At 40.1% G+C, this 144179-nt stretch overlaps 1 pseudogene; it reads left to right on the top strand.

Moving 5' to 3' along the window:
- Nucleotides 1-66761: 66761 nt before the first annotated feature.
- Nucleotides 66762-67317, top strand: LOC124982695 (peptidyl-prolyl cis-trans isomerase A-like; annotated as a pseudogene).
- Nucleotides 67318-144179: the final 76862 nt, after the last annotated feature.

Raw genomic sequence — 144179 nt, forward strand, 5'->3', positions numbered from 1 at the left:
CCAATTATGCCAGGTTGGCGTAAAGATTATTTTGAGTTTACAAGCACTTGAGACTGGGGATATGACTTAGTGTGGAGCACTTTCCTGACATGAGGCCTGGGTTCAATCTCCAGCAACAATAAGTAAATAAATAAATAAATAATTTAACATAAAGTTAAGAAGGACACTCTGACATCCCCTTTTTCTTCCTCAGAGCAGATGTCTTCACTAGGCCAGGAATAAAGGAAGTTTTTTTCTTGTTGTTTTTGTCTCTGGAGATGGGGAGCTGAGGCTCAGGGAATCTGTGTAAACAAACATTGTCAAACTATCCCCATTCTTCCTTGCCACGTACCCGTGATGAACAGCTCCAGACCTTACCCTTCGGTTTTGCCATGTTTTTACAATTTTCTTTGTTCAACCCAGTATACAGGTATAGGTTTCACTACTACTTTGAGTCTTCATTTTCCTAAGGGGTTCCCACATACTACTAAAAATCTGTATGCTTTTCTTGTATTAATCTGTTTTATGTCAATTTACTTTGCAGGCCCCAGTCAGAGACCTGAAAAGAGGGGAGATAAAGTTTTCCCTCCCCTACACCTCCACTGTGGTTTCAATGCAGCATTCTATTTGAGTGAAGAATTGCTCAGTTCAGAGAATTTAACCCTTAACTGACTTACATTGAGGGAAGAAAAAAACAAAAGAAAATAAACCACATACTATACCAGGAGCAATATTTTTGTGTTTTTGCTTTCCTGACAATAAATACTAATTTGGTAATCAGCCACAACAGAAATATTCTTCAAGGAACCTCCAGATGGAGATTTCTCCCACAAAATTCTGAATTATATTCTTTATCAGAGTAGAAGAAAATGTTTTAAATAGCCCTTGCATCTTGTAGGTAGGTGAGTCTATGTCTTTATCTAGATTTTTGTCTGCAAAAGGCTAGTCATTGGGTTTGCAGCGGATCTGAGGGCTTGTGTTCTCTTTCCTAATGTTTGTGAATGATATTCATTATGCATATGATGATTATGAACACTGAGAAAAAAAATCCTTCTCAGGCTCTTTTCTTTATATCATTAAATTCTAAGTGCTCTCCAAATTTCTCCATGAAGATATTGATTTCTTAGAAAACTAATTGGCATATGAGTGGCAAGACCATAGTCAATGTCATAGAGCAAGAGTATCATTGGTCTTGGGCTAGGGGTGTAGCTCAGTGGTAGAGTGCTTGCCTACCATGCACAAACTCCTGGGTTTGATCTCTAGCACTTCATACACAACAACAAAAACAAAAAAGAATTTCTTTGACTTGTTGAAGTGGTTAAGCAAATGAAGCAATCAGTTGAATCCCAGAAAGGGAAACGCAAAACTATTTCTGGGCTCAGTCAGGTGGGCCCATGGCCTGAGAAAGGAGTCAGCAACTCTCAAAGGTGGGGAGTGGTTAGATCACAAAGGTTTTGAGGCAGATGGACTTTGGCACAAACAGGGCTTCGATTGCCAGCTTTCCATTACTACTATGTGTTCTTAGGCAAATTACTTAACTTCCTGGGTCCCTGATTCTCCATAAGGGACTGGGTTAATAATAGTGCCTAATTTATAGAAGTAAGGCTAGGATTGAATGGAGACTGCTGAATGTGAGTTGAGCAATACCAGGCACATGCTTGCTTGCTAAACATCCTAATTACTGTTATCAAAGGAAAGAGTGGCTATGAGAGTCCCTGGCAGATTGGATCATTAGACATTATTCTCACCTTCTTCCAGAGCATCTTCTGTCATTGCAGAGGTCAGAAAACCAAAACCTGTCACATTTCCCAAATCTTCTTTCAGTTTCCTTTCATTTGATTTGCATCAGTTCACACCTTTATGTGAAATTAGGGAGACAGCAGCCATTTTCATGCTGCTTTTGGCTATTTTCTGCGGGCACAGAAGGTCATACAAACAAGGAATTTTCTGGAGCACTGGTCCAGTTTTCTAGGTGGTAAGAAGCAATGACTTTTTAAAAAAGTATTTTTAGTTGTAGATGGACACAATAACTTTTATTTTATTTACTTATTATGTGGTGCTGAGTATTAAACCCAGCGCCTCTCACACTCTAGGCAAGTGCACTACCACTGAGCTACAAGCCCAGGCCAAAGTAATGACTTTTTGATATTGGCTTTTGGATTCTTAATTATCTTTGGATTACAACTGTGGTGATATGGGCAGTTTCCAGGGAAGCCTCCTGATCCCCCACATTCCTGATCTGGGCAGTGGGAGTAGCTCCCTGATGGTCCATTCTTTGACCTTCTGGAAATTCCTCCTGGAGACTCACCTGACAGACCACTTCAGTCTTTCCACCATGTCTGCAATTAAATTCCTTTGTGTTTAAGACACTTACAGTGGGTTCAGTCTCAAGCATCAAATCCTAACTTAAGTAGTAAACAAGTCCTACGGGAGGAAAGAAGAAAAGGAGTGGAAGAAGGGGACAGTGAGAAGTAGCAGGTGGAAGAGCTAAGGGGGAAGAAAGAGGAGCTGTGAGTGACTGCAGACCAATAGCCACAACTGATGACAGTTCAGAGAGAACATGAAAACTAGAAGGGATGAGTAACATCATCCCAAACAAACAAACTCCAGATCTGGTCCTAGAACTTGTTTGAGCAATGTGGGGGCACTGTGTTTTGTTTTTGTTTATGTTTTTTGTTTTGGTAATGGGGATTGAACCCAGAGGAACTTAACTGCTGAGCTACATCCCCAGACTTTTTTATTTTGAGACAAGATCCTGCCAAGTTGCTTAGGGCCTCGCTAAGTTGCTGAGGCTGGTCTTGAACTTGTGATCCTCTGACATGTACCACCATACCCAGATGACTCATTTTTGATGCAGTTTTTCTACTGGCCTCTTTCCCTACCAAGGAAATGTGAGAAACAGCTTGTCCCTCTCAGACAGTTATTCCATAAATGGTTCGAATAACAAAGTTTGATAAGAAATGATTACTTTGGTTTTTGTCTTGAACAAGCTGGAAATGTAATGACTCTAAGCTTCATGGCCTCCAAAGCCATTACTTGTCTGTGTTCTCCCACCTGAGGCTTGATGATTAAGCCATCCTCTCCCCTGGGGCTCTGCTCCTATTTCAGAGGCTGATCTGTCACAAGCATAAAAGGGATTAAGTATTACAGAAGCATTCTAGGCTATTAAGCATAACACACTGTTCTGATGGTGTTTGCATTCAACCATGGCTTGGAATAATCCTGGGTATAAGAGCCCTTAAGAAAACTCTCTCATTAGCACATTTATCCACATGTGTCTAGAGATAACAACTCTTAGCGAAATGTCAGCACACTTATTGGTCTTTGACTAACACTGGTTTATCAGCAAGGGTGCTGTGAAAAAGGCACTTGAGTGTGAAGAAAGCAACCATTTCTCTAGTAATCTGTCTGGGTAGCAAATTGGGACCATTCTGCCTCCTCTTCCTACAAGATACTGGTGACAGTTTCAGAAAAGGTTGGATGTGCCTGGCCTTATCAACAACTGTGCAGGAAGTAACCAGGCTGCAGCTGCTTCACCTTCATTGAAATCATGTGGGAAAAGATTTCTGCTCTCATCCAGCTAGAATATCATCATCAGAGCACACAAACAGGAGACTAGGCATTGGTATAATGGGTGATAAAATTAAATGGATTTACTGATGTGGTAGATTTAAAATAGTCACAAAGTCTGTGAGAAGTGGAATCTGTTTCCTCCTCCCTTCAATCTGGGCTGACCTTGTGACTTGCTTTGACCAATAGAATGTTGGAGAAATGATACTGTATGACTTCCGAGTCGAGGCTATGGGAGGTCTTGCGATTTCTGTTTTCATACCCTTGGATGAAGGCTACCGACTACTGTGTGAGAAAGCCCAGGCTAGCCCACTAGAGAAGAAGCTGTGGAACAGAGATGAACCAGCCTAGCTGAGACCTGCCGACCAAGCAGCCCCCAGCCGACCCACCAGGCAACACCAGCAGAAATCGCCTGCCCTGTTGATTCTAGCCCAACTTATTAACTCACAAAATTGTGAGCAAATACAATGTTTTTTATTTTAAGTCACTAAATGCTGGAATGTTTGTTATGCAGAAAGAGATAACTAACACAGTTATACTGATACTGACTTATCCAAGGGTACCAGAAAGAGAGTGATACAATACTGTGGGTCTTGGTGGTCCCTGGAGTGTCATGGAAGTTTTACAGTGATTCTACATCTTCAAATTGGATTCAGTAAGAAACACAATTAGTGCTTTTTTTTGGTGCCTTTGGATCAATAGACTTCCCATGATAGAATCATATTCTTAAATGGCACCTTGGTAGATGGTGAATTCAACTTCTTTTTCCAGAAATCCCTTCTGTAATGATACAGAGGTTTAGTTGCATTAGAGGAATAACTTCTAATATCCTATAGAACATAGGGCTAACTATGGCTGACAACAACTAATTGCACACTTTGAAATAGCTAGAAGAGAAGATTTTGAATGTCACCAACACAAAGAAACAATTAATATTTGAGGTGATGGCTATGCCAACTATCCTGATCCAATCCCTACACATTGTATACATGCATCAAAGAATCACACTGCACTTTATAAGTATGAGCAATTGTTATGCATAAATTAAAATTGTATATGAGTTATAAAAGGTGTGTATTATTAAAATTATGTATATATGATAAAAAGAAAAATAATTACACTCCACCTCATCTCTAAATAAGTGCACAGCTGTCCTCAGTTTGAGCTATTCTAGTAAAGGGAGTTCACCACATTCTGAATTTATTTCTTTCAATGCTAGATGTTAGGACATTATCCTGAAATGGACCATCCAATAGTTTCTGTTTAGTGTTCCTAATTCTGTGTTTCCTAGAGCTGCAGGGAGGACCAAGGTTTACTCCAAAGTCTTCTACCTTCTGTCTCCCTGGCCAAGGGTTTTTTTCAACTTACACATTTATAAGTTTTTTGACTCTTCATTCCTTCCATGATCAACTGTTTCCACATTGTTTGTTGATAATCCAAATTGCTGGAATTTAAGTCCTTCAGATTCTATACTTTTGAACCTGAAGATATATTACATGTGTTATGGTTCGGATGTGGTGTCCCCCAAAAGCTCACATGTGAGACAATGCAAGAAGGTTTGGAGGAGAAATGATTGGGTGATATCCTTAACTCATCAGCGAATTAATCCCCAATGGAATTAACTGAATGGTAACTGGAGGCAGGTGTGGTGTGGCTAGAGGAAATGGTTCACTGGGGGTGTGGAGATGGGGTATATATTTTGTATCTGGAAAATGGAGTATCTCTCTCTCTCTCTCTCTCTCTCTCTCTCTCTCTCTGCTTCCTCATCACCATGCAAGCTGCTTCCCTCTGCCACACTCTTCTACCATGATGTTCAGCGTCACCTGGAGCCCCCGGGGGAATGGAACTGGCTTATGAACTGAAACCATGAGCCCTCAAATAAAATTTTCCTCCTCTAATATTGTTCTTGTTGGTCTTGAAGTCACAGCAACAAAAAAAGCTGACTAAAATAACATGCATTCCTGTTATCATAGCCATTATCTTCATTATCCAGAAAATAACAAAAAAAAAATAATTATTTTACTCATTAGTCTCATCTATTCTAGCCCTGAAAAACTTAGCTCTCTCTCCTGGCTTCACACTTCATATGCATAATGAACATGTGTCATAACTGCTCTGAGTATGTCTAGGTAACCAATGCATACATCTCTAACGTACATACAACTTTCTCTTTGGTACTGGGGATTGAACACAGGTATGTTTAATCACTGTGCTACATTCCCAGCTCCCAGCCAACCCCACCCTCTTTTTTAAAAATTTAAGACAGGGTCTTGCTAAGTTGCTTACAGCCTTGCTAAGTTGCTGAGGCTGATCTAGAACTTGCAACCCTCTTGCCTCAGCCTAAATTACTGGGATTACAGGCATGGACCATCATGCCCAGCTTACATAAAACTTTTTTGAATTAATGAATGCTAATCCTATATCACAGTACTTCTAAGTTATATTTAAATATCATGGCATGGAATTTAAGTGGTAATTAGAGGCAAAAAGGAGAAATGATGGTCAGGAATTGTATTAGTTTTCTATGTTGTATATGTAATGAACTACCACAGGCTTAAGGTTAAAAGCGACAAGTTTTTTAGCTCAGGGTTTCTGTGGGTCCACAGTTCAAGCATGGCTCAGCTGGGTTCTCTGTTCACATTGCACAAGGCTAAAATCAAGGCATTGACCAGGCTGTAGTCTCACCCAGAGGATTTACTGGAAATAATCCTTTTCAAGCTGGTTGGAGGCAGGGTTTGTTTCCTTGTGGCTGAATGAGTAAGGGTGTAACCTTTTTGAAAATATTGAATGGAGACCACCCTCAGGTTCTGGAGACCTTTGGAGTTCCCTCACACCTGGGCTTGCTCAACATGGCTGCTCATTTCATCTGGCTAGCAAGAAGAATATCTCTAGTACATTGTAGCAAGATGGCACCTCATATAGGTAAATCCCTATGTCATTATGGGATTGACATTCCATTACCTTTGCCATATTCTGTTGGTGGGAAACAAGTCACAGGTAGTATGCATATTCAAAGGAAGGGATTTACAGAGGACATGAACATGGGACCACCCTACTACCTATTTACCTTAGGCATGCAGTTTTTAGGGCAGGCTTCCTCAGTACATGGTATTTTATCATTCTGAAAGATGGAAAATGATGAAAGGGAGATGTGAAAAAAGGCATGAAAACAAGAATGAAGTAGGGGAGGAACTGGTCTGAATGATGAGGAGAGGGAAATTGAGGAATGGTGGGAAATAAGCTAAGTTGGTGAATTAATTAAGATTAATTAAGATTATAATTACTTAAGATGAATTAATTAAGTTTGGAATTCTCTGTGAGTAATACTGATTTTACCAAGTTCTACTGCTGGCTTAAATCCAATAGTATGACTGAGTTTTCAGGAATTTTGTAGGCCCATTTTTAAATACATCCATTATTAGAAATTTAGTAGTATAAATGCACAATTAAATGAATTGTGTTTTAGATTGGGAGCGTAGTTGACTGGAATAGCACTTGCCTAGCATGAATGAGGCCCTGGGTTCATTGATCACTGCACCAAAAAAAAAAAAAAAAAAAAAAAAAATTTTCAAGCAAAAATAATAAATACTCAAAACTTATCACTTCCTAATTATTTCACTACATTTTACTATTATCTGTGTTTCCAAGGTTATTTACATCTCTTGTCTCCATGTGCTTGGAAAACTATATAAAGGTGTGTTATTATGCATATCTTCTCATCTTTTCATTCAGTGACATCACATAATTGGGTTGAAATCAGCTCTATTGAGAGAATTTAAACCACAAAAAAATAACATGCTAAAAGTCAGAGCTATTTTTTTATTTTCCTGCAGAGCCAGCAGTTAGAACTTACCAATATTTACATTATTCAAGTTTGGTTTTTTTTGACTCCTCAAGCATCATGAAATCTCAGCACAGCTAGTGATTACTCTTGGTTCAATAATCTAAGGACATTAGGGTTGAGGTCTCTGTAATCTCACTACTGCAGTTCTTAACATATGTTCACATTTTAAGCAGAAAGAAGAAGAAATGAACAAAGGAAGAAGTAGCACCTATATTTATAAAACAAACATATCTGAGAAGCCTCCAGAATCTTTCTGAGGTACAAGGAGGAATAAGAGATGCAGTTTTTTTTTTTAAGTTGAGCACAATGCCTTCCCTCTCCTACAAAATTACAATTCTGTTAATAATTGAAATGGAGGGAACAAATTTTGGGTTGACAGCTGTTGATCTCTGGGATAGTTGGATTGATGGATGAATATATCAATCATATTTCACAATTGTATAGTACTTTAACATGAATACACATATTAGATCATTTTTATATTAAGGCAATTCTGAAATGCAGATCGATTCCCTTTATCATCCATCAGTTTTTTTTTTTTGTGGCACTGGGGATTGAACCCAGGGCTTTGTGCTTGTGAGGCAAGCACTCTACCAACTGGGCTATCTCCCCAGCCCCATCCATCAGTTTTTACAGCAGAAAAAACTGAGGTTCAGAGAGATTCTAGGAGTTATAGAGATTATTTGCAAAATTAGTAATTAAAATAATTAAATCATTAAATTAAATTATTATTAAATCTAATCATTATAATAATAAATTTCATAATTTAAATTATTAGTAGAGATTAATTAGTAATCAAAATAAGAATAAATAAGACCTCCTTCTTTAAGACCTCAGCTCTCTTAATTGTACCACATAATTTCAGTCCCCTACTGTGAAGGATTTTAATAACCAGCAAGAATTTATAATGAGCTCTTCTAAAACAAAAATTTTCAAAAATTGGAAGGATAGATGAAATATCAAAAATGTTAAGGAAGTGAAGTGAAGTCTGGAGGATATGTGTTAACACCTTGCTCTATTTTTGTTTCAAATCCTGTATATTTATAGCCTACTCTCTTGCAGTTGCTTCCTGCTGGTAGAATCAAGGCCAGTGGTTTGATGTATTGTACGGGGGAGTTCACATTCACTTCCTGGAATTTGTTCTAGGTAGTTCATGGTAATTATCTTAGTCTTATTTCAATATTGGTTTTAACCAAGTTCTGCTTGTTCAGTGGATTAACTGGGGGTCATTCCTTGGTCATCTGTAATTACAGACTGAGAAGACTGAGCATTGTCAGTAATCCTCCACAAAAACACTAGGGGGATAGGGGAATAGATTTTATCTTCTTTGTACGTTGATTTTTTCTACTCTAGAAAAATCTTCTAAAATCTTTTTTTTAAATATTTTTTAAAGTAGTAGGAGGGCTGTGCTTATGATCCTGTTGGCTTAAGAATTCATTTCTTACCACTAAACTTTCTTGCCTCATAAACTAGTATATAAGGTGCTTATTATTTTTATAATAGTTCATTGAGTGGGTGTGTTATGATATACTTATCCATTCCTTATGTATGGACTTGAGATTTTTCCATTTTTTGATATCGTAAACAATGTTACAATGGGTAACCTAACATAGATATGCATTAGTTATATTTCCTTATTTTTGGCATTCTTAATGTTCTGTATCTGTGACCTCACTGATCAGGGGAAGACTGTCCCTCCAGTACTAGGCATTTCTTAGAGATAGTCAATGACTCCCCCATGAGTGCAACTTTCAAATGTAAACCAACCATCCAGAACCCACCCCTTAGCTACCTCCTTTACCAGCCTCTTATATTCACAGCCACTGTCCATTTGCCTTAGTCTCCCAAGATCCAGGTAGCAGAAAACTAAGGTCACTCTTTACGCCCCAGAGTTCACTGAAATGATTCAAATTAACCAATCCTGTCTCTCCTGGTTATCCAATTTTGTCCAACCCTGTCCATGAAACCCACAGCTGTACTTTCCCCTCACTCTTTCTGCCTCCTAACTGACTCTGGTGCTACTCCCTATGGTCCCGCGTGACATGCCATGTCTCCTGTTATCAGGGAACTATGAGTAAAAACTTCTTTCATGACAGTCATTTCTGTGTCTGGGTGTCTTACCATACTGTGTTAGTCAGCTTTCTGTCACAGTGACAAAATATCTGATGTAGACAAGTTACATGGAGGAAAGATTTATTTTGGTTCATGGTTTCAGAGGTTTCAGTCTAGAGTTGACTGACTCCATTGCTTTGGGCATGAGCAGAGGCAGGACATCATGCTAGAAAGGTGTGGTGGAAAAGAGATGCTCAACTTGTCATGGCCAGGAAGCAAACAGAGTGAGAAGAAGGGGCCAGGACAAGACATAGTCCCAAAGACATGCTCCCAAGGACCACTCCTTCAACAAGGTCTCCCCTCCTACAGTTTCTATCATTTCCTATTAATGCCATCAAGTTATTAACTCACTGAGACCAAATTATTAGGCCCTCATGATCCAAACACTTTCCTCAAATCCCACCTCTGTACATGGCAACATTGGAGACCAAGCCTTCAACACATAAGACTTGGGAAACATTCCAGATCCAAACCATACACATATCTTGTGAACACAAAGTACAACATGTATGAAGATGATAAATTCCCAGAAATGAGATTTCTTATTTAAACAGGAAATACACATTTAAAATTGTGATAGATACAGCTAAATATCTCCTCAAAGAAGGTATAACAAGTAGTACACACCCCACTAATGCTTACATACATAATCTTACAGACATAGTGATATTGACTTATTGATTTGTGTAATATGATAGGCTTTTAATTTGTATGTCTCAATATGAGTGAGATTGAGCATCTTTCCTTATATTTAAGGGTCATTTTTTTTTTCTGTGAACTTTGTTTCCCTTCTTTGCCCATTTAAGTTATATTCTTCTTAATGGTTTGTATAGAGGGTTTAATAATATATATATGCATATGCACAAATATATCTTAGTAATATATATACATATGTATGTATATGCATATATTAATGATATATACATATATGTGCATATGCATATCTTAATAATAGATATACATATATATACATATATAAATATTGTGTCAATTTGTAGCAGCCATTTGTAATACAAATTCAAAAAACAAATGCAAAATCTTTAAAAAGAAGCCTGAGGAAAAAAGATGTATTACCCACCAAATGAGTAACAACTAGACCACTGACTTCTCAATCACAACAATGGAAGCCAGAGGATAATGGAGTGATATTTCAACACACTGAGAGTAACTAATGCTTTCATTATTATATCATTATTAAGTGAAGATTGCTAGATCCAATGAAAATACATTGAGAAATGAAGAGGAAAAAAATTGTTATTTTAAAAAGTGAAAATAATTTTATCCTCAGCAGACTTTCATGGGAGGAAATAACAGTAAAGGGAAATTGTTTAGGCAGAAGGAAAATGATTATCAAACTGGAGTGTCCAGATTCAGAAAGAGGAACAACACAAAGGGTAAATATGTAAATAAATCCAAATAAAAAGTTAGTATATAAAGTAATAATGTAAGTTTTTTGTGGATTTTTCACTATACAGAATTAAAGGTAATGAACCAAAGACGTAAAAGACTAGAACAGTTAAGTGAAGTTAAAATGTTCTATGGTCATTTCATTGTCTTGGAAGTATAAAATATTAATTCATATTTGACTTTTAATAGGTTAAAGATGAAAGTTGTAACCTCTAGAATTAACACAGAAAAAATCATTTTTCTTTCTTTTTTTTATTTTTACAGTGCTGGGGATAGAAAACAGGGTCCTATACGTGATAGGAAAATGCTCTGACACTGAGCTACATGTGTAGCCCAAGAAGTTCTTAAAAAATATAATTTTGGGCTGGGGATATAGCTCAGCTGGTAGAGTGCTTGCCTTGCATGCACGAGGCCCTGGGTTCAATCCCCAGCACCACAAAAACAAAAAACAACAATAGGAACAAAAATATATGTATGTGTGTATATATATATATGTATGTGTATGTATATATATATGTATGTGTATGTATATATATATATATATATATAATTTGGCTGGGAGTGTACATGCTTATCATTCATGCTTTATCTGGTGTTTGTTATGAATCTTCATTTTCTTTTCATCTAGATGACTATAATAGCAAAGTATAGCTCACTTTGACATCCAATGGCAGGACAATAGTATTCTACCACCCTTCTGTGGATATTCCATTTGAACACACACAACCTATCCCTCAATCAGATCCTGTACACAATAATGAAGAAACACATGACCAAGTGCTAAAAATCAGACAAAGGCAAATATCTTGAACAAGGACCTGTGATAGAAAAACAGCAAAATGTTCTTTATTATTAAGCATCTTTGGTTATCCTCATGGACAGTATTGCAGATGTGATAAAAATTTGAAGCCTCCTAAAGACAGATAATATTGAAACTCTTGGAAGGATCGAAGAAAAAATGTTATCTGGTGTTTCATTTGCCATTTGAGAAAATGCAATCTGGTGTATTCACTAATAGGTTATATAGTAAAATAATGATAAAATGTCTTTTCAAATTTTTTTTGAAAGACTTAACTCGAAGGGTCTACTTCCAAAGTGGCTCAGGCACATGACTGACGAATTTGTGCAGGTCGTTAACAAGAGGCACTGTTCTTTTGTCATTATTATCACATTTGAACCTCTTTACAAAGTTGCCTAGGTCTTCTCAGATATAATGACTAACTTCCCCCAGGGTGAGTGATCTGAGAGACTAAGAAACCCCAGAGGGATTCAGTGGAAACTGAAATGTCTTTGATGACATAATTTGGAAGTCACATATCATTTCTGTCATATTCTTTTGAACACACAGATCAGCTATGATTCAGTGTGGGAGAATAATATACAAGAACTTGACTATCAGAAGGTGAAAATTACTTGAGATCATCTTGGATGCAAGTTTCCCAAATGGAAAATCCCTTAATCTTATAATGTATGTCCAGAAAAATCCTATAGCAAATAATATACTTGATAGCAATATTCTGAAATGTTCCGCTGAAATTGGGACTGAGACAAGAATGCTCACTGGAACCATTTCTTCTCAACATTCTCTGAAGTTCTATCCTAAAAGGAAGGAAGAGAAGGATAATTGAAGCAGGGAAGAGGAGGAGGAAGTAGAGGAAAAGAGGAAGTAGAAGTCAAGAGGTAGGAGGTATTAAGATTGGTTAGATAGGAAGGAGAAAGATTCATTATTCATAGATGGCATATTACATAGAAATTCCTGATGAATCTACAAGTATACTTGTAGACCGAATGAGTTAATTTAGATACAAGATCTATATATAAAAAAAAAAAACTAACAGTATTCCCACCTACCAGCAATAAAGAATTAGAAATAAAATTATTGAATATCACCATTTAGAATAATATATAAAATCAAATATTTAGTAATCAATGTAATGAAACATACAAGGAATCTACACAGAAAACCATATTTCACTATTGAAAGAAATTAAGGAAATCAAAGAAAATCTGAAAAAAATGGAAGAAAGACTCAATATTGAAAAAAGGCCAATTCTCCCCAAATTGATATTTAGATTCAGTGCAATTCCAATGGGCTTCTTTTATTTCTGAGAGAACTGACTAGCTGATTCTAAAGTTTCTGTGGAAATACAAAAGAACAGGAATAGCCAAGACGATCTTGAAAGCTGAAAAACTTAATATTATCAACACATTAATTACAGAAATTAATACAATATGTAACTGGTACAAGGATAACTCAATAGATGAAATTGGTGAAAAAGGTTCAAAAAGAACCACACAAATAAAACATTAGATTTATGACAAAGGAACACTGCAGAGCGATAGGAAATGAAGGTCTTTAATAAATGATGTTGGGTCAACTGGATATCCATCTAGAAAAGTAGAAATTTGACTCTTACCTCATAAAAATCAATTCCCAGTGTAATCTTTAAATGTGAATGGCAATTCAACATATTTTCTGGAACATAACAGAATGTCTTCATGACCTTGGAGTAAGCAAAGATTTCTTAAAGAGGATACAAACCAAATATTTACCGTAAATTATATCCATCACAGATATCTTTATGGGAGGGGAGGGCAACAGACATTGTGGGAGAAGACATTTGCAACGCATGTGACTGTTGAATGACTCATATCCAGAATATACAAATTATTGCTTACAAATCAGTTAGAAAAGATAGATAACTCAGTTCACAAATGAGCAAAAGCCTAAAAAAGGTATCTCATAAAAGAGGATATCCAAATAACACACATACAAAACCATATGCGTGTGAAAGGTGTTCAGCCTCATTATTCATTCTTAGTCATCAGGGAAATTGACCTGGGTGGTGGTTACCCGTGTATACTCGAGTTGCAACAGTTCAGCAAGATGTACACTTACAATTTGTGTACTTTTTTGTATATTTGTTACACTTGAAAAAAAAAGTCTTTTTTTAAAAAGTCGCTTTTCTTTTGAACTAGCTTTAGATGGGCTTTAGTCATAATAAGAAAGGAGTGACAATAAATAAGTCAGAGAGGACTGGCGCAATCCAGCCAAGTACACTGACTTACTGGATACAACTAGTAATGCTAGGAGTCGAATTCATTTTTCCTGCTATGTTTCTGGCTGTTTTCATGGAAATAGATTACAACCATGGGTCAGAAATCCCCAGAATTCTTAGGAGAGTGTTATCCCTCTGGAGCCAACAGGAAGCTCATCTGTCTGCTAGTTTTAAAAGCCTAATCCTCATTGCTTGAGCTGTGCCACAGGAAGACTTCATTTAGTTCTGGGATCATCAGGTGGATTTCATTTTCTTCAGACTTTGTTGAATGTAGCTCCACTTCTCCAAGTTACTGAGGTAGTTCATTGGAAATCTGATCAGATCTCTGGATCCTTTCCTGGGGTGGAGTGGGGTGGTGGGGACAGGACAGGTGTTTTCAAAACAAAATTTTGCTCACAGTTTGGGAGATGAGAATGGGGATAGACCCCAGGGAGTTAAAATAGCAGGATTAGTGTAATTGGTTTCTCTACTAGTTAGAAAACACAGTTGGGATTTCCTATTTAAATTCCCTCTATGACTTTAAAAAAAAAAAAAAAAACCCTTTTGGATTGTAAATGAAGCAGGTATCAATCAAGTTAGGCAACACAATACAGCCTTTGGAAGTAAAATAAGGGACAAAAGCCATCGTCAAAATGCAAATGGTTCCCTGGGTGTGTCCTTCCTAAAGCTTTTAAGGAAGAAGGGAAATTGCTACTTGTGGCTGTGGGAAGTGCTTTTTCATTAATCAAGAAATTGAAACAAAGAAGAAGGCTTTGTTTATTTATTTATATATACTGGTTTAAGATTGGTGGATTCTCAAGGAATGCCCTCTTTAATAGGAAGTGGGAGGAGCCCTTAAATCAGATCTCAGGGTTCTAATGAAACCATCTGCACTGTTTTTAGAAATCGATGCTGGGCTTCTGGAATCTGTGCTCCCTAACCAAAGGGTTCAATCTGTGCCCAGTGGGTCACAGCAAACTTATATTTATATTAAATATAAGGACCTGCCTGTTTCTTTTTGCTTTTTGTCTTTAAAAAAAAAAAAAAGTCTACACAGCTAAAGAGGAATTTTAGAATGGGGGCGGGGGCTATAAATGAATTAAAATAACAATAATTCCAAGTATCTTTCCTCAACTAATCTGTTCTGGGTATCTGATGAATAAGAGTTTAATTTTAGAAAGTGATCAGGAGCCCACTTTGAATATCTTGAGGTGCCACCTTAGAAACTATTTAGAGAATCAATCGGGAGCAGGCTGGGGGTTCCTGGCATTGGTGAGCCAACCTGGTTACAGCAGGTTTGGTTTTGAATAGTGTCAGTGGTTATGAGCAGATTCTTCTCCACCTCAAGGCAAAGTGAAGACACATGTAGACAACCGAGACACTCTTACAGGGAGTGGCTCCTCTGGGCCATTTCCAGTTTGTTTAGTTTTTCTCTTCTACTTATGTTACCTGATTGCTTGTGTATGTTTGTACATTTTGTAAAATTCAGAGATTTTTGAAATCTAATAGCATTTACGTTGGACTTCAAAACAATTGAAGAAAATGCTATTTTTAAAAAAAAAATTCTTAAAATTTATCATAAACTCTCAGTATCTGAGCTAGGCTCCGATCCCATTCTTGTTCATATCTCCATTTTGTGATTTGAATAACAGACTTTGCATGAGGTCTCACGTACATAGGAAGTCACTGACGAAGATTATGAAAATCACTGGTAATAACAGCCAGACAAAAGCCTTTAATCATCAAAAACCAGAAATTCCATAGGAATCACTTAGACTTTCAATGATATGAGACATGTTGTTTTCATTGTTAGAGAAAGCAATTTTTTTCACAGAGGTAATAATATGAACTAGATACATGCAAAATCAACATACCAGGAACACAAATGACTTCATTTTTAGTAACTCATTTGACTTATAAAGTTTTTTTTTTCTGTCTACCTAGGAGAGTTCAAAAAGAATCCATATCATAGTGAAAGTTCTCTTTTTTAAACATTTTGAGTTGAGTATCAACTATGTTGCTCTCTGTATCGTATAAACTAAACCCACACAGAGCTAGACTCAGAAAGGATATGATCTCTTCTCAATCATGCTTTAGGGCTGTGCAAAAACATTTCTTCCCTGCAGGGGCAAATCCTTAACTCTTCTGGGTTGATACCCAGAGTAGTGTTGAGGTTACAGGAAAATGACTGGGAAGCTAGGTGTGTTGGAATTCACCTATCATCCCAGGCACTTGGCAAGATGAGGCAGAAGGATCACAAGTTCAAGGTCAACTTGGACAACTTAGGGAGACCCTTAGCAACTTAGTGAGATCCTGTATCAACATAGAAAAAGGACTGGTGATGTGCCACAGTGGTAAAGCAACCCTGGGTTCAATTCCCCAGTACCAAAAAAAAAAAAAAAGAAAGAAAGAAAAGAAAAGAAAATTCTTGGCCTGGGGCTAACTCTATTGTGAGTCACTTATGGATGGAGTCTGTTCAAAATGTTTGTTAATAGCAGCCATTAAGGGAAAATGGCAAAATGGAGCAACGGTTTATGTGTGATAAGAGATGGAGGGCTTCAGTTAAAAAAACAAAAACAAAAAACCTGTGTTTGGGTTATAGGGGTGTAAACTCCGTGGTACTGCACACTTAGCATGCATAGGTTTAATCCCCCCACCACACAGAAAATTGCATCTCTATCCTGAATTATATGCTAACCTACATTGTGACCTTCACCAGGTCGCTTAATCATTCTGAGGCTATTTCCTCATCTGGAAAACTAGGACATTAATAATGTTTGTACTATTAAAGTCAAATAAGATTTATAGGAGAAATTGGTTTAGAATGAGTTCCTTCACTAGATTCCAACAGACCAAATAAAAGTGGAGCCTCTCATACTAAATTTCCATGTCACCAAGCAAAAATTAAATTGTTTATTAGACCCTCTGAGAAATCAGCAGAGGGAGAAATAAGAGCCAAATTCCTACACAGGCCAGTTGTAGCTTGCGTGATAACATTGCACCCTATGTTTTAACCTTACAGAGAAAGTAACTTAGAAATGAGCAAGACTCTTTTAGTTCCCCATTTCTGCTTTCTTCAGCCCTTTTCTGCCTGTAAAACCAACCTCCTCTGCTCAACTCACTGGGACACATTTTCTAAATTTTTCGAGTAGACACTGCCCTTTTCATGAATGGCAGATAAAAGCCAATCAGATTGTTTAACTGAATTCGTTGTCATTTTGTCTTTTGACGTGTAGAAATTACAAAAAGGATAGTGCTTGTGAAACTGCTTCTTTGACCATAACTACTGCACAGATAATGGTTCTACTGATTTTTATTTATTTAATTTTGGTTGGGAGATGGAAGAAAATTGGAGACACCCATATGGTTAGATTTTCACATCTCTCTCTCCCTCTCTTTCTCTGTGCCTGTAGTCATGTGTTCTCCAAATACATACCAAAGTAATTAAATGAGATAACTTGTTTTGTAAAATTTTTATTTTTGAGTGATTAATAGCAGTCAGTTCAGTTTTAGAAGAATTGATCTCTATTCTTTTTTTCTGGCTGTAATTTGAATAGAACCAAATGCCTGTTCAAAATATCATTAGTAATGTGCATTTATATACAAATAGGTATATAATGACCTTAAATTTATTTTTAGCTTTATAGTTAAATAAATAAAATTTATAGCTAAATAATTGAAAATTTCTCCCCTGCTCAGCTTTTTTCCCCCTAAATTACTACTGAGTCTCTTCAAATTCCAGGTGTCAGGTAATTGTCCTTATTCAGGTACTGGGGGATGATATTAAAAATCTTGGTCCCAAGCATCTCGGAGGAAATAATAATCCAGGGTATCTTCCATTTTTAGTTCCTTTTAGCTTGTACATTTGGATGAATCACTTTACTAAAGCTTAAACCTATGAAAGTTGGTTGAAGAATATTTTTGTCATGTTTATAGAATACATAACTGAGTGTTCTCAGAAAATCTATTCTGGGCTGCTGCCTGGTACCTTGCACATTGCTGCATGAAAGAAAAGTTTCTTTCCTCAGATGGTCTGACCTATTCATGGCATCTGGAGGGAGAGTGACTTTTAGAAGCTCTATGTTCCTCCAGTTTTTACATACTTGGGTCAGCAGATGTAGAAAACTAGAAAAATTTGTAGATTTAGGAATTTAGCATTGTTGTGTTGATGGACCAGTTTTCAAAACCCCAAAATCAAAAACAAAACAAAACAAAAACAAATACCCTAATTTGCAGTGTGTGCTGATTTTCCTGGGGCAAATACTCTCACTGTTGCCAATTCTGAGCTACTATTCGTTTAACAACGAACTATACAGAACAGGTGCAAGCTGGTTCCAGCACACAGGAACCATAAAATTTAGTGCCAGATATCACTTTTCTAAAAGGAAAGGTCAGACAAAGAGACATGGGTCAGTGGCTGTTTTTGGTCTATGCTCTTTAGCCTATGTTCAGTGGATGGAAAGATGTGTGGGTCGCTCGCTGTTCACAATAATTACTTTAGGGAAAGGCAGTGTGGGACCTTCTTTCCTGTTTGCCCATGATGCTTCCTCCCTAAATGTCTTTTCTCACCTTAAAGGAACTCCAAAAAGACATATCCAGAATTCCTGTGAATATGACAGAAAGTAGGTAAATGACTGGGGTCAGGGAGTGGGAAAGAGGGAAAGATAGATGTGGATGTGGGGAGAAGAAATGAAAAGTGACTACTATTGGTTATGGAACTTCTTGTCTATGTGATGAAACGTTCTAAAATTGATTGTGGTGAGGGTTGCACAACTCTGTAAACATACTCAGAATTCCTGAATTATATATATATATATATATATATATGTATATATATATATATATATAATCTCTTATTTTATATATGTAAATTATATGGGTGAATTATATGATACATGAATTATATCTCAATAAATCCGTTTTGAAATTTAGAAAGGAATATCCAAAAGAGACTGTTTATTAGTCTGTGTTTGGAGATGATAGTACTGATATGGTTTATTATTTTTTAAACACACTAACACTTAGAAGTATGTGGAAAATATATCAGAATTTGTGAGTTTCAGCAAAGCAGTACTTAAAGGGAAATTCATAGCATTAAATGCACAAACTAGAAAAGAAGAAAGACCTAATATCAAAAAGATAAATGTCCATCTTAAGAAACTAGAATAAGAAAAGGAAATTAAGTCCAAGGTAAATAGAAAAAAAATGACAATAAGTTTAGAGTAGAGACAGGTACAATTGAAAATAGGAGATCAGTAGAGAAAATCAACAAAATAAAAAACTGATTCTTTAAACAGACCAATAAAATTGATAAACCTCTAGCTGACTAAGAAAAAAAGAGGGAAAGTACAAATTACTAATATCAGAAATTGGTGTGGGGATGTATTTCAGTGGTAGAGTGCATGCTTAGCATATGTGAGATGCTGGATTTGATCCCCAGTATCACGCAAACACACACACACACACACATAAAGGACCTTATTAGAAATCAAGAGGGGTTGATCATCACTACTGATCCCATAGACAATAGAAGAGTAAGAAAGCAATACTTTCTCAAAAATTTGATAGCTTAGATAAAATGGAGCAATTCCTTGAAAGACATAATCTACCAAAGTTCATACCAGGAGAAATAGGTAATTTGAATAGGCTTATATCTGTTGAATAAACTAAATCAACAATTAATAAACATTCAGAACAAAAAGAGCCAGGCCTAAATGGTTTTACTGGAGAATTCCCCCAAACATTTAAGAAAAAAATAAGTAAATAAAATTAGCCTACCATGGTCTATAACAGACTGCCTTTTTAAAAAATAAAGTTTCATTGAGAAAAGAGCGGAGATTAGGGCGAAGCCCATGAAGGAAGGTTATGCTAGCACGAGTTCAATTTTTTGTTATTTAAATTTTTGATATTTTATTCATCATGGATTTTTTTGGTATTGAATTTTATTTTTTAAATATTGCACGACTATGTTATGTATCTTGATAATCTCAAATTTTGTTCCCATGGCAAGTGCCTCACCATCCTCCCACCCTTGTGGGGGAGGATAATAGATAATTGGAAGTTCCTTGAAAGAGCTGACTCTGAGTATTATTGAATGTGGTGGCTTCTTTTTCCCCCAGTGGTGATGGTTTGTGTTTCACCACCCACAAGAACCGTGGTGCTAAGCAATGTGTAACAGGAAACACCATGGTGGGGAGGATATTGTGTGGTATGGAATCAACTAGGAGGGCTCCAGTTCACTCTGAGCATAGCTGGCCACAGTGAGGCTTCCATCTCTGTAAGATAAACTATATACCTTAAAAATCTAGGTCAAGCATTGCCATTTGGCAAGGCACATTTGTACTTTTTGATTGACTAGTTTGTATAATCTTTATTGTTCCTTAATGCATTAAACCCATTATTATGTTCTTTTAAAAGAACTATAATAGTGGAAATGATTCATGCTGAGGGTGTTTTAAAAGCTAGGTCAATAAAATACTTGTAAGGCTTATCCTGACCAAGATTACTGCCTGCCAAAGGATAATCATAAAATCCTTCCTCTTGTCTAAAACCTGGTTTAAGAAATGGTTTCCAAATTTGCTAGAAAAAATAGCATTTTTTTTAAAAGTCTAAACAAAGCAGGTTCCAGGTTGGGTGATAGATATTTGTTCCTTCCTTAAACATATTTCTTCTTCAAAGTCTTAATTTATGATAAAAATCATTTTCAGGAAATGCCAAAAAAATAAATCTTAAGTATAGCAGTTATTCTATTTTTTGGACATTCATTGAACATAAGACTATTGAATATTATAGAAATACCTAGACATTATTTACACTTGTACCTTGGAATAGTGGTCTGTAAATAAAAAGAGATTTATGAAGCATGGTGGCACACTTCTGTAATCCCAGCAACTCAGGAGACTGAGGCAGAGGATCCCAAGTTCGAGGCCAGCTTCAGCAACTCAGCAAGACCCTCAGCAACTTAGTGAGACCCTGTTTCAGATTAAAAAATAAAAAGGACTGGGGATGTAGTTCAGTGATAAAGTGCCCCTGGGCTCAATCCCCAGTACCAAAAATAAATAAAAACATAATGTTATCTCTCTAGTCCAGTGACAGAGTTCTTGAAGTTCAATAAACTCAATAAATAAATGAAATTAAACCCTGGGTAAATTCAACCCGAGAAATGAAAATTGACAGGTGAAATATTCTAAGAGTCGCTGAGTGAACTGTTATGAAGGAAGAAATCTCCTCAGTGTTTGAGTAGCTGTAAAGCAAGTCATTTCACAACTGTTCAAAGTTTTGTTGTAGCTCTACTACACGAATGTCACTCCTCATTAGGAAAAAGACCTTCCCCATCGTGTTTCGGATTCCGGGTGCTATCTGCTGGGTCTTAGTAGCTTGAATGGAGTGGATATGGTTGAATCAGAGAGTGGAGGGAAGAGTCAGCTTCCCCCAAGACAGGAAGCTACTGTGAGATTAAAGACAGGCTGGTGTCTGTTGCTGGGCTTCCCCCTAGGCTAGGAAGCAAATAGAACACATAATTAATATTCTTCCTGCTGCCTGTGGAAGGCCTCTAGGTGGAACATCAGGACTCATTTCACTCTCTCTATTAGCCTGTATTTTGATGCATGGTATTTTGGGAAAGTGGGGACATTGTGTAATCTGGAATCCACTAAAAACAAATGTCACTTTTCCAGAGTCAGCTGGGGATTGTTCTGCTGTCAGGGCCAACCTGCTAATCTTAAGGGAGATGTTTAAAAAAAAAAGGCAAAACAGTGGTGAGTACTGGTGGAAAGCAGGCAGGTGATGTTTTGAGAGGGATGGTTCCTGTCAGGGCCAGTAGCCTGCCTACCATCTCCTCTGTTCACTTTCAAATCAGTTCTCAACAAACATCTTTTTAGTACTTAATTGCGTGACTAGTTCTTTGCAGAAATAATGAACACAGATTGCTAATCAGTTTACAGTCTGATATTATTGATATTATTTCTCTAGAGCAGTGACAGAGTTCTTGAAGTATTAGGGACACAGTTATACGATGTATGTAGATAAAAGGAAGAAGATTTTTACAAGATGAGTCACAGTAGAATTTTCAAGCAATTACATGACCACCTAACTTAGAGCTGCGAAGTCATTCATCACTCAACTGTGATACCTCTGACCATCAGTTAACTCAAGACTCAAGAAGTTAATTCTTTCTTATTGGAAGATAATATATTTTCTAAATGCAAAGAGAAAAATCAAAATTGTACTTACCCCAGCGTCACAGTAGATCAGGGGATCTAATTTCCTAGTTCCATTTGTATTCATTAGTGGATGAGGAAACTAAGATTTGGGCCCAGTTTTTGATGGCTGCGTCTATCTTATCCCTGTCCCTAGCCAGCAGTTCTTTTCTCTGAACCATTAACCTACAATGAATGTTTAGGCCTATTTAAATGTTTTAAAGAAGGCAGATTAGCATAAAAGGTACAAAATTCTGCATAGTTTTTTCATAAATATGACTATTAGGATGAAGTAACTTGTTAGCATAGTGTTTTGCAAGTAGAACTAGCAAACTGGTTTTCCATGGTTTGCTGTCAGACTTTAGAGTTAGTTAAAACTGGTTGCTTCTCTTTGCATCTGTAAGGCAAAAGGGATACAAAAGAATGTTACCCATAAGTCTTAGGTGCCCTCTCTTAGGCAGACAGGGAGAGAACTCTTAGGTTGTCCTTTAATTGATCAACCATTGCTTTAGAATTCTGAAGGTGTCTAATTCTGTCTCAGCAGACAGTGACCCTTTGTGTTCAGAGTGAATATGGGTGTGTATTGGAGGAGGTGCCATTTGGTTCTGGAATGTCCATGTGTATACAGAGTTGGGACTTTGGGGAGGTGATTGGATCATGAGAGTTCTAACCTCATCAGTGGATTAACCCATTGATGGACTTAAAACTGAATGAACAGCTGGGAGGTGACTATATCTTCTTCCCTTTCTCTCTCTTTATCCCAGACACTGTGACATGAGCAACTTTTGCCAAGCCCTTTTAACATGATGCTCTGTCTCACCACAGACACAAAAAACAATGCCCGCCACCAGCAACCATGGATTGAAGCCTCAGAAACCATGAACTAAAATAAGTCCTTTTTCCTTTAAGTTTTTTTTCTCTGATATTTTGTCACAGTGACAAAAAGTTGACTAACTTAGTAGGTATGTGGGGGAGGAGGTGGAATTATCAGCAATGTCTGTAGTTTACATGTAATAGTCACCTAGGAGCTGATGCCAGATCACTGTCTTCATTTATGGAAGGAATTCCCTCACAGATTCTAGTTACTTCTAGTATTAAATTCTGTGTACCTATAATCCTATATTGGGTTTATTATATGCTTGGTTTTTGAGGAGGAACAGGAATATACATTTTTATTTTATTTTTATTTTTATTTTTTTTTGCAGTGCTGGGGATCGAACCCAGGGCCTTGTGCTTGCAAGGCAAGCACCCTACTTACTGAGTTATCTCCCCAGCCCAGGAATATATTTTTAAAAGTTTAACCCTTCACACCATTTAGCACCAGAAAGGTAAGAAGAATAAACACACGTGAAATAACTCATCTGGAAATTATTTGGAAGGTTCAGAATTCCAAAGAGCAGGGTCTATATGAGATCTGGGAATGACTAAGGAAAATTTGTGGAGGATATGGTCATGAAAGACTTTACCTGGGCAGAGCTTGATAAATGAGGATTTGGGTATTCCAAACAAATAAATATAAAAGAAATTGTAAATGTATACAGGGAAAATACATATGGATGTGCACAATGTTTGTATATGCTCATTATTGTGTGGCTATTGTCACTTATCTGTGCATTTATATAAGGAGATGCAAATGGCATATCGGTTGTAGAATTTCGGTTTTGGTCCACTTAGGTTCACAATATGAAGAAACAATATATGTCATGATAGCTGCAGGAAACACACAGAGCATGTCCTGAAGTACAATGAGTTGTTCAGGTCTGCTAGTTATCTTTAGGAGTTGAAAATATACAAAAGCATCTTGAATCTGCTAGGGGAAATTCTGAGACTTTTGTAGGAGATGTTTCCTGTTGAGAATGTCTTTTGTCTCCACCACCTGTCACAATGACTAATTCTCCAGGGGACCCCTAGCTTCTCAAACCCAAGCTTGCATGGAAGCATCAGTTTTAGAAAAGACTTTCAGGAACTCACAAACTCAGAACCTGTTTCTCACGTGAAGTGCCATCTGTTTTCAATCCTTCCATGCTTTCTCAGAAGAGATTAATGTATTTTTCGAAAACATAACTTTGATTCTGTTTTCTAGCCCACCCATGGGTGTGGGAATCAAAGACCACAAAAGTGGTGATGATTTCAAAGACTGTACAAATGAAAGGACTCCAGATAAATTGAAAGGGGCATATTCTTATTGACTGATAAGTGAGAATTGAAACTCAACTAGAGCACAGAGTGTTATTTATTGTTTCTCAGAGATTCATCAATAAGAGACTAGTATAGACGAATGTGGCATATCCATTGATGGAATGTCATGCAGTCAAAGAGGATTGCTGTTTTGATAAATATAGCCTCTAGTAACCCCTAGTTTACTTTTTCTCTATATGAATTTGCCTATTCATAAAAGCAGAATTATATAATATTGGTCCTTCTGTATCCTACTTATTTCACTAAAGCTATGTTTTCTAGGTCCATCCATTTTGTAGCATATATCAAAATTGTTGTCCTTTTTATGGCTGAATAATATTCTATCACATGTATGTACCATATTTTGTCTGTTTATCTGTTGATAGACACTTGGGTTGTTTCTACCTTTTAACTATTGTGACGAATACTGTTATGAACATTGATGCTATAGTATAAATATGGTTTGTCTCCCAAAATTTCATGTGCTAGAATCTTGGTCCTCAGCGTGGCAACAGTAGTAGTAGTAGTAGCAGTAGTGAGGTGTTGGAATCTTTAAGAAGTGAGGACCAGTGGAAGGTATTAGGTCACAGGTCACTGCCTTCAGAAGGAATTAATATATTTCTCACATCAGATTAGTTTCCTCAAGAACGAGTCATTATAAAGCAAGTTCACCTCAACACAACAAGGACTACCTACATGGCCTACATCATAGTGAATGAAGAAAAGCCGAAATTGTTTTCTCTAAGATCAGAAGCAAGACAAGGAAGTCCATGTTCACCACTGTTATTCAACATAGAATTTTGGAAGTCTTAGCAACAGTAATAAGACCAATGGGGGAAAAATTGTAATTTCTATCAAAAATACCAATGACATTTTTCACAGAACTAGAAAAAATCCACCAAATTCATTTGGAACCACAAAGGACCTCAAATAACCAAAGCAGTTCTGAGCAAGAACAAAGTTGGAGACATTATAATAATTCAAAACATACTACAAAGCTATAGGAACCAAAACAACATAGTACTGGAATAAAAACAGACACATCAACCAATGGAACAGAAGAGAGAATCTAGAAATAAATCCACATATGTAGAGTCAACTGATTTTCAACAAGGGCAATGAGAATATTCAATGTAGAAAGAAAGTTTCTTATATGGTGCTGGAAAAACTAGGTATCCATATGCTGAAAAAAGAAGCTAACCCCCTATCTCTCACCTTATATAAAAATCAACTTGAAATGTACCAATGAATTAAATGTAGGACCCAAAACTTTGAAAATACTAGAAAAAAATACAGGGGAAGTGCTTTGGGATATTGGTCTAGGCAAAGGATTTTTGGTTATGACCCCAAAAGCATAGGCAACAAAAACTAAAATTGACAAATGGGATTACATCAAGCTAAGAAGTACCTGCACAGCAAAGGAAACAACCAACAAAGAGACAACCTATAGAATTAAAAAAAAAAAATATATGGAAACTAGTCATCTGACAAGTGGAATATGTAAGGAACTCAAACAACTCAACAGTTAACAATATAAAATGAAACAAAACAAAAAGCCAAATAATCCAATTTAAAAATGGGAAATGATCTGAATAGACATTTCTCAAAAGAGGATATACAAATAGTCAACAACTATATGAAGAAAATGCACACCATTATTAATCATCAGGGAAATGCAAATCAAAACCACAATGAGATAGCATCTCACTCCAGTTAGAATAGCTATTATCAAAAAGACAAAAAGTCACACGTGCTGGTGAGGCTGTGGAGAAAGAGGAACTCTCATACACTGTGGGAATGCAAATGAGTACAGCCATTATGGAAAATATTATGGGGTTTCCTCAAAAAAGTAAAAATAGAATTCACCATATTATGTAGCAATCCCATTACTGGATATTCAAAGGAACATGAAATCAGCATGTTGAAAACATGGATATTTTCTACAGGGCTATTCACAATGGCCAAGATGTGTGATCAATCCAGATGTCTATCAATAGGTGAATGAATAAGGAAAATGTAGTATATATGCACAATTGAATATTAGTCATAAAAAGAATAAAATCCAGTCATTTGCAACAACATGGATGAAACTTGAAGGCATTATGTTAAATGAAATAAACAAAACACAGAAAGACAAATACCACATGATTTTACTTACATGTGCAAGCTAAAGTTCAAAGTAGAGAATAAAATAGCGGTTTCCAGAACCCAGAACCTAGGGAGGGTATGGGATGATGTGGGGTGTGGGGTGGGAACAGGATGGTTAATGGGTATAGGAGTTGAATAGGAGAGATAACTTCTAATGTTCTATAGCACAGTAGGGTAACTATGGTTGACAACAATTAATTGAATATTCAAAAGTAACTAATAGAGAATTTGAATATTTACAATACAAATCTATGTCTTAGGTGATATGCCAATCATTATGTACTGTATGAATGTATTGAAATGTCATATTGTACCCCATAAATAAGTACAATTAACTATGTATCATTTGAAACTATATATATTAGTTTTTTAAAAAGTGAGTTTGGTTTCCTTTGATGGTACTTTTGCTTTCTTCCTCTCTTGCTATGTGATCCCTCTCTCTCTCTCTCTTACACATGTTCTTGTCACATGATACTGGCCACTATGAGGCCCTTGCCAGATGCCAGTGCCATGCTGTTTGTACTTTACAATCACCAGAATCATGAGCCAAATAAGAGTCTTTTCTTTATAAAGCATTCAACTTCAGGTATTTTGTTATAGTTACACACAATGACTAAGACAATTGGTGTACAATCAGCTCAAGTTTCTGCTTTCGATTCTTTTGTATTCATTCTTCAGAGCAGAATTGCTGAGTCATGTGACTCATAGTTGTATGTTTAACCTTTGAGAAACGGCTAAACCATTTTTCACAGTGGTTTTGGCATTTTACATTCCTACCCCTAATGTACACAGGCTCCAGTTTCTCTATATCCTTGCCAACACTTGATATTTTTCATTTTTTTGTTTTGTTTATCTTATCCTCACAGACATGAGGTGGTAAGTTGTGATTTTGCTTTGCATTTCTCTAGTGACTAATGATGTTCAGCATCTTACCACGTGCCTCTTGGCGATTTGTGTATCTTCTTTGGAGAAATGTCCAGTCACGTCCTTTGCCCATTTTAAAATTAAGTTTTTATTGTTCTTGTTGAGTTTTTTCTACATTTAGGAGTCTTTATGCATTCTGGATATTAATACTTTATCAGATACGTGATTTGCAATACTTTCTCCCATTCACTGGATCACCTTTTCACTTTCATAGTAGTATCCTTTGATGCACAAAAATTCTTACTTTTGATGGAGTCCAACTTCTCTTTTTCTTTTCTTACCTGTGTGTTCTGGACTCTTTTAACTGATAAGAACTTAAATTACATTTTAAAGAATCAATTAGAGGGCTGGGGAGATAGCTCAGTTGGTAGAGTGCTTGCCTTGCAAGCACAAGGCCCTGGGTTCGATCCCCAGCACCACAAAAAAAAAAAAAAAAAAAAAGAATCAATTAGATAAATTTGATTTATCTACAGGTGGTTCAGGACTAAATGAAGTGAAGTTTCTTGCACATCTGAGCCATAATTGGAGCATGGGTCCTAGGTTCTGAATCATAATTCAAGAGAAAAAATTAAGCAAGGACACCAACTAGTTTCTCCTTGGCTCAGTTTACATATAATATGGACCAGGAGAATGGCTATATAAAATATGTTCAAATATCTTTGACAATGAGGGAGTAGCAGGATATGGCAGACAGCCTGAACGTTAGAGGCAGACAGATCTGGTCTTGAATCCCAGTTCTTCCACTTACTAGATACTGACCCCAGAAAATACTTAATGTCCTTGAGCCTCAATTTTCCTTTTTTATGAAATTTATAATAGTTAATTAGTAGTTCTAAAGAAGAATTAGATCTATGGTGAGCAAAATGATGAATAATACCCAGCATATAGTAGATGCTTAATAAATTAGAATATTTAATCAAACACTGGTGACAAATCAAGTATTAATGCCAGCATTTTTAAATTCAAAAGAATGATATTAATAACAATAGCAAACACGTATGCAGTGGTATGTTCAAAGCATTATTTTAATGTTATTACATCTCATAACTCACTGATTATTCATAATAATCCTATGAGGCATACATTGTTATTACTATTTCCATTTTACAGATTAAAATATTGCAACATGGAACAATTAACCAAGGAACTTTCCACTGATTCAAATCAAAGAAATGCAATTTGAATCTAGGCAGCCTGACTGATTGTAAGCTCAATCATTCCAGAAAAAAGGAAGCTGCTTCACATGGAACATTCTTAACTTCTGTTGATTTTAATGGTGTGCTTTCTATCTTACACAATGCTGTATGTACCTAAAGTAAAGGGTACCCATCCTGTCATAGAGGCAGGGCTGGCAGCTGCTTTTCTGTCTGCACTGGCAGGATAGAGTTTTTTTTGTATGTGTGCCATCCCTCCCATCCATAGCCAAGGCTAAGGCTATCATTTGAGACTTTAGGGGGTCAACAAATAGACGCTGAGGTCCTAGGACCTGCTGTCTATCTGTAATCACTCAAACTCTTTCTCATCCCTGAAGCCTCTGAGGTAAAATTATGCCCACAGGATACATTTTTTTCTAATGTGCATTTTTATTTGTTCTTTTTAGACATACATGACATTAGAGTGTATTTTGACACATTATATATACATGGGACAGGATATATTTTTAACTTTGACAAATGCCACCTATAACGTCCCTATCACTGTTAACCTTTTAACATGTTCCCATTTAGTCTTTTGTCTGTGCATTTTACCCTTCCTGTTCCTTTACTATTAAAATTTTAATGTGCAGATTGTCCCTGTCTTGTGATGGTTCAACTTAGGATTTTTCAACTTTACAGTGGTGCAAAATCCATGTGTGTTCAGTAAAAACTGTATTTCAGATTTTGAATTTTGTCTTTTTTAGGCTAGTGTTATATGGTAGGATGCTTTCATATATGCTGGGCAGTTGTAGAGAGCCCCAGGTCCCAGCCAGTCACCTGATCATAAAGGGAAACAACAATTCACTGTACTGTATTACTGAGCTATGATGTTTGATAAGTTAGGTAGATTGAATATATTTTTTTACTTACTATATTTTCAAGGTATGATGAGTTTGTTAGGGAAAATAATTCCATCATAAATCAAGGAGCATCTGTGAAAGCAGTCTATACACTGCATTTTTGTTTAATATAATTATTTTTCTCTATTTTAAATTATTCATAAATACAATTTTTAAAAGAAAATAGCTCTTTAATGGTAAAGGAAAAACAAAAATTAGAAGATCAAGGGGTAAATGCTAATATTCCTGGAAAAGAAAGTCATGCTTTTATTTATTTTAATACATTTTTACTTTTAATTGAACATAGTAATTATACATATTATAGAGTACAGTGACATTTCAACACATATATACAATGTGTCATTATCAGATCAGGGTAATTGGTATAACTGTCACCTAAGGCATTTGAATTAATTGTTTTTGACAAAAGACAAATTCATGTCAAATACTTCAACCAATATTAAAAGATGAATTTGAGGCATATACTAATGTACATATGAGTGAATATTTTTGGTGATGTAAAATAGAGCTTATGATATATGATATATACTATTCTATAGTTTGTTTTCCCCTCCCTTTTCCTCTTCCCTCTAAACACAAGGAAACATACTAATTTTTTTTTTTTTTTACTTGAACCCAGGGATGCTTTACCACTGAGTTAAATACCCAGTCCTTTTGCATTTTTAATTTTTATTTTTATTTTGCTAAATTACTGAAACTGGCCTCGAATCTGCCATCCTCCTGTCTCAGCCTCCTGAGCAACTGGGATTACAAGCATACTCTACTGTGCCTGGCTGAAAAATACTAATTTAAAATGAACATTTTCATCTAATTTCCCTTACTGATGTTTTTCAATACGAAAGTAGTGCATGCTTATTATAACAACTGAAATGCTACAAAAGCATGGAAAGTGAAAGCAAACCATCTCCCCTGGCCTCGTCTCCATCCCATCCTAGCATCATAGCTACCAGTGCTAACACCGGCTATATACTTTCCATGGTTTTTCCTTGCTCATTCAAACAGATGCAAATGCACATTCACATATAGATAGATTCTTTCATTTATTTATTTTTACCCAAATATAATTAAAGTAAATGCATTAGTCTGTAATTTGTTTTTTGATTTCCTTCCCCTTTAATAATTCAAGAGGTATGGCCCTTATATTTGTTTCTTCTTTTCTAATTTCTGACTCTTTTTGTCTCGTGTGTTTGTGTGTGTGTGTGTGTGTGTGTGTGTGTGTGTGTGTATGTGTGTGTGTTTGATCTCACAATTCTTATTTGTAGTTTGTCTTGGCTGCTATCTCTGCTTCCCCTTGTTAACAGGCCTACTGATGTTCCGGGAAGTTCTTAGCTCCTAATCCTATCAATCAAAGTAAAACAGGTGTCACCTAACGGCATGAGCTTAGGAGACCCAATCCAGCCAGATCCCTTCTTCTTAACACTAGAGAATGGGGGTCTTGTGGTCCAATTACTTCTATACATAGAAACCCTCGAGCATGTGTTTGCTCCCATAATGGGGTCCCTCTCATTTCCGAAGCTTTTAAACCCACAGACGGTGAGGCAGACTGTTGTGGATTAAAAATACCAATTAACAAAACTCCTTTCTTCCTGTGAGTTCTGCATCAATTATGAGATAGAAACAAGAAGTAAATGACTACATCACCTTCTGATAAACCAGACTGAGGACACAGCTTAGAACTGCAACCACAGCGAGCCTGAGTCAGTTTCCCCTCCACCCCCAGACCATGGGTGTCATCATCAGAGTTAAGATCACACCTGCAGATGTCCCTCCAGGTTACGCATCTACTGAGAAGGCAGCCACAAGGACAGTGCTCCAAGTACCTTTCCTCCAGGATAGGGCACAGGGTGGCCATTCCTTCTTCCCTGCCTGCCTGCTCACACAAGCCAGACTTCCCCATTTGGTGAGGAGTGAGGGAGTGTGGAAAACCCTATCTGCTCTCTAAATTCTTTTCTCTCCCTCCCTCCCTCCCTCCCTTCCTTCCTTCCTTCCTTGCTTCCTTCCTTCCCTCCTGCCTGCCTGCCTGCCTACCTTTTCTTTAGTAGGGTCTTGCTGTGTTGCTCAGGCTGGTCTCAAATTTGCAATCCTCCTGCCTTGACCTCCCAAGTAGCTCTTTAACTTCTGGAAGGGAAGAGGCTCTGACTTCAAAGGCTGAAGTAGGAAGACAGGATGGGAGAAGGAAACTCCCCACTGATCACAAGCTGAAGAGTGAGTCATGCCACATTCATACTTCAATCTGTTATTCAATAAATATATTGTCACAGTCATCATTTTGTTCACCCCGGGTCGATAATACAATATTATATACCCGCCCTGGGATGATGGACAATTGAGAACACCTCTCTTATGTAGCCTTGGCAGCAGCTGCCCCTCTGCAAGCTTGTTTTCCCCATCAAGTTTTCATTGGAAAGACCCAGAAGTTCTGCATGACTGTAGCACACCCACGTCCCAGAAAGACAGGACAGGGTGATGTACACCCAGGATGGCATCCACCCACAGCTCCATTTGCTCATCTGTCACATAAGAAGGTTGATTGAATCATCTCCCCAAGGACCCCATTGTGCAACCTTCTGTCATTCTGTCCCACCCCCACCCTCGCCCTGAAACTGCTGAAGACCACCTCGTCCATCAAAAACTTGGTGGAGCTGTGTAGACTTGCTGAATTTCCAGTGGCCCAGAGCACCAGAGAATTCTTTCAGACACCATCGGAACAGTATTTTACTGCTAAATCAAGAAGGCAAGATTGGGACCTACCAATATCTACAACACGGACACTCTACAAGAGCCACCTTTCTGGGAGTATAAATTGGTACAGCCTCTTGCAAATATGCATCAAAACAAAAAATAGAAACCTATCCTTTTGCTTTGGTGTAAATGTTTGTGTCTATCCAAAACTCATGTCGGTTCCTAAGGCCCAATGGGATAATATTAAGAGGTGGGGCCTTGTCAGGCATAGTGGCACATGCCTGTAATCCCAGCAACCCAGGAGCCTGAAACAGGAGAATCACAATTTCAAAACCAGCCTCAGCAACTTAGTGAGGCCCTAAGCAACTTGGCAAGATCCTGTCTCAAAACAAAATATAAAAAGGGCTGGGTATATGGCTTAACACCCCTGGGTTCAATCCTTGGTACCAGAAAAAAATAAAAAATAAAAAAGAGATTCAGCCTTTAGGAGATAATTAAACCAGGAGGATACAGGAATGTGATTAGTGCCTTTATAGAAAAGGCTCGTAAAACCACCGGCTCTTCTATCTCTTCCATCATGTGCTGCAACAGCAGAAAGAGCCATCTTGGAAGCAGAAAGCAGCCCTCACCAGACACGGAATCTGCCAGTGTCTGATCTTGGACTTAACCGCTGCTAGAACTATGAGAAATACATTTCTATTGTTTACAATTTGCCTAGTCGGTAGCATTCTTTCATAACACAAAATGAACTAATATACTAGGTAATTTATAAATAATAGAAATGTATTTCTCACAGTTGGAAGTCCAAGATTAAAGCCCTGGCAATTTAGTGTCTGTTGAGGGCCTGGTCTCTGCTTCTGGGATCACTGCATTCTCTACAGAAAAGGAATACTATTTTTCATATGGTAGAAGAAGTACAGAAGGGCAGGGGAGAGGGAGGAAGCAGTGGGAGCAGGAGCAAGTGTACCATTCCCAGAAAGCACTCTTATGAAAGCATTAAGCCTACCCATAGAGCTCCTATGGCCTAATCCCCTTCTAATGGTCCTACTTCCCAATACAACTATAATGGCAATGTGAATTTAGGAGAGAAACATTCAGCCTATAAAACCCACTCTCAGGTATTTTGTCATAGCAGCACAAACAGACTAACACATATTTGATTCAGCAACTTTACTTCAGGGAATTTATAGAAATAAATCATTCAAGTGTCCAAGGTTATCTATACAAAAGATACTTAATGCATTGTACTTAGTAATAGGAAAAAAAAAAAAACAAAACTCAAAATACCTTAAATGCTTACTAACAAAAGACTGGTTAAATAAATATGGCATAACTATGCAGCTGTTAAAAAAATATAATAAGGAGAATCTGTAAAAACTGTCTCAGAAAGTTGTTCAAGTCAGAGTATTGATTGAAAACAGCAAGACACTGACATATATTTGATTTGATTATGTGTTTGTGTGTTCTTGAATATGCTTAGGAAATAAAAATATGTACCCCAATCTCTTACCAGTGTTCACCTTGGAGGCCTGGATTGTCTGCCTTGAGGTGGAGGCTATTGGAAAACAGAGGAGGCTTTTTAAATTTTTATACATTTCTACACTTTGAGTTTTTTTTTTTTTTTTTAAACAATAAGCATTTTTTTTTTTTTTTTTTTTTTAATGACACATATAAAGTCCCTTCGATTCTCAGCACCTTCTTAGGGAGAGAGTCAGTCAGTCTCTACCCAGGCCCTTTTTCTTTCTCATCACAGAATGTAGAAGAATATTCTGTTGAATCCACCGAAAGGGAATCAACCAAATCTAAAGCCTTACAATGGCATTACCTTGTTGAGAGGCTACTAGTCCAACTTTGGCATTAACAGACATAGATCCATTCCAGAATGCATGGGATCTGTGAAATAGAGGCCAAAGTCAATGACATGAGTCTGGGTTCATATACAATATTTCTCCTTATCTTCTGTTTCCTTTTCCACAGTTTCAGTTACTTGGAGTCAAATATGGTCTGAAAACATTAAATGGAAAATTCCAGAAATAAATAATTCACAGGCTTTTAAATATCTTCTATTACAGTATAAATCTCTCACTATGTCTGGTTTATAGATTAAACTTTATCATAAGAATATATGAATAGGAAGAAACAGTACATATAGAGTCTGTACTGTAGGATTTGGTGGGATTATAATTTCAGGCATTCACTGAGGACTAAGGAGAACTATCATATGTATGTGGAATGAGAGGAAAGCAAAAGTAGCCTGTATCCTACATGTTACCCAATTTAAAAATATCTCTTGGTAGGATAATTTATGAGTATCACTGTCAGATAGTCAACTGCATGTTCTATGGCACCCAACAGAAGTGTACATACCTGCTGGATTATATGATTTACATTGTGCCAAATAATGCCGTGTTTCACAGAGAAATTAAGGGGCCCTCCTTTCTGTGAAAGGTTGAGAGGATGTATGAGCCTTTTTTTATGTGAATAAACTCAATGTTGCCCAAACTCATAAACCTAAGAAAAATGAGATCATGTTACCATCCAGGACCAAATTATCCTGGATCTTTCCACATTTTTGACTCTAGGAATCTAGATACCCTTCAAAGTCAGTCTCTCCCCTTCTGTAGAATGTCTAAGTGTTCCCTGGAAATGTCTCTAATCTAGATGATCATCTTCAATAGCTTCTTGTTCTACCTCTCTGCTTTGGCCTCTGGGTCATGTGCCCCTTGGGATTCTCCTGCCACCTGGCTGGAATCATGGCTTGCTGCTCTATAGGGTTGCTCCTTTCAGTCACCCAGGACCTCCTGGGTAGGTCTGCTGTTCCTGGGTCCTCACCTGGACCTGACACTCCACCTGAGCAGTGCTGCACCCATCAGGGCTGCCTCAATCCAGACCGCTACTCAGTGTCCTCCAGATGCTGAGTCCCAGATTGCTGATAGTTACCATTCCACAAACTATATAAAGTGAGTTCTCCTGCCTCTGTTTTCCACAAAAGCTACTGCATTGCAGAATTGGAATAAAATTCCAGGAATAGTCCATGTGTTGTTCCAGGAACACTTTCCTCTACCTCTTAGGCTTTGATGCCAAGTCCATTTTGCCATGCCAGCTACTGCCTTTGCTTGCTTCTTTGGGTCCCACAGTTCTTCATGGAATATAGTTTCTGCTCATTCCTTGCCAACTTGTTGGTGCACTTGTGATTATCTGACCTTTGAAAATAGACAAATTTATAATTTTTGTCCTAGAGTGCCTCTAGCTAGATGGAACTCAATGGGGACTAGAAGATCCCATGGCGGGTAATGTCATATATCTCTAGTTGTCAAATGCATCTGAATCTCTGCTCTGGCAAGCTGAGATCCACACCATACCTGTGAGACACTGAAAAGACCCTCCAGAGGCAATATGAAAGGCTATCAAGCTAGACAAGTAAGAGAGCAAGAAAAGAAACAATAAAGAGAAGAAATAGAACTGAAGACTAAGAGGAGGCAGCTGGAAAGCTGCTAAGAGAAAGAGGAAATGATTTCAAAGCCAGTAGGTGAAAAGACTATTTCAGTTTTCAACTTGTTCTCTGAGGGATTCCATAGTGAGAGGTTTTGCAGAGTACATATTTGGTATTTGGGAAAAATACTTACTATACCTCCGGAAATCCCCACACATATAGATCCCACTCTAACATGTATGTATGTTAGAAACTGAGATCAGATACAAAATAATAAAGCCCTGGTGAAGGCTGTAAGTTGGATATTCAGCAAGGCCAGCTCTTTAGCAAAGTAATCTACTCCTTCCCAGTGCATTCAAAGCATATGGGTTCCAACTGGTACTTCCTCAAAATTCCAAATAAGTATGCCATGGACTATGGGGTCCAGTATCAATAGCTGGCACCAAGAACATTAAACATCTGAGTGCTCGGGGTCTACTGGACTAGGCAAGAAGGTGTCTTGGGCCATGCCCAAGAGCTTCCCCTACTCCTGATTTCCCACCCAGCACACTTTCTTGACCTAAGTGATACCCACACGAGCTAGACCATCAGTTCACATGATGAATAATTGCTGTCCACCCAAGAGTCACTCTAGAATGGCTTGTCTCCTGAACACTCTTTTCAACCTTCTCCTGGGCTTCAGCCAGGCCTTGATGATGAGGGACTAACTGCATTTTCCTGTGTGTGAGAGCCTCTTCCTTGTTCCTTCTTCCTAACTAACCCCAACCCCACTAGAGAACAGGGAAGGGGAGAGGAGGATAGAAAGTCTTGCAAATGGGATTCAAGTTATTCAGTTGTACTGTTCACTAGAATGATCTGGTTATAAGCCTAGTAACTTAAAATGATGTTTCTGGATTTGAAAACATGATTTTAAAGATGCTTATTTTGCAGAGAGTCAGCACTCAGACTTCATGCATAAAAGATAGGAATGAAGAATTGGGCAGGTAGAGAGACGTGGTGTGGGTGCAGGGAAGTGGTCAAGGGTACCAGAAGGTTCTGGGTCTGTAGGACAGTGCCTCAGTCACATAGGGTCAGAAGTTCTGGGTTTTCCTGTAGCTTTGCCTCCGACCAGCCACAATCTCAGGCACATCACTTAGTTCTCTTCCACAACTCAGTATCCTCAATGCAAAGGCAAGAAATTAGACCAGATGTTTTGGAAGATTCCTTTCAGTCCTAACCACTATGAAACTTTAGTTGTGATTACCATCTCTACTTAAGAGTTGATTATAGAATGACAGATTTAAGGCAAACCTTCTGGTTGGTAGAGTTAAATTACTAGCATCAAACTTCATAATGAATAATGGATTCAAATTTAACCAGTTATTCGTCTTCTCTTGCAGGACAATGTATTCAGAAATTTTGATTTTAGAATTAGTAAGAACATGTAAAATATTTATAATTCACTTTTCAAAGTGCTTTCACTTATATAATTTCTAGGGGTACTGTCAGCAGAAAGAGAGGGTTGAAAATGTGTGAGCTGAAAGGCTGAACTTAGTTCTGAGTATTCTCCTTAATCTCCCTTTTCTCAGCAACTGAGAGATCTGAGAACTCTTCTTTCAGTCTCATAAATTCTCTCCTTGGAACAGGCTGGAGGGCACCTTGGTCCTCCAGGCCAGTTCTGTGAGATGAGAGATGGACACTAGTTACTTTCTTCTCCAGGAAATTGTGGGCCTGCCCCATTGCTTCTTATTTCTAGACAAATCACTAATTCCTATTAATACCAGAAGCCACCATAATTGAGACTTCCTTCCCAAAGAGGAACAGTTTTTCATGGAAAATATCTTCTAGGAAATCTTGTGTCTGGCCTAGATGAACTTATCAGCAATACTTCCATCACACATTGAATTATCTTCTTTACTAGTGACTTTTTGGCCAACAGCTTCTGTAAGATTGTTCCTGAGAGATTTCCAGAAGTTTACACAGCCCCATTCATTGTGTTGAAACATTTTCTTCTGCAGCTGCCTATAGGCCCTACATTTATCATGCAGGGCAGAGCAAGCCACATAATCTTCCTGAGACAGTGACTCACTTTCTTGTGACAACTTTTTGTTTGTTTCACTGAGTCCAGATACATGGAGAAATTTCAGAATAATCAAGAATTATCTGCTTAAAATAGAGTCACACAAATAATGCATTAATTTAGAAGATTGCATAGGACACAACTTGTTGAAAGTAAGTGATCACATTTTAACTATTGTTATTGCTATCATAGACTATTTAACAAAATGAGTTGCAAGTTGTAGTCACAGAGTGTGAAGAGAGGACCCAGATAGGACTCAGATATTCTAAACTCCCAGTTTACAAATGGGTCAATTGAGGTTCAGGAAGGACACAAGACTTGCTCAAGGTCACAGAATTCACTGGTAGCACAAGTAAGATTAAAATGTAGGTGAAAAGTGTCAATTTAGAAATGTTGTATCTTTGAAGTAAGCCAACAGTTCTCAGAAATTTTTGAGACAAGATATTTTCTCAAAATCTATACCCTTATATATGTCAACATAGATCAGAACTAAATGTAATAAAGTCAAATAACTGCTTAATAAAAAAAAAAAAAAAAAAAAAAAAACTATGCCCTTAATGAAATTTTTGGAAAGTTCTTTCCTCCTCATTGTTTCTTGTTCTGCTGACCCTTAAGAGCACCTCCACTGGATCCCAAGGAGCCTGTGCTAATTCTAGCCCTGGTTCCCTCCGAGGTAGCAGTACTAGAGCTGTTCCTTGAGATTCTTCATAACTGTCACCATTGGGAAGGATAGCAACCTGCCTTGGGTGGCAGAAGAGAAATAGGCAAAGCGTGTTCTAATTTTTCATGCATTCTTCCTGTTTGAGTGGCATTGTTTCATAGAATCCATTTTATTTACTTTGCAGCTAGATGGCTTAAACAATAGTTGCAGAGGTGAAGAGGCTGAAATGTTGGCAGGGTTGGTTCCTTCTGCAGGGTGACATGAGCCATGAGTGCTTCCTTCTGCAGGGTGATATGCAGCTATGAGTGGTTTACCAGCAATTTGGGGCATTGCTTTGCTTATAGAAGGCAGTCTTTGCCTTCTCTTCACATAATGCTTTCCTAGTGACGTATCTGTCTCCAAATCTCTTTTTTGATAAGGACACCAGTCATATTGGATGAGGGCCACTTGAATGATTTCATTTTAATTTGATTACCTCTGTGAAGACCCTATCTCCAAATAAGGTCCCATTCTGAGGTACTGAGGGTTAGGGCTACAACATATGAATTTCTGGGGCACACAATTTGACCCACAAGAGCACTGAATAATTTATACAAGTAGGAATTGTTTCTGTTTCATGTACCATCGAATGTCCCGGTGTCTAGCACAAGGGATGTCTCATATTGGGTCCTCAAATATTTGCTGAACTAATAAACACATGCAGTTATCCTCATCTAATTATACTGGGGACATTGATGAGGGTGTCCATTTTCCCTCCTAGGTGGTTATCCTGGGCCATGTGGGAATTGGAGTGCTGCATTGTTGGTAATCCCCGACCCTCAGGGTAGCCAATTTAATGTCACCGTCTTCTCACATGAGCACTTTCAATTGCACTCTTTCCAAGTAGTAAAATGGACTGACATTGACTTTTGTCTGTCCCATCCGGAGCCTGGTGGAGGGTATGTTGGGCAATGAATTGATCTGACAGCAATGGCAGTAGGAAGAGGAAAAGCGCCTGAATAACAGAGTTGGCAGCCCTCGGTTCCTGACTTGGAAATTCTATTCTGTCTTTGACTTCTGATGATGCCAGGGTAGACTGACACAGGAGCATCTGCGTGCTGCTGGCCATGGGAACGCTGCCCAAGCAGACAGGGAAGTTCTCACAAATGTCTTTGCGACTGGGGGGAAGCCAGTTCTTAGAGATCTGTGTCCCATCTGGGAAATAGTAACTCCTTACAAATTAAACCTGGATGCAGAGGCTCAAGTAGTAAATCCTGTGTCAGTCCTTTATATTTCCCCTTAGGATTGTTCATGCACATAAACAACAGATGGAAGAGATTAATGAGACACATTATATTCAAGCAGAATAAACTGGTCTGAAACGTGGATGTGGTACTCTCATTTGGCAGAGGCTACAATGGCTCAGTGGAAAGTCGTAGTGTGCTTTGAGGCTGCCTGGGTATTTGTGGCAAGAGGACCCCAGCCAGGAAGCAAACCTGTTTTAGACACCTGTACCCCTGGGGCATCCAAATTATGCCCGTCCAGTTGTTTCAAAAACAGAGACTATAACAAAAGCAAAGGAGCCCATGACACAGGATCCAGTCACTGGTTTATTTCCATGTATTTTGCTCTGCTGCGTTTTGAAGTGGGTGAGCTGGCCTGTGAGCGTGCCTACACAGCCATATGGGCAGAAACAGGCAACAGATTTTGGGCCCCCTTGGTTCTTCTGTTTGATTGGAAATTAGCTTCCTCCTTGGACTCTAATTTGCAATGTTTAATGGAATAGAAGTGATGAGAAGCTTGTTGTTGACTGTTCATGCTAGAGAGAAGCTGTACTTAGTGTCACAAATGAGCTCTTTGCCCATTTATTGGTTCACTCCAGTGAATGTAAATAGATTGCTGCATCTTAGCACATAGGCTCAGCACTTAGGGGTTCACACCAACAGCAAGCCTCCAGTGAGCCTAAAAATCCACAAGACAGCCAAGTTAGCTATGGGGCAGCTTATCTGCTAACCCCCCAAAACCAGCCGGAGGCGAGCCCATGGAGGGTATCCAGTTCAGGACTCCGAGGGCAGCTGGGAGAACCGTGCCTTTTGGAAAGGCCTGTGCATTTTTAGGTCATTGTCTCCCTCAGTGTCCAAGAACGTTATTCTTTCCGAGTTGAATCTTATGGCCAGAGCTGCCCTGCAACTCGAGGCTGAGAACTGGACAGCATTTGTGTCTCATCTGAATTTATATTCCTTGTGGAATACAGAGTGGTCACTGGCAGCCTGCCACTTTCCAGGATGACATTCCATGCGCTGCTGGCGTGCTCCACTGCTTGTGAAAGTTCAGAATGTCTTTGACTCTAGGCTAAACTGCCCAGGTGCATTCCCTGGTTTCTTTTCTGACCTAGTTTGTGGCCGCTGACAGGTCCCGGCCGCTGATTACTAGCTGAACACCTGTTCATTTGTGGTCCAAGCATGCATGCAGCACTTCACAGGGAACGAGAGTCCTGTTTCCACCACTCCGGTGCCATGTGTCTAGTAATACCCTCTGAGGTTATAGTAAGATCATGAGCATTTTCATTTCATATAGTAAGATCGTCATATTTTAAACATACAGGACAGTTCTAAGAATGACACAACAAAAACTTGTTTATTTATTTCCCAATTCCATCAAAACCTTTTTATTCTTTGCCATTGTTAAGGTTTAGAGATGAGATGTCCCTCAAAAGTGCCTGTTAATGTAAGAATATTCAGAGGATTAGAGTAGGAGACCTGTAACCTAATTGGTCCATCCTAGTTTGAATGACTGGGTGGTAATTGTAGGCAGGTGGGGCCTGGCTGGAGGAGGAGGGTCACTGGGAGTGTGTCCTGGAAGGGTACATCTTCCCTCTACCTCCTGCATTTCCTCTGGGGGACCCTTCTACTGCCTCACCGCAGGCCCAGAGCAATGGAATTGGCCATTTATGGACTTAGACTTCAGAAACTCCAAGCTGCAAATAAACTTTTTCTCCTCTAAGTTGCTCTTGTCAGATGTTTTGGTCACAGTGATGAAAAAACTAACTGAATCTTAATGGTACTAGATGTATTCTGGGAGTCCCTTTTCATGTTCCTCCCCTTCTCTCTTGCTTCTTCCCTTTCTCCTCTCCTTCCTCCCCAAAGGTAGTCATTATCCTAAATTTGATGTGTTTTTATCTTATGCATGATTTTTACATTTTTCCTCTATGTGTATGTATCCTTAAAAATAGTTTAATTTTACACTTTTTTTTTTTTTTTTTTTTTTTACATATTTCTGAACTTTAAAAATCTTTGTTTGTTGCTGGGAATTGAGCCCAGGGACTTGTGCATACTAAGCCAGAGTTCTACCAGTGGTAACTAGAAGGACAAGTAGCCTTCTTCCATAACTTGCTTTCTCATCTAACCTTTCAATTTCAGAGATTTCTCCATGTTGTTTCATTTTTGACTATATTAATGTTTTCCATTTTACTGATATAATTTACCCACGCTTCATTTGATATCTATCCTGTTTCCTTTTTTCTTGCCTTCTATAAAGCACTGCAATAAATATTCTAGTACCTTTCTCCTGCTGCACAGATGGATTATGTTTCTTAGCATGAATACATAGAATTAGAATTGCTAGATCTGCTACTATTGCCAAGTATCTCCACCTTTCATTACTAATGCAAGACCCTGTTTTTTCTTTCTCATCCACCCTCAGTGTTAGCACATCAACAATTTCCACCAGCTGAAGTATCTTGCTGTTGTTTTATTTTGCATTTCCTTCTTTATTAGTCCTGGTGAGTGTTTTTTCCATATGCTTAGTAACCATTTTCCTCTCCTGTGATTTGCCTCTTTCTTTACTTTGTCTCCTCTTCTGTGGAAATGCTTGTCTTTTTCTCATTCATGTTCAGGAATCCTTTATAAATTTTGGACATAATCTGCTGTTAGTTTTCAATGTTGCAGGTATCTTCTCCCAGACCTTGTCTTGTCTTCTAACTTTGTTTATATGTAGCTTGGTGAAGGAAAAAAAAATTGTATTTTAATATAAAATTCACTTTAGGATTTGCCCTCTTTTAATTTTTTTTTAAAGAAAATCTTCCCTCTCGTTAGAGGTCATAAATATATTATTCTATATTTTCTGTATTAAGTTTTATAGGTACCCCAACCTTGATTTGTGGTTTTAATTAACCTGAAATTGATTTTCGTGCATGAGGGAATATGGGGTCTGATATTACTGTATTTTTTATAAAGATCACCAATTGCCCCAGAACAGTTTTTTTTTTTTTTTTTTTTTTTTTTTTTTTTTTGCATAATATCACTTCTGCCTACTGATCCAATTCCAGTGTGGGAGCAAGGGGAGAAGATGGTGTTGGTAGAGGCCCAGTGAGATTTGGAGGTAAGGAAGAGGCCCCCATCCGCAACAAGAATTAGTCTAGTCAGATGTATCTCCCAATAGAAGTATGCCAAAATGCCATCTTTCTGCTGCCTTCCATTCTTCTGCTATTATTTTTCATTGGCCAAACCTCAAAGGAAGCCAGAAGGCAAGGGTACCATGGCGATGCAGACTGTGGAGATCCACAGCAGGGCAGTGAAACTCAGAGAAGGAATCTGCGTGGGCGTGCAAATGGAGATGGCCGGCCCAGTTCTCCTCTGTGTGTATCCACCCCATTGACTCTGTCCTTCTCCCAGAAACCACCCGTTTTACAACCTGTATATATTTTACAACCTGTATATATTTTCCTACTTACTATGTTTCCAAAATCAGTTTCAAAAGACTGGGTAGCAAGTTCAAGGCTAGCTATGCAAAGAAAAAGTATTGTTCCCATGGCCAGAGAGGAGATGTTGAATAGAGTCTTCAAGTCATTCTGTGACTTTAGATTTCCTTTAGAATTCATAAAAACTCTTCTGAGAAGAGTGATTCTTGGCTACTTAACTGTTCAAAAAGGTGGTTGGAAACTTTGAGAGGATGAGGGAGACTGATGGACATTTGGTTGGCTATAGAGTGACCTGGGCGGGCTGTTCTTTGGAGAAACTCCTGATGTCAGTCTCTTTAGATCTTTCCTCTGGGACTACCAAAACCCCTGGAGAAAAGTCTTAGGATCTCCTGTCTTAACCAAGCTGCCTAAAACACTTAATCTCCGTCTTTGGAGCAGGACATTTATATCCTCAACCGTATCTGGTGGCCCCTGTCCAGAGGATTCTGGTCACTTTCTAGGATGCAGTGTAGACAACACGAGAGTCTCTAAGAATTAACTGTTTCTCAAACAAACAACTAACACCAAATTCTTAATTTGTACCCGCTTCCTTTCCCATTCCAGGAGCACCTAATACCCCCAGGCTTATCCCCATGAAGTTGCTGCCATGCAAACCTGGTTTATTTGCAGTTATTCCTGCTACTGGTATGGGATGGTGACTGCTGCAGCATTTGCTGAATCATCAGTCATCCCAGCTCCTGCACGATATTGCTGTTGTTTCCTCTTTAAGGCCCTCTGTGCTATGCCTTTCTCTTCCTTCCCTCCTTCCTTCCTTCCTTCCTTCCTTCCTTCCTTCCTTCCTTCCTTCCTTCCTTCCTTTCTCTCTCTCTCTCTCTCTCTCTCTCTCTCTCTCTCTCTCTCTCTCTCTCTCTTTCTTTCTTTTTTTCAAGGCTGGGATTGAACCCAGGGCCTTGTGCTTGCGAGGCATGAATTAAATGGGAGTGAATTTTTAAATTTCCCAAACATATTGTAAGACAATCTCTTTGTTACTGATTTCTGATCAGCATATGGTCAAAGAACATAGGCTGAATGACACAGGTTCTCTGAAATGTGTTGAAATTTCTTCTGCCTCCTACAGTTGTGGCCATTTTGGGGTATGTTCTATGTGTGCTTGAAAAGAATATAGACTTTCTATTTGTCCATGAAAGTGTATATAAATCTATATATTAGATCAGACATTAATATTACAGACATTAATATTGCTCTAATCTTCTGTCCTTAAAATTCTTTACTAGCACAATCTGTTTCTTCCCTGTGATTATTTCAGATTTTGTTTTTATATATTTATGACATGCTGTTAAAAGAATATGCATTCATAGGCTGGGGATATAGTTCAGTTGGTAGAGTGCTTGCCTCACATGCGTAAGGCCCTGGGTTCAATCCCCAGCACCACACGCAAAAAAAAGCATACACATTCAAGACTGATAGGTTTTTTCCATAAAAATTGTATATAATGTTGTCCTTTGCCTCTGTTAATGCTTTCATTTTACCTTTTCTTTGTCTAACAAACATTTATTTATTTATTTGTTTATTGGTACCAGGGATTGAACCAGAAGTGTTTAACCACTGAGCCCACATCCCCAGGGCTTTTTATTTTTTATTTTGAGACAGGGTCTCGCTAAGTTCCTTAGGGCCTTGCTAAGTTGCCGAGACTGGCTTTGAATTTTCGATCCTCCTGCCTCAGACTCTGGATTTGCTGGGGTTATAGGAATGTGCCTCGACACTCAGCTCCTAAAATTTATTTTTAGGAAAACATTCTTTTGCATTTTATTTAGTTTCTCATATTATGTAGTTTTCATCCACTTATTTCCAATCTTTGCTCACTCTCTGGATGTGTGTGTCTTAAGCGTGTCTCTTACAAGCAGTACAGAGTTGCATTCTTTGAAATTAAATTTTATTTACTTTTGAAATTTTTAATACCTTATGTATGGCAGTATTCTAGAAGTACAAAAGAGCAAGAAGTGAAAAAAAAAATGTCCTGTTCATCTCCTTTTCCCATTTTCCCAGTCTTTCTCTCCAGAGGTGGCTAATCTTATTACTTTCTTGCTACAGCAAATCATTGTGAATATAAACAGATGTATTCTGTATACTTATTATTTTTATGGTGGCATTATATGCACTGTTAGCACTCTGAGTTTTCATTTCTTAGGAATTTATCCTGACAAACATCTTCCTCATTCTTTTGAGTGACTGCATATTAGTTTACTTTTTATTCCATATTAGTTTACTGCATATTCCTTTTCTTTAGGACTATGTCTTAATCTAGTTGATCTATCTCCTGTTAGTGGACTTTTAGGTAGTTTCCAATCTTTTACAAACAATGCTGTAATGAATAGTCTTACGCAAACATTAATTAAGCAGTAAAAATTTCTAGAAGTATAATTTCTAGAACAAAGACTTGTGTCTTTGTAACTGATTTGCATGGCTACAAGGGGTAGGTATATATTGCCAATTTTCCAACATAGTCTTGTCAGTTTACTCAATATGTTCTATTTATACCTCCACCCTTTGGTTTTTCCACTTTTCATCTAAACTTTACCTAGTGACCTGTCAAGAAAAAGAGACATTTCTGAGGATTTAAAACAGGGCACCGATTGCCCAGGTTATGGAAGAGCTAAGATGTCAAACCTGGGGTTAGGGGAGACAGCCTCGGGCAATAGTGGGCATGGGAGTGGAAGAGATGATCCTGCTGGATCCCAGGAGACAGGGCCACAGCAAAAAGCTGGGGTCGCACAGGTCAACCTGGCAGGACCCTGCACCATGGAGGGCCAGGCTGTCAGGAGGGAACTGGAGGAGATGTAGCTGCTGATCAAGATGTCCCCAAAGAGGGAAGGGGAGAGATGAATACCCTCACTCTGCCCATTCTGTTTTCTGTCAATGCCTCCCATTTCTGAATAATTCAGCTTGAGAAATGCAATTTCCCATGATAAAGACTGGGGTGAAGGAGGAGGGTGGGGAATGGATCTGAGAAGAACAAAAACCAAACCAAACCAAACCAACCAAAAAAAAAAAGCAAGGTGCAAATGACTGTGTTTCTGCCTGACAGACTGTAACTATCATTTACCATGTCTAACACTAAGCCCTTTCCCCTAAATGGGTATACATAAAGTCCCTCTCTTGCCATAGGCCTTTCTCCTTACAGACTAGATGTTGGTCTCCTGATTGTCAACCTAAATACTATGAATATCTCTTGGACAAATTTCTCAGACAATTAGAAAGCAAAAGAAACCATTGATGTACAAAACTAAAAAAAAAAAAAAAAAAAAAAAAAAAAAAAATGCAGGTGTAGTCATTCAGTTTTCATGTCTGTAAATGGCCATGAGACTGTTGATGATGTTAATCATATTCTTCAACCATGCAGTCCACATCCCCTTTGTCTCCTGCTAGCCCATTGTCTGTTTGAGAATCTTCACTTGGGGGAGTGATTCTCATCTTTATTTCCAAAGGTTCTGATTTCTTATTTGTCCTGCCTAATTTGGATGCAGTACGTTCTGTTGTCTTTTACCTTTGGTCAAGAAGTACTAAGAGGTACCTCAGAGAATCCCTTCAGTTCTAGACACAGATTTCCTGCACCACTGTGTATCAGAAACCAATTTCCTCTGAGTAAGTGAGGTCATTCTCTTCAGTCAACATGAGGAGCACAAAGTAGACAGTTGGTGGTCTCATTTTCCTACTCTGTGAAACTGTTATGTCCCTTGATTTTTAAGAGATGAAATTGTTCGGAGCTCAGGCAAAAATTCCAAGAATGACCATTAGGTATAGAGAAAGGAGTAACTCTCCTATATCTTTGCTTGCAGCCAGGTGTATTCTGACCCAGGGAGAAACCACACCACATATTGGTTCAAGGTGTGTACTATGCCCTTGGTGTGTGGTCTTCCAACTGGACAATGACTGAGACCTCAGCAGGCCATTCTGTCAGATGACAAGAATGTACTTGGTGACAAGGTGTACTGTAAAATCTTAAGGGTAGAAAAAACCTGGGAATGAATTTGAGAGCACAGTAGGCAAGTGACTGGTGAGCTTACCAATATGGTGCATTATCCAGTGCTTTGAGCTTTGCTGATTTGGTGACTAAAAAATGTCATTTCAATGTGTTTTCATTTTTTATTTCTTTTGAATGTCTTTTCATTTAATTAAGAGTCACTTGAATTTCCTTTTCTGTGAACTACTGATATTTTTTCCCTTTTATCTCTGAATTGGTATCTATTTATATTTTAGTGAAGTTAGCCTCTGCTATGGTATGAGTCATAAATATTCCAGCCCCCCCAACTTGAAATGTCACTTGGTTATATATGAAATATATTTAGGTCTATTTTCTGGAATTTTAGATTTATTACCTTCATCTGTCTGCTTATTAATGTCTTTAATATTACACTATTTTATTTCTTATAGCCTTATTTGTTATTTCTATTATTTTCTCTTTTTTTTTCCTTTTTCTTTTTCTTTTCTTTTCTTTCTTTTTTTTTTTTTTTTTTTTTTTTTGCTGTACGAGGGATTGATCCCAGGGTCCTGCACACGCCAGGTAAGCACTCTGCCATTGACCTACACTCCCAGGCTCAGTCCTTACATTTTAGTATTTAATAGAGTTAATCTTCCTCCATTGTTCCAAAATTTTCCTGGATCAAGGGCTTTTAAAATTTTTCCATATTAACTTAACAATTGGCTTATCTGGATGCTCCTCCTTCCTAAAAAATGGTCTTGTTTGCCATTTGTATTGGAATCACAGTCCCGGCACCATTGCACTTCTGGTGGTAAAAGTTCCATCCCCCATATTTTCCTGGGCTTCTCCACCCCAGGCCCTAACTGTAGCTCAGGTCATTTACACTCTCATTTGCTGTTGTCTCTTCATTTCTCTCAGCAAGTTTGAACAAACTCCTTCCAAGATTACGTTCCCCATCTGTCATTCCTGTGGGATTTCCTTCCTGCCCTGGGATTTTGGGGTGTGGCAGATCCAATGTCTGAGTCATCAGGGACCCAACCTTGCTGGCAGCTTGATTTTGGACCTCTAGATTCAGAATACATTTTTCTTTTTCTTTTTCTTTTTGCAATATTGGGGATTGAACCCAGGTTTTCATGCAAGCTAGGCAAGCCCTCTCCCACTGAGCTACAGCCTCAGCCCCATTGAAAATTTTTTTTAAAATTTTTAGATTTGAGACAGGGTCTTGCTTAGTTTCCCAGGCTGACTTTGAACTTGAGATCCTTCTGTATCTGCCTCCCAAGTAGCTGGGATTATAGACAAGTACCACAGCACCTGGCTATGCTTTCTGTTGTTTTAAGCCACCTGTTTGTGGTTCTTTGTTGCCGCAGTCGTGGGAAATGAACACACTGCTTCTCTCCCTGTGCCAGGCAGACTTCAACAGTCAGGAGGCTGCTTTCACGTGGGTCAACACACAGCTCGCTCGGAGGCTCTTCGCTCATTTTGCTCAGCCTCAGTTCTCTCTTAATATTACCAACTTTGGCCCAGTGCAGAGGCACAAGTTTGAAGGCTGAGGTGATAGGATTGCAAGTTCAAGGTCAGTCTGGGCAATATAGCATGACTTTATCTCAAAAAGGGAAGGCTAGGAGTTTGGGATGCAGCTCAGTGGTAGAGTGCTTGCCTAACATGTGTGAGAGCCTGGGTTCACCCCCAACACCCCTCCCCAAAAAAGAAGTCCTGATTTTAGACATAATATATTTTTATTTGACTGAGAATGTAGTGGCTGTGGTCTAGAAGAAAAGGAAAGAACTGAATCCCGATTTACCAACTGCTGCCGTGTCCTCAGGAAAGCACAACTCCTTTGGTTGGCTCAGTTTCTCCATCTGTTTAGTGGGGATGTTTAATCTGCCTTCCCAGATTAGAGATTCAGTGACCTGATGGGGAAAGTCTGGGGAACGATGTCAAGTCCATAAATGTTCCTCCCTTTGGGAGTCAGGAGCAAGCCAGCAACAGCTGCAACTCCACTTCTCCTTCCTCATTCACTAATTTGACATGGGCAGGATCAACTTTGGTGGGTTTGTATTGTCCTTCACACAATTTTAGAAAAAGCCTTTCTGAATCTGGCAGCTTCATACCAGTCTTCTCTCTGGGCTAAAAGTCAGAGGCATCTTCTGGGTCCTATTCTAGGGCAAATGTCCAGGCAATTCCACTTCCTCTCTCCCCTCCCTCAACAATTGTTATAATTTAGGAAGAATTCTGAGGCTGTCAGAGAGCTTCCTGCTGTCCAACCACACTGGTGTGGGGATGCTCCCTGGTCTCTTGACTTTGCACACCTGGTGACTCACCATCTTCACAGTTTCCTTGGTAAGCTTTTTTTTCCTCCCAGAGTTGAATGACAACAAAACAAAGACAATGACAAGAAGCTTGTATAGCATAGTCTCTCTGCTAGCACTATTCTAAAATATTTACATACACTAACCCACTTAATAGCTAATCTTCTGTAACTCCTTTATTGGTTTCTTCCAGGTTAAGGTGTACCATTTGAATATTTTTCTTGAAATTTTTTTGGTGTGCATGATTTTTTTATTAGCTATTTTCTTAATGGTTGCTCTAAATATTAATATATACATCTTAACTCAGCACAGTGTACTTCAGGTTAATACTGACTTAATTCAGATAAAATGTAAAAATAGGGCCAGGCGCGGTGGCACATGTCTGTAATCCCAGAGACTTGGAAAGCTGAGGCAGGAGGATTGCAAGTTCAAGGTCAGCCTCTGCAACTTAGCAAGGCCCTGTCTCTAAATAAAAAAGGCTGGGGATGTGACTCAGTGGTTAAGCCCCTCTGGGTTCAATTCCTGGTCCCCACTCACCACCAAAAAACAAAACAAAACAAAACAAAACAAAACAACAACAACAACAACAAGACATAAAAACATTTTAAGAGAAAGAAAAAATAGAACATTATTCCTATACGGGCCTTTCTCCCTTTCTCTTGTACCATTATTATTATGTACACCCATACATGATATAAACCCAACCAAGCAGGGTTCTAATTATTGCTTTAAACAATCTTATGTTTTTATTTAAAAAAAAAAAAAAGAAAGAAAAGAAAAGAAACTTAGCTGGGGATATAGCTCAGTTGGTAGAGTGCTTGCCCCCCCCCCACCTTGCATGCAAAAAAACTTAAAAGAAGAGAAATAGATTGTATATTTTTGTAGCAACTTTGAGAGGCAGAATTCAACCCTGTGTGTTCTTTCTTCAAAGCTTGAGTCCTTTCCAATACCTCCCATGGCCTCCTACTGATGAATCCATTTAGTTATTTTAGTCAGCAAATCATTCTGGGAGTGAACCCACAAATGCTAGACAGGGGACCTGATTTACTTCCCTCACGTGACTCTGCCACTCGGAAAGCCCTTAGTGACACGGACCCTTCCCCTCTTTCTCTCACTCTTGCTTCCTTGTGTTTCTCCTTCTTCCCTTCCATTCTTTTCTACTTACCTTCATATTTACTCCTTCTGCGGCTCTTACCTGTGGACCATACTGGGCATCTTGCTGACCCTGCATGAGGTGGACCAAGAGAGGTGACATTTGTCCTGGGATGCCCCAGCAGTCCTGGCACAGTGTCTTTAATTTTCGGGTTCATTTTGATCTTGTTGACGTTTTGGCTGTAGATTCCCCAATCTGAAGAGGAGTTCCGTATTTATATGCAATGGTAATGACATAGAGAAGTGAGCCCTGTGGTCAGACTTTGAGGATTTGTTTATTCATTCAATCGTGTATTCAGTGTCCATTATGTGCCAGGCACTGTGCCAACCACTGGGGTATAAGATGAATGACGTGAGACCTACTCTCAGGGGCCAGCAGCCTTGGAGTTTGAGTTGTGCTGGGTTTTCATTTTGGCCCCTTCAGTCAGCGACTCTAAAACTTTTCTTCCTCTTTGCTCTGGATGAGGTGTGACTCCAGGGAGTCACCAATAGTCAGACTTGTTTGTAAGATGAAGCATATTGGGTTCTCCTTGTCCAAGCTCTCTTTCAGAAGAGACTCTAGAATCTCTTCTGAATCTTCTGAACCCTCAGTTGATAAGGTGGGACCTGGCAATGATGCTGGTGCTCTGTATTAGCTGGGTTTCTGCTAGAAGTTATGTGCCTTCGTCTGTGTTCTACTGCTGTAAGAGAATATGGCAGATTGGGTAGTTTACAAATAATAGAAATTAATTTGGCTCACAGTTCTGGAGGCTGGGAAGTTCAAGAGCATGGTGTCAGCACCAGAAAAGGGACTTCGTGTAATGGGGTGGAAGGCTGTCAAGCACTTGTGAGGTAGAAAGGAAGGGTGGGGGTCAACTTATCCTTTTTTTAGGAGCCGCTCTGGTGGCTAATAACCCACTCTCAAGATAACAGCATCAATCCATTTGTGAAGGCAGAGCACACATAACCCAACCATCTCTTCAAGTCCCACCTCCTCATACGGCTGCAATGGTCCTTACATTTCTACATGAGTTGGAGGAGACATTTGAACTGTGTCCTGCCCTGACTACTTACAAGACAGCAACATACAATACAGTGCTGGTAACAACCCCAAAATAATATGTAGCCTGAAGTCACATGCAGAATAGCCATGCCAAAATGCTGCATAGCAGGAAGGTTATGAATGTACTCCATCCCATACAGCAGGCCAGTCCTGGAATCTACTGTCCTTTCCAGGAACCAAGCCAAATTTAGACTTGGAAGAGAAAAGCAGGTGACGCTGGCAAGTAAGGAACCCATTCTGCCTGCTTCTTCCCTGGCCACTTTCTTGTACGTCAGCGCTCAGAACAGAACAATATGTGAAGATCCCCTTGGCATCCTGGAACTGAGCCCTTGGCCATTGAAAGACCTGCTTTGGGCTGCTTTGCATCAGCCAAAAGGGAACATTAAAGTGGCAATGTGAACTAGTAGGTTGCTGAATGTTGGTCTGTGTATAACTTATAATCAATAAAAAGTGTTCACCCAAGCAGGGGTCTTGCAGGGAACTGACAGACACTAGAAAAATTAATTTGGTACTCAGACTTGGATTTGGATCATGTTCCTAGTGGTGTAGTACTTTGAACTTGTTTGGGGAGAGGTGGGAACTTTGTATTTTAGTGTATAGTGTATATTGATTACTAGTAGTGTATTTTGTATTTAGTGCATAGTGTATATTTAGTTAGACAGCTCTAAAAATCAGCTCTAAAATGCCCTTTGGTTCAGATACCTTTTTCTCATTCACAGCGACTTTTTTTTTTTTTTTTTGATGACATTTTCATGTAAGAAGTAACTGAGATAAAATCAAATTGATCACCTAAGGCCTATGATCAGGGGCTGGCAGTTCTGAACTGGAGCCCATGATTTGTAAAGGAAGCTGAATCAAATGATCTATCTAGGACTGATAAACTGACCATGGCTAGTTTACTTGTTACTGTTCTACCTCACTAACTTTTCTCGTTAGTGAAGGAGTAAGGCCCATTTTCTCCACAGACTGAGTCTCATGGGGATCCATGTCTGGATATAGTAATCATAGTACTAGTCAAAATAATTAGAGACCATGTAAATGTCCACTGATTGGAGATGGGTAAATAAATTATTATTTAGCCATAGAAGAGAATATGCAGCTTTTGAAAATAGTGTTTCAGGAAGATATTTGCTGACATGGGAAAATTCCTTTGATGTGATATTAAGTGAAAAAAATTAAGTGAACTATAATGGTAAGATTTCAATTTTCCAAATTACATAAGCGTATACATTTGTACATGGAACGTACATAGATCAATGTGGATGCATATTGATGTAATCATTTTCCAACAAGCGTAGACTGAGTGCTTTTTAATGTCCAGTCATTGGGCTAGAGATGAAGATAGAGAGCCACCCCCACCAAAAAAAAAAAAATTTAATTAATTCAATCCCGGCGTCCCTTATAGTCTAGCATGCATAGGAAGAGGCATGACACAAATACAACAAATACCTATAATTGGTTTTTCTTATTGGTGGGTAGCTTAAATTCTCTTCTTTATGTACTTCTGTATCTTCCAGATTTCTTACTAAAAGTAAGCACTATTAATAGAAAGAAAAGGCAACCAACATTATTATTTATTTATTATTATTTTTTAAATGAGCAGAGCTGTAAACCTGCCCCTTGGCATAAGGTTCTGCCCCTGAAAGTGGAGGGTCAGTTGAACAAATAGGAAGAGCTTTGGCCTGGGAATCAGTAGGCTTTTGTTTAACCGGCTATGTGACAATAGATAAGTGACTCTCCTCTACTGGTCTCAGTTCTTTCCCTGTATGATGACATTATGGCTCAGGTAATGTCTAAGGACCTTCAAACCCTAATACTCAGAGACTCTTCCAGTATTTGCAAGGACTTCAGGTAGGGACAAGAATTTCCACAGATACAAATGTACATGTCAATATATCACCCGCTCTTATAATTTTCTTAATTCACTAATTAATTGTGGTTTCTTATCTCACAAACAAATGTCACTTTTAAGTGCAAATCTGTTTTTTTTTTTTCTTCTTTTTTCTTTTTGAAACTTCTAGACTCTTCCCTTTCATCCTTCCCTTTTTCATACTTGGGAGAAAATAGTATCATAATCTTCCTCTTGTCATCTTTTCTGTGTGCCCTAAAGCAAACAATTTCCCATCAGTTATTGAAAAGCTTGTTCTGCCTAGTCCCACGCTAGATGCAGCAGAGGATAAAAAGTCAGAGTGAGGCATAATTTTGACTCAAATGGCTTGCGATATCGATGAAGAGAGGTAATGAAAGCTTATGAAACAATCTGGGACTGATACAATAGCGGATCCCAGTCTAGTCCACATTATTTTTTTAGCATATGTTATTGCTCTTCACAAAAGGGAGACAATAGCTTATGTTGTACAGTCAGGAGAAGACTTCTAGGGTAGGCAAGGTGTGACATGAACTTCATAAGATGAACATCGCTTAAATAGGTTCATGAAGAAGGAATGGCATTTCCAGTGGGAGAACCAACACAAATTGAGGGCCAAAAACTGTTGGTGTTGACTGTCAGATTTAAGGAATAAAATACAAGATACTCAGGTAAATTTCTCTCTCTGTTTTTTTTTTTTGTTGTTGTTCTTTTTTTTAAGTTGGAGTCTCCATATTTGCCCAGGCTGGCCTTGAACTCCTGGGTTCAAGTGATCTTCCTGCCTGAGTCTCTTGAATAGCTGTGACAACAGGCATGTACTATCATGCCCACCATTGCCCAGGTAAATCTGAATTCTGAATAAAAATGAATTTTTTTTAGCATAAGTATGTCCCACACCCTTACTTATTACTAAAAGTTGTGCATTATTCATCCAAAGGAATGTGAGTGTCCTGTATTTTATATGACAATACTACTTGGGATATGCTCACGTGGGTATGTATCAACACCCAAGAAATTATCTGCCCGATTCCAATTATCATCTCATTGTCTTGGATATTGAGAAGCCTATACTGATTCTGGTCCTGAGTTTCTACTGGGTTATTTGGTACAAGTAATTCATGAACTCTGTACTTTACTTTAAAAATGCAGATGTTCATATTGATGTCTGTGTATTCTAGGGAGCTGGAGTAAGAAAACTTGATATTGGTTAAAAAGGGGAACCAGACCACTTCTTACTAGAAAAGCTGACCCTTCCTTTTTAGTTTCCAGCCCCTGGGATTCACTGTGACTTCCAAGCATTTTATCTGCTTTCCTTTTGGGCACATTGGGAGTCATTTCTTGAGCTTGTGTTTGCAGCTTATATATCATGATGGGATTGTTTTTCTCTTCACAGTCTTCACTGTTTGCATTTCTCAAATGCAACTGACCCTCTAACTTCTTTTGAATAGTTGTTGGAAGGGAAAAGAAGATACTAAATCTTTAATTCTGCCTTCTCAGACAAACAAACTCAGAGCAAGGGAAGGAAGCCCCAATATCCTTCTGCTCTTTATTAGCAGATGGGACTCAGCCGGATTTTCACGTGGGAGATCACATGTCTTCCAAGTGTGAGGGTCATTTTATTTTTCTTTACCACACAAAGCTGTTGGTGAAAGATCATGCCTTTTCCCTGTTCTCTGCAGCACCAATGTAGTGTTGGTCACACAAGCATTTTTATGCAATAATGGAGAAAGATTTAGAAATGTGTTCCTTCTCATTATTGATGCTTGCTTATATGAAATAAATTCCCTATGCTTAAGGGAATTCAGAAGAGGTGATCTGTTTCTATTTAGTTGTTCACCCATTAAACTTAAGCTTTCCACCAATCATTCCTGGTCCTGGGTGACTTGAGTGAACTGACGGGACCACTAATGCCATTGGGGTTTGCGGGAGGGTAAAATACAGACTAAGCACAGAGCTACTTGGATCTGATTTGTTCAGAACTGACTCTGGATACAAGCAAATTGTGTACTAAGTGCTTCTGGGTTAAGGTTATTTGAAATAGGTCCAGATGACCCCATTCCAACCTGTAAACTTTTCAGATCACAAGCTCTTAAGAGGCTCATGAGATTTGAACTTGTTCCACTTTGTATCCACCTTTACAGGGCTGAAGCTCCCCAGGAGTTGTGCTCCCCAGGAGTGGGTCTAGGCGTCCCACTTTGCTCTGATACAGTCTTATTTTTGGTATCAAAAGCAGTTTCTTGTAACTACTGAGCAGCACACTTCATTAGGCATCAGTTAATCTGTGTGTTTTAATTCCATGGAAGGACACTAGATGAATCCATGAACTCAAAGTGACTCCTAAGAAGAGGCGTCACCACCCTTTGAGATCCTCAGAGAAGTCCTACCTGCCAGACACACTCACTTCTCACCTACCTGAAGGGTCATGGGCTTTCTGACTTTTGGGTCAAACATGATTTGGCAGAGTAGGAGGATCTGATTTGGCAAAGGCCACGTACTTCTTTTATCTGTATGGAAGCCAAGTAGGAGCATTAAGGAACATAAATTCTGAAGGATTAGATTGGATCAGAACAAGGCAGCTGTTATTTTGCCAGAGTTTAAAGGGCATAGCAAAGGCCATTGGACCCATTTCTGTTTTATTTAAGGATTTCCCCCTTTCTCATTTGAACACTGTTGCTGTTGTCTTTTCTCAGCTGACTGGTACATGGTGTGCCTCATGCAGAGGAAGGGGTGTGTCTAGACTTGGAAGGAAGATGGATAGCCTTTACACTTCTGAAAGCTCCACTCAGCTATAGACAGTGGTGGCCCAGAGAGATGGTTCCCACAGCTTACCAATGCCCCACTCCTGGAAACCTGTCCTACCTGTCAAACATGACTCCTTGCTAACCTTTCCCCAGATCTCAAGTGAATAGTTAGGATATTTATAGAATATGGTAAAGTTTTAGCATGCTCCTGTCTTTTCCAATATTCACTGAATAAAATTTAGATTGGCTAAGTTGATATACAGGTGAAATATCCCTGATCTGAAAATCTGAAACCTAAAATACTCTAAACCCCACAACTTTTTGATGCCAACATGATTCTACAAGTGGAAAATTCCATATCTGACTTCATCTGAAGGGTCACAGTCAAAACACAGGTGCAGGTACACTAGAAGTATTGTATGATTTTACCTTGGGGCTATGTGTAGAAGGCATATATGAACATTAATGAATTTCATGTTTAGACATGAATCCCATCCCCAAATTAATATACTTCATATGTGTAAATATTTCAAAATACCAAAAAAAATCTGAAATCCAAAACATTTCTTGTCAGAAAAATTTCAGATAAGAGATATTCAATCTGTACTGACTTTCCCAGCAGCTTTCTCAGTATTATCTTAAAATTCTGAATATGACTAAAAATGACATGGTATTACCCTTTCTTTACATTCATGTCTCACCTGAACAGGTCTCCTCCAGGGATTACTGTCTTTGTCTGTCTAAGTCAAGCACCTGAGGGAGGCAAATCTCTCTCATTCTGGGTCCTCAGCATTAGCACTCTCTTTCATTCATTTGATGCTAGAATAATCATTGGTTTAGAAAAGTCCTGAGGACATCAACTCTGTCTCTCTTCAAGTCAGGCCTCTGGACTCCTTGCCCCAATCTCTTTCTGCAGCACCATAAAACTCACTGAAGGCGCCCAAAGAGAACTCTCCAAGAAGGGGGAGAGAAGGTGCCATGGGCCACTACAGCCAAGAGCCAGAAGCTCCCATAAGAAATGGTTGGAATAGTGTCTGTGTCTCTTAATAGCTTTGTGAAGAGTGCATTTCAGATTTGACCTTCATGGAAAGGCAGATGAGGATAGGAATTCTGTTGAAAGACAGTGAATAACTCCTTCCACCAACCCTACCTCCGTCAGGCTTCCCCCAACACCCCACAGTGCCATGTGTGCATGGCTTCTACCCACACAGAGGCCTGCCACTTTCCCCATTGATTGACAGCTATTCTTTGGCATAGGGAAGTTGCCAGTATTTCTGAGCAGGTGGATTATCAACTGAGTAATGCCCTTCTTTCATCTCAGAAAAAGGAGGCAAGGGAGGAAGAAATGACACTAAGTCAGAGGCATGAAAGAATTCTTATAACTCCATACGAAGTCTAGCTAAAGATCGCATTACTCTTGCTGATGTCGCTAGAGGTCACAGGACCAGTGTGGACTCTCGATATGTACAAATGTGTGTGTGTGAAAGCAAAAGGATTCTTATTTCAGGCCAGAGCAGGCAGGAGGAGGCTGTTTGCTTTCTGTTTGCAATCTCAGCAGGATAGCTGGAGGGAGAATTAATGGCAGAGGAAAATCCCATGGATCTTTTCTCTGGAGGCACCCAAGAGTGCCTGTTGTATTGCAAATGGGGAAGTGAGTCCCCTTTGTGAGGTCTTCGGGAACAACACAGTGGACTGTGGAAATCACACTCCAAAAGGCATAGGAAATTGAAGTAAATTGAACTAATTATACTCGCAGGTCCTAGAGAAGGAGGTGAGGCAGGGCATGACAGGAGCTCCCAGAGAACAGACCCACCAAGCAGGTAGAGAACCAGAGGGAGGGAAAGCCCGAGGGCAAGTGCCTTTACTGGAGGCCAGGAAAGCTGCTCAGTGTTAGATGTGAAGGGATTTTACTGATTCTTTTGAATGCCACTGGGTCAGTCAGGGGAAGGCAAGAAGGGGAACTTATGGCAGGGAGCAGTCTCCAGGCACTGGTGCACCTGATCGCCTGGGCGTGGTCCTCACAGCCTGTTTGTGGGGATGCTGAGGCATGAGGGGAGGGATATGAAATTTTAAAACCTTACTACACACCTGTGTCTTCTTCCAGGGTAGAATTCTGTTGCCTGACCCTGAATTTGTATGAAACACATTGAAGTATTGAGTAAAAGGGTGAGTATTTGTGGGTGAGGAAAAGCTGTAATATTTGCAAAGTAGCTGCCCTATGCCCGGATATTTGCAGCCATCATGGAAATGTAACTTTATCCTGGTTTTCACATGCTGCAAACTTAGCCAGAGTGCTGCTACACAGTGCGAATAAGAGCCAAGGTTCAGGATCCTATCTAATCTTTCTCTGTGTGGTTTTAAAATATTCTTTGAAGCCAAGAGGGATTTGGGTGAAGGGAGGTTGCGTGAGGGGGTCAGAGCATCTTCCAGTAGAGAAGCAAGCTTCAACCCCTCCCATCCCCAGAGGAGGCCATGCACTCTGTAGGGGGAGGGGACAGTGAGCTCCAGGGAGCTTTTCTGTCCTGAACTTACTTTGTAGTATAGGGGATCAAACCCAGGGCCTCACACATGCTAAACACACCTCTACCACTGAGCTACATGCCCAGCCCTGTTCTGAATTTTAGAGGTGCGCAGTGCATTCCTGGCTATTTATTGTCCTCTAGGAAAGTTTGACCTTGGACTAGGCTCAGGAAAGGTTTTTGTTTTAATTTTTTATATTTTTCCTCTGTACAATCCTAAATGCCTTTTGTTTTTGAATTGAAAGCACTCTCTAATACCACCATATTTTTCAAAGATTAAATTGTGTGATGGTGTTTGGAAATCATCAGGAAAGCCCAGGCAGCCTGGATAAATTAGCTTTTTTTTGATATGGATCTCATGGAAAGGCTGGGAGGGGGTGGTTGATTTAACTATTCCCCCTGAGCAGGTAATGTGTGATCCACCATGATGACTAATACTTATTTTACCCTTCTCAGGTGTCACACACCGTGCTGATCACTTAATTCTTGAGAACATCAAATGGTTATGGAGGCAAAGAGGTAGCCAAGGAATCTCTGAGTGCAGATAGTTTTCAACTTCAAGGAAGGTCCAGAGAGCAGAATTTTAAGCAATGCGCTACAGTTCAGCAAATGCATAGGTCAACTTATCACTCCTTTCTCAATGCAAGACGTCACTGCATTCAGTGGAAAGCCACTTCAATGCATTTGGCTCAGGTATATAGAAGGAGAGCATTGGGTGTTTCTGATCAAGGGCAGGAGGCATTCAAGGGCTGGCAGTGCCTTCAACAACTTTTTGTTGTTGTTGTTTTGTCTGTTTGTGGCAGTGCTGGAGATCAAACCTAGGTCCTCATACATGCTAGGCGAGTGACCTACCCCTGAGGCACACCCCAGCTCAGTCGTCTTTTGAACAGTAGTTATTATGTGTTCATCATGCCAAAAACTGTTTGAGGACTGATATGTTGTGCTGATGCACCTAACTTAGCGATGTCTTGGATGTGCAGAATGAGTTGACTTCTGAGACCTTCATCTAGGGTCAGGGAAAACAATTCGTGACTGGTGGAGTTTAACAGTAAAAGTTAAAAGATAGGGCAAAATGGGCCAGAGCCCCTCCCAGCCTTAAACAGCTACTGCTGCAAAGTACCCTTCTAGGTAGTGTCTCTTCAGCAGAACACAGATCCCTGCAGAAGGCAAAGCAATTGTGACAGGTACTGAGGGGCTGGAGCAGGGGACATGTTGGGTAATTACAGGCCTGGTCGAATTACATCAAACTCCCCAGATGCCCCTTAGCACATTCACTGCATCTCTGCAGTTGATTCCGATGTCTCTTTCTGGGCTTCTGTTTTCCCCTTTTGTGTCTGTTCCAGATGGAGCTTCTCCCTCAATTTCTCTAGTTGGTAATGAAGTAAGATCCATTCAGATGGGTTTACTTGGGCCTCCTTTTTGAGGTTGGGTGATCCTGCATGAGAGTTCCTTGGTCTCCACTGAAACATTTCACTAAATTAGTCTATTTTTTCCTTGCCTCATTGTCTCTGATTGTTTTCTCTGAGTTGCCACTATTTCAAAAATATATGTTCCATTTTTCAGGTCTTTATTTCTTTTTCTTTTTTTAAAGATATTTTTACATTCATTTGAGAAAAGTCTTTTTTAAATGTATGATCCCACTTTTTTTCTTTTTTGACAACAGTGATGAATTTTATTCAACAGTCAATGAAGCTATAGCAAAATAAATAAAGAGTAGTTGAGTAGTATCACCATCTGTTCAGGTCTTTACTTCTAATGAATGTACCCTGGTCTTTAAAAATGCTCTTGGTCTTCTGTAGTTTTCTGAAAAATCTCCTTTCATACCTTAAAAGAAAAATAAACAAGACCTTATGCCATTTGAAGTTATTCAGGAGGTATGCAATGGCGACCTTTAGAAAACAGGGTTTAAACTAAAGTTCAAGCCAACTTTAGATAAGGTCTATGATGGTCCCAGGCACCAACAGAATTGTTTTTACCAGGACTTTTGAAGGATACAGTATTTGAGAGTTGAGGTGATTTAGGGTTGGCCTAATGGGCCACTGTGGTTTGGATTCTGCCCTAGAGTTATTTATTTGAGGTTTGCTGTGTAAGTGCAGCAGTGTGTGGAACTGGCTTGCAAATGCTGATTTTAACTTCCCAATTCCTTATTCAGTGATGTCACATTAAAGTATTGAACTTGGCTACACTGAAAATAATGTAACTATAGACATTAGCAAATGCTGCAAATCATGCTTGGGGGAGGTGGCAAATTGGAAATAAGCAATTGTAAACATTTCCCAGATATCACTACATTAGCTTTTCCTAATGAATTTCTCAGAGATGGTTATTTGTCCCTTGGTGAGAAACATACAGAGGTAATGGAAGAGCCAAATTAACCAGGCTAGTTATTCAACCTGATGTCTTGAAGTAGTTCCAGGTGTGTTGGTCACTGGCTTACTTGATGCCTCCACTTGGATAGTCACAGGCACCCAACTCAACAAGTCCAAAATGGTTACTCTCGGTAAACTGCACTGGAAGCCTCTCTGTGCTCTCACGCCTCCTCTCTCACCTCCTCTGCTCCAATCAAATTACGTCCTGCTGATAACACCTCCTGGGGATATACACATTTCTTCCATCTACATGGTATTTGCATTTTCCTCCTAACTACTGGTATCCATCTCTTCTGCTGACTGTACCCTCCTCCAGTCCATTCTCTTCGCAGAATATTTCGAGAATGCAAATTTGCTAATATCATTTCCAGGCACTAATCCCTTTCTTTATGCCCTCCTCCCTATAGAATAAAGTCTAGACCCCATTCAGTGCTTCACAAGGCCATTTCCATCCTCAGAGGCCTGCCTTACCAGCCTGGTCTCTAATTCCTGGGGCAATTTCATTCCATCATCCTACATCTTGATCATACTGAACTCAGATGGCCTGGAATGGACTGGTTTCCTTCTCACATGCTGGTCTCTCTGCCCACAGCTACTTGAGCAAAACAGTGAAGGAAACTGCTTAAAGAAAGTCAGACCCAATTAATTAAGGTGCAAATGGAAGATAAGAATCAGTCTGATAAAATTGGGACTGGGCAGAGAGATCAGCATGTGAGAAGGAGACCAGCATTCAAAGGATGGTGATTTTGAGAACCTTAGTTGAGTGCACAGGACCCTCTATGCTTACAACATATGCTTATGTCCAAGACTGCTCACTGGAGGCTCTATGGATATCTCTCTGTGACCCTAAAATGTATATTCCAAATAGGAAACATTAAGAGCCCTTTGAATCTAGCTGTAGTTTTAAGGGCTCCCTGGCATTGAGACTGCCCTCAGACACAGAAGCTAAGACAAACACAATGTTCAATTTAGTTCTTTCTGACATGTTAAAGCCCATGGAAAATACTTCCATTATTCTCCCAGAAGTCTCCACATTTAGGTTTAAAGATCAGGGCTAGGGTGGGGTGTAGCTCTTTAGTAGAGTGTGTGCTTAGCATGACTGACATTGGGTTCAATCCCCACCACTGCAAGAATAAAATCAAATAAAACTCAGGGTTTTTATGGAGATTGGTGGTGACAAAAATGAATCATGAGTTTCTGTACATGGGACAAATGCAGAACACATTTGGGATATTACTGCTACATTTTCAATGAAAGTGGCAACATTTGAGACCTTGATTATTTTAAAGGATCATATTTGGATTAAAATGAGAGTGGATCAGGTATAACCAGAGAGTGGGCATGTCAAAGAAATACTGGAGCACTTCCCATAATGCTGGCCAGAGAGAGGTGGGACTGGATTAAGGTAGATTGCTGGGTCAGCCTGCCTTCCTCCTCCATGCCGCTTACCATCTGCCACCTCACTGCACCCACTCTGGTGTTTAAACAATTTCCCAGTGCGATCCTTTAAAATAAAGCTTAATATATTCACATCTGGTGGTTTTCCTGCCCTAGTTTATGCTTAGTGTTAGCCTTCATTTTAACAAACTATTTGGTGATTGCTTTGTGTTGCTTTGGAAGAGTTTCTGGATCAGGGATTTGTGCCTCTGTTTGATTGCATTGTGATTGCATTTGCAAGTGACAGAACAGAGAGGAAATCTGAAGTCTGTTTTTATCCTGTGTCTGTGGGTACCAACCCTGGCTGCAGATCAAAAATCAGCTGAGCGATTTTTTTTTTTTTAAGTACAGATTGCTGAGCTCTACTCCAGACCTAGGGAACAGAAGCCCTAGGGAGGGAGCTGGGCATTTAGCTGAAAAATCTCCCCAGGAGATTTTTGCAGGAGGTGCAGTGGCACACCTGTAGTTTCAGCTAATTGGCAGACTGAAGCAGGAGGCTCGCTTGAGTTCAGGAGTTCAAGGCCAACCCGGGCAGCATAGCAAAATCCTGTCTCTTAAAAAAAAAAAAATCAGGTGATGCTGATGTGCAGCTAGAACTGTGAACCATGGATACATGTGACTTACAAAAGTCCTATCAGAAATGATCAGTGTGGCATCTCTTAAAGAATCCTTTCTTCTGTTCTAGCAGGTGAGGTTTTTGCTCTGAGTGTTCATAGTGAAATATCTGAGTTTACTGTCTAAACATCACGAAAAATGGCTCAATAATAAGGGACTGTGGCGCACAGCATTTGAACTGGAACTGTCATTCACACTGGTTTCCAAAGGTAGAAACTAGTGGCTTCCTGTGAGAAGTCTGTTCAGTCACAGTGTACAGAGAATATATGTTCCTCTCTTTCCTGCAAAGAGTAGACAGAACACCAGTTTTGGAATCAGGCTGAGTCAGCTTTGAGTCCAGGATCTAACAACTTGTTAGTTGGCCCTATCTTAATTTCCATAACTGTAAAATAGCATAAAATATTTTTCTTGCAGGATTGTTCTGGAGCTCTAAATCATGCCTGGCATGTAGGAGTTAGTTGCTAATAAATGATTTTACCCTCTTCTCTGGTATAATGCAGATCCTAGGGTTAGTATGCAGTAAGATCCTTGTTTAATGATTTCTGTTTTAACGTACCACTTTTTTTTTTTTTCTGATCTGATTTTCCCATTTTATATTTTCCTTAATCATTTAAAGATGGGAATGAAATAGTTTTTTTCCCCTTTGGGATGGTAACCCTTTCTGGTGTCTTCTCAAACTAAAAGCATAAAACACCTTGTTTAACTAAAGCAAGCTTCTGGGCACACAAAGGCCATCTTAGATATCCAGACTAGCCTTCCTTCTGTCTCTGTCTGTAACAAGCTACTCCTCCTTCACCTGTGTGCCTCACTAGGGAACACAGTCTCCTTTCCTCTTCTCACTTTGCCTCAGCTCTGCAGCTTTTTAAAATTGATCTTCTGAACCTTGGAGCTTTCTCTAGCACAGCTGCCTTTCAACAAAACTCCTCCTTCGCAAACACTCCCAGGAAAGGTGTTACACACCTCTGCAACTAAGTGAATTGGTTAGATTATTTTGATTAAAACTCTTTTCTTTGACAGGGCAAAATCCCCCTCTGAGGGAGAGGGGAGTCATCGCCATTGATTAAAACATTTCATTTTCAATGAATTTACATTTATGAATTGTAATGTTAGGCCATTTATCTGGATTTCATTTAAAATAAAAAAAAGCTGCTACATGGTATTATTCAAATACCCTACAACCCTAGAGTGACGTGTGTATTCCTTGTAACCAAGCAGTTTTGACAGATGGCAATTTTAGAAGATGAGAGGAGGTTACCAGATGGAGAAGGGTAGGAGGGGTGTGGGTGGGTGTCTGGGGTGAAAAACCTTCCCAGGAGAACACTTTGGATAGAAAATTAAAAGTGTGGATAAAATGAACAAAAAAAATGGAAAAAGGCAGGAGTAACTGGGGGCCTCAAATTGATGAGTACGTGACCAATGATTTGGGCTGAGACTGAAGCAGCTGTAAGTCATATTAGAAAAGGGAAGTGCATTAAACTTGAGGCTGTTTGGCCAGAGAGCCGTAGAGCCAAATGAATGAGATGGTTTAAGATGAGGAAATACTCAGAAAAATCTACCATGGAATAGCACTCCTCTCTCCTGTCAACCAAAATGAATGTGTGACATCCTGGAGTGAATTTCTAAAGGAAAGGAAGAGAGGGAAGAGGTGGGGAGAGACAGAGGAAGAGAGACTAATTCAAAGAAAAAAAATAATGAAATTCAGAACTTGAAAAAATTTAGAGAAGGGACAGAAAGAGATTTTACTGACACCAACAGTAAGTGTGTACACACACACACACACACACACACACACACACACATACAGTTGATAATATAACAGCCAGGAAATCCATTTTCTTTGCAATTAATGCTATAGGAATGGTAGTGCCATCAGGAATGATTACATGAGTGACAGTCAGACAAGGTCAGAAAGCTCTGACTTGTGGATAAGATGGACCCAGATTCCATCTCAGTTCTGTTGGAGTTTCTATTTCCCTTTTCTGCCTAACAGGGATAGAGTGCACCCCCACTCAAAAGGTGGCCAGAAGGGTGAAATGAGAGATTCCACTGAACATTTAATAGGTCTGTGGGTCACAACCAGTGTGTAACGATGCACTGGTGTCCCTCAAATTCTTTTTAGGGATGTCCCTTATGCACTGTGAGCCTAACAGACACCAACTATTTGCCAGATTTTGAAATCCAGTCCAACACTTAGGCTAATGGGAATATGACTTGCTATGATTTGCTATGTATTGTTTTTTGTTTTTGTTTTTTTCCTCTTGAAAAAAAAATTATGTGTTTAGTGGGACATGTGAGAACTTTGCCTCCTGAGCTGTCTAGATGGTAAACAGCTCTTTTCAACAGTAACTGAGAGTAGAAGGGTATGGGGGTGGGAATCAAGTAAATACTGTGAAAATCATGGATGCTCTGACAGACAACTTGCTGTTAAATGATATGTTCAAATGGAGCACTGGATAAAGTAGCCACATGACTTCTTGAAGTTCCTACTAGTTCTCATGGCCCAAAATAAATTTCTTGGGATGCTTCATATTGCTTTGATTTCATGATGACCTTCCCTGAAGCCTATGCTTGAATTTTTTTTTTTTTTTTTTTTTTTGCTTTGGGCCTAGCATTAAGCATTTATGGCCTGGTGTTATCTGTAACCTGGCAAAAGGGGAATTAAAGTTGCAGATGGAGTTAAAGATGCTCATAAGCTGACTTTAATATAGAGAGATTATTCTGGAACATCTAGGCGTTCCAGAATTTAGGATGCTTTGAACACAAGCATCCTAAAAAGTGGAAGAGGGAGGCAGAAGGGTAAGTCAGAGCAATTCAGAAGGACCCAACCTGCCTTTGCTGGCTTTGAAGACAGAGGAAGGGACTATGAGCCAAGGTGTGTGTGTGACTTCTAGAAGCTGGAAAAAGCAAAGAAAATGATTGTGCTGTAGAGTCTCCAGAAGGAACAGTCCAGTTGACACCTTGATTTTAGTCCAGTGAGATCCATTGCAGACTTCTGACCTCCTGCATTGTAAGATAATAAATTCTATCATTGAAGTTACTAAATTGGCAGTAATGTGTTGCAGCAACCATTGGAAGCTAATACCATTTGCATCACAATGTTAGCTTGGTCAATACAATAGCATTAGACAGGGGTCAGGGTTCTAAAAATGAGGCCTGGCTGCTCATAGAGCTCCTGGCTGGTGCCTTCATGCCAAGACCTTCCCAGCTAGTGGGGAGATGACCATGCAACTAAGGACCTCTGGCTGGAGGAGCATGAACTGCCTCCTGGAGGAAACTTCTCCATCCTTCCACACCCTCCAGCACATTCTCACTTCCTGTTTTGGTCCTTCATTTATCAGAAATGTCTCTCCCTTTCTGAGAAAAAGTCCACTTGACCATGTAGAGAAAAGCTGTTCAGGAAGCACGTACCAAGGTTTCATTTTGAAAACCTTAATGTGAGCGCTGAGGTTGGAAACCTCAAAGACCCCCAAGGTCAGAAATGGTTTAGAGAACTAGTAAGCATGAAATGTCCTAGTGGTACACTAAACCTTCAGAAACTAGTGTTCAAAATATATATTCCAAGTCAAGCACAGGAGTACATGCTTGTAATCCCAGCTATTCAGGATGCAGAGGCAGGAGGATTGCAAGTTTGAGGCCAGTCTGGGCAATTTGGCAAGACCCTGTCTCAAAATAAAATTTAAAAACAGCTGGGAATATAGCTCAGTAGTAGAGCACCTCTGGATTCTGTCCCCAGCACAACAATAAATAAATACATGCATAAAAAAATGAGTAAAGGCTTTCAAGACACTGCTGTCGCCTGTGGTCGTTCTCTGTCAGCTGTGGTCAACCCTACCATGTTCTTCCACATCGCCGTCGAGGGCGAGCCCTTGGGTGGTGTCTCCTTTGAGCTGTTTGCAGACAAAGTTCCAAAGACAGCAGAACATTTTCGTGCTCTGAGTACTGGAGAGAAAGAATTTGGTTATAAGGGTTCCTGCTTTCACAGAATTATTCCAGGATTTATGTGCCAGGGTGGTGACTTCACAACCATAATGGCACTGGCGGCAAGTCCATCTATGGGGAGAAGCTTGATGATGAGAACTTCCTCCTGAAGCATATAGGCCCTGGCATCTCGTCTATGGCAAATGCTGGGCAAAACACAAACGGTTCCCAGTTTTTCATCTGCACTGCCAAAATGAGTGGTTGGATGACAAGCATGTGGTCTTTGGGAAGGTGAAAGAGGGCATGAACATCCTGGAAGCCATGGAGTGCTTTGGGTCCAGGAATGGCCAGACCAGCAAGAAGTTCACCATCACCGACTATGGACGACTCCAATACATTTGACTTGTGTCTATCTTAATCACCAAACCATTCCTTCTGTAGCTCAGGAGAGCACCCCACCACCCATCTGCTTGCAATATCCCATAATCTTTGTGCTCTCACTGCAGTTCTTTGGGTTCCATATTTTCCTTTTTTCCCTGCCAAGTCTAGCTGGATTGCAGAGTTAAGTTTATGGATTATGAATAAAAACTAAATGACCAAAAAAAAAAAATGAGTAAATAAATAAAATGTATATTCCATCCTCCACTCTAAAAGACAGGCAAGTAATTTTTGAAAACTCCTTGGGGTTAAAGACCTGCTGTTCAATCATATTTTTCCTCCTGGGATTCGCTTTCATAGAACTCTCCCTCCTTAGCATCTTGTACCTGGAGTGGCCCTGAGGTTTACGAAAGGGCTGGAGTTCAGCCTTAGGGTTGTATAAGTGTAATGCGGGGCATGTTGGAGTCATTTACATGAATGAGAAGCATGGCTAAGGGCATTTGTAGGCTCTTACCTAAATGTGAAAAGAAGGATTTCAGGGTATCCAGTAGAACTTCACTGCCTGGCCACAGGACTTCAGGCAGCACCAAGTTATGTTTGACTGATGCTGGTGGGGGTGGGGGTAAGCAGCTTCAATACTCTCCTAGGAGGAATAGGCCTGCGGGTCTTTCAGAATGTCTTAGTTTTCGGTGAGTTAATGATAAAAGTTTAGATTTTCAGGGAAAACTGAATTTTGAGTAAAGCAGAGACCCTGGAGTATACCATAAGGGGAGGCAGAGAATTACACATTACTATTATATTAATGTGATAAATGATAAATATTAGGAGTTGCTTTCTCTCTCTCTTCCAATTTCCCCTCTCTCTTTCCTTGATTTTTCTTCTCTCTGCAGGATCAGAAGCTTCATGAAGAGAGATGATGTGTTTTACTTCCTGTTTTCCCCTGAGGGCCTCACCTTGTAAGGGGCTCCCTGCATCTTAATTATTCTACTCTCAGCTATGAGTCTTTTTTGAATGTATTTCGTTTTCTGCTTTAACTCGAGGGTGGAGTGACTAGTTTATATTTTGGAAGAACTCCTGAATACAAGGCAGTTAAGTCTTTCACGGAGAAATATCACACGGAGGGGAAGATTAAGGGCCAGGCTTTCAGGATCTCCTCTGACTATAAAGCCAGAGCCTATTTGCAAAGCCCGTGGGAGTACTTCCAGAGGCTCTGAGAAGAAAGCCAGCGTTAACCAGAAAGCCCTTTAATGCTGTGTATTATTTGTTACGGGGGGGTGGGGGGTGGAGAGGGACACGACTAAAAAGAAAGAACTGAACTGACGGAAATATTCCCTTCCCAAGTGGAAGGCGTGCTTCTCCTTACCGCTGTGAGCAGTGGCAGGCGTCACCAGGCCTGCAGCAAACATCCGGGAGCCTCTGATATTAGGCAGGATGTTCGGATGCCAGCTTCATGGAGGAAAGAAACAATGGTTGTTTAATTTGCTTTTTATAGCAAAGCCCATTTGGGAAGAATGAAGACAGGAGGATCTCAGAAGGGCTTCCTTTCCCCGAGGCTTGGCCCATCTGCTCCGTGGAGTGGCGATGTGCTGATTCAGGAAGCCCCGCCAGGGAGCCCGGGCGCGCCTTGACCGGGATGCTGCTGGCCCGCGCGCCCGTGGCCGGGAACAACTGGCGTGCTCCCGGGAGCAGGGGCTTTGCTAGGGCTCCTTTCTAAGGGCGGCACAACTAACTATTCTCTGGGGATTACTGGAACATATGTTCCGTGACCACCGTAAGCATCCATTTTCTAACAAAGCCTCTTTCATAGGCTCTTGTTGGGGGAAAGAAAGATAACCGATGCTCACCCCTGCAAGAGCTTAAGCATTTCAGAAAAATTAACCAAAATATTTCTAAGTATTATCTTTATTCCTTTTAAAACAGGTTCAGGAGATAAAATGTAAACATTCATAAATGCGTTGGGTCATTGATATGAATATAAATTTTTAAACATCACGAATTGTAGCTACTATTTTAGTGTTTTAAATACTATATTGGAACTTCTGGAATACCCACCTTCTAGAAGCTGCTGTGCTTTTTGAGTTCATGAAACCATGTTTCATTATCTTTTACCTTCTTTTTTTACCCCCTTCTTTCATTTTTTGTCTGGTACTGGGGACTGAACCCAGAGGTGCTCAACCACTGAGCTGCATCCACAGAACTTTTTAGTTTTAATTTTGAGACAGGATCTGGCTAAATTGCCCAGGATGGCCTTGGACTTGTGATTCCTGGCCTCAACTTCCAAGTAGCTGAGATTATAAGTGTGCGCCACAAAGCCAGACATCTTGCACCTTCTTTCCCTTTCTTATTGCTGTAACATTTTTTTGGAGTCAGTCTAGAAATGTTTTCCTAGAACCCCCCCCCCCAACCCCCATCTACTGAAACTAATAAATGCTATTGTCACAAGCCAAATAAGAATCAGCAAGCTCTGGAAAGAACCTGAGTTTCCTATGAACTTAACTGATAGCCCTTCAGGCTGTTCACAGACTTGGTTTTTTTTTTTTTTTTTTTACCTAGAGGTTCCTGCCAGTCTTGCTAAGGATTTTGCATCTGTCACCTCCAGATAAGGAAGGCATTTTAGACTGTGAGAGGGTGAGCCAGGGGTCTTTACTAAGTGGCTCTGATTAAGTTCAGGTTTTGAAGGTGCCAGTGAGATCTTTCTGGGACAAGATCTCTTCATTGGGAGCACAGTCCCCAAACTCCGTAGCATTTGCCACACTGGTTGACAGTGTTGTGTCTAGCATGGACTTTCCCTCCTCAAGGTGGAGACAAAACCAGTTGAAGTGCCCTTCCTCTTCCTCATATTTTTACTTAGATGCAAAGCACATACCCACGTGAGTACCTATGCAAGATAATGATCTTTTCAGTACCTTAGATGACATCATTTGGGGATTTGTTGAGTGAATATCAACCACCACCCAAGTGCTATTGATAAAGAGGAGATAACAGAGTGAAAATATTTGTCATACAAGTCTCACTATGATTCTTAGTCATCTACATTTTGAAGTGGTAGTGGGGTAAAGTATACTCTCATGACTGCTCTAGACATAATGCATGGAAAATTCCTAGGCCATTTAGATGACCCTTCAAGATTCAGAGGGTTAGGGATCTCTGCTCTTCTGGTCTTCTTTTATGTCTCTGCATGGTTTCTTCTCTGGACATACAGAGTGATAAATGAAGATCTCAGTTTTGGAGAGCTGTTTTCAGAGAATCATGCCTGATTGTACAAATTCTATTTCATCTGGCTACATTCCTCTCATGGGTGAGTCCTGCCCGAGCTGCCAGTCATTGATCTTAGTACTGACCTTCCATGGAACCTACAGCAGGGCACTTGAAAATATTTTTGTGCCTCAGTTTTCCTTCTTTATTAGCACTGTCCAATACAAATAGAAAAAAGATACAGTAAAAACAAAGCCAGCCAGGCACGGTGGCTGGCGCACACCTGTAATCCTAGCAGCTCAGGGGGCTGAGGCAAGAGGATTGCAGATTCAAAGCCAGCCTCAGCAATTTAGTGAGGAACTAAGCAACGCAGTGAGACTCTGTCTCTAAATAAATAGGGTCTAAATAGGGTGGGGGATGTTGCTTAGTGGTTGAGTGCCCCTGAGTCCAATCCCTAGTACCCTCTCCCCCCAAAAAAATGCCAGACCCAAAAGACAAATCCTGTATGACCTCACTTGTACATGTAACCTAAATAAGTCAAACTTCTAGAAACAGAGAGCAGACAATAGCTAAAAGAGCCTGGAAGTCAGGGGGAAATGGGGAGATAAGGGTGAAACAGTGTAAACTTATAATAAATTATAAGATGAACAAGTTTTGGGGATCTCAGATTACACATTGGTGGTGATGGATTTGTAAAGAAAAGGACTAAAAAGAAATAAGTGGAATTAATTTGAATATGTATTACTTAAATATACTTCCAAATTATCATTTTAAAATCTATTTTAAAATTGAGACATTTTACATTTTTTTTATTTCACGCCTAAGTCTTTAGCATTTATTGTATATTTTATACATACAGTACATCTTAAGTCAGCCTGACCACATAGTAAGTGCTCAATAACCATGTGTGTCTGGTAGACAGAGCAGATCTACATAATAGAGGATGTATCTTTGCTTTTTGAAGAGTATTATGTAGTATTTAGAGCTCAGTGAATATCTGCTTTAAATAATTTCACAGATACAAATAAGAAATCATAGTGGTGTCAAGAAAAAAGATGAATAGGGTTTTTTTTTTTTTTTTTTTCTCTCTTTATGGGCTGGAAACTCAGGAAAACTTCAAAAGATCAGCTGGTGGGCTGGGGATGATGTTGCTCAGTGGTAGAGTGCTTGCCTAGCATGTGCAAGGCCCTGGTACTGATAAAAAAATAAAAAAGGAAGGAAGGAAGGAAGGAAGAAATAAATAAATCGGAGAGGACTCTGTCTTAGTCTATTTTCTGTTGCTGAGACAGGGTAATGTATAAAGATTAGAGGTTTAATTAGCTCATGATTCTGGAGGCTGGGAAATTAAAATACATGATACTGGTATCTGGTGTGGCCTTCTTCCTTCACTATAACATGGCAGAGGGCATCCCGTGGTGAGACAGAGCAAATATGCCAGAGAAAGCTCACTTTTATAACACAGTCACTTCTTCAATAACCCATTAATCCATAAATAGTTTAACTGATTCTCGATGACTTATGATCTGATCACCTCCCAAAGTCCCAAACTCCAAATACTCTGAACAGATGATTTTGGGGATTACATTTGCAACCCATGGATACTGGAGGAAATACACAAACCACAGTAGGATTCTGTAAATTACAAGAGACCACTGAGGCAAGATCTCGAATAGGTCAGGGCAGTCAGATATGGAAAGGTGGATCCTATGGAACTGGCAAAATCAGCATATTAAAAACTATGAGCATACCCTGTGATGACCCTTCTACTTTGAGAGATATTTTACCATTTCGTCCAAGTAACCACTTAGATGTTATTAAGAAGTAGTCTTAATAATTTAATAATAACTCAACTCTGATTGAGTTGCTCAGAGTTTGAGTTGGTACTTAGTGATTGAGGCATGTTAAATGAGATGTTGATATGAAGGGTTGGCCAAAGAGACAAATACAGACAGAAAGGTGATAACTTTAAGGAGAGCCAGCAAATCTATCATTGACTTTGCAGTCTTGTCCAAGGCAGAGGGCATTCTTGCCTGGTGGTACACCTGGTGGCATTCTAGGCTGCTTGGAGAAAGACTTGTCAGTGGAGGAGGCTGGCTCAGCCAGCAGCCTCCATCTGGTAAAGATCTCTATCAGGTTGACCCCATACTCTCTGCTTGGATAGCATGAAGATCTAACCCTTGTCTGATACCTACTGTGTGCTAGGCTTTTCAACAATTCTTATGTAAAGCAGATTGTATTAGTTTTCAAGGGAAACTGTAACAAAAGACCACAGACTGGGTGGTTTAAAAAGCAGAAAATGATTTTTTAAATTGTTTTGGAGCCTGGAAGTTGAAGATCAAGATGCAGGCAGTCTGTGCAAACGTGTCCCTGGCATCTCTTCCTTTGCTTATAAGGACACCAATCATATTGTATTAAGGCTGCAAACTGATGACCTCATTTTAACTCAATCACCTTTTTAAAGACTTTATCTTAAAATACAGTTACATTCTGAAGTCTTGGGGACTGGGAATTCAATATATTAACTTTGAGGTGATACAATTCATATTGTGGGTATTTCCTGTTTTTAGGTGAGAACACTGAGGCGCATTCAGGGTAAGTGACTTGCTTGGGATCAATAAACTCAGTGAAATTTCACTTTGGGTCTCAATTTGGTGTCTTTTACACATGAACACTTTGTCTCTTGAGTCAAAGTGGTACATCTAGCCCTAAGACATTTAGAAAATTCAGATTTTTTATTGCCTACAAGATTACCTGGGGAGTGCAAGGTGACCTACAGGAGTGGTGGGAGGCACAGAGACAGCTGATGGGACAATGCGGCAGAAGCAGTTTGGGGATTAGAGTCTGGAATCTGGGTGTGAGTCTTGGCTCTGTCATTTACTGGATATGTTGCCATGGTCAAGTGTGCATTCTCTCTTAGGTTGACTAGTATTTATTAAATGCTAGTGCTTGGCATTGAGCATTTATCCTCTCATCCTATATTCACAACCACCTATAACCATCCTATCCTATATGGATATTAGTACTGTATCTACATTACAGTTGAGGAAAGAATCTCACTCAGGTTAAGTGACATATCCAAGGTCACAAAGCCAATAAGGTCCAGATCCAAGACTACAGCCAAGTCTGTGGATTCCAAAGCCCGTTCAATTAATTATTACCAACTTCAGAAATGAGGTTCAGGGTTATAAAATCTACACAATCTTAGTTTTATAAGACAGGAAATTCTGGGATTTAAAGTAAAATCTCACAGGTTTTAAATGTTGACTAATGCAAGTTAGGGAACTTCGAGTTCACACTGTGTTTCTCTTACTTCCAAAATGGGAAGGTTGAACTAGATAAACCTGGAGTTCTTTGCCTGTTCTGATAGTTTGTGAAACTCTGATGCTGTTTTGAATTTTTGAAAGATTTTGGTGGATATGGCAGAACTGCTCAGCATTTGGGATTTGAATGATTGGTTTTGAATCTGTGCCTTGACACTTGGTAGCAACATGAGAAGGCAAATTATTTCATTTTTCCTAGTCTCAGTTTCCCTGTCTGGAGCCTGGAAATTATACTAGGCATTAATGTGAATGTTGAGATAATATTTAAGTACCTGGAAAATGCCTTGCTGGGCAATCAGAAATTTTTTAGTGCCACCAACAAACACAATGTCCCTCTCCATAGGATAGTGCCTTTGCAAGAAGAGGGCCTGAATGGTAATTCAGACAGGGCTTCTACCTGAAAGTCCCACGTACCCAAGGGTCTGCTCTTTTAACTCTAGTTTTGGAATCTTCAAGAGTTGCTTTTTTTAAAAAAAAATCGCCAACTCTTTTGTGGGAGGGATTAACCACTACCTTAGCAGGCATTACTTGGGAATTTTTTTTTTTAAGCAGGGATTTGTACTCAGGGGTGCTTAACCACAGAACCACATCCCCAGCCCTTTTTTTTTTTTTTTTTTTTTTTTTTTAATTTTTTCTCTTGAGACAGGATCTCAGTAAATTGCTTAGAGCTTGCTAAGTTGGGGAGGCTGGCTTCGAACTTGTGATCCTCCTGCCTCAGCCACCCAGGTACATTGCTTGACACTTTTTATTTCACTCAACAAGAATTCAGTGAGCTCCTAATGAATGTGGTGAAAGCAAAGTGCTTTTCAAGTTCTGGAGAATTTTCGAGATGCCACTTCCAGAGGGTACAGTGGAGTTGGCGTGGGATGACAAGGAATCTGCCTTTTCACTCCTCTCTGGGATGCTGAGGCACACAGTCTGCAGACTACGAGGCCTGGTGTAACTTCACTATATGACACCTGGTCACCTGCCCACCTAGAGGAGCCTCCTGAACTGCTCTGGCCCCTCACTGGTGCAGCTTCCCCACAGCTCAGCCACACCTGGGCAGACCATCAGTCAGAGAAGCCTGCAAGGCAGCCAGGCCAGGGAGGAACAGCAGATAGACTTTGATCGTCCTGACTTGATTCTTTCTAGCAGAACCAGCCCATTCATTTTTAATAACTTAATAACTTAAAGGAATAAAAGAGGATCGTTTAAGTGTCCCGAAATAAGCAATAACAACTTATCATACATATAACATAGAACATGGGAATATGATGTGTACTGACCCTTCAGGACCCTAGGTACCATCTGCATAAATAGCTCAGTGTGCACAGGCTGCCCTGAAGGGTTTCCTTTCCTACAGGGACCCTGGGCAAGCAGACGGTTTTGCCAGTAATGAAGGCACTAGTATACGTGTGGCCAGGCACCATCAGTCATTTCTCTGCTCCCCACCCACGCACCCCTGTGGGGCGGATGTGTAGGTATCCCCTCTCCCTTGCTGAGTCAAGCCCTCAAAGAATCAAGAGAGAGGATGTGGCCTGAAGCCCCAAGCCCGTGCCCAGGGTCTGATACCTGTTTGATTCAGAGCAGCTCCAGGTGGCTGTACTTCTGGTGGTTGGAGCTGGAGTCTGTGCTGTGACAGGTTGGGCAGGGGTTTTTCAGGCAATATCTAGAGGAGATTTTGGGAGGGTCCAAGGAAACCACAAGGTGTACTCTGGAGGCAGATCTGAGGTGTGGGGGCAGAAACAGCCTGGGGGTTCTCTCTTTCCTTTCGGTCTGAATGCAGCAAATACCACAAGCTTTTTTTAGAGACTAGATAAATTTGCATCCTTCTCCCCAGCCCCACCCCCAAGCCAGAGGAAGTGCTGGAGGAAGTAAGGTATTAAAAGAATATGGGGGAGGGATGCTCTGGTCCAGGAAGAGGGACTCTTCCGCTTGCTTTCTTTGTGGCTAGAAAGCCCCCCCACTCCCTCACCTTTAAGATGTTAACCCCTAAGGATGTGGCTCAGTGATATGCAAAGTTAGAGTACATTATTTATCTATGAAAGCCCCCACCTCTAATACTGAACTTCAAATGATCATTACAATTTGCCCAACAATTCAGTTCCCATTCCCTGGGACCACTAGTGAATAGCAGCAGCTGCTCCTTACCCTGAAAGTAGAAAATCCACCCAGCAGCACCTGGTGTGTTGATCACTCCGAGGGAGGAGGATTGAGGGCCTCTTTTGGGCCTTCCCTCCTTGCCTTGGGAGGGTGGATGAGTTGGTCTTTGATGCCTTCCTTATTTCTGCACTTTCACCCCCTCAACTCTCCTCAGAAATCCAGTGAAGTAATATATATTTAAAAGACAAATCTCAAATTAGGCTGTCTATAGAACTAAATCACTGCGAAGAAAGCAGTTAAATTACTGGCACAAAACAAGAGGATGTTAGAGGTTATGGTATGGAGAAATTAGTAGTAAGTGGGAAGAAACTACTTTGGAAGAGACTGGTACCAGTGCTAAGAAACTTCGGGCACATATCCAAACTATTTTTAATCAAACTTGAAAATATAAACCTGTATGTCAGAGATTGTCATAAGGGATTCCCTGATCTCCTACTCTGCCTGTATTTAGTGGGGGTCCTGGATTATCAAGACCTCTTCTTAGCTTGATTTCCATTAGGAACTCCCTCATGCTGAGCAAACCTGAATTTTAGTAGCATTTATTCGAAGTTTGGGGTGTGTATGGAATGTGGTCCCATTGTGGAGCACTCAGCCTTCCGCCATCCCATCTCTTTTGAGGTTCCTTTCCCTGATCTCTGGTCCTCATTCATTACAACCTGGATTGACTCCCTACTTGCTCCAACTTCCTTCCCCCTTCCTACTTCCTCTGAGGTCTTGCTGTATAGACCAGCATGCCTGAAAAGTCAGCTTTTGCCCCCAACTTGTTTCCACGAGCCCACCAAGCACTTGGCAAAGTGAAGACTTTCCCATGAACACCATCTGTCCTTGTTAGCGTGCACTGCAGGGAGGGGGCATGGAGGAGGAAAACAGCCCTCACACATGGCGGGTATATCCCAAATTTTTGGTCCACTAGAACAACTTGAGCCTGTGACACTGCAAAAAATCCAATCTTCCCCCACCTCTGTAGTTTTGAGGCTCTCTCAGGCAATGTGGAGAAAAGCCCCTAACTCATCATTTTGCTCCCCAATCCCGTTGCCTGAGTACTCTTGCTGGTTAACTCTGGCCGTTTTGCAGCAGCAGCCAATCTGTGCTTCAGAGGCCCCCTCCACTCAGCTTCTCCTTCCCGTTCCCCAAGGACTGGCTAGCACTTTCACTACTGACCATCTCACACCTCCACCCTACCCTGCTCCCATCTTGTCCAGATCAGCTCACCTCCTGCCCAGAGTCCTTTTTTTGTGAGGGTGGGTACTGGGGATTGAACTCAAGGGCACTCAACCATTGAGCCACATCCCCAGCCCTGTTTCTTGTTTTATTTAGAGACAGGGTCTCACTGAGTTGCTTAGCGCCTCGCTTTTGCTGAGACTATCTTTGAACTTGTGATCCTCCTGTCTCAACCTCCAGAGCCTCTGAGATTACAGGTATACACCATGGCGCCTGTCCTGCCAGAGTCTTTTCCCCCTCCCTGTTTCCTGGCCCTAGCCAGAGGAAGCAAAGTTGCCTTCATGACATAAATAATTTCTGAAAGACCTCCCAGTCCAAAGTGAAGATAGATTTTTCACTTAATTCCTTATTCTGAAGCAATGTCATTTGGATTATACCCCTGGCTTTTCCACAGCAAGACTTGCTGGGAAAAGGAGGTTGTCCCCATTCAGATTCTGCAGAATTCTACAGAAACTGAATGCAGAAGCAGTCACAGCTTTTTTCCACCCCCGATGTTTTAATTTTAAAGGTTTTAAACATACAGAAAACTCATAGACTAATTCAATGAATAAATGCCCACGTAACCTGTACCTAGACTAAACAAATGCCAGGCTTGTGGTGTGTTTGCCTGGATCCTTTAATAAGAAGTTGCAGACTTGATACTTTATCCCTGAATACCTCAGCTTGCATTTCCCAAGAAGAAGGGCATTTTATAAACTTCGACATCATTAACACCTAAGAACATGAACAGCAAGAAGTACAAACATCCAACACAACAGCTTTTAAGATAGCACTTTCATTATTTTTTTCTGATCTTCTTCCTTCACTCTGTAGGCCACGCTTAGTGGGATATGTTGTCGGTGCTTGGGGAGGTCAGGCATTCCCCCATACAAATGTGGAAACAAGGTTTTTGATCAATGTAGGATGGACTCATGATCAGAGCAGAGATGTGCAAAGTTATCTTAAAAGGCATAAACACTGCCATCCAGATTGAATGTATTAACATATCTAAAGAAAAACCCAGTTCATCGGAAAGGGCCAGAGGCAGATATTTGGACGTTCATCATGTGTAGCTAAGACTTCCTGCTCTTCAGGATTAAATCAGTCAGCTGGGGATTTTAGCTTTTTGTTTGATAAAATAAAATACATGCTTTTCAAAGGAAATCCAAAAATGTCGATCAATGTCAGTGTGTTCTGAATGGGAGCTCAGTACTTCTGATCCCTGGGAGGGAGGAGAGACCCAGAGTGAATATTCCAACTTACCAGAATTACTTTCCCTGTGGCTCTAAAAGTGGGAGTAGCACCTCATTTTCTGGGGGTACACTCCATGTTTGGTGAGCTGTCTCCATTGTGAACATATTAGAAAGGGTGTCTGTACGGGGGTGGGCGGGGTGATGGTTTGGATATTGGCGAGGCATCCAAATATGCATATTTTTGACAGGACCCTTAAGTATTCTGAGTAACACTTTGAAAAGCTGCTCAGGATGGGAGACAGGTAAAGTACATTTCTACAAAATACATAGACTCCTGAACTTCACGGATGGTGTTACATCCTAATAAACCCATTATAAGCTGAAATGTCCTAATTGAAAATGTGTTTAAGATACCAAACCTATCAAATATCATAGATTGAGCCTAACCTGCCCGAAAGGTGCTCAGAGCTCTTATAAGAGCCAACCATTGGATAGAATCATCTAATGCAAAGCCTGTTTTATATAAAGTGTAATTAATCTCATGTAATGTATTGAATACTGAGTTGAAAGAGAAAAACAGTGATTATATGGGTGCACTCACTATTGCAAAGTGGAAACATCGTTAGGTCAGGAACATCTGTACTTTTTTTTTCTTAATTGAGGAGAGCTGGCAGTTTCCCCAGGAGGGTTTGAAGGTGACTTTTGAGGGACTCTGGGAAAGGATAGAGGAATTTCTGTTTAAAGGATCAATTTGTAACTAGTTGGGTTTTAACTGGATGTGTCATGATGGTTGTGGGCAATACTTGGGTCACATGCCTGGTGGCCATGTCAGTCTGGGATTCTTTTACTTATGATAGTGTCTAATGAGGAGTCATGCCTAGATCTTTCTGGAAGAGAGCATGAATAGCCTCTGTTTGCTCCCTCCATCATGTTTTTTGATGGGTCCAGCAGGGCAGCACGCCATGTCCTGCTGCCTAGAGGGAGGCTTCTAGGGCTCATGGATACTTGGGGGAGCCTGGGTCTTATCAGTGGCCACCAAAGTGGCACACGGTTTCATCTTTCATTTACTCCAACTGATCACATGAAAAACTTAAATTATAAGCCTAAAATTATCCATGTGATTAGTGTAAGGAGTCTATTCACCAAGCTAACAGTCTGATAGACTCTAAAGGAAGCCTCAAAACCCAGAGAATAAGAGCTGTAATGTGAAGCTCAGGAAGATTTTTCTAGGACATTTGCCAGCTAAAAAACATCATCCGAATGTGGTGTTTACTTCCAAGAGTGAAGCAGGGAAGAAAGGAAGGAAGGATGGATGGAAGGGTTGCCATTAAGTCGTTTTTTAAGGAGTCTCCTTGTCTATTCGTGAAGTTTGTGTTCTAAGACTTAGTGGCCCATTTGCTTCATGGAGGACTGTGAGGACTGGGACTCAGTGTATAGGATTTCTGTTAATCTTGAAACATGACCCCAAAGTACTATTTAATCTCCTAAGTGCTGTCCATATAAGATTGGAATTTAGCTAAAGATTTAGAATATTCTGGACTTATTTGAAAAGCCCTCTCTAATAAGAAAGGCGAGTTGGCTCTCATAACCCAACACCCTTAAATATGGGAGTCTCCCTAATTCCCTTCCTTCAGATTCCATTTTGGATAAGCAGCTGTTATAGTTTTCCAGGGCTATCATAACAAAGCATCAGACTTGGTGGCTTAAAACAACAGAAATTTATTCTCACAGTTCTGGAGGCTGGAAGTCTGAAATCAAGATGTCCTTGGGCCCATGCTCCTTCCAACACCTACTGGGAAACTCCTTTGTTCTTCTACCTTCTGGTGTTTGCTGGCAATCAGTGGCATTTTTTGACTGTCACTTCTATCCCTGCCTCTGTAGCTACGTGCTATGCTCTCCCTGTGCATCTGTGTTCTAATCTCTTCTTATAAGAACACCAGTCATATTGAATTAGAACCCACTCTGATGACCTCATCTCAACTGAACATCTGAAAAGACCCCTAATTTCTGAATCAGGTCACATTGGCAAGTAATGGGCATTAGGACTTCAACATATTTTGGTGGACACAATTCAATCCATAACTGCATCCCTTAGATTATGGTGTTGCTTCCCATGGAAACTTCCTATCAGAAAATGATGTCTTAGTCATACATAATTGAAGTATTCTAGTTCCCATGTCAGAGATTTCTTATTAGAAATTTATAAATTCGTCTCAAGGAATGGTTTGGGTTCCCATGGAAGTGAACTATATGGCAATAATGCATAGATTCTATATGGATCAAGGCGTTCCATTTTCAGGTTAATTTCTCTTCAAAAACTGATCAGTTGGCTTTCTGCTTCAATTTATCTGTTTCAAGGTGCATCCTTGAAATTCTGACTGGAAGAGGAGCAGCGCCACCACCTCTGTGCCAACAAAACTACATTTCTGAATTTAAGAGACTGATAAACAGATTTGGTACTAATTTACCAAGATAATGGCTATTGCTCTAAGGAACCAAGGCAGGCGAATGGTCTGGGCATTCCCCAGGTTAAGAGCCCCATGTGGTCAAACGTGAGGGACATAATTTGTCTTATTTTGGATTTCTAACATACTATGCAATATATTATATTTCTAATATATAACTACATTAGAAATTCAAAATTAGACATGTATGTTATAGAAGATAATAGATATATAAATAAATTATGTAAAGACAATAATATATAATGTTACTTAATATATTTATATATAATATATTTTAATGTTTGTTTGTTTCTGTATTGGTACTGGGGATCGAATCCAGGCACTCTACCACTAAGCTACATCCCTGCTCCTTTTCTCATTTTTTATTTTGAGAGAGGTCTCATTGAGTTGTCTAGGCTGACCTCAAACTTGTGATTCTCCTGACTTAGCCTCTTGTTAAAATTTTGATACTGGGGATTGATCCCAGGGGCGCTTAACCATTGAATCACATCCCTAGCCCTTTTTAATATTTTATTTAGAGACAGGGTCTTGCTTAATTGATTAGGGCCTTGCTAAGTTGCTGAGGCTGACTTTGAACTCACAATCCTCCTGCCTCAGCCTCCTGAACCACTGGGATTACAGGCATGCACCACTGTACCCAGCTTGGATTTTTAATATATGAATTTTCTACAAGAAAAAAACATCTTGAAGAGACCTCAGTCCCTTGGTTAAACAAACAAAACTCCCAAATAGAGACAAAAAAGAGTTAATTAAAACCAAGGCTATCTCAGATCTTCTGTAAGATTCAAATTTCATAGAAAGAGAGAAAGAAGAGTTTTAAAGGAACGTCAAGGGGGTTGGTATAGTGGATAAAGGTGATAATCTTAATGCCTTAGTTGAAAGAACCCAGATCAGATTTTAGCTGATTCCCTCCAGGGTTATCATTTTTTTCTTCTCTAAATTTAAGCCTATCAACTATGGAATGGTGGAATGAGACAGACATCATTACCCTATGTACATGTATGATTACACGAATGGTATGAATCTACATCATGTACAACCATAGAAACAAAATGATGTACCCCATTTGTGTACAATGAATCAAAATGCGGTCTGTAAAAAATAAATAATTAAAAAAAACTTTTAAGTCACTTAACTATGGAAGAGATGACAGGCAGTGAATTTGGCACCTTCTATGGGATGAAAATGGAAACACATGGACCTTGTTCAGAGGAGGCAGAAGAGACCTTTTTTTTTTTTTTTTTTTTTGCAGTGCTGGGGATTGAACCCAGGGCCAAGGCAAGCACTCTACCAACTGAGTTATCCCCCCAGCCCCAAAAGAGACCTTGATGGGAACCTTGTGCTGAGGTGAGGACTGAATGATAAATGATGCTGTTTCCATAGGAGGGCTTGGAAGTGGGAACTGAGTGGAGGGAAGTTGGGGGGAGTTAATGACTTAGGGTGCAGAACAACGGCTGACCTGTCTGAGGGGAAGCACTACTGAGAGTTTAACTGATTACAAGCAAGTCTCCTAGGACCGCTGCTCACACTTGAGTGTGCCCAAGAGTATGGGCAGTGGAACTTGTTCTAATACAGATCCCTGTTCCAATTCAGCAGGTCAGGAATGGGGCCCAAATATTTACATGTCTGTCAAGGTGTCACAAGTGCAGATGGCTCTGGGCCTGTTTTCTGTAGCACTGTACTTCAGAAAACACTTAAAATCTGAAAGTATCTGGAGAGCAGACTTTTTCCTGCACTGATTTGTTCCATGATGTATAAAAGAGTAGTTTTTAGGCTGTGTCTAACCTTGAGATATTTCATTTTATAAATTAGTAGTTTTCCATGAGTTAATCCATTATGATTATAAGTACCAAGGTGGAATGGCTCTGTACCTTGTTTGTACCCTCAAACAACCACCATCTACACAGCACGATCGTAAGGTGCAAACAGATAAATAAATAAATTGTGCTAATAAAAAATGGCCACCTGCAAATTTGTCAAATTAAATCATAAGTATGTGGATACATGGATGTATCAAACCCATATCAGAGAAACTAACCCATTAATCTCACGAGATATGATCCTCTCACCTGAAACACACAAAGGAAAGGTGCCTGAGACTATGGGATGGCACCATGACCCTTCATCAGACCATCTCGTGAGCTTTACACAAAACATATAAACATCTGTAAACAAAACATATAAAACAAGGTCATGTATTAATTGATTGACAAAGTATTGTCACCAGACTCTTGCAGGAACCTAATCCTGTGTCTCCCCTAGGAACAATGTCTCAGTCATGGAAAATTCAGTATTTGAGACAACTATGGAACAGATCTACCACAAATAACAAGAATTTATTCTACTCTTAAGATTTTTAAGCCATAAGGATCTCATTGTTAAGATATTTCTTCTAACTTAACTATCATGCATATACACAAATGATGGAAACAGTATACTATAGTTTTTGATAATTATTAAATATAAAAAGCAAAAAAAATCATATCACAGAAGAGGAGACCAAAAATCAAACCCTGCACCCAGAATTCAGAGGAAATTTTATTCCCTCTCCCCCATCTCTCTAAAATTTCCTACACCCCCCATTTCTCTCTCCATATGAAGAAGGGTACCCCACTAGGTTATTGGGTACTCACTTTTAATTCTTGTGATGCCCCATTCTTATGCATGTAATAGGTATGTAAATCTTCTCCTTTTAATCTGTCTATTGTCAGTTCATTTCACCAGACTAAATCATTAGAACTTCGGAAGGGAAGTTCCTTTGGTCCTCACGAGAATATGGCAGGTGGTTTTAAATAACTGTCTCTTAAAAAAGAAATGATTGGGTTACTCTGACTGTGAGTTGCTAGGACCTATGAGAAATAATTGTTTTTGTCATCCTCTAGTTTGGCATTTCTCCCTGATACTTAGGGCATTATGATTAAACAATTATATGAGTCATAACTACCCTTTTCTATATGCCAGCTATAGATCAGATGGGGTGCTTACTATCCATCCTTCTTAGACACCTGTTGGCATATGGTATTGTAGCAGGATGTGGACAGAATCACAGGATATCATGGTGCTTCTGTGGAGGTACTCTAGGAGTGTAAATATTACTTGAAATCTTAGAGAAAAATAATTTTTATTATAATAAACATGCATAGATTATATCATAAAAGGCTATTTTTTTTAATAAACTCCAAGTCAAAAGTTTTAAAGAAATTTTGGTTTGTAAGGAACTGTTTAATGGATGCACCTCTAGACTTCTAAAGTGGATGTGTTCCTTCACTCTTCTGATCATGGTAGTGGAGTGGAAATACTTGCAATGTGTTCTGAAAGAGCATCAGCAACTGTGCAGGTTGGTTGATTTCCTTGAAGTTCTTTGGCTCCTCCCTTTGAGGGCCAATCAGAGTTGCTGTGATTCTGTGTTTCGCCCTTAAAGCTGATCTTCAAAGGAGTTATCTTCCTCTGCACCATTGAAAGTCTATTATATTGACCTTACTTGCCCAAACAATTGGTCTCTGCTGGCAGTCATTCTCCTATCTTCTTTCCACTTTTTGTGTCATGTGGAGTTTTAGTTTTTAAGAGTATTCTTTTTTTTAAATGTATTTATTTTTATGTGGTGCTGAGGATTGAACCCAGTGCCTCACATGTGCAAGGCAAGTGCTCTACCAGTGAGCTACAACCCTAGCCCAATTTTTAAGAGTATTTTTAAACATTTGAACACTAAGGAGCCTTGCCAGGTATGAATAATTGGCTACAACTACCTGAGGTAAGAATGGCAAGCCTTGGGAGGGAGTCACAGACTTACACACTATCAGCGGGATGGGGAACTTTGGTGGCTTTTACTAGTATAACGCCTTCATGTATGGGTAAGAAAGCTAAGTTCTAACAAAGAGAGAGAACAGGGATGCAATATCATGACATATCTTTTTTGATTGTTTCCACTCCTTGCCTGCCTTGCCTGCTTATGACTTAAAGGGTAATCATCATCCCAGACTTACCCTGTCTCCTGATGCCAGCTTGTGGCTGCCTTTGCCATCTTTGTCCCACTTGGTAGTTACTGGAGGAACATTTGAGTCACATGCTTGGAGTGATTCAAGAGTCAGTGGCCAGAAGTCATTTTGAGTGACAACATTTAACTGAACCAAGGAAGCAGATGTAGTACAGTGGTCATAAACTATATCAAATTTTTGTCAACTTTGATCTCACTATGAAACCACATACTTCCATACTCCTGTTTTTTTTTTTTTCCTATGCCCCAAAGAAATAGGGTATACACCAAAAAGTCTATTAGAGAAGCATGTCCCTGGGAGTGGAGAAAGGCAAAGACAAGCCCCAGGCCTACTCCTCCTTGTCCTACTCTCCTGTTGCACTGCCTCTTCCCTGCTGCTTTGACTGCCTAGTCAACTCCAAGTCATCCTTCCAGTCTGCTCTAGTACTACCTTCTCTCTGAAGTCTTCTTTCTCTAGGTGACCTGGGATGCTTCTTCTGGGTTCTCTGCAGACACATCTCCATTATGGCAATTATTTTAGGGTGTTATAAAATTTTTTTTCTTGTGTGTGTGTGTGTGTGTGTGTGTGTGTGTATCTCCTTGTTAGAGTATAAGCTTTTTGAGGTCAGAGACCAGGCCCTTCATGGTCATTTCTATTGATAGACCTGGCACACAGTGTGACTCAATAGAGATAAGCAGGATACAATAATACATGGGCTAATTCTTGAAGAATTTGAATAAACTGGAGACAGGTAAAGAAGGCAGCTCAGGCAGGTAAAACAGAACAAGTGAAGTCTAGAATAAGGTGCAAGGCATATGCTAGAGTAGACAAGGCAGCTAGGCAGCTAGGCAGAGAGTCTGCATTGCCATGTTAGTAGATGGATTTTGTGCAGTGGGTGGATGCACATTGTGGAGTGCCTTGAAAAACAGGTAGAGGAAGCATATTTTATCTTCAGCAGTGAGACGGCAATGTAAGTTCAGAAACAAAACTCATGTCCAATTTGGCTTAGAGCTCTAGATACCAGGTTATATCCTTGATGTTGTTTTTCACATTATTTTCCTGAACCTTCATGGGTAGCTGTATTAGTTGGGTTCCCTAGAGGAGCAGAAATGATTCATTAGATTGGCTTAAATGACAGAGACTGGATAGTCCCACAGAGGTCATCTGTAGGCTGGAGAGTGGAGGAACCAGTAGTGGCTCAGTCCAAGAACCTGGAAGCCTCAGAAGAAGGACCAATGATGCAGCCCTCATCTGAGACTGAAGACCTAGAAGTCCCCTGGAGACTCCCTGGGGCAAGTCCTCATTAAAGGCTAGAGAATCTGGAGTCTGATGTCCAATTCTCATGGTAGCAGCAAAAAATGGGCCTGCTCAAGAAGAACCAAGTTTGGGTGAACATATGAGATTGCCCCTTCTGTTGTTCTAGCTGGGCCCTCAGCATATTGGATGAGGCTGTGGGGTCTACCCTCTTTATTTCACTGACCAACATGCTGATCATCTCTGGGAACCACCTCACAAGCTTTACCAATTTTCTAGGCATCTCTTAACCAATCAAGTTGACAATCAAGATTAACCATCACAGCAGATTTGACTGCATTTTTGCAAAGATTGTGTATCATCTATCACCTATTATCTATCTATTCTCTATCTATCTATCTATTCTCTATCTATCTATCTATCTATCTATCTATCTATCTATCATTTATCCCATCCCACATGCTCTTTTCACAATGTGACATTTTCACTCTTCCTAACAGGTGGTAGGGCTTAGATTCCCTCCTCTTGAGCTTGGGTACACCTTCGTGGTAACAACCTTGACTGGTACAGTGTGGTGGATGTTATGTGAGGCTAAATCATAAAAATGCCATGTTTTCTACCTTGTTCTCTTGGTGTGCTTGCTCTTGGACCTAACTACTCTGACATGAGGAAGCCATGCTGCCCATGGAAAAGCCTACATGGAGAGGGACTGAGACCTCTAGGCCTAGACTGCTGATCCCATCGTACCTTGAATACTGTCTTAATCCCCTCCTCCTCCTCCCCCTCCTCCTCCTTCTTCTTTTGTGGCACTGGGGATGGAACCCCAGGGCCTTGTGCATGCTAGGCAAGTGCTCTCCCAGTAACTCACATCTCCTGCCCATAGCACTGACTTGTTGGGCTTGTAAGTGAGTCATTCTGAAAGTGGGTCTCAATCCACCAGTCAGATTACCCTAGTTAATTCTGCAAGAGTAGAAAAAATGCTTTTCCACAAAACCCTAGTCTAAGGGCAAATTTGTGAGCTAAATAAATTCTTCTTCTTCTAGGTTTTGGGATGGTTTATGAAGCAATGGATAACTGGACCATATTTTGGTACTGGGAATAGGTTGCTTCTAAACCAAAAAGCTCAAACATGTAGTATTGGTTTTGGGTTGGGACAGTAGCCCAAGGCCTTGAAGAAAGTATTAGTGAAGGATCAAAGGAAGGTAGAGACAATATTACTGGGAGCTGGAGAGAAGGGGACCCTAGTTATGTAGTAGCAGAACATTTAAGAGCATTGTCACCTGCAATAATGTAGAAAAAAAGGAAATGAACCTAATAAATTTGATGCCCTAGATAAAGAAATTTCTGAATAGAATGTTGGAGGTTCATCTGCCTTCTTCTAATTGGCTTTAAAGAAAGGAAAATGAAGAGAAATGAGCTTAAAAAGGAGCCACTCAGTTATCAAGCAAATTCTAGAAGAAATATAGGTAAGTTAGGGCTTTCTGAGTTAAAAAATAAGGCTTTATTATACCCAATTTCTCTGGTAAGCAAAATATTTCTATGTGAAGAAATGACTTCTAGTTAAACAATGAATTCATGGTGGCCTCTGAGATCGTTTGTTAAGACAATAGAAATATGTAAGGTGATGCCTCATCTAACCTTTCAGACAGACAAAAGACTTTGTAAGAGTATCAAAGGCATGATTCTGTCCATTTAAAACAAGAGGGCATCCAAAATTCTGAAGGCATTGTCTTCAGAAACCTCACCAGGTATCCAAGTAGAGAGAGAGAGCTTGTCTCAAAGATATTTCTGGTGTGACATATCTAATGTACAGACTTGTTAATTGATCCACCAAGCACCTATAGAGTTTTTCAAAGAATCAGTGCCAGTATGGACTGAAAGGGACAGAGAGTGCAGAAGATGAAAAGAGATCATGAATCCCCAAACTTCTACTGAAAGGAAGCAAGTTGAGAAAACAACTCCACTATAAACACAGGCTTACCTTTTGGCAAAAAGAAGGAAAATGAAGAGAGAAGAACTAAGTCTTCGAGGGGATAGTGCACAGTTTCCAGATAGTAGTACTGAGCTCTTGTCAAAGAACTGGCAACATGTGCCCAGCTGGATTTCAGAATTGCTGTGGTTCGGACAAGGCTATGTGCCTCCATTTCTCCCTTTCTTGAATGAGAGTCTATAGTGGTTATCCTGTGCCTGTCCCACTATTGTATGTTGGTGTGTGTTGGGGCAGTGCTGAAACCTTTAGTTGATTGGTCCTTTGGGCAATGAGAAACAGTTTCCAAAGAGCTGTTCTCAGAAGATTCAAGCCCAAGGAGCCTCATCTGCACATAGATTGGGTTTGGATAAAGAAATCCTAGGCTTCCAAATGGATCTAGTATGATGAGACTTGGGGGTTTTGGGAGTTTGAGTTTGGGTTGAGCATTTGAGTTGAAGGATAGGTATAATGTTGTTTGTTTGTTGGTGCTGGGGATTGAACCTTGGGCTTTGTGCATGCAAAGTACACACTACCACTCTACCACTCTCCGTATTTATCTATCTATATAGATATATATCTATATATGATATATATCATATATATTTGACCATCCAAATTAATCATCATATATATATATATATATATAGATAGATAGATCTGTATCTATAGCTATCTTTCTATCTTTCTATTTGGATTATCAACTTGGTTGGATTGGGAGACACCTAGGAAACACCTAGGACTGAGACTTCAGTCCTCAGTGTCTATGAGGATGTTTCCAGAGATGATTGGCAAGTGGGACAGCAAACTGAGGGGCAAACCTGCCCTGAAAGTGGGCAGCACTGTCCAATACACTGGGGACCCAGATGGGTTAAAAAGCAGAGGAAGGAAGCCACAGTAGGTGAAGGCTGATTCTTCTTGAATGTGTGTCAATTGTTGTTACCATCATGTGTACATTGGACTCCATCAACTTCCTTAACTCTTCAAATGTGGATGCTCATCAGTGATTATTCAGGGAATTTTTAGACTTCCAGTCTTTGACTGGGTCTGCATCATTAGTTCCTCTTGTCTGAGGGTCCAGCTTCTGGGACTAAGCAGCTATAGGTTTCTCTGACTTTACAGCCTACAGATGGCCATTTTGGAACTATCCAACTTCTGATCATGTAAGTCAATCTAATAAACATATATTTATTATATATATATATATATATATATATATATATATAAACATATATTATTAACATATATACATATTCTGTTAATTAAGTTCCTCTAGAGATCCTTGACTAATATGGTATTATTTTGTGGTGTTGGGGATTGAACCTAGGGCCTTGCACATGTTAGACAAGTTCTCTACTAATAAGCTATGTCCTCAGGTCATATATAAATTTTTATGCCCAGAAAGTAAGTTATGATAGTCTGGATTTTCCAGAGAGGTCCACAATAATATATCTACTCCATTTGCTCTTTAAAAAAAATTTCTAATTAGTTATACATGATAGCAGAATGCATTTTGACACTACATACATAAGTGGAGTGTAATTTCTCATTCTTCTGTTTGTACATGGTGTAGAATCACACTGGTTGTATAATCATACATGCACATAGGATAATAATGCCCAATTCATTCTACTATCCGTTTGTTCTTAATATGTGACTCTGACACACCTCCCATCCAGTGCTGGCACTGTGTCTTTTTTCCTTGGACATGAGTGGTACTTCATAACTACCTGTACCAACAGAGGATGGTGAAGGTGACCCTATATAACTTCTGAGGTGAGGTCATAAAGGTGCCATCTTCTGTTGGACATTGGCTTTTGGAACCATACACTATGGTGACAGAAGCCAAGTAGGCTAGGGAGAGGTCCACGTGGAAAGGAACTGAATTCTTTTGGCAGAGCTCCCATCCTAACACTAGCACCAGCTTCCTAGGTTTGATAATAAATATCTGGGAAGTGATCCTTCAGTCCCTAGTTGAACCACCCTAATTGATAATGGGTGAAGCAAAGAAGAGCCTTCCCTACAAACCTTGCTACAATTAGACACTTGTGAGATAAATGGTTGTTATTTTAGCTATTAAGCTTTGGAATGATTTACTTGCAGAAATTTACATATGAACCATAGGAACTAATTGGTAGTACTGTGAAGTTCACATAAGTAGGTGAGTCTAAGGGAGCCTGGCAAGATCTCAGGCTTGCTATGACTCCATCTTCCACTCCTCTACCCATGTCCTTTGAGTTCTTAGGTCTTCGGGTAGAAAGAAACAAGTTCCAAGTAGTTATTCTCAAAGAACTCAATCCAGGGAGCATGCAGCAGAAGTGGACTTGGGCTAGATGCCACTGAGGCAAAAATAAGGAGAAAGTATATTCTCTCTGCTTAAAAGACAGCATCAGCATAGGGTCAGATCTCTTTTAATGTGCTTGGAGGCCAGTTTCTCTAAGATTGAATTAAGTTAAAAGAGGAAGTCTGCTTGGATTCACTTGAAATAAATCTGCTGGGATGAAATCAATGTAAAAACAAGACTTGAGAAATGGTAACAGCGGAGGGAAGAGAGCAATCTCCGGCAGAGGCTTGTGTTGCAATGTGGAAAAAATTTTGTAATCTGAATGAAACACTGTGATCACAAGCACTGGAGGTCAGCATTGACCACTGAGGAGGCACGTGGTTGGGATGATCCTGACCCATGGGCCGGCGGGAGTTGGGGGAGGTGGAGGGTAGAGAGGACAACTTACCAGGCAGAGTCACCAGTGGATACACATCAGCATTCATCAGTGGCTCAGCATTGATAACACAGGAGACACCAACTTGCATAAGATATGGCCTAAGGAGCCATAGAAACTTTCTGTACAGACTCCTTCCTACCCCCAAGCCTTAAAGCTTTAAGTGGTCAGGTCTACAAAGTACAGTGTAGGGGTCCCCTTGTCCTCTGGTCCACTGTCCTCCTGGTGACACGTTTGTGAAAACCCTGGCAGAATAGAGGCCACTGGACTCTTACTATCCTTATGGTGCTGCAAACCTCTTGGGCGTAGTGAGAGCATCTTAGACTGTGCATCCTTGAGACCTGCCTGTTGATTGCCTGGTCTTCCAGGCATGTGGACAGCAGAGGAGCCGAGGGCAGCATCGAGGCAACATCTCAGTGGGGGACCCCAGCCAGCTCTGCCTGTCATACCCTAGTTAACCCAGTCAGTCACCTCTAGTTAACCCAGTGTAGTGATAGCAGGAAACCCCCAAATGTCACCATGAAACTGGGACATTTGCAAGTTAAAAAGGACCAGCATAATCTCATTCAACCCTCTTTTTTCACAGTCAGGAAAAAGGATCAGAATAGTTACACAACTTATCAGAGTTGGTAGAGTATGGTTCTGCCCTTCTTTCCACTACAGCCTTAACGTTATCATGACTTTAAGGTGAATCTAATGAGCTCATAAGGCAGAAAACATGAAAGCAGACCGTAAGTGGTGGAAGGGTGGGCCCCTTTCCCCTTCGGTCCCCTTCTCTTTGCTCATCCTTCTCAGGGTGGAAGGAAGTGGTTTCTCTACTCTCTTTACCTCTTTGTTCATCTTCATTGCACCTTGTGGTGGGGAGGGAGGCTCTTAACATAATTACTCATCTAAATATTGCTGTAGGATGCCTTACAGATGAGAAAAAAAGAGACTTGTTTGTGCAGTGGAGATCCCTCAGTAAAACATAGACATCTAGAATGTGTGTCCCCTCAATCCCACGAAGATACATTAAAGTCCTAACACTTGATACCTGTGAGAACTTATCTGGAAATAGGGTCTTTGCAAATGTAGTTAAGATCTTAAATTAAAATAAGGCCATATTGGAAGAGGATGGACCCATCATCCAATGCAACTAGGAGAAGAGAGATAGACACACAGAGGAGGACACCATGTGACAACAGAGGCAGGGGTTGGAGTGATGTTGCCACAAGCCGAAGAATGCCTGGGTCTACCAGAAACTGGCAGAGGCAAGGAAGGACCTTCCCTAGAACCTTCAGAGGGAGCAAGGTCCTGCTGACACCTGGGTTTCTGACTTGTAGCCTCCACAACTGCGAGAGAGTAGATATCCATTGTTTTAGCTAACTGGTCAGTTGGCACTTTGTCAGGAGGGCCCTCTAAAACTAATTCAAGTGACAAAGAGGACTTGTTAGCTGGAACTCAGGAAGCTGCAGCAGGATGAAGCCAGGCCCCGGGGGGCGGGTAGGGGAAGGTAGGAGAGGAGGGCAAGGGGGGTCATGGGAGAAGGACTCTTAGGAGCCCACATTAGCTTACCAGGCACTGACTAAAAGATCAGTAAGGGGAATAGTCAAGAAATGCATGGGCTGTGTTGAACCCCTTTCTCTCTGAAGATAGGCTGAACCCATTTCCTTTCCAGCCACTGTGATGTCTAGAGGGGACAGAGAGGTTAATTAAGTTACTGAAGTCATCTTTGACTGGTCTCTTCCTCTTTGAACTTGTACCTCATTATTGAGCAGCTGACAACCTTCAAGAACCATTCCCTGACATTTCACTTGTGAGCCAACCTGAACTCCCTAGGAGAATGACCTTCATCTTCCATGTGCCCTCCTCAGGTCCCTGTCAGTACTATGAGTGCGTTTACCATGTAGATGTCTCTCAAGGCATATTTACTGTTTGGTTGATTTGGTATCACAATAGGAATATAGGATATGGTGTTTGGGACTGATTTACTTAGTAAATATATCTGGTAAATCTGTTTTGAGTACAACTGACTCTCCATGTCCAGGGGTTCTCCATCTACAGATTTAACCAACCTTGGATCAAAACTGCTTTTTAAGTTGGGCATAGTGGTGCATGCCTGTAATGCCAGCAACCTGGTAAGTTGAGTTAGCAGAATCACAAGTTCAAGACCAAGGGTAACTTAGTGAGATCCCATCTCAAAAGAAAAAAATAAAAAGGGCTGGGGATGTAAAGTACCCCTGGTTTCAATCTCTAGGACATGCAAAACACAAAAACAAAAAAAAATCTTTTAAAAATTTTGAAAGTGTATAAAATTTTCTTTCTTGTCATTTATTCCTTAAATGATACAGTATAACAATGATTTACATAGCATTTACATTGAATTAGGTATTGCAGGGTATCTAGAGATTTATAGTATATGAAAGGATTGCATAGGTTATATATATGTATACCACACCACCTTATTTGAGCATCTATGGATTTTGCTATGGTGGGGAGGGGGCGGGACTAGAACCAATCCCTGTTGGAACTGAGGGACAGTTGTGCAGTGATATCTTTGTGCTTCTGGGCAAAGAATAAGTTGTGTGGTAAGCAGATTACAGATCACATCTGCTCAGTATCCTCAAACTGTGGATAGCATTGTCACTGAACATCGCGGAACTTTCCAATTTGGGCTCTTCTTGTTTGTACTTTCAAAGTGTTACTGAGTTTAGAAAATGTCCATCTAACCATTTATGTTCCCTGTACCCACCTTTGCCCCCACCTCAATCCCTGGTTACCCACTTTTCTGAAAGGATGATTTACTTTTTGTTTTCAAGAGTTAAAGGAGCAAGATGCCGCCAAGAGGTGTATGTTGAGAAGCTTCACTCCTTCCTCCATCCTTATTTTCCTAAGTTTTGTCATAGGTTGGTATTTAGTTTTCCAGAAATTTATATGAAGACACTAACACAAATATATATATATATTCTTATACTCTATTTCTTATATAAAAGGTAGGATCCTATGTTCACTATTTGACATCTTGTTTTATTCATTTATACTTTATGAGATAAAACTTATACACAGTAAAATACACAAACAAGTGCATAGGCCAGTGTATATTTTTTTCCTTCTTAAAACTAATTTTTGTGTGTTTTTTAAAAACAGCTTTGCGGAGGCACATTGGCAAATAATAATAAACTGCAATAATATACATACACATATTTGCATATGTATAGTAAACACATGTTTTACCCTCAGAAGTTTCTTTTTGCCTATTTTCTTATTAGCTGATAAAACTGAACAAGTTGATGAGTTGGGCTAAAGATATCTACCACCAAGTGGATTGCACCCTTCTGGTTATTTCTTAGAGGCTTCTCCAGTTTCTTAAAACCCAGAAGGTAACAGAACTCAAGTCTTTACTATTCTTAAGTCTTATTAATCACCTACATTCTGAAGACTAAATATTTGGCCTTGAGAGACTTTGTAAGATTTATTTGAAGGTCTCAGTAGTAGAAAGTTTATTTTGTCAATCTGTAAGACTTCTGATGTCAGACCTTCTCTTCCTGGGCAGTTTGACTCAAAGAATAGAGGACTCTTGCAAAAAGAGAACTTTCGTGGAATTTCTGGGTTTTTTTTCTTTGGTGTGTGTATGTGTGTGAAAGACATAATTCTAGGATGAAGGAAACAAATGCTTATTAAGCATCTTCTGTGTCAGGCACTTTATATAAAATAAGTAATTTAATCCTCAACAATAACCTGCAACAGAGAAGGAATTATCATGTTTTATAAAGAGGACATAGGATCTGAGTAGAAGATGAAACCAGAGACCATCTTTTTTATGTCTTGAACCCTTTACCCCTGATCCCAGTTTAAATTAACAATTGAAAGATGAATGGATACATAGATAATGGATATGTACGAACATGTTAATAAATCTACCTACATAGCAGGAGGTGCCATATGTTGCATTTTTACATTTCAAAAGGACTTAGGGGACAAAATATAACAGAATATGAAGACAAAGTGATCATAAAATACATGGATAAGTGCTATTGATATACACTTACATACATTGAGTTGTCCCCAAGTGTTTTAATTAACAAGGACCGAGAATTTCACTTAAGAATTGTGCTCTGCACTTTGGTGGAGACATGAGAGGTAGCATCTGTTGGCAAAGACAATATCACATTGCTGAAGAAGAGAGGTGTTAAGTGGGAGATTGTGTGTTGTGACTGTCAGGGACACCTGGTTCTGGAAAGGGCCTAACTGGATGGTTGGATTGGAGGATGATAATGCATTGGGCATCTGAAGAGCTAAAGCCTTAAAAACAAGACAGAGAAGTGTGGACAACTTACTCTGTTTCACAGAGAGAGCTAATAGCTGAGCTAGGGCTAACTCTCAAGCATGCTGGACAGTTACACATCTTTACTAAGCTTTGTATTCTCCAAAAGCTGAGATGTCTATTTAGTAAGAGCCAACCTCAACTAGCTGCAAGAAAATGAGGACCAGGGTATCAGTCAGAAGCCCCCAGGAAGCCAATGACCTGCTCAGAAGGGGTGACTGGTGAGAGTTCCATGCAGTTGAACAGGTTCAGAGAAAACCATCAAGGATGGAGCAGTACCAGGACCAGCAACAACAAAAAACAAACAACAGCAAAAAAAACCCCAAAACACCACTGTTACCTATAAGTAGGAGGGGCAACAGGGCAGAGGGTTATGAAACTGGTGAAAGCAGCAGCTGAGGCAGTGTGCCGAGCTGTAGATGGGGGAACCCAGGTCCTGCTGTATGCAAAATCAATACTCCATCCTCCCTCTCCCAGCATCTGCTACCCTCACTGGCCAAAGCCAACAGGAAGCCACAGGTCAATGGAGCTATCTGGTGGCAGTCCTTTAGAGGTCAGCCTCCTGGGATACAATGCTGAGAGGAAAGAATAGAGGGTGATCCCAGAGGGACAGGTGGAGAATATCCAGAGCAAAACCTGTGCTGGGGGATCTGGGAAGGCTTTTCTGGGCTGTGCATCAAAGGAGCTATTCCAGGTGCCCTTGAATCTCGGAGTCTTAAAGTCACTCCCTTTCCTAATCCAACAGCTTGCCCTGGTTCTCAACTGAAACTCTTTAAACCCGGGCCTTATTCTTTTTGTTAGTCCTCATTTCCTGCAAAACACAGAGCAAGTGCCAGCTGTCTAGCTCAAGCCCTTGCTGAAGAGGTGGTGATGGGTCTATTCTTAGTGATCACATTGCAGTGGGTTAGCAACTTGAAGTTCAAGGTAGTGGGCACCAGATAACTCTGAATGCTGCTACTTATTGGCTTGAAAGAGGTCTTCCTCATTAACTCAGTGTCTTGCTGGAGAGGCAGCAAGTTTTTAAATGATAGTGGCTCTATTTCCGACTTGCTTAGAAGCTATTATTAACTATTATTCCAAACAATACACTTGCATATTTGACAACCTGGAAGACAGATTTAGCAGTGCAAATTACAGACAACTGCTCTTTTATAATGTTACTGCAATGTTCCAATTTCTAAGAAATGGAAGATTAACCAAACCAGCTTTAAATGTTCAAAACAATATTTTATGTAAAAAACCATTTCCCCCCAAAGACACATAGACCTGTACAATGTTCCCAGAGCTCTCTGGAAGATAACTAATGTTCTTTCAAAGGAAGGGTAAGTTTCAGAACATCAAATATATGCAAAAACTCTTCAGAGCTGAAAGTGCCATCAATTTACTAAGGAATTATGTTGAAACTAAGGGAAACTTAAGAGGTCATTTAAATGATTTAAAGACCACGCTTTCCCCCTCTTCTCCAAAAAACCTCAAGACAATGCTTGTAAAGTTAGGCTGACCTTTAGCATATGCGATCTTAATGAATGACATTTCTCGACTTCTGACTATATATCAAACCATTATTTAAAGTAATCATTTCTCATCATGGTTCTAGCACCTACTTGTGAATAAGACATTTGACCTTTGAAAATATTCCATGGATCTGAATCAGTTAAATTTATTATGGCTTTGTTCTTGAAGACAAGAGAAACTAAGAACACTTTGGATAATGGAGAAATCTGTTAATACAACTGGATTCAAAATACAGTTTTTGAGATCTTACTGTAATTTCAGGTAAGTTGCTTAACCACTCAGCCTTAGTGTTCTCATATCTAAAAGAAGAATAATGCTACTATTCTGCATGCTTGGTATAAATAATTAACAGATTTTGGTGTACACAGTGTTCAACAAGAAGTTTTAAGGTATTTTTCCTAAAGGAACTTGTTCCACAGAATGTGGTGAAAAAACCCAATCACAGTAATTGAGGAGCCTTCTCACAGTTCAGGGTTTCAAAACTGAGAATGCAGTATTGGCAGAGGACCTAGGAGATAAGAAAACATTGTCATAGGTATACAGTCTGAAAAAAATACTATGGTTTCTGACAAACCAATCTAGCAAATGCTGACTTAAGGGGATTATGCATCTATTTCCAAACTCATCCCTTGGGCTATACAATGAGGTTGCCTGGTATTACCCGAACAAGTAGCTCAGGTACCAGGATAATTGGGATAGGATGGTACTAGTACTTTTTCTGCAAAGTCATTAGTATGATGTGGCTGCTGCCCATATATGGGAAAATGTCACTTCTAGACAGAAGAATGTTAATATGACATTGTGTTCTTGCTCTGATGATGATACTCCAAGATTTAAATAGCTTCAAACTTCAATGGCTTTGAGATGACAGAAGCTTTATAAACTTAGAATCTTTCCCCCTTCCCCACAGTGGTCTTCAAACCTCTCTGTCTAGCTCCAGAGATTTGCTGAAATTAAATCTTAGAGAGGAAAATAATTGGTTCTTTATATTTTCCTAATTTTTAAAGTAAATTCTCACAGAGTGGGTAATCATCATTTTATAATTCATATAACTAGTAGTCATAAAAATATTTGGTTTAAAAAATCTTGCAAATAAAGTATTATTTTTGAATATTTCAAAACATTGAAGTTTATATGTATGTGTATATATGTGTATTTATATTACATGTTGGATATATACATACATATATATATTATATATATGTATTAGTTGTTCATGGACCTTTATTTTATGTATTTATTTATGTGCAGTGCTGAGAATCGAACCCAGTGACTCACACATGCTAGCAAGTGCTCTACCACTGAGCCACAACCCCAGCCCCTTTAACAGGTTTTATGTGTACTGGAATCATTGACTCTAAATAGGGCATAGAACAGAAAGAAAGAAGAGAGGAGTTAAAAGAAAATCATCCCTAAAGGGACAATTAATAGTAAATTGCCCAGATTCTAGAACCTTCTGTCACAGTCCAAATCTGGACTGGAACATTTTAGAGTTTCATGAGTCTCAGACAAGTTAATTAACTTAGTTCTGCCTCAGTTTCTTTGAAAAACAGGGACATAAGAATGTTATGAGGATTAAATCAGTTATTATATATTAAGTGCTTAGACAAAGTGTGGGCAGATAGTGATCATGACTTAAATTTTAGCTGTCATTATTATCACCTCTCCTAGAATCATTCTTAGGATTCTTCCTTCCTTCCTTCTTTCATATTGGGGTTTGAATCCAGGAGTGCTTTACCACTAAGTCATATCCCCAATCCTTTTACTTTTTGTTTTGAGACTGGGTCTTGCTAAGTTGCTGAGGTTGGCCTCCAACATGCAATCCTTTTGCATCAACCTCTTGAGTCACTGGGTGCCATAGTCAATTTGAATTGTCAACTTGATTGGATTAAGAGATGCCAAAGATGGAGCATCCTGACTAATACTCTGGGATTACTGGAGTGAACCATAGTGCCCTGCTCTTAGGAATATATCTAATGGGTGACAATTCAGCCTTTATTATAGATATTTATTTTAAACTATTTTTATATTTATCAAAGTTGTACATGGCCTAGTTAAAATTCAAGTTCCAATTAAAGACTAATAATGAAAAACAAACAAAACAAAGCAAAACAAAAAAAAAGTTTCCCATTTCTAAAGCCAATCTGTTCCAGAGGTAGTCACTTCCAATCCATTCTTCCAGCTGATTATTCTAGTATTAATTTTCTGGTTCTAAATAATATGCATATTATTTTTTTATTTGTCAATTTTAGATATGCTCTGTGAGTTTCTATAATAACAGTGAAGTTTAGCTTTTGTATATTCCTTATTCCATTTCTCTTATTCTATCAATGTTATTTTATCAAATTTATGGTTAAGTCATTTCTGGTGTTTATTATGGGTGTGTATCTACTGTTTACCTCTGAGCCGGTGGTATGCTATAATTATATTTTATTTGTTTTAGAAACTTTTGTTTTTGCTAAAGATAAAGCTTACTTTGTTTTTTCATTTCCTCATATTTCTTTAATCCCTTTACCATGATCATTCAGATCTGTTGCACACTTTTGATTTTGCTTTCAAGTGTTCAAATATTTTTTGGATGATCAGTTGGTTCCACTGTGCTCCAAGACTTCCCTCCTGGGCCCTTTATCCTCCTGCTCTAATCTGTACTTCATTGTCCCTTAAGCTGTTGCCCAGTAACTTTCTAAAATTTCTTTATACCTTTCTTGTGCCTTATACCTTTATTTTATTTTACTGCTTTATTTTTCTGGAGCACATGCTCTGGAAGCTTACTTTAAAAAAAGAAGGTGTATTGGAGGTAAAATACTAGACTTGAACATGTCTTCATTCTCATACCTAATTTATCATTTAGCTGGTAATAGAATTCTAGGTATCAATATAATTTTCTTAAGAATTTTGAAGACAGTATTGATTCAATTTCTCTGATTTCCAGTGTTGTTATTGATCATTCTGATGCTTTTCTGATTTCTTTTCCCTGTGACTGTTTTGTTCTCTATAAATGCTTTTCGTTTCTCATCCTCCTTCTTTCCTAACTCCTCTTCCTTCTCTTGCTCCCTTCTTGCCTGATATACTGTGGATCATTTTTTCTTCTTTCCTTAGGCAGAACACTTTGTAGTTACTTTCAATCTACAGACTCATTTAATTCTGGAAAGTTTTCTATTACTTCTCTGATAATTTCCTCCATTCTGTTTCTTCATTTTGTTTTTTTCTTAGAACTATTACTAAGTGGGCGTGGTGAAGCACACCTGTAATCCCAGTGGCTTGGGAGGCTGAGACAGGAGGATCCTGAGTTCAAAGTCAGCCTCAGCAATGGCAAGGCCCTAAGCAACTCAGTGAGACCCTGTCTTTAAATGAAATACAAAATAGGGCTGGGGATGTGGCTCAGTGGTTGAGTGCCCCTGAGTTCAATCCCCAGCACCAAAAAAAAAAAAAAATTCTTACCTTTATGCTTTGATTTTTCTTCTCTCTCTCTTTTTTTTTTTTTTTTTTACACTTTTGGGATGTTTCCTCAATTTTTTTCTATTAATCCCTTTCTAAACACTTAAAAGTTAATGTTTTTACAAAAAATGCATGGTTCTGACATAAAAACAGACACATAGACCGATGGTACAGAAGACACAGACAAACCCAAGTCCATAGTCATCTGATCTTTGACAAATATGCCCAAAATATAAAGAGAAAAGACAGTCTTTTAAACAAATGGAAAATTGGTTATCTATATGAAGAAGAATGAGCCCAGATTCCTATCTCTCACCTTGCAAAAGTGAACTCGAAATGGATGAAAGACACAGGAATTATATCTGAAACTATGCAAGTCCTAGAAGAAAACATAGGTTCAAGATTCCAACCTATAGGCACAGGCAATGACTTTCTCAATAGGACCCCTAAAACTCTGGAAATAATGCCAAGAATTAATAAATGGATGACGTCAAATTAAAAACCTGCACAGCAAAGGAAGCCATTAAGAATGTGAAGAGAGAACCTACAGAGTGGGAGAAAATCTTTGCTAGCTACTCTTCTGAGAGAGGATTAAAGATATACAGAATACATAAAGAACTCAAAACACTTAACATCAAAACAACAAATAACCTAATTAATAAGTGGGCAAATGAATTAAACAGACACTTCTCAAAAGAAGAAAAACAAAATGACCAGCAAATATGTGAGAAAATTTTCACCATCTTTAGCAAGTAGGGAAATGCAAATCAAAACTACACGAGATTTCATCTCATTTCAGTTACAATGGTAGTCATCAAGCATACAAATAATAATAAATGCTGGAAGATGTGGAGAAGAAGGAACACTTTTGCATTGTTGGTGGGATTGTAAATTAGTACACCCACTATGGAAATCAATATGGAGTTTCCTCAAAAGACTAGGAATGGAACCACCATATGATCCAGCTATACCACTCCTCAGTATTTATCCTAAAGAATTAAAGTCTGCACACCATAGCAATACATGCATACCATGTTTATAAAAGTAAGACACAGCAGAATTCACAAGAGCCAAACTATGGAACCAACCTAGGTGTCCATCAGCTGATGAATGGATAAAGGAAATGTGGTATATATACACAATGGAGTTTTATTCAGTCATAAAGAAGAACAAAATTATGTTATTGAGATCTTGAGAACATTATGTTAAGGAAAAAAAGCCAAACTCAGATATTCAAGGGTCATATGTTTTCTTTCACATATGGAAGCTAGAGAAGAAAAAGGAAAACAGTGGTGGAGAGAATCTGATGAAAATTGAAGGGAGATCATTGGGAGGGAAAGGGGAAATAGTTTGAAAAGATATTGGCCAAATTATATTGTATTACTGAGTGCATGTACAAATATGTAACAATGAATCCCACATTATGTACAATTATAATGCACCAGTAAAAATGTGGAAAATGGATGTGTTAGTTTTTTGAATGAATAATATATGCTTATAGTTCAAATCTCAATATTAGAAAAGAGAATGTAATAAAAGTAAGACTTCCTCTGTCCCTCACTCCCTAGACATCCCTTTAACCTCCTTGCTATGGATATTTAACATAGTACAGGATAAGAAATAGGGTTGGGCCTGAAAAACAGGGGTATTCCATATTGGATGGAAGTCTTGGCCTTCTTTCTTCACCTTACTCCTGGAGTACAATCATCTAGGTATTTATTCTCCTGGAAACAAAATGGTTGGTCCCTTTGATACAGAGCAAAAACTTGGCTATAAGATCACTGGGTTTTTTTCTTCTGGTTTGGTAAGATTGCCTAAAGTAGAACATTCTAATACCTTGTTTAGAGGATGTAATTATGGCAGATAAAATTTTAAGAGAGAGTCCTAGAGTGGTCAGTAATCTAATTTATATTTTATTGTTCTGTTTTTAATATTGTGCCACTACCATCAACTATGCTTGGTTCCAGAGACCTTTCATTTTACTCTCTTTAGAGAATTTTAAAACTTTCTTCTGCTGAGGTAAAGGAGGGAATGTCATCTGACTGAGTTGAATAAAGAAAGGATAATTTAAGTTGTCTTTTCTTTCTGTTCTTTAGGTGCATAAATTCTATTAATCTGTTTTCTTGTATGCTGATACTTCCTTATTATCTCCATCCTACTGATGTTTACCTATTGGATATTTCATTTCAGATATAATACTTCTCAGTTCTAAAATTTCTTTTTTAATAGTTTCTATATCTTTGCTGAGTCCCTATCTTTTTATTCATTATGAATATATTGTCTTTTATATTATTGAACATAGTTATAATAGTTACTTTAACATTATTGTTTACTACTTCAAACATTCAGGTCATCTAAATGTCAATTTCTGTTAATTATCTTTCCTCTTGAGAATGGATCACGTTTTCCTGTTTCTTCATGTGCCAAATAACTTTGGATTGTGTTCTGGGCATTGTGAATGTTCTGTTGTGCATAATCTGGACAAGAGTAGTTGTTTTCCACATATTTGTATTAGTAGGCAATTTGTTTATTTGATTGGAATAAAATAGAAAACTCTGATTTGGGGTGGCAACTCAAATCTTCTTCTAGTTCTGATATACTTAGGTGGATTGTTTACATTTTGCCCTGTGCATATGTAGCTTGGGAATCACCCAGATATTTGGACAAAGTTTATAATTTGTGGAGCACGTACAATCGGTGACTCTGTTTCTCTGGCCCTTTCCTTTTCAGTATTGCCTAATTATTTTCCGGTGTCTGTTGTTGCTCTGAACTCTTCTCACTGGTTCTTCAGACCCTGAAAGACTGCAGATTTTCTACTAGAGTTCCAGTAGTGCCACCTGGCCTTGTTTCCTTAGTCCAAGAAACAAAATAAACAAAAAGGGAAACTCACCCTGCTGCCTTGTGACATTCCCTTCTTCCAAATGTCAATTGTAGAATCTGCCTGCTTTTGTTCACATAGTACTTTTAGATAGCTTTTTGTTGTTGTTGTTGTTCAAAGTTTATTATTGTTACCTGTGGGGAAGGCAAGTCCAGTGGGAGCTTTCTCTTCTATATCAGATGGGGACTCTTTCTAGCAATCTTATTGGACAATTCCATTTTCAGTCATTAACTCCACTTCCAAAGTAACTTGGTGCCACTGATTTGATTTCTGGTTTTCTTTCTTTTTCTTTTCTTTATCCTTCCTTCCTTGTTTTTTTTTTTTTTTTTTTTTTTTTTTTTTTTTTTTTTTTTTTTTTTTTTTAGCGAGCACAGATAACATGAAAACAAAGTGGGAGACTAAGTGGGAGATAATGGAAGATTGTGGCATGGAACATTCTAAATCAGACAGAGTTCCTGCTGCTCTTTCATTTAGCCTAAAAGTTGCAGTGGTTAGGATTTTTTTTTTTTTTTTTAGCTCATGTGAACCCAAATAAGAGCATTCCTTTAAATCCGTGTTTTAGAAAATGTGGTTGAGGGCTTTTGACATCAACTGAAAATGCAGATTTCTGGACCTTTCCTGAATATCCCAGAATCAGAACATAGGGAGTGAGTCTGAGAATATGCAGATAGAAGTGTTGCTTGTCATTATTGCTGTCTTAAGATGCCTTATCCATAATTGCCTCCTGGTGTTTGTTTTGCTTTCTAGTTACCAGGCTGCAGGAAGTGTCCTTGTTTATTACAAATGGGTCTGGTATTGCTAGTTTGAAGCAGCACCTGATTTTAAGTCAGGAAACATGTTACAAGATGACAAATAGAAATAGTTTGGAAGCATTCTGCATGATAAGAAAGAAATTGTTTTTCTTTTTCCCAGGATCAGTTGGAAATGGGATTTTGGAATAAGACTTTGGTGCTGAAATGTGGAGGTGCTCTTAAAATCTGTACACTGCCAATTCCTGTCAATGATCCATGACCCTGTGAGCAAAATGATTCTTTTGAGAGATTACCTTATCCCTATTGTCTCTGGCTCCTTTCACCTGCATTTGGTTTAGCAGTTAACCGAGTATCCCTGTATGATAATAAACTCAACAGAGTCAGTTGCTTCAGAATCCATCATATACACTGGAAAGTTTTGTGAAGATTATTTCATTCATTTCTGGAAGTTAAGTTTTGCCCTTATGTTGCTGTAAACTCAAGAGCACAGAAAGGATGCAATCGATTAGATCAATTTAGGAATTGACTCCATCCTTAATTCATTATACTCTAGTCAAACAACTTAGGTAACAGTGGATTTGGTCTAGAGAAGTGAATCTTTATGGAGAAATCTGCAGAAATGATAAACATTATTCTTCTTAGGGAGCTCAGAAGTTTGTAAGTTTAAAAATTTGTAAAGTAGTACAACTAGGTGGTATCCTGGCTTTTTAGACAATCACGGGTCAGTGTGTGTGGCACTGGACATGAGTATTACAACTAAAACTTTGAAAGGGGAGTGGCCCTTGAGGGGCTAAATCAGTGGGAAGCTTCACAGAGAAGATGGGATCTATGCAGGACTTGGAGATGAGTAGAGGGTTGTGGGTGACATTGTAGACAAGGATACATCAGGAGCTGACACAGGAGTGGAGATTGAACTGCTGGCAGAAGTAGAAAACTGTCAATCCTGGCTGGATCAGAGTCGTTGTGAGGGCTTGGAGACTGAAGGTTTGCTGGAGCAAGGTCAGGCTGTGGAGGTTTCTGGAGAACTTTGCAGGCAGAGGAGCCTGGGTTAGATGTTAGAGCATTCACCGAAAGGAATGCTAACCTCTGGGATTGTTTTTTTAGTGTATTTACATTCACCTCAAGTTATTCCTCTTTTCAGTTGTGAGTATGTGAGTCACCAAAGACAGCACAGCACAGGCCGTGAGATTTTCTTTTGATTCCGGTAAGAATGTTAAGAGAAGTAAAGATCACTTTTTTGTAAGATGGAGTCTTTTCTAGAGCAGACGACAGTTGCCAATGGACTGTGTAGATGAGGGCAGAAATAGTGATCCTTGGGAACGAACAACTTCCTTAGCACTTGATTCTTCAAGAGGATAGAGTTTAGCTAATGCTGAGAATGTTGGAATTCTCTGTGTAAATAAAGTTTCCCTTCCTGTGTTGGAATTTCCTGTTTTCTGCACCTGGCTTGGATACTTGACTTATTTGCATAAGAATGAACATGTGTGGCTTGGGATTTAACTCAAAGAGGAACTTCCACAAAATCAGAAGTTGGAAGGGACTTTTGTCCCTGTAAGTACACTTCTCAAAGCATTCCTTTAGCTATGGAGTACAAGCACTATTTTCTAAGGAAAGTCACCCTAAACAGCTGCAATTTAAACTATAGAAGAATATATGGACATAATTGAACAAGTTTTTTTATTTCCAATCAAAATAAAATTCATATCGCTTTAGGGTTTGAGTTGAAACTTTTCTTTTTGTTCACTGATCCAGAATGCAAAATACTTTTTTGTTTTTCAGAATTCAAAGTAATTTCTCCCTCTGATCTTCTACTCTTTTTTTCCTGAAGGCTGTTAAGTTTAGATTACTTGAAATGGCACTAATCTTGTCTAATTGAAGATTTGGAATTCTTTAAACCCTCATGCAACTTGTATTTATCTGGGACTCAAAAGTGGTAAACTATTACTACCACAAGGTTTTCTCTGAACTCAGGGCACACACATTATTTTCCACTTATACAGTATAGTGTAGCCCTGAGATTTAGATTTTTCAATTGCTTTTTAAAATTTTTTTCTCTTGATTAGTCCACTTTTCAGATGGGAAAATTGAAATACTAGAAAATAAGCATTGTGCTCATTTCTTAGTTACATGCCTCTTTTTGGAGAGACAGAGCTAGAAATAAAAAACAGCTTTCCTTTTCCAGGTCAAGACGATGTGACTTCTACTATTTGGCCCTTTAGGAGACCTTAAGCCAGTGGTTCATCCTCTGGGGAATCTGAGCCTGTGGGGGTCTTAAAAAGGAGACAAGAGGGATTTTTAAATTATTTTCATTATCTCAAAAAGTCCCACAGACATTGCACATTTCCCAAAATAAAACTGCATTAATTAACTAGAATGTCATGGTATTTTTGCTTTTGATTAGAGTTAAATTAATTCAGTTTGATAACATTGATCATCAAGCTGATCTGAAGCTGTGATTATAGTTATATACGTCTTACATGATGAAAGGGTGAAAATTGGTTAATTATGTTTTAATAAATGCAGCTTATTTGATAGGAAGGAATTTGTAAAACCTGAAATTATGTAGAAAAAATATGATATGTTTTTGAAAGTCTTGATGTACATCTTGAATAGGCAGAGTGCTGAGGCACATGAAATTCTGAGATATATCTATTTCAAGATTTTTCTGTAATTGCAAGATTCCATCTCTCTATTGTTTCAGGCTGCCTTCATATTAACAGTATAAAGTCAAATTGCTCTTTCTTATATTTTTGATGCCAATTATGATTATAGTTCATTGACTAGCTAATGTTCATCATTAACAGCTGTTTAGTATTGTTTGTGTCTTGACTTTTTTTTTTTTTTTTTTTTTTTTTTTTGGTACCCAGGATTGATCCTAGGGGTGCTGAGCCACATACCCTCCTGTTTTATTTATTTTTAAGTTTTGATACAGGATCTCACTAAGTTACTGAGTGTGAATTTGCGGTTGTCTTGACTTTTCTAATTCCAAGTTAACAAACAGCTGAATATCTGTGGTTGTTGATCCTAGGTTTTGAAGAAGGTATTTGAAAGCAACCATACAAGCTATTCTACTGAGAAGCAAAGAGAAAAGATATGTTCATTATTCTGCTAAAAGTCAATGGATACCATTTGCATGAGCTAACAACATTAATAAGGGCAGTTAAGCCAGTTTGGAAAGTATAAATAGAAGCATAATATATTTTCTGATCTCATCTGAATCATTAGGCTTGTCAAAAGACACTTCTTTGAGGAAGTAGACAGCTTGCTGCCCTTAACCAATGCAGGTTGGGATTTTCATAATCGAGCTCTGATCACTGTGACTTTGGGCGTCACTTCTGTGACTCACCTGGTTGAGGCAGCTTTAGACACACAGCCCAGGGTTCACATTGCTGAAGGGCAATGACTGTAATCATTGTTTCCCCAGGGCATGCCCTTTAAAGGTTAAATTGGTGGGAAGAAGGGAGAGGCCCTGGGGCTCAGGAGCATGTGATTTCCTAAGTTTAAACCACATTCCTCCCTAGTATATTCTGATTCTGGAGATCATTAGGGATATGTCTTGGTTCTAAGGAAACACCAGGCATGATCTCCACTGCTGTCTCCTTGCAGGTGCCTGTGAACTTAGAGACAACACCAGAACTTGCTTAAGTGTCACTTACAGGAGTTATTTGTGTGATCGCTGCATGTCTACTGAAGCAGGTTACACAGAACATGTGACAGCAACAGAAGCTGCTTCATCTCTCCAGGTTCCTCACATGCAAAGGAAGAGGGTAGGGAAGATGGTCTGTGAGGACCTCCCAGGTTCTGACTGACCTTCTAGAACTCTAGGGTTCCTTGAACAATAGACCTCAGCATAAAGATGGTCCTACTACAACACTCTTAACTGAGTTGGCATCAGAGTTAGCAAATTTACATGTGATAGGACTCTAATTTGGGCGGGGGTAGGGGGGCGGAAGCTAGGTTGGGAAAAAGTCTTCCATATGTGGAAGACTACTCTCTTTTGTTTCTCTGTGCCAATGCAGCAAATAACAGTTCTGACGCTTGTGTCTGTATTGGAATCTTTTATTCCAGGCACTCAAAGTGTTAATGAGTAGATTATTTTTTTTTAATGGTATAATTTTCCATGTTCCTAGCCATACCTTTAAAGTTCTTAACTTTCTATTTGTCTTTCATCCAAAGCTCTCTCCTTTGCATGAAACCTGTGGGACTTGGCATCTATGAGCAATCTGCTTAGTACTTATTACTAAATTTAGCTGTCACTTATTTAGAATTTACTCTGGGCCAGCCCTCATTTTTCTAAGCTTATTTTATTTAATCTTCATAATAACCTCACAATTTACTCTTATCCTTATTTTACGTATGAAGATGGAGACTTTTGAGAGACTGAGTAGTTTGCCTGAAGTGGTATAAATGTGGAAAAATTGGATTCAGACTAAAGTCATTTTGACTGGAAAGCTTGTGCTCTTAATCATCAGGCCATATTGTTTTCCATCCTTCTGTCACAAAGGTGAATGTGGTGTGCTCTTTCACTCTGAGAGAATAGGGTATTAGCAGGTCTCCTCTGCTTGCAGGCATCCTCTGCCGTGGAGAGACTGGGTTTGGTGGTAGGGACTCTCTTGCTTGCTTCACCAGGAAAGTAGAAATACACAACCAGTACCATTTACAGAAATTTTAAACAAAACAACACCTTTTTTAAAAGCACATTTAAACAAATAACCTATAGTGATCTCATTAGTTGGTCGCTCTTGGGGGCAGGCAATAGGGGTGGGAAGTAGGGCTAAAAGATAACAAATGAATACATAAAATAGAAGGGGGTTCATAAGAGCCTAATGATGATAATGTGGTGTCAACTGACAAATATAATTAATACAACCCTTTATACTTGAGCATCCCATCCTCCTCCACCCCCTTAAAAAAAAAAATTAAGAACCAGGGCAAGGGAAAAGCAGATCAAGTTAAGACAAAGTGTGGAATAACAAGGAAGACAAGAATGAGTACCGCCTTCCTTACATTCTGGATTTACTAATTTAGTCCTAGAATGAATTTACATTAATGTAAATTCTAGCAACACACAGGTATGAGGTTGGCCCCGTCAGGTATTTAATTTTTGCCAAAGCATAAAAGGCTTAAAGTTTCATCATTCAAACAAAATGTGCTTAGAATGTGCAAATGAAAATGTACAGTTAATTCACAGATAAGAAAACCAGAGTTTAGAGTGGTCAAAGGACTGGTCTAAGATGGCACAGCAGCTTTGTGGCAGACCCCACATGACAACTCAGTTCTCTTCCCCATTGGCCACACTGCGTCTCCAGGCCCATCTGCCTCAGCTGGTCTGAGGACAGTTCCTGCACAGTGAACTGGGGTGTATGTGTTTGACCAACTCTTCTCCCCTTCACTGCCTTGGCTCTGGATAGCCTTCAATAAGGTTAGTATTCAGTAAATGTTGGTAACAGCAATAGTCAATTTTAAGCTGTCCAAAGTTTCAGACTCTCTGGTAAGGAAATTGGCTTATACTACTTTTTCTGGATTGCTGAGGCTTTTCGTTTTATTCTAGTTCTGGTTCTGTTGTTTAGCTATACGAATGTGAACCTGTCACCCTCATCTTGGCTTTAGCATTCTCATTTGGCTAGAGGGTTAGTTCTATATTCTCCAAACAGCCTTAGAGTGAAGATCCCTATGGTTAAGGCTCTTCTGAGACTCCAGAACTAATATTCCTCAAGAATACAAGGAATAGGAGAGCTCATGCTCCTGTAGAGGAGGCCACTATGTAGCTGTCTTGCATTTCAGCTTTTCCACATGTAGGACTCCTGTGTCATTTTACCCAGAAAGAAGCAGAGAGGAATTCACCAGGAGCAAAGTGCCATGCCTTGCAGGTGGTTTTCTCTCACTGGACAAAGAATAGGAACACATAGGTAGTTGGTATAGAAAGTGTCAGGACAGGCGATAAAGTTCTGTGATTGTTTGTCCCATGCCGGGTCTGGCTGTGAGTGGATAGGGAAAGCTTCTCAGAGGAAGAGGGAGTTATGCTGGATCTTGAAAGAAATGAAGTACAGCAATATAGTTGGGAGTCATAAGCACACCAAAGATAGAGGCAAGAGGGCCCGAGGCTTGCTGGGCATCTGCAAGGAACTGTCACTAGCGCAGAAGATGATGGTGTTCAGGTCTCAGTTTCTAGGTGAGTGTAAACTATGGAGGTGACTGACTAAATGTGTTATTTATTGCAGTTTTTAGTCAGTAGGTATTTGAATAGGTATCTGGAATTGAAAGTGTGAGAATATGAACTACCTTAGATGGTTGGAGTGGAACCCCAAAGCAGAACATAGCTGTAACAGGAGAGTCTACGTGTGCTGGGTGCCTCCTGGGGGTGTTTTGGAGCTATCAATCACTCGAATGTGATTGTGAACTCACCAGGAAGTAAAAGGAAGACATCCAATCTTCTGAGAGAACACAAAACTTTCTGTGCACAGATGAGTATTTGAGAATTATGTGTGGAGATCTTTGCCAGTCATAATGATCAAAAAAGTCTATAAAGTCCAACTTTTCATCAGTATAACTCTACATCATGTACAACCAGAAGACTGAGAAGTTATACTCCATTTATGTATATTGTGTCAACATGCATTCTATTGTCATGTATAGCTAATTAGAATAAAATTAAAAAATGAAAAAAGAAGAAAAAAAACTTCAACATTTCTAACAAGAAATAGTGATTCTGAAAGAAGGTAAAGCTACCAAGAGTCTTTTCTGCCCACACTGAGAGTACATGTGTAATATTTGAACAATTATGTCTTATAAGTTCATGTGGCCATTAGAGTCAATGAAACTCTTAACAAAATTCACAAATAATTACCTATCTCTTTGTTGGGCTGCCCTTCTATTTAGCGGGTAGCTATTTTTTTTTTTTTTTTTTCCCAGCAGGTGGGAAGTGATAGAAGGCAAATGGGATCACAACTAGACTACTTAAATTTTCTAAATATGCTGTTCTGGAGACTATTTTACCAACGGTGACAATCTATTATACTTGTGATGCATTAAGCAGTTTATATCATGGTTTCAAATACATATTTAGCATCTCACAATACTTACTGCTTTGAGGTTATCAGAGCTGGCACTGTTACCTTCCCCTCCTATTTACAGAGAGGAAAATTGAGGCTTGAATTGTGGATGTGAGTTGCCTTGGGAACTCATGGGCTACTAGTAAGTTATAGAGTTGAATAAAATTCAAAACTCTGATCAGTGTTGTTCAAGCCTCAAGATGGTGCTCTTTTTGCTATACCAGAAAAAAAATTCTCAATTTTAATTCTTCATTAGTAGCTCATTCTGTTCCCCAGGTCTTGAGATACTGCTGACCTCCAACAAAACTGTGGTCAAAGGCCAAGGCATGCCCCAACTCCCCTGGATAAGAGTCTCGGTCAAGGAGCATACTACCCGACTCACACATTCTTATTTGCACAGAGAGGATTGTATTACAGGGTCATCTTTGTTCCAATCCATGCTTCCGGGTTCATTTGTATACAGAGAAAACTGTGTTTGGGATTTGCAAAACCCAACTGAGTATTTCCTTGTTTCATCACTGGCAGATATTTTAACCCCTGGTATACTAGTTTTTAAAACTTGGGTATCAGAGTGAATCTGAGGGAAAGTTTGAAAAAAATGAGGGGATAATGTTTCCAATAGGGGTAGGTGCTCATTGATGTTACTTATTGACCTTCGTTTATTAAGGATGGAACAAAGCTATTTTGGGAGAGAGAGAGTGCACATGAGATTTGCTGACTGACTAAAAGGTGGGGACCCTGAGTCATTTTTCTTTGCATCTTGCTCTCATTCCAACCCAAGATAAGACTGGTCCAATAAAGGACATTGTAGTCTTCCTGAATTACTAGGATTCCTAGAAACTTGCTTGCCTGACCCCTTCATTACTGGGTTCTGTTCCTGTGCATGGTGAAGAACTTTAAATAACTTTGAATAATTCCCCTAGTTTTGAATTTAGATACGCCATTCCAATTAAGTCATTTAAGGGATGGGTCTCCTCTGTGAATCAGCTTCAGGGGAGGTATAAACATTGTATTTGAAAACAGAGATATTAGTATTTTATTTTCTCCGAAGGATACTCTGCTCATTGAAAAAGAGACTGTAAAATATTTTCATTCCAGTGTTTCCTCTTCAGGACCTTAGTATCTTGTGCCTTGTTTGAGGCAATGAGATAATGATCATCTTGTAGATGTGGTGATGCCCAAAGAAGCTCGGAGATGTGGACCGAGGAGACTGACATGCAAGAAGCCAGGAAGCCAAGTGCCTCCTTCCTCTAGTCTACATTCACCCTCAGTCCCTACATCCTGACTCTTCAATTGAGAAAAACTCTGGAGTAGCACTTCCCAAGTAGGACCATGGTGTCGACCAAGTCTATGACTTAAAACTGTCACAGCTTTGATTTTCCTGTGCAACACCAATAATAGGAACCAATTAAGTTTGTTTTGAGGATTTGATTAAATATCACATATAGAATGAACCCTCTCAGAGCTGGGCTCCTGGGGATTGTTTCTCCCTTGGCCTTCCCTCCTTTCCTTCTCAGTGATTAGACAGATACAATGAATTCTTGAGTTCTTATAATATCCTTTGGCCCTCTCTCTCTCTCTCTCTCCTTTTTTTTTTTTTTTTTTACCTATATGCTTCTTCTTTTGCTTCAAAATCTCATTGTAGTTTCACCTACTCGGTGAATCTTCTCTAAACATCTGCCTGGCAGTTGCTTCTGTGCTTTTGGCTTTCTTAGCATGTTGGAATGGTCCTGACTGAGTTTTTATCTGAGAATGGAATTATGGGGCCCCAAGGTGACCCTAGGTCAGTTACTTCACATGGGAGGATCCTTACATTAGAAGTTTGAGGTGCTAAGGTACTTAGGGTGACAGAGGCAAGAGATATCAGCAATGAAGGGATTTGCAGCCCAACCCCTTTGGAAAGGCATATCCTCCTTATCTCTATACTGTTAGCCTCCCTGTGTGTGTCCTGCATCTGAGATTTAACCAGCTCTGGATTGTATATATGTAGTTGGGACTTCAATGGTTGGATCTGCACTGACATATACATATGTTTATTTCTTGTCATTATTCTTTAAACAATACAGTATTTAGTAACTCTACATAGCATTTACTTTGTATTAAGTATTATATGTAATCTAGAGATGATTTAATGCATATGGGTGTGTGTAGGTTATATGCAAATACTGCATGATTATATATAATTAACTTAAGCATTCAGGATTGTGGTATCCATGGGAGGTCCGGGAACCAATCCCCACTCCCACTCCAACAACCAGAGGGTATTTCTGCCGAAAGTGATTGGCTATATACAGTGAGGTTTGAGGTATTAGTTTTTTCTTTTTTTTTTTTTTTTCAGTGCTGAGGATTGAACCCAGGGCCTTGTGCTTGCAAGGCCAACTGAGATATCTACCAACTGAGATATCTCCCCAGCCCTAGGGTATTATTCTTTATGTGCCACAGATTGGGAGACAGATTGGGGGACATAGGAAAATAAACCCTGAATAGAGCCGCCTCTTCCCAATGGAAACCAGGAGGTTGCCCAGCAGAGTCCCAGGAGAACAATAAGCCCAGCGTTGTTCACAGACGTGAAAAGACATCCCAGAGGGTCACAGTGCTGAGAAATACTGGGTGGGGAGGATGAGAAAGCAGAATTTCTGACCTCATTCATACTCACCAGTTGATTATGCTTCTAAATAATGCAAACAGCCCAATTTCATATTATAAACCTGCAGGATAGTGGGGGTAGAGGCTTAGAGGCTGGAGAGGTATGTGGAGGCTTCCTGTTGAGCATGGATTGCCTGACATAGCACTGGAACTCCATGGCCTGTTGGCGCTTGAGCTGCTATTCCTGGATATTCAAAATAAAAAAGAAGAGAACAATTTACTATTTGTTAAGACTGTCTACACTGAGAGCTCCTATGCTGCAATTCCTTCTTCTAAGTCTATCGCTCATGGTTAAGGTCATTTTCCCCCCATTCTCCTTTCTGCACTCTTTATGATCATGGAGGATTTCTGCAGAAAAGGAGTTGCAGAAAGGATCAGTTTAGAATCATGCCAAGAAACACCAATGACTTATGGTCCCCATGGGTCTAAGAGAGTTTTAACTCAGCAGTGTCTAACTCAACAGAACTAAAACTAAGGTGGTATCTGTCACCAAGGATTATTCATATTTGTGTTTGACTTTCTTAAAGGATTGACACCTCCATGCATTATTAAATCTACTCGTGCTAACGTAAGAGATAACGGGTCTGAACTTACAAGCATTCTGAAGGAGCCTGGAAAGTCTTTCAACTTTTTGTTATTGCAGGATGCTCAAGTGCCATGGCATCATTTCCAGTAGTAACTGAACTTGTAGGTCATCCAGCTTCTGCCCCAAGATCCTCGTCTGTCAGGGAGTCAGCCATGAAGCCTGGCTGAGTTTTCAGGGGGGTGTCTGTCATCACACGGCTTCTGCTAGTGGCTTGGATAACTGGCAGATGGGCTGAGAGAATGGGCATAGCCTACTCGGTGGTGCCAGGATGTGCTCCCAGGATGGAAGGCTGCCCAGTGTGCATCCATGTCCAGTTCTAAATCAGGTGACTGGCAGCAACCCTTTCTTTATACCAAGAATTTCCCCCTCTCTCTCTTGGTAATGGCATAGTGTTTTCTGTGGCTACCTCACTCATTCTCAAACCCTTTAAATGTAAATGACAGGGAGATGCAAGAGCCCAGGGGACAGTGCCTTCGGTGTTGTCACCTTCTGTTACCCAAGTGCAGGGCCTGGATTTCATTCAATGTCCCACATTTGTGGCACACTCAGAAATTCTGTGTGGCCTGGTGGGCTGAGCTGGCTTCCTGCTGCGTGGGCATGATATTTCCACTGCCTGAGGTAGCCAATGCCCCCTGGCTGTGGCTTGAGATGGCCTTTTGTACCTTACCATGCAGGACCCTGAAAAGAATTGTCCTCTGACAGGCTTTTCATTCACAGTGTGTTCTCAAGGCCCTGCAGCTCTTTCCTGAAGCCTTTCTGACTTAAGGAGTGGCCTCTGTGATGTTCACAGCAGGGCAGTCAGTAACTGTGGGTTGAGACATTAGATGGATAGAACAGCTTCAGGGCCACGTACCCTGGTACAGTGCCTGCCAAGAATGTGCAAGGCCCTGGGTTGGACCCTCAGCACTGCAGAAAAAGACTATTTGCAAGAAGAAAAGCAAATAACCAAGTCTATGGAGTTGTAAGTTTGGCTTCAATAGAAGCTACACTGAAATTGTAGGACAAAGCAGATACATACCTCTCTGTTGTACCATTACAGCAATTCAGTGAGGGATGTCTTGGAAGCTTAGATGGGTCAGGCAGAGTACTGGCAGTTGGATGGAAGCTGGAAAAGTTGGCAGGTTTAACAGTTGCTCTGTGCCACACTCTGAACTAGACATTTCATATACACGATTTCACTTTATCTGCACAACCATCTCGTGTAGGAAATATTGCTTTACTTTAATGATGAAGAAGTTGAGAATTAGGGAGGGGAAGTCACCTGCTTGAGATCACACAGCTAGTATATGACAGAGCCAAAATTATAAGCTACATTAAATCTTCACTGCTTCCATCACCCCATAACTGGCCAGATACTGGGCTCAGGAGGACATGAGGATGAGCCAGTTCCTCTGGGATGCCTGATCCTGAAGTCTTCAAGGAGAGATTTCATTCATACAAATCACAATACCCTACCTTTGTGTAGCACTCAAACATTTATGGAATGGTTTTCCATTCACTTCTTCATTTGCCTCCCACTGGAACTTATTGAGTCATTAGGAAAACATCACCGAGAAGAATTGAGGTGAAGAGATAAAGAGGGTTTCATCTAGAACTCAGGGCATCTAATTGTTAATGTGGAGCTCTTTGCATTGTTTCAGAGAAAACAACACTTTTATTAAGAATTGTACAGAAAGGTCAATACAGCATTGCGTTAAAGCAAAACACTAGGCTGGGAGTTCCTAACTGAGTAACTCTATATAATTTACCTATATGTGCTCTATACCTAGCACAGTGTGGATATTATCAAAATCAAGCACTTTGTACTGAAGGAATTGATATCTGTTGGTAATTATGATTCATTCATCTATGAAGCAATGAACCCCACATCTCTGCTTCATTTATTCTTTCACAGTATCTCAGAATATCTCCCTTGTTAGTCACTAAAACTGTTTGAAAAATGTTTCGGTAAGCTGGGTGTGGTGGCGCACACCCGTAATCCCAGGAACTTTCAGGGCTGAGGCGGATGATGACAAGTTCAAGGTCAGCCTCAGCAACTTAGTGGGACCCTATCTCAAATTAAAAGATAAAAGGGACTGGGATAGAGTTCAGTGTTAGGGTGCTCTTGGGTTCAATCCCCAGTCCAAAAAAAAAAAAAAAAGAAAAAGAAAATTAGTGGTATACTTCTCTTTATTTAAAAAAAATCTTAGAATCCCCACAATATAGGTGGTTTTAGCAAATAGTCTTTCAGGTAATAGATATTATCAGCATTTGATGCAGAAGGTTTCAGTATTTCACTCCTGATCCTGTCAGCACTCTCCTGGGTTTCCAAGGTGCACATTAGAACAGGTGAGGGAAGTCCTTCTTGAAGTCAGTCACATGCATCAGGGATGAAAAAAGTTAGAATCCAGGGCTCATTGGTAAATAGGATGTTTCTTGGCTAGGATTTTTAGATGCAGGCAGTAGAATTTACTCTATCTAGTTCAATCACTGAAAGATTTATTAAGGGGTGTGTATATCTCAAAGAATCATTGAGAGGGATGGTAAGCAGGTTTTAGTCTTAGCAGAAATTCCAGGAACAACTCCTAAAACAACATGGCAGAGCTGGACTGCCAAGGGATCTGCTTCCTCTGCCTCATGAGGCAGTGGCTGGTTCCAGAACTACCTTGCATTGATTTATAGGGAGTTTCCAGATCAGGAAGCCAATCAGAAAGCCATCCCTGTAACTGTAGGGTCTAGAACTACACCTATCTACCCTGGTCTATATCAGAAAAAGTAATGCCTTGTGGTCTGCTTTTCTTCCCAGATAACTCAATTCACAGTTGGAGATAAACACAAGTTCAACTGAATCCGAAATCACATACAGAATCTTCGTTATTATTCTGAGAAGTCTGACATCTACATCCCAGAGAGGGTAGGGTGAGAAATGAGCACACTAATCCCCAGGAGTGCCACCATCCACCACTTTTACACTCAACATTCATACACACCTTTTCCTAGACATAACTTTCTATTTTGAAAATAACTTTTATTTATTTATTTTATGTGGTGCTGAGTATCAAACCTCATATGTGGTAGGCAAGTGCTCTACCACTGAGTCACAACCCCAGCCCTAGAATTAAATTTCTAAGCAACAATAGCAACAACCAATGTTTCCACCTATATTCATCAGGTTTCTCCAGACAAACAGAACCAATAGTATATATTTATTATAAGGATTAACTTACGGGATCATGGAGGCTGACATATCCCAAGATTTGCTGTCAGCAAGCTGAAGACCTAGGAGAACTGATGGATTAGTTTCAGCCCAATGCTAACAGTTTCAAGACCCATAAAGATGATACTTCAGTTCCAGTCTGAAGGCAGGATAAAATCTTGTGTCTCAGCTCACAAGAAGTCAGGAATTCCCTCTTATTCACGGGAAGGTCAACCTTTCTGTTTTATTCAGGCCTTTAAGTGATTGGATGGAACCCATTCACATTAGAGATGGGTCTCTGCTTTATATAACACCAAATCAAAGGTTAATCTTATTGAGAAACACCTTCAGACACATTCAGAGTAATGTTTAGCCAAATATCTGGGCATCCCATGGTACATAAAATTAACCACCATGCAGCTTAACCAAAGGTATTAGCTTGGAACTTATAAAATTGCTGATATTTTACTCTTTGAATTAAAAATATCAAATTCATATGGTTTAATAATTCATATGGCTCATGCACTGTGTCAAGCATATACCCACACTTTACCCTCTCCAAAAGTCTTACTGGCGAGAGCATCCATCTCTCAGTAATAGTCTTTCCTCCTCTAGCTCATTAACAATGCAACTTTGTTATCCTCTAACCTATGAAATAAATTTGAAAGAATATCAACTTTAATAGTAAAAGAAAGAGAAAGATAAAATAAATTGTATACAACACAGTTATATAAATTGTATGATAACACAGTTACAGATAAGGGTAGAAGGGAGAGAGGGAGAATGAAAGAAAACACAGGAAACTTATGACCTTCATTTTTGTAAATGCTCAATCAAGGTTACATTTGGTATTTGTAGTTTCTTCCCTCTACTACAAACTCCATTGCCCTCACATGACTTCAGTTGCTCAAGATTCTTCACTTAGTGGGTGCCCTGAACAATTATTCATGAGTAGTTTAGTCCTTGATCTTCTTGCCTCTACAAGGTTGTTATAGACTTTGTTAGTTGTTGTCATAGATATGCTCATTTTAAGAGATGCCTCTCAGAGATCTATTTCTCTCTGCCTTCATTGTGTAACAATCTTTTTTCACCTTGATCATCAAGACCCATCACCCAGGTACAAGATAACTCCTTTTTGTGACCCATTGTTACAAAGGCAGGAAAAACCCAAAGCAACCTCAACTTCTACTTCAAGGGGATCATTATTACTTCTTCTGAAGAATCAATACTTTTAAGGTTGCAGAACTTAAAGTCTCAGGAACAGGAAACAAATATTTTGCAAATGGGAAATCATCTATGAGAATGAGCAAGAGTTTACTGCTTGGTTCCTGTAGTATTCTGGCTATGGGAGAACTGTCACCATTCATTTGCTGTTAATTCAGATCATATGCCACAACTCAGGTAGGCGTTATCTGCTGGCTAGTGCTGTCATTGGATTTTTGTGGTTGTTTCCCTGTTGCATGAAGCCATTTGTTTCTGGGTGAAGGGTACTTGGTAAGATCAGTGAATCCTGTGAGCATGAGCACATGACCTTACTTCTTTTCCTGCACAATACGTTCCTTTGAGAGGAGCAATACAGTGATAGAGAAGAAGGCATTCAGTAAACACATAGAAGGTTCTGCTGGCAGAAGAATGGCAGGCAAGGTAAGCAAATTCATATCATGTGCTTTTTAGCATATGTCACAGTGAGCACAAATTCTGCTCTACTACTGTATGGATTAGATATGGTGGGAGTATGTTCCCCAAAGTTTCATGTCCTGGGTGCTTGGTTCCCAGTGTGATGATGTTGAAGTGACGGAACCTTTAAGAGTTGAGTCTAGTAGAAGGTGATTATGTCATTGGTGACACCACCCTCAGAAAGGATTGCAGTTCTTGTGGGATCCTTCATTACTTCCCTCAAGAAGGCCCCTTCCCTGCCATATTATGAAGCAGCTAGGGGACTCTCACTAAGATGTCAGTCCAGTACTGTTTGGACTCTCCAGGTACTATAATCATGAACCAAATAAGACTCTTAATTTTATAAAGTACCCAGTTTCAGGTCTTTTGTTATAGCAGCAGAAAGTGGACTAATACAATAATCCAATAAATAAACCCCCCAAATAGAGTTCAATTTTATAATCTTGTTTCTCCACTCCTAATGTGGAGAGAAGAAATTGCAAAACCTTCAAGACAACTATGCATACAGATTGGATGTCATACTGTCTCAGATGGCCTTGAACTATGGATCAACAATTCTGTCTTTGTCCTCTCATCCATTTCTGCTTTTTCAAACCATGACCACTTCTTTCAAACTCAGTACTTAGTCCTTTCTCTTTCACTCTTAGAAGATGATGAACTTTCCTCCTCCTTTTGGGAAGGTACTGAAACCCTTAGGCCACATTCCTACATGTTAAATCACCTTTGGCTGTTTTTCTTCTAGAATCAGAGAAATACGTTTAAGGCTAAAATCTTCACCTGAATCCTAACTCTCATCTCTTTCAAATTCTTACTTCGTCAACTATCCCCTTTGGAATGCTCAACCTTACCGTTTCCATAGACTTCATGCTCTGGATTTTTCATGTGCACAGGTTTTACCCATCTGAAAGTAATAGCCACAATTTAAAAATTGAGGAAATCCTTTTAATTCTACATTGCCTTCTGACCACCACCTGACTCCTTCGGTTAAAGCCTTACAAAAGAATGGTCTGTAACCAGCATCTCACTTTTCTTTGATTCCTCAACCTATTATAATTTGGTTCTTTATTATCTGAAACTGCTTAGGTCATAATATTGGATCCACTATGTGTTGGCCAAACCCAATGGCCTATTTCATCTTTGTCATATTTGCCATCTCTATGGTAGCCAACAGTGTTGATACTTCTTTCTCTCTCTTCCTATTACTTTCATGACTCCACATCCACCTGATTTCCTTCAGTATCTCTAGGTCTTCTTGTTTTCCTTCTATTCCCCACGTCTTAAATGCACTTTTCAAGGATCACCACCTTTGGACTTCTTTTCTTTTTGTATCTGTGCAATCTCCATCTACTCTAGAGATGTGCATTCTGCTCTCCTGTTTTAACTATCCTTACAAGCTGATGACTCTCAAATCTTATGCCTTTGGTATTGACTTCATGAATTACAGATCCATCTATCCAATTGCACATGAGACATTACTGGATTAATATGGACACCTCCAAATCAAGTTTTAACTGAAATCATCTTCCTAGCCTACCAATGACCCATGACACTGATAGGGGAAGCAAAATTGCAGTGTATAGTGATGTGGTGGAAGTGTGTAGGGGAAAAAGCAATCTGAGGGTGGTTTCACAACAGTCTAGAGAACATGGTCTAGTGGAAACAGACCAGAAGACACAAGTTCAAGGACACAATCTACAGGAAACAGGGTTGAAGACACAGTCTAGAAGACAGACTAGAGGGCACTGATTCAAGGACATAGTCTAGAAGACACAGGCTCTATGTATGACACAGAAACCAGAAGAGTTGTAAGAAAAGGGGCATGGGAAGAGGAGCAGAGGTCTAGGCTGCAACTGAAGCTGGGGAAAGGAGAAGAGTTAGAGGTTTCACACCTAGAGTGGTCATCTGGGTTTGATGAACTAAAGGACTACTTCCATGAAGATCATCTGGCAGCATGAGGGAGGAATATGAGGGGTAAGTGCTGTACAGTGTTAGGAAAGTGAAGCTTGATAATTACATAAATGTATAAACTCTATCTTCCCAGTATCCCAAATTGGGATCAATGGTGGAAACAACAAAGCCTCAGGATGTAAGACTCTTTTCTTGGAAACTTTATATGAGAGGTATCAGGTCAGTAGAAAGGGCTACTGATACTCATAACTCAATTGTTTTCAGTATGGTAATCTTGAATCACCAGTGTGTATGTGGCTCTTTGAAGACTGGGACCACAGCACCATTGCATTTATTGCAACTGCTTCAGCACCCAATACTGTGATGGACACATTGAGGGTCCTCAATAGAGAATATTTGAGTGGAACTGACCCAACAATTGTGTCTATTGTATACCTAATTCCTGTTATCATCTCTTTCTTCTTTTCACTGAATCAATTGCATTTTGCTATTAGAACTAAGGAATGGCTGGGGTTGGGGACCTGGTAAAGAAGAAGAGAAGAGACAATATCCTATTAAATAATTGAGAATTCTCCCCTTCCTACTTTCTTTCCTTCTCTCCTTCCCTCCATGAAACTAGTTAAAAGGCATTCATTTAAAATAGAATTTACTGGAAAATGCATATAAATGGAAAAGCACATGTAACTATTCTGTGTCATGTTTGCTGTGTTAGATAGTAGAGCAGATAAAGGTATCAGTAAAACTCCCAGCACCTGCACTTGGTGTTGGGTTATCACCCCATAATCCCCATCAATGGACCTAACCACACTTGTGAAGAAGCTCTGATCCTCTGAATCGCTACTCGAATGGTGTGTCAGCCCCCATGGAGCACCTATGGCATTTGCCTCTACGTGAACAGTGTGGAATTTCATTTTTCTCTGTCCTTATTACTAGGGTGGCTTCTCTCTATCACTGACATGTCGGCCTACTCCTGTCCTGCCCAAAGCAATCAGCATAATTCTGTCAAAGGTGAGATTGGTTTCTGATTTTTATCTCTAAATTGTGTAAGGAGAGTTGGCATTAACAAGTCTTAATGCCCTTGTATGGATCTGTGTTAAATGCACTGCAAGGTGAGAAGGACTTTAATCTTATAAATTACAGGGCAGTGGACTTAAACCACAGAGCTGGAGGGAGGCTGGTGGTGATGAAGGTGTAAAATGAATTGGAAATTAACTGAACAATTAAGTGTTCTCTCTTCTCTTCCCTGTCTCCATTTGCTTCCTCCAAAGTTTTTCCTGGTAGACCTGTCTATGCTCACGTTCCCTTCTTGACTGTCTAGGCTACTTCTGGAAAACCATGGTTTTGGTGCTGACACCCTGAATAAATTGCTCCCAGGCCCAGTGGTGTTGCCCCGAACATCTGGATGTTCAGAGTTTTGACCCTCTATGTTTCCTGGGATAGGGCAGCTTTAAATCGAACCCCATCCCAGGAGATCCAAATGACACAACCAGAGCCTGAAGGAATGAAGAGACAAAACCCTTCTGGTGCAATTTCCTGCCCTGATCAGAGGTTAAGAAAAACAAAACCCAAAAAACTGGAGGGGGAAGGAAAGATCTTTCAGAATCCTAAAGTCATACTTTGTAATTCTGACCTTGTTTATTTGGGCTTTTGCCTGTGAAATCTCTTCAGTTCAGGTCAAGAAGGCTTTATTTTTTTCGTTGCTCTTTGACAACAAAATATTTTCCTAAAATTTTCCAGACACTAGGCAAGAAATTAGAAATACAAAGATGAGTAGTATTAAAGTCTCAGTCTTTTCATTGAAAGATAGACTTGTAAGTAAAGAAATCACAATATTGTTAATGTATAATCAGTGGCTTTATGCTTTATAAATCTCCTTTGAAATGGTCAGAAGACATGAAGCTCCAAAAACTACACAGGGATCCTGGAGCGATGTGATAACATAATGCTATCCATATGACTATCAATGCGGATTCCCAGAAGAAGAACCTGTAGAGGAAGTGTCAAGCAATAGTGTGGAAAATTCTCAGAGGGCTATGAGGACAGAGGGACAGTGGCTACCTTGGCTTGGCATGTCTTTGTTGGTAGCACAGTCAGTGACTTTTATGAGATGAATAGGATTTTCCCAGACAGACAGTGAGGGGATGCTGTTATTCAAACAGTGGGAGCAACAAAGCCTAAAGTATCTGTGCTCAGGAGCTTGCGGTCTAGAGGAGCACATACCTGTGTGCACACACGCTTATTCTAAAAAGCAGAAAATGGTCCCTGGGTGGGGAGAGACGTCAGAGAGAGCTGAATACGAGACCCAGGCACATGATACCTGTCACCAAAAAGAGGACATTTCAAGGGATGCCAGATGCAATGGAGGCGAATATGATCTGTCCGCTGTGAGGAGTGCTTTGAGAGTCGGGAAGCACAGTGAGGGGGGTGCATCCCGAGGTACAGAAGTTCTCTTTGAGCAGGGCATTGAAGGATAAGCAAGCTTTCAAATGTCAGAGAATAAAGGACACTATCCTTTCTTCCATGCTCACCAGGGGAGCCTTTGTCCCAGTGAAGTCATTCCATGACTCTTGTACTCAACAGAAATATGAATATCTTACCATAAATAAGAGCACATTTTAAGGAATTATGAGAGCATGTGCCTCCCAAGCCCCCTCCTTCCAACTTTCAGAGGCCTCTTCAGGTCTCTTAGCTAACTGGGCTCCTGTTGGCTTCCTGAGATGCCCGCATTCGCAAAATCCCCTCAAAAATGGCCAGAGCATACGAAGCTCCAAACATAAGCAGGGTCTCCAGAGTGAGACTGTTGAGTACTGTATAAATATCAATTCCACTTCTCAGGATATGAACTCTGTCTAGGAAGTATAAAGTAGTAGAATAAGAAGACTCAGGCAGTAAGTCCCAGAGTTTGTGGACTGGAATCAGACCAATGGTATTGGTATCACGTCCTCATGGTGTGTCATGAATTACACTAAGGACAGCCGCCTCTCCAGGAACTTATGAGGAGGTTCAAAAGTAAAGATGTAAATACACGAAAAAGGAAATAACAATGCAAGTCTAAACAGAGATCTCGCAAGATATTACTGATTAAGAATCAAGTTAGTGATAGAATCTCTGTAGAAATGGAGGAAGGGGGCAGTTAACACTGGAGGATTTTTCTGGCCCCTATTTTTTTTTTCTTTCTTATTTTGATTCATTGTACACAAGTGGTGTACAACTATCATTTCTCTGGTTATGTATGAAGTAGAGTCAAAGCATTTGCATATTCAAACATGTACATATACGGTAATGACGTTTGTCTCATTATATTATCTTTCCTTTCCCCATCCCCGTCCCACCCTTCATTTCCTTTTACACAATTCATCCTTCTTTCATTCTTCCCTTACCTCCCCACCGCCCCTGTTATGTATCATTAACCACTTATCAGAGAAATCATTCCATCTTTGTTTTTTTGGGGATTGACTTATTTCACTTAGCATGATATTCTCTAACTCCATCCATTTACCTGCTAATGCCATAATTTTATTCTTCTTTATGGCTGAACAATATTCCATTGTGTGTATATATATATATATATATATATATATACCACAGTTTCTTTATCCATTCATCTATTGAAGGGTATCTAGGATGGTTCCACAATCTAGCTTTTGTGTATTGAGCTGCTATAAACATTGATGTGACTACATCACTGTAGTATGCTGATTTTAAGTCCTTTGGGTATAAACTGAGGAGTGGGATAACTGGATCAAATGGTGGTTCCATTTTAAGTTTTCTAAGAAATCTCCATACTGCTTTCCAGAGTCTACTGCACCAATTTGCAACCCACCAGCAACGTATGAGTGTGCCTTTTCCCCCACATCCTCGCCAACACCTATTGTTATTTGTATTCTTGTTAATAGACATTCTAAAATTTCATCTGTCACCTATTTTTATATCCATCATACCATACTTCTGACATTAAGTACTTTGAGGTCAGAATTTTATCATCTGAATAGATTTTCTTCTCTTCCTCCTTACCTTATCAGAAAATAATTCCAAAGAACAACAGTTGTGTGGAATTATAGATCAGGTATCTGCAATAGTAACCCTGCATGATTACCTGCAACTTCTGTGCAGGGCACATTATTATGTTCAGAGAACTAACTGCTACATGCTGGGAGCTTCTTTACTTATAAACAGGTTAGGTTCTTAAGGTTGTTCTTCAATCTGGTTGTTTGCAAGTTCACAATGTCTCTAAACAAAGTTAACATTGGGCTTTTTCTTACCACCGTTAATTTCCTTTTTAATTTCTATGTTGGTCTCCGTAGTACGGTCTGTCTTTTTGTTACTGGAACCTTCAATATGTTTCAGTTTTTTTTATTATGTCAGCTGTTACGAAGCTAAAAGCCAAATGTCTGTAGGGTGTGGTGGCCCATGCAAACCTGTAATCCCAGCAACTCAGGAGGCTGAGACAGGAGGACCTTGAGTTCAAAGTCAGCCTCAGTAAAAGCTAGGTGCTAACCAACTCAGTGAGACTCTGTCTCTAAATAAAATACAAAGTAGGGCTGCGGATGTGGTTCAGTGGTCGAGTGCCTTTGAGTTCAATCCCCAGTACCCCCCCACAAACAAACAAATGAACAAACAAACAAAAAGCACAAGATGTCTTATACCCTCCATTGACAGAGGTCAAGTGGGGCTTGGTCTTGGTAGCACTTGGCTTTCCCTATATACAAGGCTCAAGGAGGAACCTTGGAACTCACAGTCACTTGTAGACATTAGGAGTAATCCCTGAGCTCAGGAATTAAGAATTAAGTCAGTTCCCTAGGCCAACTGTGCCTCCCATCTTTGGGGATCCACAGGGACTCTGAAGAACCTACCCCTCTCTACCTTTTAATGCATACAGCTTTATCACCAGTATCGTCCAGGGTCCAGCAGGACTATTTGTATTATGCCTTCTATTTATTTCAGTTATCACAGAAAACCCAGCCTCATAGTTAAATTCTTATTTCCCCAGGCTAGCTTTGAACTTGTGATCCTTCTGCCTCAGCCTCTGTAGCTGCTGGGATTACAGGTTTATGCCATCATGCCCAGCATAAACCCCAATATTCTCTTAAAAATTTTTTTTTTAGTTGTAGATGGACACAACACCTTTATTTATTCACTTATTTTTATGTGGTGCTGAGAATTGAACCCAGTGCCTCACACGTGCTAGGCAAGTGCTCTACAACTGAGCCATAACCCCACCCTCATAAATTCCAATATTCTTAATGTCTTCTTGAGTCTCCCCAGAGAATGGTACCTCCTCCACAGGCTCTCAAGGAGTGACCCTTTATCTCCCATAGCCTTTGTACCACTGGGCCTGCCTGGCAGAGAGCTGAGTTTTGTGATTCCCATTGCCTCCCTAAACATCACCAAATTGGAATCTCATATCAGATTATTGCACATTATTTCACTCTATGCCCTCCACCATTGCTGCCATGCATTAAAGTGGTCATTCTCTCTGATCGTCAGGAGATTTTTAGCTCCTGGTTTGCTGTCACTCTCTAGTTTCTTTCTTAATATTTGGAGATTCTGACAATGATCTTTTCCAATGCTGTGGGCTCTCCATTTCTTCACTTCCACTCTTCCAATGCTTTTGTCCCCTTCTCTACTCAGCCACTCACTCCTGTGTCATTTCCGGATCATCCATCACCAATATCTGCAATTCCTCTTTATTTCAAACTTATGCATGTTAATCTCAGACCACCACCTCCTATCTGCCCAACTCAGTCTCAATAGGAGCATGACTCCAAGAGTTCATAACTTTCTGGCATCTCCCATCCACGTCACCTGCCTCCGTTCTCTGTTCTGTACCCCTTTGGTGTCCCCTTTCCCTCCCTACCTGACTTACACCCCATGACTCATCATCATAATCACTACTCTGCAAAAGCGCTCAGATCTCCTGGTCTCTCTGACCTAGTCCTGGTTTGACAAAGTTCACGTTTGACAAAATCACTGTCCACCTGCCCACCTCTGCACCTGTACAACTGAACCTGACTGGAGAAAAGCCCAGCCCATTCGTGAGGTTCACTTTAAAGTCATGACTATAATCCTCAGTTACACCTTTAATGCTGTCACTGAAATAGTATGTAGCACATTCCCAGTCACCCTCCCACCATCCTAAGTAATTAGTCTATAATTTCTCTTCTCTCGTCAAACTCTCCTGTCTCATCTCACTCTCAGCGGATGGCCTCGCTTCGTACTTCCTGAGAAAAGAGAATATCTGCAGACTACACCATCCCATCTGCCGCCTTCCCACGTCTGCACCTGCACCCCCCGCCTTCCCAGCCACAGATGGACTCTGCTCCCATCTGAAGTCACCCTCGCAGTTTGTTGACTAGATCTTATCCCTGCTTTGCTTTCTGAAGGCTGTGGTTCCAGGCCTTTTCACCTCGCCCTTTCACCCCACCATTTTTCCCTTCTAAGAAGACAAATGACCCCACCTCCCTCAGCAGCTATTGCTGTCTTTTGCTGCTCTTGCGAGAGAATTCATTGAAAGAGCTGATTATATTTATGTATCCATATTCTGCCCTCCCATTCTCTCTCTAAACAGGCTTTCCTACCTATTACTCACCACTAAGGGCTCCTCTAATGGCCCCATCAAGTAACAGCCAATGTTATTCCTCATCTTGGTTGACTTGTCAACCGCATTAGACACAGCAGGTCACTCCCTCCCCCAAGAAAGAGCCTCAGTTGACCCCAGATACATGCTTTTGCCTTTCCTCCTGTATCAAGGGTGCTCCTTCTTTGTCTCTTGACCTTTGCAGACTATTTCTTGTCTTTTCAACACTGGCTCACCTCCTTTTTCTCTTTTATTTTCCATCTGTGTTCTTTCCCTTGCCCATCTCCCTTGAGTACCAAAGTTTTAAAAGTCATCTATGTACTGAAGTCTTCCAAATGTGTAACTCCACCCTAGACCTTGCTCCAGAACTCAAAAAACAAAACAAAATGACCCAAATCAACTGTCTTCTTGACATCTCTACTTGGAATTTTGTCCAGTGTGTTCCAAAGTAGTGTCCTTGACCCTTCTCTCCAAGCTGGTGTTCAGTCCAGGCTTACCACTTTCAGCTGGCAGCAAATCCATCTTTTTCACTTGCTCAGGCCAAAAGCCTTCAGATATTTACTCCAATACCTTCCCACAAGGCCAACCTTGACAATAATATTTAAAAATTGCCTGCTATTATACTCCAGCTCACTCCATCTTCCTTCCTTGTTCTACTTTGTTTCCATAACCCTCACCTCCTTTTTTTTTTTTTTTTCTTTTTTTCTTTTTTTTCTGGTATTAGGGTATTGAACCCAGGGCACTTAACCACTGGGCCACATTCCCAGTCCCTTTTTATATTTTATTAGACACAAGATCTCACTGAGTTTCTTAGGATCTCACTAAGTTGCTGAGGCTGGGATTGAACTTGTGATCCCTTTGCCTCAGCCTCCCAAGTTGGGCCACTTACCGCCTTTTATCATACTTTTTTGCTTCATATCGTGTCAATTGCTCATTATCTATGTCTTTACTTTCACTCTTGCTTCTGATAGATTGCCACCCCTATAAGGGCAGGAATTTCATTTGGGTCATTCACTGATTTATCCCATACATCTAGAATAGGGTCTGCCACATGGTGTGTGTTTAATGTATCATTGCTGAATGAGTGAAATAAACAAGTCAAGTCACCATGGCTGGACCAAAGACAGAGAATAAAATAAGCTTGCATGGCCAGCGATGTTATCTCTTGGTAGTACACAGAGTGACTTGAAGTCACTAGGTATGATGCTTTGTACATGAGTATGAATGGGGTGCTTGTCGGTAGGGGAGCTTCTATGATTCCTTTAGATGAATTGGGAGGAACTCAAATTTAAGTTTAGTAATGGGGAGAGCTTAGCTCCCTTGCCTTATGTTCATTGAAAGTAACAAATGACCTTTTGTTTTACGTCTTATAATGGTCTCAGGCATTTATGAGATTACTCCTGTATACTGAGTAGAGTGCTATGGGGTTATTGCTCTGCCAATAACCTGGGGCAAGGGCTGATGGTGACTCCCTTCTTCCCTGTCCTTTTCTAGCATAATGCATAGATGCTACAATGGTGTCTGAGAAGTAGACTTCAGATATGACTGACTTGTGGGCTGGTGAAGAAGTGACAGAGTGGAGCCAGTTTGCTCCTTCCCACACAGGTGTTTATGGTCTGTTCCAGGCTGCAGATCTGAGCTGGCAACTGAACCTGTTCAGGTGTCCTGAACGCATGCACCTTGGAGAACTTCAGGAAAATTATTTACCTTGTTTTCTTGTGGCTCCCTCAACCATCCCTTCCTGTTTGACTGTAGTGACTGATGGAAGTGATTCAAAATGGTGATCTGCCTAGATGGACCTACAGAATTCTGTAGGTTACAGTGGTCAGTCTTTGGGGGACAGGGAAAAGTATTTTGGGAAAATGGGATTGGATGGAAGAAAGGAAGGGAATTGTTCATGGAACCAAATGGAAATTCCTGGTATAAATAACTGTGGATCAGAAGTAGTATGTGGGGCATACCCAGAGCTAGGGCCCCTGTAGGGAAAGGGCAGCTTGGAGAGAAGGAGTTGGTGGATCCACCTGTGGGGGCTTAGAGTCAGCATAGCAGTCAGGGCAGAGAGGGAAGGGGGAGAGGGACTTGGCCCACACACTGTTTGCTCTCTCACCCCCATAACTGTGGGTCCAAGTTTCTCAAATTGTAGGCTTTAGACTACCTGCAAAAAGTTCACTTGGAGAATGTGTTAAAAATTTCGACTTGAACATTAAATCCCAATGCAGTACAGGGTAAGACCTAGACATACGTCCACACTTAGGCAAACTCCCTTTGTGGCTCGTCCCTGTGGTGAAGTTTACAGAGCATGGTTTAGGCTTTGGACTACCTGTCCAAGGGGAGGTGACTTTTTTCTGTGTTCCTTTTCCAGGCTGCACTTGGCAGATTTGTTCCGGGGGGGATGACTCCAGAGTCTGTCCTCAGCAGCTCTGACTCCCCAGTGCCACACATGTAACCCCACCGGAGGTCCCCAAACTACTTACATTCAGGGCATCAGAAATGAAGTACTTCAGCCAGTCTTCCAAATTCAAGTTATCTGACACCCCCAACGCCTTTTTCATTCTTTCCTTTCCTCTCTCTCTCTCTTTTTGCAACTGGGCTCAAAAACTCTGAAACATTCTTACCTCTTCTTGTCCTTCAGTCTTCTCTCCACCTAACCAATTCCCTTGGGAGTAGATTGCCCCTTCATGTGTCTCTAGTTTTCGTGGAGTTCCCTTCTTCTCCATTTCTTGTATCTGGGCTTAGGGCCTCCTTTCCTCAGGCTGACAACATTTGCCTGTGACTGTGGGATGCAGGACTTTCTCTGTTAATACTAGAAAGGTCCTGGGCAAACGGGGATGAGTTGGACACCCTGCTCCTGGACCACTGCAGCAAGGTCTCCTCAGTCCCCCAGCTTATGGTCTTTCCTCTTCCCAGGCCATTCCTTACCATCTCCAATTGAATTTCATAATTTTGAATAAGTCATTATTCATTCCCCTTAAACCTTCAACCTTGAAGAACTTAATTTGCTTTCTAATTAGTTTGAATTAATTCCAGAAGCATTCAAGTCCCCAATAATCTGACCCCAAACTGCCTGTCTGAGTCAGCTTGGGCTAACATCACAAAATACCACAGACTGGGGAGTTTAGACAACAGGTATTTATTTCTTACAATTATGGAGGCTAGACGTCCAAAGTCAAGGGTTTAAATTCCTGGTGAGGGCAGCTTCCTGGCTTGCGGATGGCTACCTTCTCTCTTTATGCCCACACGACAGCAAGCAAGAACTCTGGTCTCACCTCCTCTTCTTATAAGGGCAGCAAGTCCATTCTTCTTTAGGCCCCACTCTCAAGACCACATCTATTTTTAGTTATCTCCCAAAGGTCCCACTGCCAATACCATCACATTTGGGTTTCAGCATATGAATTTGGGGAGCGCCAAACATTCAGAACATACCCCTACATCACTGGACTCATCTTCCAGAACTCTGGTCAGACAGTTTTTGTTTAGTACTTCTCATGGAACATTCTCATTTCCAAACCACTGTCTATGTTGTTGTTTGGCTCCAACTACCTGCATGGTCCTATCTTAACATTTTGAAATCTTACTCTTTGCTATGATTTGAATGTGTTCCTAAATGTTCATCTATTAGAGACTTAATCCCCAGATTCATGTTCATAGTATTTGGAGGTGGGATCTTTGAAAAGTAATGAGGGTTAGGTGAGGTCATGAGGGTAAATCCCCCATGATAGCACTAGTGATCTTGCAATAAGAGGAGGAGAGATCTGAGTTCGCCCCTGTCACCATACGATACCATCCACCATGTTTTAATGCAGCAAGAAGGCTTTACCAGGGACTGAGCAGAGGCAGGTGCTATATCCCTGGATTTCCCAGCCTCCAGAACTGTGAACTAAAGAAACCTCTATTTTCTGAAGTCCTCAAATCAACTATTTTGTTATTACAACAGAAGATGGACTAAGACACCTGTCTTATACATTTAAGATACATTTAAGTCTAGTTCAAATGTTTCCACCTCTTAGACGCCACCCTCCTGATCACCCAGCCAAAATAAATGTCCATTCTTTCAAATCTTAACAATGTCTCCCTTATGCCACTTGTTACACACTGTCTTAGTGTATGTACTTACTTGCTACCTATCTTCTCCCCCTACTCAACACTATGTCCTTGCAAAACAGGGATCTTCCTTATTTATCATTATCACTATTATTATTATTCCTTGAAAACTTGTTTGTGATAGATGATTAGAAAAAATACACTCAGGTTGAAAGAAGAGATGGATTCTCTTCCATTATGTTTCATTAGATTACAAAGGTTGGCTTATGAAGAGGGAACATCTGAGTCACACTTCATTATGGGGATGGCCCTGCTATCAGGAGCAGTTGCTTGGTATATTATGATTATAAGGTGCACATGTGCCATTTTGAGTTCCTCAAACAAAGAATAATGATTACTAAAACTTAGTGCACATGTACTCTGTTCCAGACACTGTTCTAAATACCTTGTGGTCACTAACTCCTTCAACCTCACAGTAATGCCATGAGATAGTCCAGCAGAGTGTTGAAATTCAGCTTCACCATTTACTAACTAGTATCCTTGGACCTGTTTGCCTCCAGTTTTCTAATTTGTAAATGAAGATGAAACTAGTACCTAATTCTGTAGCAATATTGCAAGAATTATTATAATTATTAAATCTACACCATTGTCCATTACTTTATAGGCCACTAATGAAGAAAACTTCCTGCCAATCAGACTCCAAACATTATAGGTTCTTACAAGTGACCTGATTTTACAGATGTTAAAAATCCCAAATAACTTATGTTTTAGAATCAGTGAAATGTGGTAAGTTGTTTTAAGGAATGATAATACAGTTGTGATCTGAATTGTGTTTCCCCTGTGAAATTCATATGTTGAGACCTTAACCCTTGGTACCTCAGAATGCAATTGTATTTGGATGTAGGGTCCAAAGAGTTAATTAAGGTAAAATGTGTTCATATGGATGGGCCATAATCCAATATAACTGGCATCCTTACAAGATGAGGAGATTAAGACAGACATTTACAGAGGGAAGATGATCTGAAGATACAAGAAGAAGGGGGAACTCAGAAGAGATCAACCCTACTTATATCTTGATCTCAGACTTCTAACTTCCAGAACTGTGAGGAAATAAATTTCTTGTTGTTTAAGACAACCAGTTTGTGGGTTTGTTTGTTATGACAACACTAGCAAACTAATAAAGATATCTTAAGAAAACTTTCTAAGACCACAGGGCAAAGAACTGAGATATGGGATACTCCTAGTTTAGAAGGACACCTGCCAGGCCAGCCTCAGCCCTCTGACTGGTACAGGTTAGACCTTTTCTTCCACTGGGGCCCCTGAGCATTTGTGTGGAAGTCAACCATTTCCTTGGGATTTGAGAGCTAGATTTGAACTATTGCCATTAGCACTTGACCCTCTCCCCCTTTTTTTACAATTCGATTTATGAGGGCATAAGGGGAAAGTGTTAGGAGTTTGAGTGTCAATACACTGTTAGAGGGCTCTGACGACAGTACTATGCCAAGCTTAGCTCAGACCATCTTTAGCAAAAATGACAGTGGGTACTTGACATTAAAAGGTTTTGTAAGAGCAGAATGTCTAGATCAATTAGACCTGAAAATGGAATGGACAGACCCTCCTATCTGTGTTTTCTAGAGTGGTTTGACATTTGTGCGTAGTATGAGGAAAGATCATTGGAACTGAAATGTGTATGCTGAGAAGCTTCAGCCCCTGTTTGCTAATCTCCTGCATGGTGAAACGCTGGCACCCGGACAAACCCTCATTCACATAGGAACAAAGCACTAGTTATGTGTGTTGAAATTCCTTGGAGAAAAGTCTTGCAGGCTGTTGGGGAGTACATGAATGCTGGAAATACTTCACCAAGTATTGCTCAATGTCCTGGGAAGACAGTCTACTAGTTTCTGGAGGCTCATTCTGGAGAAGAGCTGCTATACTCTAGGGCACGTGGGGCTGGTGAGGACAGAAGGAGTGTGGGAGGTGAGGTGGGTGGAGATGGGGTTGGATGTTTTCTCTGTGCTTGTCCCTGGCCAAGCTGGAACCAACTCCCAACTACCCACTTTATTAGTCCATTGAGAGTGTCTAAAGTCAGGCTTCTCACCAAGGCTGCCATTTCTCTTCCTGGAACTAGATTTTTCTGTTTTCTGAGAGCTTCCAAGTAGGCTTTGTTTTCCTCAGCTTTGTCTTAGAGAAGTAAGGTGGAGCAATGGAGGAAAGGTTCATGATTAGCATCAAGGTCTGACAAGGTAGGTGGGAGTCAATGGGTATAAGTCTGAAACTAACTCTGTGGTTCCACCTGTTTTGAGATGAGATTGAGTGAGTGCCCACAGGGTGCAGACGAAGGCAGAGGTGAGGTGAGTGTGGTAATGGGATAACAGTGAGAAGGGAACACCACTGGGAGAGCAGGAAGAATGGGGCTGAGCTAGAGTGGCAGTTCTCATCATGGTTCCGGACAAGCAGTATTAGCATTACTTGGGATAAAAGTGTAAACTCTAAATGCCAGCCTCAAGATTATTGAATTGGAAATCCAGGTGTGAATCCCAACAGTCTGCACGAACAAGTCCTCCCACTGATTCTGATGACTGTCAAACACTGATAGTAACTGAGATATAGAATTTTGAGGGAAACAATCACCCAGGAGCCACCAAAGAATTAGCAGCACTGTTGGAATGAGGAAGAGAGACTCTTGGGAGCACAGAAGGTCCAAGAAAATGGGCTAAAAAGAAGAAAGAAGTTCTGCTCCATAAAAATAAAAAGTGATGAGGTCTATAAGCAGCAGTCAAGATGGTAGCAGTTCAAGGTAGCTGGATTCTTGGTTAGCACATGCCTAGCTCTGTGCAGGTGTTTGTAGGAGATCCTCAGTTAGCAAAGCAAGAACAAATGCTGATGCAAATTACTCTTAGAAATCAGAAAAAAGGAAATGACTTTGCTGAGATCCACCTGCAGGTCCTGATGTGGTCCATTAGTTGACTTTTCACTGCACCAGGGTAAGGTGGTGGCCCTCAAAAGATATTTCCCCATCTGAACCCTCAGAATCAATGGATATAATCTTATTTGAAAAAGGATCTTTCAGATATAATCAAATTAAAGATATTGAGATGAAATTATTCTGGATTATTTATCTGGAGACCCAAGTACAATGCCAATCATTCTTATAAGAGACAGAAGAGGAGACAGACAACAGAGGAGAAGGTGATGTGTAGACAGAAGCAGAGGTTGAAGTTATGTGACCACAATCCAAGGAATACCTAGAACCTGCAGAAACTGGAAGAGCAAGGAAGGACTCAGAGCCTTCAGAGGAAGCACTGCCCTACTGATCCTTCAACTTCTGACTTCTAGAACTGTGAGAGAATAAATTTCTTTTGCTCTAAGTTACCAAATTTATGGCAATTTGCTGTGGGAGTTCTAGGAAATTAATACACTTGACTTAAGAGAAAAGACCAATGGATTTGGAATCAGAACTGAGTCTTAAGTTTTTGTAATTTGTTTTCTTGGATGAGGTATAAACCCTGAGTCACAGTAGTCTCCATCTGGCTTGAATCACTCATTACTTACCTGCATCCCACAATCATCTTAGTTTGAGTCCTCTGGATGAGGTGATCTCTTAAGTCTTCTCCATTTTTGACATCTTAGCATACTGGAAAGGGGATGGAGAGGACATGTTGTTAGCTTGGCTGATTTAGTCTGGAGGATGAAGGAAATTTCATCCTGGAATGTCTTTTTCAGAATTGTGCACTCTAGTGATATTTTTTAAAAATAAAGAAATAAAAAGGACTGTGTCCTGGCTGCATTTCTGTCATTCTTTCCAACTGGTGAGAGGGTGTGACTCTGGAAATTAGTGTTGGATGACTGTGGGTAAGAAGGGCCTTGCCTACAGTGTAGAATAAAGGGTGTACAGTGAGAATGTTAGATCACCTGGTCACTATTACCTGGGTGTGAGGCATAGGTGGTTGTTTGGAATGCTCTTAAGTTCTACACCAGATTAAAGATAAACAAGCAAACCCTGAAGCCAGAGTCCCTCCAAGGCTGTGTGTTTTTCAAGGAACACCCCAGCATTAGACACTGTAGCAGAGAATTCTCTGTTAGATGCACTGGTATTGTCTCCATCTAAGGGGATTTATTTCTTGAGAATAAGAGAAGACCCCAGTTAACTGCATGTTATGTTAATAAGACCCCAAAATGTACTTCCATTCTCCAATGCACAAGCATTCTGCTTTCTCCAGTGCTGGCTAAGTGTGATGGGATTATACTGTGTAGTGTTTTCCATCACTTTGGCATTCCCTCCAACAAATACCAGTGAGAGGGAATGGTAGTATAGATGCTTTGCACATATAATCGTTAGCTTTCTGATATCTATTTTTTATATCAAGAGACAATCATCTTATAAAGAAAAAGGTTTCTTTTGGCTCACAGATTAGAAAGTGTTAGCCCATAATCCAAGGGCTCTGATGCTTTGGGCCTGTGGGAAGGCAGCATATTATGGCAGGAGCATGTGACAAAACTGTTCATCTCATGGCTGCGACATGAAAGAGAGGGAAAAAGGGAGCCTGGGGTTTAAATTTTTCCTTCAAGGACAGGCCCCTACCTGAAGACCTCAAGAGGCTCCACCTCTTAAAAGTTTCTCTGCCTCCCCAGCACCAAGCTGAAGACTGACTAAGGCTTTAGCACAGGGGCCTTTGCAGGACATTTAAGATCCAGATCTTAAATGGGATCTTATAAGGGAAATATAAAATCTTATAGTTAGTAAAAAATACTTTTAATAGAGAAATGGAATATACAAAAGAACACTGATGACCTGAAACCTAAAAATGGAAGACACAAGAGGGATCAAAAAGATCATAATTAGTCTAGAGGTAAAAAAATGTAATATCTGAAGAAATACTGTATACAATTAACAGATTAATCCATTACCAGCAGGGGCCTGGGAGCCTGAATTCAAATCCTGGGACTGACCTTTGCCAGCCATACAACCTTGGCAAGCCACACCTCCTCGTCTGTGTCTCAGTTTTCTCATCTGTAGAATAAGATCCAGATCTTAAATGTAAGTAAATGTCCTCTTTGGCTTTGTACTGGAGTGAGGAGAGCAGATTCCAACTAGGACAAGTAAAACTCCGAGAAATGAAGTTTGTCTTTGGTGGCCTCCTCCTGCTTCCCTTACCCCAGAAACCTAATTCCCATCTGGTTTCATTTCTGTTGTGACACTCAGACTTCACACTTTCATCTTCTTCTTATCTATTTTCTCTATCAAAGCACAGCTACCTTTTGCCTCAACCATTTAAAGTTTGGATCTGTTGATGAACAAAGGTTCTAACAACTATTTTAGCACTCCACTATTTCCAGGTAAGCATTTGCATTTTAGTGCCTTTTCTAGGATGCCCAGAGAAGCAAATCTAACAGTGAGAACTTCAGGCCTGTGGTGGAGCAGAGCAGTGTAAAGGTGGTACTTAGAGTCCTTCAAATTACAGGACATACAAGGCTACTGTCTGCACCTCTGGACCCAAGGGACGCTGGCCCCACATGGAAAGAAAACTAATGTTTTGAGGTCAATCGAGGCTTTTCAGGCTCACCCCAGAACCTGGCACCAAGGAGATAAATATTTGTGGAGCTCTCCTGAAGGAGACTTCCCTGGAAGGGCAGATAGGATAACCAGTGTGCATTGGAGGAGGCTGAAAAATGCAGGGGCCCCTTCTGGAGTTGGCTTGGCCACTGGCCTTGGTAGAGCGTGTGACCCTGGGTCCTTCCCTTGACTCTTCTGAGTTGCTTTTGTCAGATAAAATACAGTGGTAAATCAGGTGAATTTAGGTCAGTATCTGGGACAATGGTAAAAATCCAGCTCTGAGGCCTCACGTCAGATGTCACAAATCAGCCTCTCCAAGAAGGGACTTGGCATCCCTATCTTTAGTAAGCATTACTGGGATCTAAGGATCAGGTCAATGTGGGAAACAGGTGGAGATTATCTCAAGCGTCCTCAGCCTGGCTCCCTTGTGACAGTCTCAGAAGAGCCCCAGGGTGAAAATTACCAGCAGGGGCCTGGGAGCCTGAATTCAAATCCTGGGACTGACCTTTGCCAGCCATACAACCTTGGCAAGCCACACCTCCTTGTCTGTGTCTCAGTTTTCTCATCCGTAGAAGGACGGAATAGGTGATTCAATGAAGCCAAATAAGTGAAGGTTGTGGAACCAGGCCTGGCACAAATGAGGGCTCAAAAAATCCGGAAGTTGTGTGAAAACTGCAAAAGTTGAGGTGGGCAAAGGTCGCATGACAGCCTTTAGGACTCAGTTCTGCTCAGAGCCTTCCTGGTGCTCTTAGCAGCCAGGCTCAGTCACTTCCTGCTGCTTTCTTCACTATTCTTGGCTTGCTTAATGCAAGTCATTGTTCTGACTTCATTTATTGTTTGTCCAAATCCTCACTAGATTCTAAGTACCCCAAGGGCAAGACAAGGGCACCTTCATCTTTTTACTCCCAGTGCAGAACTCAGAGCTACCCAAGGGCAGAACCTAGGCCAGCATGGCTGAGTGAGTCCATCTCCTGGACTCTCAGCTCTATCTGCATCTCTGGTCACTCTGTCTGTCTCCTCTATGTCCCTCTTTGCTGTTCTGGATTGGAAGGTTGCAGTGTTCTACTGGAACATAAAAGCTGGCCTATAATGAGGAGTCACTTCTTCCTCTTCCTGCTCCTTGGAGGAGGATGCTCACAGTGAGAACACAGGATCAGAGCACAGGTAGCACCCTTCTTAGGCAAGCAGGAATCTTGGAAGTGAAGGTGAGGTGGGAGGACTTGGCTTTAGGAGAGCAGCCTCACTGCTATAAGGCATCTGTCACTGAGCAGTAACAAACACAGTAGCCTTGCCTAGGAAGACGGCCCATTTCCCACATGATCAGCATTGTGCACCATAGAGATTCTGGAGAGGTGACCTGGAGGTTAACCAAACTGCCCATGGGGGCATGGCCCTAGCTATGGGAGGTAAGAATCAGTCAAGATGGGCCTTGTCTCTCTTTGTAGGAATCCAGTTCACGCAGAAGCAGCATCTGGGTCCCTGTCCTACCTCCAGCTTTCTTAGAACTTTGGATATAGAACTTCTCAGTGCTTTACCAGTGAAGATAATAATCATACGAGACAAGCAAGCAGAAACTGTAGCTCCTCTTTGACCTCACCTTGACAGTCATGGGTGTTCTTCCTGTCACATTCATAAGTCCAATCAGGTTCAGTGCCAAAGTCAGCTTGTGAGGCTGGAGGGTAGGAGATGCTGCTGCAGCCATCTTTGAAAACCACCATCCCCTGCATTCTCATAGGAACAGAGCGCTAGCCTTTTGCCCCTAGGCAAGCTCAGAACCTTCTTGGCTCTCCTAAGGATGTTGCTACTGGTAGAAATGGGAGCCGGATTCAGGGAGAGACACCAACTTCCCCAGGGTCTCTATCCCTTTCTCCATTATGTCTTTTTAAGTATACATGCACAGAGATGAGAAAGGAGGAGGCATTTGGCATTCACAAAAGACCCTGGTCAGCACATTGCCGTTTCAGAAGGAATCCCATTTCAGAGTCTCTGGGCCCGTTGTCACTGGGCTGACTCCTAAGTGGGCTTGTGGAGGGCACACCTGTGATGGAGTGAAGAGCAGTGCAGCCTGGGTGATATCTGGGAGTCAGACTGCTGGTGAGACTTGGGAAGGCACCGTTTATTCTGGCCCTGTGCTTAGAAAAAAAAAAAAAAAAAAAAGGAGCGGATTTGGGATAAGTGAAATAAAGAAATGAGTATGTATTGAGCTCCATTTATATACCACATTTATGTATTGAGTGCCATTTGTGTGCTGGTTACTTCATTTAACTCAGCAGACTTCTGAGAGGTGTATTATTATCCATTTCAATTTGAAAGTGAAGACACTGAGACAGATTAAGTAACTTCCTTCTGATCGTACAGCCAGTAATTGATGTCTGTTGGATTCAAGTCATGTCTCTCTGACGGTAAGAGCCCATTCCACTGTGGACTCGCTGCAGTTCCTCTAACTGGGGGAGGTGAGGGAGAACAGGGAAGTGAGGGTGGTACCATGAGAAGCACCAAGGAGGAAGTTAGGGATATGGAAGTGGAGCCACCAGATTTCCTTCCTGCATTTCTTAGTGGTCATGTACAAGAGGCAAACATGAGGGGGAGGCTGCCTGATTCTAGGGATATGAATGAATTTCAGCAGAAGATAGTTCTACAGAGAGAGTGGGGACGCAGGCTTGATTGTGTTCTATGAGAAACAAGGAGAGCTGGCCTCTCCCGTTGAGGATGGTCAGCCTGCACTGGCAGGGGAGTCCAGCACAGCGGCTAGACATTTTCTTTCTCCTGGCCTCAATTTTGAGGTTTCCTGGCAAACACGTTTTCTTGATTATAAAATAATTTCCTGACAGAAGGTGATCAGTGGATCATGAAGAGAAACAGGAAGAAGGAGGTCTCCTTCAGGCTCAGTGGCTACTTGTTGGTGTTCTAGGCAAGTTACTCCTTTAGGTCCTTTGGGAGTAGAGGGTCTCCAGGGTTCTTTCCTGCTCTGAAGCCTGTGACCCTCCATTCCAGCCTCGGGCCTGGAACTTGCTGAATGAGTGACTAATATTGAACTGAATCTCCGTTTGCTCCATTTCAAAGCAAGAGGTTCGTTTCACAAAGTGGCCGAGCAAACCCCAGCCTGGGTGAACTGTAACTTTTCTCTTTCACATTCTAGCCTGGAGTGTGAGTTTATCCTCAGGTGACAAGCATCTTCCATGGAGGCAGGTCACACCAGATCCCTGGCAGCCTGTAGGTTTCTCATGTAACTCTGACTCCTAAGTCACCTTTATGTGACTTCTGCAGCCAAGTCCTCCTACAGGGCTGCACTTGAACATTCTTGCTTTGATTTTCCCTTTGTTCTACCCCTTCTCAAAGCCACCCTGCGAATGTGCATGATGAATCATGGAGCTGAACCTACCAGGGAGTTGTGGGTGTCCTAGAGAGAGCCTGGTGGGGACCAGAAGAGGTTCACAGCCTCTCATGCACTCAGGGTCTAGTCAGGCTGTGACAGCCCTCCTAGAATTGGCTCTTCTCAACCTCTCCCCCTTGCGGACCACTCCACTCCCCTGGGCTGCTCATCAGGCCTCAGGGCCTTGCCTCTTTTCACGTTCGTTTGGCTGTGGGATCCATCATTCTTGGGAAATTGTCTTGTCTTCCCTGGTAGACATTCCCTCTGCTCCTCACTCCAACCCAGTCAGTCTTTGGGGGTTGAGGAGGTAGGAGTTGGGGTATAGCAAACTGCATCTCCTGGGGAGGTGAGTCATCTCCCCAGGTTGACATGGGGAGAAAAGGTGGGAGGATGTGCTGTTAGGAAAAAATGACATTCAAGCTGAGAGTGCAGCTGAATCAAACATTAGTCATTGAACCCAGGGAGAAGGATGCCCTCTCTAAGAGGGGTTGTGTGTGAATAGGGAGCAGAGGTTTGTGAGACCAATGGGACCTACCAACTGACGATTCCATTTATTAAGTGTAGGTCAAGAGTAAACTCTGGATCATTTAGAGTCATGGAAGACCATCAGGGCATATCATTGAGGGTCTCCCACAGGAGACCCTGTGCTTGATACCCCTTACTATGTTGCAAAACTGTAGGTTTTGAAAAAGACTTATGGGAAGACACTAACATTTCCCACTGGGGTAGTGTATTAGACTTCATGGTGGAAGGAGAACCTCTTTCCCTTCAACATTTCTTAAAGTAGTAGGTTTCTTTGCATTCAAAATGGTCAAGGGTAATCCAAAGGTGAGGGTGGTACCAGTTCATCTGGTATAGTTCTCTAAGAGTTGTGCATACATGGCCTCTTAATTTATCATCTGAGAAGAGTAGATCATAATCCTATGTGTTGAGGTCTCAGACCCTATGAGAAAGTTGAGATAACTCAGCATGAATCTCTTTCACTGAAATTCTCTGACTGCTTTTCAGCATGGAGATTCCTTAGAAAACTTGGAATGGAACCACCATTTGACCCAGCTATCCCACTCCTTGACCTATATACCCAAAGGACTTAAAATCAGCATACTACAGTGATGCAGCCACATCAATATTTATAGCAGCTCAATTCATAATAGCCAAGCTATGGAACCAACCTAGGTGCCCTTCAACAGATGAATGGATAAAGAAAATGTGGTATGTATATACAATGGAATATGTGTATTCCAGCCATAAAGAAGAATGAAATTATGGCATTTGCCAGTAAATGGATAGACCTGGACAATATCATGCTAAGTGAAATAAGACAGACCCCCAAACCAAAGACTGAATGTTCTCTTTGATATGTGGATGCTATCCCATAACAACAGAGGGAGGATAGGGAAAGAATAGAAATTCATTGGATTAGACCAAGGGAAAAGAAGGGAAGGGAGGAGGAATGGGAATAGGAAAGACAGTAGAATGAATCGGACAACTTTCCCATGTTCATATTTGAATACACGACCAGTGTAACTCCACATCATGTACAGCCACAAAATGGGTTCCTAATTAGTATAAGTTAAACTCCATGTATGTATAATATGTCAAAATACATTCTACTTTTATATATATCTAAAAAGAACAAATTAAAAGTTAAATTCTCTTACTGCTTTCATGATCAATGGGTCCCTTACCTAATCATCCTTTGCTCTCAGACTGACTCAATCTAGTGTTGACCATCAACATTGCTATCCCAGGTCCTACATGCACCTTAGATTTAGTCAATTCACTAAGCATTCTTATGTTCAGTTCCAAAAATCAACTCTTCCCCAATTCTACTCTTTTCTTCTCAACCCCCTTTTCTTCTTTATTTGACTGCCATCAGCCAGTTTGGGATCTTCACAACCTCAGAGGCAATCTCCAAGCTGTCAATCTGCATCTGGTATTTCTCTCCTGCAAACCACCCTGAGTCATGTGGGGATGGTGAGGTAACAGGCTGAGTGTTAAGAACTGTGGTAGCAACCCCTTAGGGATTTTCATATGCAGCAGATTTTGCTGCTTGGGCATTGAAAATCCATTTCTTCTTCCTTGGCACACAACTAACCTATGTTTCCTGGTCTTTCATATACTGAGATGTAACAGATGACGGAGTTCAGGCAGTGGAATGTCAGCACAATGACCAAGAAGAACACCAGTCGTATTCAGGCAATGACAACCGTAAGGAGGTGGCAGTTTGGAAACAAGGCCACCCAGGACACTGAATTACTGTGAGGAGGAAGGCCACCCACCAATGAGATCCGACCACTGTCTACATCATCAAGAAATGAACTCGAATCGTGTTTGAAACTTTTGGGCTCTGTTTATTACCATAGTCTCACTTAGCCTAGTAAACTCATTTCAAATCCGATCTCTTCCATCTGACTTTTAAGGTCTTTTGTTAGTTTGTCTCTTCCCTACTTGGCTTCCATCCTGATCATCCTAGTCTCTTTCTAGCCCCAAGCATGATCACTACTGTCTTCCTGATTCTTTCAACTAGCCTTCTGCTACCTTTCCTTTGCCTCTCTGTGACTCTTCCAGAAAGAGCCTCAAACAATTCCATCCCATATCCCTCTCCGTATTCCCCAAATTAATATGCCAGTACTGTTTAATTGGTGCTAGTTTTTCCTCCAGGGCACAAAGTGACTCCCTGTATACTCCTCAATGCTGCATTTGAAGTAAGAGCCATAGACATTGTGTGTGTGTGTGTGTGTGTGTGTGTGTGTGTGTGAATAACAGACTGTGCTCCCTAACAGATGATTTCTTCATTCAATGAGAGATTTCCTGGGTGTCATTGTTATAATGAAAGCTAGAGGGAACACATTAAGAAGCAATATGCCTTTGTGTATGGAACTCCATCACTTGATTTGTCTCTGTCCTGGTTATTTGCTGAGGTTGCTGATGGAGTTGAACTTTCCTTTTAAATCTTTTGTTCTCTACTAACGTTATACCTCCAACATTGAACAGACAGAATGTGCCCAGGGCAGGACCCTTAGAACAAAGGGTCACCACTTTCCCACTTGACTTGGAGTCACAAAGTTGACTTTCTTTGCCTGTTTATTGGAACAAAAGTCTTGAAAGTCAGGCTTTGTGGGAAGAGAGGAAATTTCTCTGCATCTGAAATATTTCTCTTTAGCATGTTAAGAACCAAGCCCTGCTGTGCCTCTATTAGAGAATCATGGAGAGAGCAGATAGCCTAGAAGGAACAGAGGAAGTCCTTGTGAAAGAGGAAGATAAAATACAATGCCCACACCTCGGAGATGTGGGAAGGGAGATTGTACCAGAAACAGTATGAATGGACTTCCCTCTCCAGGAGAGAGGACATGCTGTCGGGAGAGGGAAGCCAAGGATGAGGGTTTTTGTTCTGCTTCTTGCTGGGACTCTAGGAGACCAGCTCATGGGGTGCTCCTCCACTGTCATGGGGTGGTTGGAATGTCAACTCCACTAGGGCAAAGGTCTTTGTTTTGTTTCCCAATCCCAAGCACCTGAACTGTCCCAGGGACATAGTAGGTGCTCCATAAATATTTCCAGGATAAGTGAATCAGAGTGGAAATGATGGGACGCTGCCTTTGGACAGAGCTCCCCCATGTGGCTTGGAATACATCCAAGAGTCCCTCTGTGGGAGATGTGCATGAGAGGAGGGGGCACCAGGAGTGAGGGAGCTTATGCTGGTTGTTGCCACCATGGAGGTGCAGGAGGATCTTTTGGGAAGACACTCAAAGCTAGTGAGGGCCATGTGGGGCCAAGTCAGCCTGGGGAATGCTAGGCCACCACAGCCTCCTTGCCACAGATGGCGGGGTCCATGCCCTGCAGTGCCCCATAGGACAGAAAATAGCTCAAGGGTACACAGGGTGAGGAGGACCCTCTGCAACTACCAGGATACTGTGAATTCCCCAAATGCTATCCAGGGGCCATGTTGGGCAGGTGGATTGGGCAGAACACTGGGCAT

Source organism: Sciurus carolinensis, chromosome 4 (genome assembly GCF_902686445.1).
Source record: "Sciurus carolinensis chromosome 4, mSciCar1.2, whole genome shotgun sequence".
Classification (NCBI taxonomy): domain Eukaryota; kingdom Metazoa; phylum Chordata; class Mammalia; order Rodentia; family Sciuridae; genus Sciurus; species Sciurus carolinensis.